This window comes from Nymphaea colorata, chromosome 3, assembly GCF_008831285.2.
Source record: "Nymphaea colorata isolate Beijing-Zhang1983 chromosome 3, ASM883128v2, whole genome shotgun sequence".
NCBI lineage: Eukaryota > Viridiplantae > Streptophyta > Magnoliopsida > Nymphaeales > Nymphaeaceae > Nymphaea > Nymphaea colorata.
Genome location: NC_045140.1, coordinates 2,036,155 through 2,178,793, shown reverse-complemented (window position 1 = coordinate 2,178,793; position 142,639 = coordinate 2,036,155). Strand labels below are relative to the sequence as shown.

Here is a 142,639-nt window from a genome sequence, read left to right as displayed (position 1 = left end):
AAAAAGTAGAATAACTTTTTCGATTTTTTTTCTTTTTTTACTGTTGGGAGGAAGAAGGGAAGGGAGCGAGGGAGGAGGGAAAAGGAGGCCGAGGAAAAAGAAAATGAGGGAGGAAAAAGAAGGGAGGCCGAAGAAGAAGGGAAAGAGGGAGGAGGAAGAACGGAGTAAGGGGGGAAGAAGGGAGGCGGAGGAAAAAAGGAAAGAGGGAGGAGGAAGAAGGAGGAAGAAGGGAAGGAGGGAAGAGGCAGCATGGAGAGGGAGGCGGAGGAAGAAGGGGAAGGAGGAATAAGAGAAGGAGGGAAGAGGGAGGCGGATGAAGAAGGGAATGAGGGATGAAGAAGAAGGAGGAAGAAGGGAAAGAGGGAGGAGGAAGAAGGGAGCGAAGGAGGAAGAAGGGAAAGAGGGAGGAGGAAGAAGAGAGGAAAAAGGGAAAGAGGTAGCTGTTGTTAATCTACTGTCAAAAAATAAGAGTCTTCCTCTTCCTTCCTTCCCTTTTTCCTCCCTCTCGCTCCCTTCTTTCCCTAAACCTGGATCCTCCCTCCTTCACTTCTTCATTCTCCCTCCTTCCCTTCTTCCTCTGCCTCCCTTCTTCCTCCTGGCTTCCTTCTTTCCTTAAACCTGAAAATATATTTTTATTTCATCAAACTAAGAAATAAATTTCTGGAAATTTATTTCTCAGTCATCACGCGCACAGATCAAAATTGAAAACAAAAAAGATTTTTCTCATTCCATTTTTCCAAGAAATATATTTCCAATTCCAGATTTTCAGCCATTGAACACTACCTTAATGACATGCTAAAAGTTTATATATATATATATATATATATATATATATATATATATATATATATATATATATATATATATATATATATATATATATCTTGCTTTTCCCATTAAGTGCAAACAACTCTTCTAAGTCTATATTGCATATAAAAAAATGTTCTAATTTCCATCTACTTTGATTTAGAGTTCACTTTAAAAGCTAAAGTATTTGAATATTTTTAATTGAACTTCATATATTTAACAATGAGGAAACAACAGTTTAAAGTGCTTTTGAATGCTCCACATTTGTCAAAATACAAAAAGTTTGTTATCAACTTTAAAAAACTATAGAATTCATATATTCTGTGGCTTCCTTGAGAATTGGGAGCACAATGAAACGACATTTTGATTTCTAAATATCAAAATTACACCATCATAGATTTTAGTTTAGAGATAAACAAATGTTCTAACTTTGGAGAAAGCTTGAAAAGAATACAGCCCATGACATTTCAATAATTTATTAAGGAATATTGAGTCATGATCCATTTATTTTATGGTGCATATATTACGACATACATAAATGCACACCGTTGACACAATGCCAATTCTAGTAATTTACGTTTTCGATTGTAAAGCTGTTGTCCAGCTTTATTTATAAGCTTAAAATGAACTCATAATGAACTCACTCCCGGACCAAGTGAGAGTCTAAGTCCATCCTTCCTCTACCCTTGTAGTCTAGGGCTAGGGCTGCTCGGTGCCTAACGCACGTTAACTAGTGCATCCCTTCCTTTCCATTGGCGTGAAAGGTGTAGGCACCCGGTTCTAGGGGTGAACAACGAGTCGAGCTGCTCGAGCTCGACTCGTTAAAACTCGGCTTGTGAACAAGTTCGAGCCGAGTCATTTGCTTAACAAGTCGAGCTCGAGTTCATGAGTCAATTCATTTAAATAATCAAGTTGAGTTTGAGCTCAACACGTAACTGCCGAGTCGAGCTCGAGCCTTAATCGAGTTTGTCGAGCCTTAATCAAGTCAATATATTCAAACGAGTTTTCGAGTTTGTCGAGTCTTAATTGAGTTGAACTCGAGTTCAACATGTAATCATGAATATCAATTCTATTCAAACGAGTTTGTCTAGCCTTATTCAAGTCGAGTTCGAGCTGAACACGTAACATGAAATATCAATTCTATTCAAATGAGTTTGTCAACCCTTAATCAAGTTGAGCTTGAGCTTAACTCATAATTGTAGAGTCGAGCTCAAGCTGCTTCCGTCGAGCTATTCTCGAGGTTTCATTAGTCAAGCCAAACTCGAGCTTGACTCAGCTTGTGTTCACCGCTACCCGGCACCCATGTTAATAAACTCAATCAGCCAAATGAAACAAGCGATTTCAAGCTTAAACTGAGGCCAAATCCGGTTGAAACCATGCAAGCTCTATTGTCTTCATGAATCCACATTCATGTGGTAAAAAGAAAAAGGATATTCAAGAAGTAATTGCATTCAGATACTGTATGCCTTTTTTGGCTCTCGAATTCAAATCCAAGAACTATATGGACAAGGAGCTAACCTGTTTACGTGAAATATCCGGACTTATGCTGTTAGATTCATATTTGGATCCAAGAAGTCAAGTCTGAGCCTTATTCAAATTCGACTAGGAGAGGTCTGACTAGTTCTGATCCGAAAAACGGTGGATCCAAGCCGAGTCCAAACCATTTAAATTCCTAGCCATCTAAAAGGGTTATAGTTGTGCTTTGGGTGGGGATGTTAATGGATCATATTCAAATCATATGTACATTTAACTATATATATACTTTTTTTTGTTATTCACGAAGAAGAGTCATATCCAAATCCAAATTCAAAATCTAATTTCATAATCCAAATCCTATATAAATATACTATTTAAATGCACATCCGAATCCAAATACTAATTTTAAATTGAATCTGGCTAACTTTCTTAATACAAGGACATTGGCTATACTAAATCTGAATCTCAATCCGATCAAATATTTATGTATGAACCAAAATCCGATCGAATGTCTTATTAATCTGAATCCTATCTGCGTTCTTAATAATTAAATATTTTTTTTATATTCATTTTTGTTATTTAGAACATTCGATCATATCCTACCCAAATCAATATATCTATATTTACATCTCTACTATCGGGCCTCTGAACTGCACACATGTTGTATTCGGCCTCTGAACTGGACATGTGCTGCATTTGACTGAGGTCCGTCCCACAAATTGGAAATGCTGCAACCAAGGTCTTCCTATAAAAAGTGACAAAACTCGTCGCCCTGTTCCGGAACGACCGTCTAGGGCTTCTTCTGCTCTCCGTCTCTCTCTCTCTCGTCCACGATGGGACGAGGTAAGTCCCTGTTCATATAGTTTTCACTATGTTTTTCTTCCACTTCTTGTTTCCACGTGTATTCGATTTCGACAGACTTTTTCCCGCTCTTTTCATGATTTGGTTACTGCTTATTCTTCTTCAGTTTCATCTAATCTTGTGGGCTATGAAGGTCGATATTTTGGGTTAGTGGGCGGAATGGAAAGCCTCAATGTGGATTGTTCGATATCTGGCCAAAACTTTTTACCTTGTTTTTCTAAAGATAAGTTGTGTTTAGGCCGATCACCTCTATATGAACCAAAACGTATTTGTAGAATATAGCAAAGGCTTTACCAAAAGAACCCCATATGGAAGAAAAACAGATACAGAAAGGTGTTCAGGAATCATGTTTCTTGTCCGGCGGGTTGTCTTTCCAAGAAGTGATTAAGCGAAATTATGGCAGATTTACACATTAAATTCGCTATCTTCTGGCCTACACGGCTACACCTTTGACAGTATGATTGCGGAACCATCAAAATGATGAACCTCTGCTCCAATCGCTTCTTGTATACCAATGGAGCTTCTCTAACCTTCTACATGTTTCTTTAATGCTCGTGCTAACTCAACTCGGCTGCTTCCCATTTCCACGTTATACCCTTCAAGTACATTCTTCAGCATATTCCTCCACTCTGACAATTCTTTGGCATGTAGAATCTGAGTGAATTGGAAACATCATTCTACCAAGTAGACTATTTCTGATACTATATCCAGTTTCCGGTGCCATTGAATTTGCCAACAATATTAACTTTGCGTCCTGCAAAGTCTAGGTTTTTAGAAGAGTCAAGACTTTGCCTGGCATCAATCACTAATACAGGAACCCCTCTAGTCTGGTAATCAGGTTTTGCCTGTTCATGAATACACTTCTATGTATGAAAGGAGGAGCCTTCTTTTCAACCTGATCGTGAAGAATTTTGTTTCTTATCATCTAATGGCCTAAACCGTAACTTGCAAAGCCCAACATGTTACTTTTCCTTCATTTGTACTTAACTTTAGCTTTTTTGTGCATTTAGAATCATGAACAGTTTATTCTACTTCGTTCAATTGTGAGTCTTGGTTGCCAGCAAGAAAATATGCTACATTGAGCGGATTTGCCTATACCTACATGAATAAACATTCATATTTTTATTAAGCTTTCATAAACCAATGTGATGGGAAATAGATTCTCTTGAATCATTATGAACAGAGATTAATGTGGTTATTAGATAATTATATAGTTTGATTTTTTGAGTGTAGGTATCATGATTTTTAGATATAACCTGAAATATTTTTCTATTTTATGACAGTAGTTCTGAAGATGCTGAGTTTCTGACATGTGTTTTGAAGATACTTATGTATGCTTCTGCTTGTCTGCAGAGATGAGCTTCCATTCTACATGCCATTTTTTGGCACTCTATGAAGGTAACTTTAAACATGCTGAGTGTTTCTGAAGTGTGTGGAGATGCTTATATATGTTTCAGTCATGCCTGCAGAGATAAGTTTTTGGCCCAGATGCCATTGTTCAAGAATTTCAGCTCTTTTTAAACAGTTCTCTTGCGCATCTAGAGGTCCAATTCAATTGGCTAGTAGATGTAGCTTTGTACAAAGTAATAAGCCGAGGAATTACTCAGTAGAAAGTCAGCAAAGTGCAGATTCCAGTGTAAATGGAATATGTCGGATTTTGGAGAATAACATCTGGAATGGTGAAATGGAGGATGCCCTTTCTGCAATTGATCACAAATCTCAGCCAGGATATATTGTTGCTGTGCTCAGGAGGCAGAAGGATGCACATCTGGCTCTACGTTATTTTCGGTGGACAGAGCAGAAGATTGGTCAGTCGCATCCACCTGAAGCATATAATTCACTTCTCGTGATTATGGCTAAAAGTAGGAATTACAATGATTTAGAACATATTCTGGAAGAAATGAGCCTTGCTGGATATGGACCGGCTAATAATGTATGTATAGAATTGGTTACAAATATGATAAAATCTAGTCAACTTGCAAATGCTGTCAATTTGATAAATACCATGCGTAGATTAAAGTTCCGCCCTCCCTTTTCGGCATACACTACATTAATTGGTGCTCTTTCTGATGCTCGTGAGCCTGATCTTGCACTGGGTATGTTCCATCAGATGCAAGAGATAGGCTATGAAGTTGGTATCCATTTGTTTACTAACATGGTTCGTATATTTGCAAAGGAAGGCAGACTGGATGCTGCTCTTTCTTTGTTGGATGAAATGAAGAGCAATAATTTTGATGCAGATGTAGTTCTGTATAATGTTTGTATTGATTGCTTTGGTAAGGTTGGAAAAGTTGATATGGCATGGAAATTCTTTCATGAGATGAAAGCCCAAGATCTCATGCCTGATGATGTGACATACTCGAGCATGATTGGTGTCCTCTGCAAGGCACAACGACTTGATGAGGCTGTTGACTTATTTGAGCAAATGGAACTCAATAGGAAAGTACCATGTGCATATGCATACACCACCATGATTATGGGTTATGGTTCTGCTGGCAGGTTTGAGGATGCTTACAGATTACTTGAGAGGCAGAGAGAGAAAGGATGCATACCTAATGTTATTGCATACAATTCTATTCTTACATGCCTAGGGAAAATGGGTAAGGTTGAAGAGGCTTGTAAGCTTTTTGAGGATATGAAGAAGGATGCAGAACCTAATATTTCAACGTATAACATTCTTATGGAGATGTTATGCAGGACAGGAAAAATGATGATGGTAGACAAAGTTAAGGATATGATGGAAGCAGCAGGTTTATTCCCAAATACAAGGACCATAAATATCATGATTGATAGGTTGTGCAAAGCACAAAAGCTTGATGAAGCTTTGGGAATCTTCAATAACATGGAGAAAATGGGGTGTATGCCCAACTCAGTGACATTTTGCTCTCTTATAGATGGTTTGGGAAGAAACAGCCGTGTAGATGAATCATATAGACTGTTTGAGAGGATGCTGGATGCAGATCTGGAACCAAATGTTGTGGTCTATACATCACTCATTAGAAGCTTCTTCAAATGTGGCAGAAAGGATGACGGGCATAAGATTTTTAAGGAAATGGCAAGAAGAGGTTGTGCCGCAGATTTAACACTTTATAATACTTATATGGATTGTGTTTTTAAGTCTGGTGAAACTGAAAAAGGACGCTCTATTTTTGAAGAAATAAAAGCAAAGGGGTTTGTTCCTGATGCAAGGAGCTACTCTATACTCATTCATGGTCTTATAAAAGCTGGCCATGCAAGAGAAACTTATGAGTTGTTTTATGCCATGAAAGAACAGGGATGTGTTTTAGATACCCTAGCTTATAACACTGCAATAGATGGTTTCTGCAAATCTGGGAAGGTAAACAAGGCTTACCAGCTTCTTGAAGAGATGAAGTCTAATGGACACACACCCACAATGGTTACATATGGATCTGTTATTGATGGTCTGGCCAAGATTGATAGGCTTGATGAAGCATACATGCTTTTTGAAGAAGCCAAGGCAAAAGGAGTGCCGTTGAATGTTATTGTTTATAGTAGCCTGGTAGATGGATTCGGAAAGGTTGGAAGGATAGATGAAGCATATCTGATCATGGAAGAAATGATGCAGAAGGATCTGGTTCCAAATGTTTATACATGGAACTGCCTTCTTGATGCATTAGTAAAGGCAGAAGAAATCAATGAAGCACTTGTTTGTTTTCAGTCCATGAAGGACTTGAAATGTAGTCCCAATGTCCACACTTACAGCATTCTAATAAATGGACTCTGTCGGGTCCGGAAATTCAATAAAGCATTTGTCTTTTGGCAAGAGATGCAAAAGGAAGGCCATTCTCCGGGCCTAATTACCTATACAACAATGATTTCTGGTCTTGCAAGGGCAGGAAATGTAGTAGCAGCTAATGAGTTGTTCCAGAGATTCAAGGCAAAAGGTGGAATACCTGATGCTGCCTGTTACAATGCTTTAATAACTGGCTTAAGTAATGCAGACAGAGCAATGGATGCATACCGAGTATTTGAAGAAATGCGACAGAAAGGATGTACTGCAAGCATAAAGAGTTGTGTCATTCTTTTAGATGCTCTGCATAAGGCTGACAACCTGGAACAAGCAGCCATTGTGGGAGCTGTCTTAAAGGAGACGGCAAAATCTCAGCATGCTGCGAAATCCTTATAAATATAATAAAATTGGTTGAGATTGGGGGTACAATACACTGTTCAGCCTAACTGAGTATTCTCTTGGAACATCTGACATGCAATCGGGTGTTTGTCTATTATTCTTTTTGCTTCAGAGTACAACATCTGATATTACATAATCCACAGCTACTAGTAGTCCAACTTTCTGGCAAGTATATTTGTTGTGTTTTTTACATTTATTAAGAAAATCATAGTCGTTTTTATGTGATGGTTCTCTTGTTCTTTGAAATTCATTTGCAACAAAGCCTAATGGATAGCATAGGGCTTGATACTTGATAGATCTGTTTGATGAGATTTTCATTGTTGTTTTGGTTAAGGGTCATGAGAAAATGGATATGTATATGCCTGTCCTTGATCATCATGTACTTTGTGACTAGCCTTCATACAGCGAAGTGGGGCAGGATGTACTTTAAAGCTTGTATGGCCCATTTTTCCTTTCCCACTTCACATAAAGGAGGGGGAAAAATTATAGTATTCTTGTATGGCTTCAAGCTCGATTTCTCTGGCCCTTAACTATTAGAAAGAAATGGAATAATACTCTTCATTTGGTTTTGATGTTGATAGTTTTTTAATTGCCCCTTCTTGCATCTTATCTTGTATGAAGCCTTATTGGACTATTGGTAAATCTTCTTGTCTTTCAGAAGGTTTTACTCTCTCCTTTGTTGCAAGTAATTTCATCTGTTTTGTCTATTAATGATTATTCACCAAATAACTATTTATTCAGATAATATGCATTCAACCTTTGGATTGAGATAGATACGAGCACCAGAAATCAGAAACCAAAAGAGTAACTCCGCATGTTGAATTACAAAAGGGTGATTTTCAGAAGCTGAGGCACATGTTGCTGGGGCACATAAAACAATTTCAAACAGATGGCCCTAAAAAATTTCCTGAGTACAATGATTTTGTGGCAAAAATTCAGAATGTTATGCATTTTTACTACCCTTTTGATAACCTTTTTGTGTGTCTCGTTAAATTGTATAGGACTATCAAGTATCAACAAGTTGCTGGAGATTGGGCTTTTGCAGTTACTATTTTGGATTCATTTTTGTCAGTAAGTGCTTTAAAAGTTACATAATGCAAGTTGGCCTGTGGAGCAAAAACATGATTAAGTCTGCTTCATATAGGTATAATCGACATTGCACATCAAACGTTATAGCAAGCCAGAAAGTAACTTCATGTCTTCATCACCAGGTATGGTGCATCTTTTTACACTGCGCACCATGAACTTGTTGTAATATCGGTAACTCTGAGCTGTAGGACTGAAACTGATCTGCATGGACTATAGGGAGCAAGATGTCCAGCCTTTATGTGACTATAGGGAGCAAGATGGACCTTTATGTGCTGCAGCCTTTCCACCGTGGGAAGATCTGGGAGAGGTGTTCTTAATAGTATAAAACAGAATAGTGTAAGGAGTCTAAAATGCCTTTAAGAGGACTGTGGGATCTCAGATACATGTAAGATCCATACACCAAATCATAAAGACATGAAATTTTGCATTTTAACAGCCTCCCTGGAGCTAATCATTTCTTCAGGTCATGCTTATTTTGCCTTTAGAAAACCAAAATCTCTTTATTGTCAAGCTGTCAACCCTTTAGAGGAAGATCTGCAACTTGATTTTCTGTCTTAATTTTAATGGCACTTCGACTGTTACAAAATAGAGTCGATTTTGGTAAAACTTCATCTAATGCAGCTATGAGTTGTCTAATCCATGTTAAGTTAGCTTGATGGAAGCCATGGCACATTATTATGCTTCTTCATTTGTCCTTACAATAGGTATTTGGTTTCTAATTCTTTAGGAGGCAAAGTTTCCACCAACAAACACACAATAGCCACAATCTGATAGGCTTTTGACTATGCCACTGACCTCTAACATAACAGGATATCATGACTTTGTTTCCTTTTTTGTTGTAAGTGGCATGGACTTTTTAAGTTTCCGCATCAGAGTCATGTTGGGTGTGGTTTGTGTGCCACTTGGGTGCGGCACCATTATTGGTGTGCGTGCATGCGTGTGTGTGTGTGTCTATGTATATATGTCATCGCTGCACCTGCACCCATGTTCTTTTGGAAAATGACAGCTTTTTTTGGTAGATCAAACCATCTCTTGCCTTTAAATACTGTGTTATACAGCAACTTCTATATGAAGTCACGACCCACAACTCATGCATGAAATCATCACTTGATTAACTGCATAAACTATTTTGTGTCTCAAAATTGTTAAAATGCTGAATATTTGAAATACTTATTTATAGAAGTCATCAAAGAAGCTAGCCCTGGTGAAGTAGTGTAGATCATCACAGATAATGCTGCTATCTGCAATTTTGGGTTGTGGACACAGAAGAATTCAATTTTGAAGTGGAATGTAACCTACGTACTGCTAACATGGGTTTAGCTGATCTTATGATTTGTTCTTCTGATGTTTGCTGATGACTCTGAGAGCATGGAAGATAGTCAAAATATCGATGAGACAACAAAAGAATCATCAATATGATTATGATGAAGTATGAACTCCAAAACTTATGACTATTATTTGTTACTTGATAATTTTATTGTTTATAAACAGTATATATATATATATATATATATATACACACACACACACACATACATACTCGCCAAGACTGCACTCAAGTTCTTTTCAAACTTGGCACACCTACACCTGCATCCACTCTTGCACCCGTGTGACGTAGTTTTGTTCATGTTAGAGAATAATACAACATGATGACACAATATCAAATGACACCTGAATGGGTGCTTTTATTTTAATAACTTTAAGAACTTTGACAATATTCTTGATGATAAACGTGACATATTAGAATGTCCAAAGTGTTTTAAATAAATAAGATAATAAAAGATAGATCCGGCTGTGCTTTTGCCAAAAAGATTGTTAACTTTGCTCATTCCAAAAAAAAATTTGCCAGTTCATTTTTTTTCTTGGCATAGCATACCAATGAGGTGTCTAACGTTGGTTACTTTTGGAAACATATTAAGCTGACAAATGTAGAGGAACACAGTTCTGCCCAGGAAAAGGAGAATTTGTATTCCACATACTTTAATACTTTAATTTTAGTTAAAACCATGATAGCTTTACATGTTTCTTGGATTGCAGTTTATCCATATGCTATCTGAAAATATGCTTGGTATTGTGAGAGTACATGGTTTGATTGTTTAACTTGTTCTCTGTTTATGTGAATAATGATAAAAATGATCAGCGGCTGTTTGCCAGTGTCAAATCTGATGTCTTAATACAAAAGTAGTGATGCTAAAAATTAGTTTGATAGGACCAACCGTTTTGTTTCTTGCATATTTGACTGATGATACTTTCTTACAATTTTATAGGAGGATACAGCGACAATCCTGACGGCCTTCATTTGTTGGTCAACTTGGTTGTTTGTACAGTATTCAGTCCTTATGGCTGCTAACATGCAAACTCATGCAATTTTGAATCCAACATGAGTCCCTGTGTAATCAGCAATAGTCTCTAACTTTCCACAGTAAAGTACTGGGGATGGAAATTCAAAAAAAGGAGCATTTTGCTGATAGCAAGTTCGAAGAGGAAACTTTATTTAGGTGTTGTGATTGAATTGCCGATATCTTAATGCTTTCTGTGTTCCACCTATTATTCCATTCCAAAGGAATCCTCAATCGCTGTTGTGACTTCATAAATCCCACTATAAGTTTGCGGGGAATGGTCCTATGGTACTTCAAGGTCGCCTTCATGTTGAAGTATCAAATCCAGAGCCGCACAAGCTCATACAGCCGGGGCATCCTTATTCAATTAGCATTCTGGGACGTTCATCACTGAGATTGGTATTTGGCAACTGATATTGGTGTGTAGCAGTTTATTTAGAAAATGCTGCAATCTGAAATGTAATTGGTTCTGTCTGTGTTGGTGATCTATACGTTACAGAAGATCAATATAGATCTCAAAATAATGCCATTATGTCCACTAATATGGTTGGTTGGATAAATGAACCAGGTTTCTGGGATTTGATTCTATTTGCCTTTATAACTGCCATGTGATGTCGGAACTTCCTGATTACCTTCCATCCATCATCTACAAATCCTTCAGGATTGCCATCTTCCCGGTGTGTTTCTGGTGTAAACAAAACCCAGATGGAGCAGAAGTGAGCTAAAATGAGCCAAGTCAATTTGGTTGCATTCTCGATGCATGCCTTTCCTCTGTTTCTTGCATTTACTATTACAAGTTGGCAATGTTGCACTCCATAAAAATGTGTTTTTCTTGATGCCGGTAAGGTTCCGTGCTGCAATGGAAGCGATGGAGTGAGGCATCCTTTCACCACAGATTCCTGATAAATTTCTTATAAAATCCTCCCCTGATTGTACTTCTAAAATATTCACTTGTTTAAAGTACAGCATCTTCGATTGAACATTTTGAAATTTTTATTGTCCCCAATGTTCATCTTGTTCAGAGAATAATTCCTACTTCCAATGTCCATTTCATCTTTCTCTTGGACCGTTGTAAATGATATTCCCGTTTCGAGTGGATGCTCATCATGGTGGTAGATGGTTGCTCCAATCCCCTATACTCAAACCCTTGAGTTACCCATTTTAAAACATTGGATCAATGGATGGATTCATCATGGCCCACTAAATGCCATCTATGTGTGTCTAGTGAAATAGACTGCTGTAAATTTCTCTGTCAAAAACCCATATTGCCTGTTGAAAAAGAGACACGATACTAGAGTATTTGGTTTATAGGAAATCCACCATGAAGAATCTTATATATTCTGGGGTTTCAAAAACATGCCTCAAGTATTGAGTTTTGGGTGGAAACCAAGTAGGGGAAGAAGGGATCCCTCTCCTAGTTAAAAGCTACATATCGTCCAATGTAGGAGGTACAAAAGGGAAGATCAAAATAACCATAAAACTATAAAAGTTTCCACAAATCTATACCAAATTTATCGGTTTTATATAATTTAGTGATGAGATTTCATTTTACCAAGTTTTGAATCTGAATAACTATTCATATGCTAGAGATTTTTAGACCAAATCTTGAATCAGATAATCAGTATAAGTGGAGGGCTTGAAGTGAGTGGTACTTATTACATTGGCGAGACACAAAAAGGGAAAAATGTGCAACATTGCAGAGTAAGGTCCAATCCAAAACGGACATGGAGTGCTCTCTCTTCTGTAGGCCAGAAAAGACAAATTTGGCATTTACGAGATAAGAAAACCTCCCGTTGTTCCAGCAAGATGTGTGCAAGAGGACAAACTGCTGAATTTTAAAGATTATTTAAAAGAATTGTGCGGCAAGAAGCGAAGTTTCTGAGCTTGTAGAAAATAGCAACTTTACATCTTTGCAAGTTATTGACCTTACATTTGACGGCACATCTAGATTGTGAATACCACTTTTGCGGCATCTTCAAGTTTGGTAGATGTTCAAACTCCAGTAAAGTCCACATTCACTTGGTCTGACGACCATCATCATGAAACACTTCATTTTGGTTTTATGTCCACTCCCTGTAGCAATAAATCATGTTCGAGTGCAGAAGCATTTTTAAAGTGAATACCAGCCATACCAGCATTTACAGCTGCCTTCACATTCACGATCCTGCGAATTGATTAGCATAAAACCAAAAACAAATTCATTATAATAAATTTTGCCACGAAATATGTAAAAGTGTGGGAAGTTAAAAAAGATAATAATTGAACAGAAGGTACAGTGAAATTGAAAAGCACAAATGGAAGCGCTCTAATTTTGTACGCCTGAGTAAACAGGGCGCTGATCATGTCGGGTGCACATCAATGCACCCAGCGCCGTGTCTGTCCCTTTTTGGACTCAGCCAAATTGACCAAAACAAGGTTCGACATACATAGATAAGTTTTAGAATCTTATTGTTTGGTCTGTGGCTAATATATATATATATATATATATATATATATATATATATATATATAGAAAGAGAGAGAGAGAGAGAGAGAGAGAGAGAGAGAGATTGGTAGGTACGTGACCTTTAGGTGTAAGACCCATAAGAAATCATTTTGTCATTTTCAAAATGGATGGTTGAAAGAAAATCAAAAAGAAAAAGTTGTTAACTAAATGACTAAAATACCCCTTTTTTTAATTTGATTTTCTTCAAGCCACCTATCTTGCAATGATCAACGGCCAAGATGATTCATTATGGGTTTAAGTGTCACGTACCTCTCTCTCTCTCTCTCTCTCATATATATATATATACACGGCATTATCCCTATACCCAAGTTTTTTGAAGTACTCCACACCTGTACCCGTATGGCACCCATACCCAAAATCATGTGATACAGGAGACCCCCCCTGACAGCTTCCTGTTCTTGGAAGTTCTGTTTGTACCTATTGCCTACTTGATTGGCATCTGGTTGACAAGTTTATCTTGGTGGACCTCCAAGACTACACTCAAATCCAGCAAAGATTGGCCATCTTGGCTCACAAGACATGCTCTCACCAGCAAAGACACTCTTAGATTTCCAAAGGTTCACTTGACGGATTGCAACAATCCTTCATGCTATGTGCAACTAGGAACCGTTTGTGTGTCCTTGCTGGGTTCTAGCAAATGGAACTTATCCTCTATAGCCCCCATCTTTGCTTCTACCATATCAGGATTCCTTCCCTGTGTATGCCTTCCAATGAGAACACTCAGTAGTGTTGTTATTACTTAATTTCTCCTTCAGCAGAATGTTATATCGAGCAGGAACCTAGGAGTTGCATTGCCCTTTTGGATGGTGATTCATTCTAAAGATTAAATCTTTATCCTGACAGTAACCTGTTAGTTGGTGAGCTACAATCATGTATTCTTATTGGAAGTGACATCTCAACAGGGCTGGTAGGAACCTTTTGCATAGGATAGTCATGATCCAAAAGGCATGTGATTCTCTTTTCCCAGATAATTATGTACCCATCAAGACAGTACTCTTTGTTGAATATCAAAGTTTGAAAAGTCAAAGATAAATGATGTCATAGTTTTTGGTAGAAAGTCACCCATCAATTTTTTATACTTTTTACTGGACAATCAATTCAGAGCATTAAATTGTTTCCCAGTTAGTAAGAAAACTCTTTAGGTCAAAAGGATCAGTTCTGTAAACCTCAAAGACGTTACAGCTATTTAGGCAATCTCATCCGATAAAAAAGGAAGAAGGATGAAAAAACTGAAGAAGGCATATCCACCTGTCATCAATAAAAATACAATCAGATGAATGAACTCCAAGCTGCTTGATTGCTTCCAAATATGCATGTGCATCAGGTTTCCTTTTTCCTGTGTATTGAGAACAGATATTTTGACAGCAAGAAGACCAACAAACCATCTATCAGACTATCATGTAAAGGAAATGATCTTCCTCAATCATACAGGTTGGTGTAAGCACGCCGTTTTATGCTATTACAGGCCATTTCTAAGTTGAAGCAAATGTTAGCTGATCCAAGAATAGTCAAAATTTTATTTCACATGCCCTGTATAAATGATGCTGATATTATAGCTCTTAGATTATTCTCAGCAAGGAAAATGTTCAATGTTCTCAAAATAGCTTTCTTTAAGAATAGATTGCAGAAACCCCGGAAACTTTCAACAATTAAAATAGAAAAAAAAAACGCATAACAGTCAACAAATGCTACAATCAGATTTTGATTGCTAGTTCATTCTATGATGCTAACTGTATTTGGTGATCAACCAACTGTTTTCGGAATTGAAATCAGCCAGTTACCGGATGTTCGTGGATGGTTAAAAATTTTAAAACCGTCGGTGCTAAAGGCCTTTACCTGCAAGAGCATTAATGACGGTTCATGGTGTAGGGACATTTTGAGGTGCTTTAGCAAAGGGATACAGTGGTTTCAACTTTCAACTATGGTTTTAATTTTTTTAGCCATACGGCAATATATGGCAGTAAGCTTATTTCAATCTTCTTATGTGTGTGTGTGTGTGTGTGTGTGTGTATATGTAAGAAAATTGAAACAAGCTGGCTGACATTTGTCAAATAGTTTTTGGATGGTTAAAATTTAAAAATGTGTCTTTTAAAAGACCATAAATCGTCACTAAAGGCACCATAAGCCATCGGCTCATCATAGATAGAAGTTAATACCAATTTTTTGGTGATGAATTTATGCATAAGTTTAGAGGTTGAATTGCTTGTGTATGCCAGTTCTTTTTTGAATTAATGAATTATTTCCAGACAAGCTTTGTGAGTTTTCTGTTAAGTGGTTGTTCTTTGGGACTGTTGTGGCCCTGTATCTGAGGTTCGTTTTGACCTATTGCTAAGTGTGAGCCTCTTTGTACCAACTCATTTCACAAATCATCGGCATAAATAATAATAAACAGAAGCTGACATGTTTATAGGAAAGTCAAACTTTATCATCCTTAGGCACCGAAACATTACACAGGACATAAAAGACACAAGTTCACCTGTGAAGCATGAGCAGAATGTCCAATTTAAGTATGCTGAAAGTTTTAGTTCTTCTTCAATCAACATGTACCTGTAGACTTTATCAATATATCATGTTTAACAATAGTTATATAAAAAATGACTCCATGTGCCTACCATACAGGGTAATTAGTAAAAGCATGCATCTCGTAGCCACTTTCTTTCAAATTTTGAAGTAACATTTGCATGCCACTGAGGTAGGAATAGCCATGTCTCATGCAATCCTTCAAACCTGAAAAAACCAAGTCAGATAGTTGAGGGAAGTACAATAAAATAGCAAACTCTAAGATGAGAATCTTGTGAAGCAAGAAAGAACAATGTCCCAGACAATCTTTACTTTACATTCAACAGTCTGATGAACTTTGAAGATCTCTCTACTTAATGCTATTTAACTGATTCTTTCTTCCTTTGGATGTGATATTTGTCAAAAGAAATGGAAGGGATGGCCTATATCATTTCACAGGTGCAAGTTTATGTGTGCATATTATTCCAAAAGTAACTTATCGGAAACAAACTGCATATCTCCCTGTCACTCCAGGTTTCATTACATTGAACATGGAATGCACTTTTGAGGAGAATGGCCTATAATGTAATATGGTAACAAGGTCATGAAATAACCCGATTTGGTATTCTAATCCAATAGAAATACCAAATCAAGTTAATACCTACCTATATTAAGGTTCCAGGGTAAATCTTTTGACAATCGCATGACTGAAGAGAGTCGAACATGATGCCTTCAGAAACAATAATATCTTTCAAACATATATGTGTTATTTGACAAACTAGTTTTTGTAAATCAATAGGGATGAGAACTTAATTTCATGTAAACATATAATGGAACCATAAATGTGAGCTGAAGGGCGTACCACATTGTACAATCATAGTTCTGTAACATAATCAATCTTAAACACATGGGAAAAGTAGGAAGCATTTTAGTATAGATGCTTGTAGTAAAAAACAGTATAAGAGTGTTTTTACATAAGGATATAAAGAGAAGAGATAAATCTTCTGTGTCATTTTGTATTGCAGATGTTTTTGCAGATAAAATACTAGGCTGTGTAGCCAAATACAAAAGTTAATACAGGGATATAATTATACCTTCCAAATCTAAAGGTCTGCCATCTTTGAAGAATTTTGAGGCAAGCTCACTCTGGAATATTGAAAAAAATATCAAGAAAGTACATGGAATAAATTTCACAAGTTACAGCAGGGTAACAATGCAACAGAAGCAGAAATGTTTCCAAACCTAGCCAAAGCATCTGGTCTTCCAGTTCGCTGTGGAAAACTAGACATTTTTTACTAAATAATTGTTGAATCCAACGAGAGACAACAAGATCGATATAGCGATTCACCCATTGGACAACATAGCGAAACTCAAAGTTGTTATTGTTAGCATCATTGTTGCCATCATCATCATAGTCACTGTGTTCCTTCTTAACATCATTATTCTTACTATTATTATTGTTTGTGCAGTTGTTGTTATTATCATTTTTGGTATAATTATATTACTATTAATAATTGTATGTATTTGAGAATGGAGAGCTCTAGAAATACAACAGACTTCCTTAATGACTTTGTGTTTTCTTTGCTCATGAGAGAAGCCACTTGCATTTTACATGTTTCCTGTCCCCTCAAGATGTACATGTTTGCCTTGTCTACCATGAAGGCATGACCATGATGATGGTTAATGCTTCCATAAAGTCCATATATAATTTGTTCAACTATATTGTCTCTTTTTGTCTGAAACAATTTATTTATGAATTTTTATGGTATGTTTATCAATTTATTAACTATATGTTGACATTTGACAATCATATCCTTTCATTTATATAGCTACCCCATACTCAAGCTCTTTGAAATAGCTTTGCAGATGCAAACAAGTGACATAGATAACCCTCCTTGGATATTCCTCTCCAGTGACCCCCTATCCCAGGAAAAAGGAAGGAAAAAAACTGATACTGAAAACACCTAAGACCAGTGCTGAGGCCCACTCAAAAAATTAAGAAGGCCCCAAGACTGCTTTAATTCTAAGTTCTTAGAAATTAAATAAGCTTACTTTATATTCTATGAAAAAGTTTGTCTAGTAAACCAATATATTTCTTTCATCAGCCCGCCTTTTCACTTAAAGTAAAGAAAAGGACATGTTTTGAATGCCAAAAAAGCAAAACTGCATTTTCCTAAGAAAATAATGTTTTAACTCTCTCTCTCTCTCTCTCTCTCTCTCGCTCTCTCTGTGGGATTGGTAAGATGGCGTTAGACAGGCCCAACCAGAATGATTTTCAAGTGTAGTGAAATAGGAGGAACAACAGCAACTAGATTCAACATGAATCTACGAAAAGTAAATGGATCTCAAGAACAAAATCAAGATTGATACTCCAAAAGATCAACGAACTGGAGGAGAAAAACTGGATCTCATGAAAAAGGAGACTCAGAACTCCACGCTAAAACACGAAATGAGGTTCAGCCTATATTTATACAGAAGAACAGAAAGACCTGGCTGTTGAGCTAGCCCCATTTCGCAGAAACCAAACTGCTGGGACAAGCCAACAAAATAAAGCACATGATTTTGGTCACGATATGAACAAATCTCAAGTTTGATGAGATGTGGAGGACATGCATTGTAAGCAAAATGATCAAGGAATATGGTGCATTGGTTCAGATGCAGCTATCCATGTTGGGTGTAGATAAATTATCCAAGCTTACCATCTATACTGGGAAAAATTATGCGGCCATTGGAGATGGAAGTAAAAAATTGAAAATATTGTACTTTGTCTATAAGCCCCAATCCAGTAAGCTGTTGAAATGATCATTTATATAAATGAATTGGTTACTTATATAGATGCAGAATGAGCAGATGATCCTGATGAATGCCAGTTTCAGGTCATCATATATTTCTGGGAGAAAGTTTCTTATCACAAGGTGGTCGAAAACAATGGGTTGAGAGCAAGTTGAACACTAAAGCTAAATATTGATAGAGTTGGGAGAGTGTATCAACTTTGTTATGTGATAATCATAATTCTATCAGCATATCTTTTAAGCTTTTAACCCCATACATTATGGTTATATAAAGCACAATGAGATAAACCAGAACTTTGTGAGACAGACCATTGAAGACAAGGAAGTTGGCCAGAATCAAGTACATATTTACCACACAACTAACATAGCAAAGATTCTACTTTAAAAACAAGTTGTCCATGGTCTAAGACCGTGTTCAACTAGAGGGAGGCTATTAAGATATATGGATCAAGTCCCATATCAGATTTGGATCAGATCCAATACTTATTGCATTTATGTGTTGTCTTTGTGGGTCATTTTTGTATCGGGTTTTGGTGTGTTATATTATAAGTTGTTTGGGTCTTTCAGATTTTTTATGTAACAATGCGAAAAGATAAAATGAAATAAATCAGGTCAGATCCCCTTTAGCTTGGGTTGTGACCATTGGATGTCCCTTATTCAGAGACAAAGCGAGATGTTTGCGTATCGTACTTGCATCGTATGTATCGTACGGTACGGGCACCTGTATCGTACGATACAGCCCATATTGTATGATATGGGTTTTCTTTTTTTTAAGTTGTTCAAACCCTTTTCAAAAGTTTCATGATTAAAACCCTGCCTCCCTTTCATTTCCAGCATTCGTAAGAGCTGTGGGAGGAGGAGCTTTTATCATTTTGGATAGAAATCACCAAAAAGCGACGATTGAAGGAAGAAACCGCCGCACTGAAGGGAGAAGAAAATGGCGAAGATCATAATGGAAATGAAGAAGATGAATAGATACATTCTATGTTCTAAATCTTTGATGATATGATGTAAAACTGTGAAACTGTGAAACTTTGACGGTAAAAGTCTTTAAGACTTTAAACTTTATCATGCTTATCATATCATTATTTATGTGTGTGGATGACAAATTATGAATGTTTATTTATGTGTTTGGTACTCTAATGAGTTGTTTTATATAGAAAAAAAAATTATTTTTCCTTTTTTTTCAGAAATTTCATCTATTTTTCGGATTTTTTTATTTTTAAATGAATTAAAAAAATACATTTACGATACGCTTACGATATACGTATAAGTCGGCCCAACCGATCGGTGATACTTCAGCTTAACCACTTCCATTTGGGGACTGGTTTTACCACACAATTCATTTTTAGTGTTTTTTTTCACCTATTTTTTTCTTAATCAACCTTATAGATGTCATCTTTACATGCAAAACATTATGAACCTATAAAAAGTAATATCTTTAGAATGTGTACATAAGATTTTCAAACCCAGAGTAGAACATTTTTGGCTTTTAAAACTCATTTTACAGGTCCAAGTACATGAATCCTGTTGATTTATATGTTTGTAAACGTGCACATCATAACTTCATAATTATTTTTTCAAAAGAACCCTAAAAAATGAAAGATGTGTTGAAACCAAGTTTCAAATGGGACTGGTTCAATGTGTGCATGTATATGCCTGCATATATGCATACACGTGTATATATATATATATATATATATATATATATATATATATATATATATATATATATATATATATAGAGAGAGAGAGAGAGAGAGAGAGAGAATCCTAATTAGAGATGGAAGGGCTCCAGAAGAAGAACAGTCAGCAGAAATGAAAGTGGAAGACCACTTTAATGTTGGTGGGAAGGAGAGTCGAATAATAAATGCATCCTCCCCTAGACCCCACATCCAGCCATTAACCCAACTATCATCTACCTTATACCTGTGCCACTCCACTCCTTGATTGGCTTTGGCTAAAGTCTCAAGCTTTCTCTTGTTTCAGATTCTGCATAAATCAGAAGACCTCCACAGCATTGTCGTTAGATTTTCAGTAAGTCACGATACCTCCACATCATTATCAGAACACATCCTTTTCCGGACCTTCAGAATATTTCCTAATAATTTGTGGTTGCACATAAACCTTTAAATTCGTCAAAACTATGATGATATACTAAAAAATAGCTGACATGAATGACTATGGCAGGAATAGATAAAAAGATGAAAATATTACAGATTACTAAAAAACATGTTAGTGAAGATGAAAAGTGGAAGACCTTATAATGTTTAATATGGTATAGGGGGGAAAAGAAGATGAAAAACCAGAACAAAGCGGCAGCAATCAATTTTCATCTTAAAATCTGCTCACTGACAGGTTTGGTTTGGCTCATAAGAACTTTCAATTGCATCATATATAATACCTCATTTATTAGTCCCTCTTCAAACTCACCCCAAGCAGTTGGATGCTTGGCCTCTAACAATTCTTTCATTGGCATTCTGGGCATGGAAAATAATCTGATATGAGCTATTAAAATTATTTCATTCTTCCATGACTGACAAGTGTTTGTTGAATGGAAAACATATAAAGGGAGCACAAGGATACAGAGCAGATGGAAAAAAATCTCCAAGATGAAAGCATAAATGTTAATTCTTATGCATAAGCAGAAAAATTATTTGGCATAATCTTCCTGACAAGCATGACCTGAATGAACACAACCAGAGAACAAAAATTTGACATCAGTAAAACAAACAGTCTGACTGACCTAAGATGCAGCCTAAATTCAACTGTAAATGACCCAATTTTACTACGATTGTCCATGATACAAACACCAATTTTCTTATCAGCTGGCTTGAGCGCTTATAAAATTGTTCTAGAGAAAAACAAACTCAGGCCGATGAGATAGCAAACCAAAACAGAGAAAGAAGAGACATTGTCCATAAAGCAGTAGAATTTGGAAAAAACAAATCCGTCTATAGTTATTGCCAGTGAGAGAAACATAACCATAATAGGAAAAGGCGCCCATAGAATACTCCAGTTCTAGCTATTGGAGAAAGGAAAAACAAGAAACAACGGAAGAGTAAAAATAACATTAGCATCGCGAAGTTGTTAATTACTAGAGGAAAGAAACAAAATTCTTATCCGCCAACAGAAGATACCAGAAAATACTTACAAGGGAAAAAAAAGTAGCTAAAAGTAAAAAAACATTAAGAAAACTCCAATTAAAGCACACAGTCATATTGTGCGTTTAAATTCTTTAAATTCGCGGCCACCCCAAATCATGGATTACCACCACTGCCTCCCGACTCACGTAACCTTCTTGGAACATCACAGGAAAACTCATTCATCTAGCAACAACGATATTAGAAATCCATACGGTTAAATAATCAGAAAAATAACAACACTTTTCGCAAGAAGCATCCAATTCGATCGCTAACCATTTGATTATTCGAGTACAAATCACCCAAATGTAGTCAAAGAAGCATTAAAACTACTAAAAAACAACGAAAACGGTCCTAATTCCCAATGCCCAAATCAAAAGTCCAACACCAGCAAAGTCGAATACTGATAAGCAATCAAAACTAATTTCACCTTGCGACTCTTCAAGACGAAAATCTAAAACCAAACCGACCCCAAAAATACTGGTCTTGGTGATACCAACCAATCAGAATCACCATATCAAAATAAAGCATGAAAAGAAAAAGAACCGCCCTAGTACTGTCCGGATAAGGACTAGCAACAAGCATTCCATATTTTTGTATTCTTAAGCAAAACATATCTATTTACCATTTCGACTTTTCAAGCACTGAATCCTGAAAGGACCAGCGTGAAATCATTCTGAAGGACAAACATACCCGAAGAAAGCAGGCACGTCCTCATAAAAAGGGTCCCTGACGATGGTGTCCATGACATCAAAAAGCAGGATGGGCAGCTTCTTTCGCTCCCCCATTGAGCAAGTGGAGACAGTGGGAGGCCCTGTAGATGAAGCAATATGGCAGCTGGATCTCGTTGTGGGCTGAAGGGGTGACAGAAAAGAGGATCTGAAAACCAGGCCCATAGCAATGGATGCCATAAGAAACCAAACCCCTAGTCCCCAATCGTGGAATATATTACACCCCATCTTTTTCTTACTTCTCAATAGATAAATGAGCTACCAGCCTCGACTGATGAAACGAGGACTAATTAATGATTATAACGAGTAACGTCTCGAACTCTTTTGTCCTGCCAAGCAGTCGACTTGATGATTCACTACGAGTACAGAAACTGAGCACCATCCTGGCCTATAATAGTACAGAAATGAGAAATGCGAAGTCGGGAACTCCTCCTGCTTAAACTGGGGTATAGAAAGGGGAACTTTGTCAACGTAGATCATCAGAAAACCGTGGCTGACAATAATCAAGCGGGTGATTTCATAATTTGGTATGAGTTAAGGCTGCACGGAGTGGTCACTTGGTGGATAACTTAGCTGAGCTAAACTTAACATAGACAACCTACGAGCCAATCAACTTATTGTTTTTATTTCTTTCTACGTTGAGATCATCCTTAAGGTCGTTAACCTGCTGGTTCTTTCTCTTTCTAGGAGGGCCCGTGAGATGGCCCTAGAACTTAAATTCTAGGACTAGAATTCCATAATGTTGAGGAAACTTACTTCGGTTTCCAGCCGATTGGGCATGTGTTCGGCAACCGAGCATATCAAAGGAGCAAACTATTTTCACCTGTTTACGGGAACAGGAAAAGGGTTCAAGAACACGAAAATCTTACCATTTGTAAGCAGTGGAGGAGCCACATGTGGTTGGTGTGGGCAGGTGCCCATGCCAGCTCCTTAAAATCTCATTATTTTACATTGGCAAATTTAATATTCACTGTCATACATATATAGGGTGCTCCTCCAGATATGAGTATTTATCAATGAGTGCTTTTTCTAGTTACACCATTGTTTGTAAGGTTTATAGAATTCTAGTGGTGATCTCCACTAAAAGTCCCTGCAACAAAATACAAAACGGCTTTTCAGGAGGTTAATAATCCATAGTGCAGAAATGAAGCCCGAAGGCCCTCCATTCTCCCCACTTTCAGGATCTTAAACTGCATCAGCGTCATCGATGGTAGCAGTGCACCTTTAACTTAGTTACAGTGTCCCACCACTTAAGACAGGATAGCAGAAATAGAATTAGATATATGTTTTTTCACTGGCTCATAACCATCCATGAAAATCAAATAAAAACATGTCTTTTCACTAGCCCCTAGCCAAAACAGCTATGGTATACCCATTGAGGCAAAATACAAAGCGGCCTTTCTAGGATCATGAATAGATGGAAAATTTCAATCACCCTTATTGCATTTCTCAAACATTCAACAGAATTTTTTTTTTCTTGCTCTATTCACAAATTCTAACACTATCCACTCATTTTCAATTGATCTAACCCCTGGTGCATTGAAGAAAGTGACCCGAAAAGGAAGAAAATGTAGAAGATGAAGAAGAAGATAAACGTGTTATCAACAACGAGAACCATGAAGTTGACGAAAAAGACCGTCTCCAATTGATGTCTAGTCGTTAGATGTGATCTTTCCCCACTCAACAAATTACATGCAAGATAAGACGAACATACTCGCTAATTGTCTGTCCTTGATGTTGAAATGCATTTGACATGCACGATTGTGTTCATGTCCAACGACTAAAAAGATGTAGCAATATGTTCTTCTACTTTATGTCATGACCACCTTCTAATAAATTTCTATCCCTCAACATATCACATAATGTAATACAGTGTATTTGGCAATGCATAGTAAGTCCAAGCAATTCCTGAATGACTATGAATGATGTTTTTAACACATTTAAATCCAGCTTCTCAGTATGGATGAATCATCCACCGACATCAAAATAATCGTCTAATAAGGTACAAGACGCGCACAAACATGATCTCAATTCTCTTTCCTCCTCTGTAGGCATCACTGTGACAGTGCATGAAACACAAATGGTAGAGAAATTGATCACGCATAACAAAACAGCTAATGGATAAACAAGTTTTAGAACTGAGAATAGTTAGCAATGTTGTGCAACAACTGAGAATATTTTTCACCAATTGCATTTTTTTCTCGGAAGTTTATTTTTCAGCAATGTTGTGGCACAGGCCGTTAATCCAAAGGCAGTTAATATTTCTCGGAAAGTAGTCAACTTGACGGGTAGCATGTCACCGCTTAAAAACCAAAGGAATACTCTGAAACTGCAGATCCAGAACATCTAAAAACCATCTTTAGCTTTGAGCATACAGGTACCATCCCAAGCGACCCAGTGCCGCTTGGAGGCAATAGTAAGTGCATTCTCCCAAAAAAAATTGGTCAAGCAAAGATTCAATAGACCGCCACACTTGACAGGCATGTGCACAAGGGACATCAAATGCATGGCTATAGAACAGAACCAAAAGAACCATACAATGTTAAAACCGGCGACCCATACTTCATACCATGGGCCCATATATGCATACCCAAGCCTAATCGAGATGACATGCATTAAATTCATGATTTCTTTCGGTTAATCAAGCTTTTGGCTCAAACATAAAAGGATCGAGTACCACTTGAGTTGTTTGATCCTCTCACGGTTAATCATAGCTGAACTGCAACCTTTATTGTGGTTCTTGGTTCTAGGATTGCGGTTGCAGCTGCAAGAGTCGTGACAAAGGCAACGAGTGGGTCCCTCTAACCGGCTGAACCTCATTTGGCGTAAAGACATGAATGAACCAAAGATGCACAACATCACATGCTGCCAACTGAAATCAAGGGTGTCTCAGACAACATTCTAACCCTGCAACAGGAGAGGAGTCACAAAGGGAAGCAATAACTGCCAAAAGCGAATTGTAAGTCCCTCCATCTAGAGCCATTCCACTAACCATCGAGTCCTTCAAGGCCCCGATAGGGTAGTGTCGCTGGTTGAACTGGCAGGCTAGTGAAACTAAGCACCACTTCTCTACATTGCAAACAGTTGATGCACAACACTTATCTTGCTTTCTACCGATGTCCTGAAGCAGCCCTAGACCTCGGGAACATGAAAAAAAGAAAGGCGCTTTGGCCTCTTCAAAGCAACAAAATATGGGGTATTAAAGTGGAAGTGAAAGCAAGCAACATAGTGTTTTGGAGAACAAGACATTCATGGTGCACATTCAGTGATAGATGGAAACAATGAAAATCTGGACGCGCAGTATTTTTTATTCAGGGGCTCCATTCTCATTCAGCGTCTTTTTGAAACGAACACTGGAACTAACAAACACATAATACAGCAGCCAACCTTTGTACATTTATCTAAATGCTGAACATAGGAATGACGTGTACAGACTTAAGGGACTTGTAAAGGAAGTGTCAAACGTCAGCATGAGCCCAACTGCCACTAAGGATTTGGAATGGTGATCAATTGCACTATACAGCATCCATGAACTTCAAATATCCTAAGCTTGAAAATGAGTAGATACAGCTTGCTCATTTCGTCGGAACTTGCCCGGCTAAAGATAAGCTTTTCCTGAGAAAAAAAAAAAAGGATACCAGGTAAGTACGTAGAACAAAGTTTGACACTGAGACTAAGGAGCAATATTCATCATCTTCACAGGATGTTTAGCAAGACAATAATTGGAGGCGGTTTATCTTTTAGACGTTTTTAATGGTAGACTGGTACTCGTACCAAGATTATTGCCATCACAAGGCGTTAGAGCTAATTATAGGCCTATGCGTAGTTGACAAACCTGACGAGTTGAGTCAGGAATAGTCCCATTTGACTTGGATAGCTATAGACTGGTCCAGAGTCAAATGTTGACACAAATGCAACCATATTCCTACAAGACTAGGTTCCGTATTGGCTGAAGCGGTTGAATCAGCTCAGGATCGTGTGACTGTAGACTGTTTCATTCAGCAACACTATTACTCAATCACTAAGAAATAAACTATAGTTGTTTACTAGAAATAAACTAATCCGACCATTTTAATTATTAATTTGTTATTTTGTATAGTTGTGTTCATCAACTCTAGAAATTTGATTATATTTACTATGTTACTTGGTATTTATTTGTCATTTTATCGATATATTCCATTTCTTCGTTAATTCGTAGTACAAAAATACATGATAAAAAATTTATTGCTTGACCAGGACGAGTTACCGAGTCAATTCCCTGACCCATGACCCAGTAGCCAACTGATACGGGTAAGATTCAAGGGCCTGCCAACTATGAACTGACATTTTCTTATGGATTTAATTTAGCCCCCATCACTACTGTTGGCTTTTCATTAGTAGATTAGAAAACTCCACCTTATGATTAAGATGGATTTACAAATGGAATAAAACAAAAACATGCAGCAATTGAAAAAATAAAAGTGAGAAAGCAATGAAGCTATAGCCAAGTCATCCTGTTAAATCAGGATCAACTACGACAAGACAAAGCAGTGAAGCTATAGTCAAGTCATCCTGTTAAATCAGGATCAACTACGACAAGATAAAGCATAAGATCAAATAATTATCAAGTGACAACTTGGCAGATATTGATATTCATTGATTGCTCGTTAAAGTGCACAATGAACATCACAAGCTTTTGGTCCTCCCACTTCAATCAGGCAAGCTTCATGCCTATGAAGCAACAATTAAGATACATCAAATCACTAAATAATGCAGTATATTTCAGCTCGTCATTTGCACAGGAAATCCACATGTATCAAATGACACTTGCAAGTAGCAGACCACTAAACAACTAGAAGTGCATTTTTCCTACATTAATTCATTGTCGTGTGAGCAAAAAGCATATGCATGCACATGGCTATAGTCCCCACTACTTAACTTCTACATATGCAATCGTAATTCTTAATACGCTAAAATATCCCAAACGAGCATTAAAGCAGAGATTTACCAATGTATGATAATTATTTCCTTCCAAGTATTTATTTGAACAAAGACCTTTTTCAAGAAGAAAGAGAAACAGAAGAAACGGGAAAACTTTAACTTGCCTCGGGCTTCAAATTTTTAGACCAACGCCTTCCCTCCACAACACGAGCACTCCAGAAGCAAATAGGCTCCTTCTGTTTCTGACATGTAAAAACAGAACAAAAATCATTTGACCATTCCACTTCTGGAAGCTGAAAAATTGGAAACCAATTTACTGCATATGTACAAATCGTTGTTCTTTCTAGTGGAATTATCTTAATCAACCCTTCACAATATTGGAAGAAGTTTCCATGGAATCGCAGCACTTAATATCAACATCATGGAGTGAGAAAATTGGTGTCAATATCTAAAACGCTGTCCCTGTTTCCAACCACCCATTTACCACCATCCATTACTTTTCCCTCAAAATACAGATCTCAGTATTGTGCAACTTATGGAGCAAAAATCTTTAATCAATGGAATCAGCTTTGAAGTCCATAAACCAAGCATCCCAACAACGAAAAGAATTCAATTCTGCATGGATCCCTACCCTTCTTACCCCATACGTAGTGAGCAGTTGCTCACCATTTAAGTTAATCTGCCTGCAGAGTAAATGCTCGACAAAATATCACAAATTCCCACTCTTGATTCTGTGGATTGTAAGTTTTGCAGTGCGTAAATCATGTCTACCATCCAACAGACTTCCAAACCACCACGCGTTCAAGATAGATGCCATTAGATACCAATCCCCAACATATCAAACTTCATCATGCCAACTCACCATTCTCAAATGGCAAATTCCACGTCCCAGAAGACGACAAACTGCCTCCAGATGAAGAAACTAATGCCGGAAAGCCACCTCAGGATTCTGGCTTCCATGGACGGAGGACATAATTCCTCGATTGAGGCCAGAGGAAAAGTGCACCAATCGACAGGTAGAAGCTCATCCCCGCGCTTACAGCAAATGCGGTCATCGACATGAATTCTTCCCCGTCGCTCACCACTGGCACCGGAATATCGTTTCCAGAGCAACCTTCTCCACAGAGCCCCGGATTACCCACGAATGCCCCCTGAAAGCTCCAAATCCGCTTCTTCTCAGGCACAGAGCCAGTGAGGCAATTGTAGGACAGGTTCAGGAAGGTCAGGTTCTCAAGGTCTGAGATATCTGCTGGAATCTGGCCGGATAACGAGTTGTGGGAGAGGTCCAGGCTGCGCAACGCGCTCATATTTGCCCAACCCGACGGAATCCCGCCGGAAAACGAATTGTAGGAGAGGTTGAGATATTCCACACCCTTCAGACTCAACAAGCCAGCCGGAATTTCCCCGGACAAATAGTTTCCAGAGAGGTCGATTGTTACTACCGACAAGAGATCATAACTGAATCCTAATTGCCGATTTTCTGGGGCAATCTCAATCGAGACCACGACAACCGGGTGGAATTCCAGGAAAAGACCGGGAGGATCACCGCCGCGGGCGAGGACAGAGTCGGCGTTGAGGACGCTCTCAGGTATGGCGCCGGAAAAATTGTTGCGAGAGAGGTTAAGCACTCGGAGGTTATCGAAGGAGAAGATCCAGCTAGGGAGCTCGCCTTGGAAGTTGTTTCCAGCAAGTGAAAGCATCCGGAGGCCAGTCCACTTGAGGAAGGCATCGGCAAACTCGCCAGTGAAGGCGTTCCTGCTGAGGTCCACGATCTCAAGCGACTTGCAGCCGGCCAGCGGCAGTGGGATCTCTCCGGAGATCCGGTTGTCACTCAAATCAAGAATCCTGAGGCTCGAGAGCGCGTCAAGCTCGGGATGGAGCGATCCGGAGAGGTTATTTGCCTTAAGCTTCAATTCAACCAACTGAAAGCAACCGACAAGGCTCAGAGGGATCGATCCGCTCAGAGAATTGACGGACAAGTCCAGGACTTGCAAGTTCGTCAGGTTGCCGACCGACGCCGGAATGTCACCGGAAAGCGAGTTATGAGAAAGGATGACGGCCTGAAGCAGACGCAGCTCAAATACCCCTGCCGAAATCTCTCCGGAGAACCTGTTGAAGGAGAGATCCAGAAACACTAACCCTGACGAGCTGCCAGAGTCCGACAATTCTACTGGGATTCGGCCAGAGAGATCGTTCGAGTGTAGGTCAAGGACAGCGAGCTCACTCGAGAACCTGAGGAAGGGCGGAAGTGGGGATCGAAAGGAATTGACGGACAGGTTGAGCACATTTAGAGAGCGGAGACGAGAGATGCATGAGGGGATCCCGCCAGAAAGCGAGTTCACAGAAAGGTCGACGAAAGAAAGCGTAGCTGCGGCTGCACTGAAGCAAGGAATCGTGCCCGAAAGTTCGTTCCGGGACAGGTCCACGTGCTGAAGACGAGGGAGGCCGGATAAGGATAGGGGGACGGCGCCGGAGAGAAGGTTGCCTCGGAGATCGAGCGTCTCAAGGGAGCGGAGGTCGCCAAGGCAGGCGGGAATCTCACCGGAAAGACGGTTTCCGGAGAGAGAGATCGACTGGAGCGCGGGGAGAGCGCAAACAGAAGGGTGGAGAGGGCCTTGGAGGGAGCAGGAAGGGAGGTTTAGGCGGATAACGCGGCCAGTTCGGTTGGAACAAAGGAGGCCAGGCCAGAGATCGCAGGTCGAACCCGTCCGCCAGCCGGAAAGGGAACCAGAAGGGTCCGAAACCGCGGACTTGAAGCGCAGGAGAGCCTCCGAGTCGCCGGGGTGGATATCGTTGCCGGCCGAGACGGCGACGACGAGGAGATGGATTAAGAAGACGAAACCGATGGGGTTAAAGAGAATAAAGCCCTCACCGCAGGATTTCGACGCAGAGAAGGAGATGGAGGAAAGAAAGAGACGCAACGGAGAGGAAGGTTCCATTACTCCGAGTCTCCGACTCTCAGGTGTTGCAGAGGAAGCAGGAAGGAGACGAGCAAAACCCTAGAGAGAGAGAGAGAGAGAGAGAGAGAGAGAGGAAGGGGGTGGGGGGGATTATGGTGAAATGTCTAACATGCCCCCATTTCATTTCCGAAACGTAGGTTTTGAACGATATTCCCTCCCATACCTTTTGGAGTATGTTTCTGGTGCGCCAGGGACATGATCGGGTACTGCTTTGAAAAAGGTTTCGCCTGAAGCCGTCCTTAGAGCGGGAAACCCGTCCATTTGGAACCGTGTTTGGTAAACTCGGAAACTCCCTTTCTCTTCTTTTTGTTGTTCTTGTGTGGCTGATCTTCGCCGGCTAAATGAACAAGACTTGTTTCTGCTTGAAACGATAATTCTTGCATTCTTACATTCTCGTTACTTGTTCTTGTAGCTGTTTCTGCTTTAAATTGGGAAAATTGTCCTGGTGTTGTTGCCACCGGTTATGATCATGGCGCTCAATTCAGATGAATACTGTAATGTGCAGACATGAATTGAATTCAGCATGAGAAGGCAACGCTACTAGCTATATAAAAATACTATCAGACGTCTCCTTGGCCACAACGATAAGGATTCCAGGGAAATAGCGCCCAGGCAACTGCTCGTCATCAAAAGAATCAGCCACCACGGTTTGGATTCCAAGGCTCTGGAGCAAGGCAACAGCAGCAGGAGTTGCACGGACATATTATAAAGCTTTTGGGCAAGAAAGGAAACCCAGAATGTTACCTTAGCGTAGGTTTCAGGCGAGAACACATTCGGAATCCAAACGGTTGCGAAAATCGTGGTTAAATAGAAGGCGTGACATTCACCAACAGTACCATTGGCTGTCAAGTAGTCGGATCTTGCATTATCGTTGTCTGAACTGAGATCCACATCCAAATACAGAAACAGGATGAACTCTATCTATATATATAATATATATATAAGAGGCGATGCATACATAACATAAAGCCACTTTAATGGCATTCTTAGAAAGAACTGGTAGGCACCTAATATGTTTACTATGTAGTTACAGAATATGTTTCTCTGATATGTAAATCAAATTTAATAGAGATTTAAAAATGAAAGGTTGGATGTAAATGTGTTTTTCTACGGCAATTCTTGAACTTCTTAGTCAAGACTTTTGAAGAAAAAGGGTTCTTAGGTCTGATGCCGCATCTGAGTTCTATGTTTAAATTCAGAATTCGAATATGATCTCAAATCCGATTTTAAATTCACACCTAAAGCTGACTCCGACTTTTATATTTGCAACCAAATTTGAACTGTCTTGTAATATGTTATGGACCGATTTTTAAATTTTAAGGATATTGGATACAAATATTTTATTAAACGGGATATAAATCTGAATCCAATCTCGTATTTATTTAAAACCGAATCCAAACATTAATCAGATCAAATGTCATTTCTTAAATTTGAAACAAAAGTGATTTGTTAATCACATTAATTTTTTCGTATATTCGAACTCTTTTTAAGCAATTTGGTAAGATATCTGATAGAAATCTGATCTATTGGCATCCTATTCATAGGTGAAGACACCCAAATTTTCATCCTTGAAGACATTGTTGAGCTAAAGGTGCCTTCACAAGGATTGCATTAGGGTGAAACTCTTTCGAGACTGGATGCCGGCGAAAATCCTAGAGACTAGGCTTTGTCAGCTTGTTTATGACATGGAATAAGAGCTCCAATTGACGAAAATAGGAGGTTGCACGAAGCTACCCTCAACCAAGGCATGGTGTTGTGTCCGATCATGTGGCTTCAGTAAAAGTGATCCATTGGCTCTTCACTTCGAGCCATTAATTTGTCGAATATCACATCTCATTGATCTCAATAATCTTTTCAAGTTTATAATAATATTTTGCATGGTTCATAATTCTAAAAATCTATGTGTATAAGCATTTAATAAGACCCTCTTAACTAATTCCAACACAAAACCACTAGATCTCTTGATCGTTACTGCATGAGGATTTTTGTGTATCATCATTTGCTGAAAGTGACTTGCTACTAGTGGAATTGCGTTTCTTGCCTTCGGATGCATGGCTGCATGTGCGCCTTCCCGTGTCCGTGATCAATGTACATCGATGAGTTTCTCAAGTTCTAATATCCCCGTAAATAACCACATTTGGTTTACCTAAACAAGTTTTAACTGGAAATTCACATCAAATGTAGCGCGAGCAGAATAGTAGGTACCAAGTACCAATGTACATTAATGTAGTATCGGTAATAACCTTTATAAAAGTTAACTGTCAAATAGACTCAGATGATGTTTCTGAGGGGGTTGACCCAATAGACAGGGTAGAAACTAATAGCAGCCAAGTCTCTGTTTTGAATTTCTAAGACACCAACTTTCTGTAATATAAAAAAACATGCAAGTTGAAGGACCTTAAAAGACAAAGGGTTGAATGAGGGCCTCCGCCTGAGACCGAGAAACCACCAATGACAATCGGGAACAATTTTCGATCATGGGTTCGAGACAGGCGATTAGAAAAATCTGGCAAAGGTCAGATTCCCATTGCAATAACACAAACATCTTTCTTTACCTCATATCACACGCACGCTCCTTTAGCCATGCCCATGTCAACATACCTGGTGATAGGTGCAGATTCGAACAAAATTGGACATGAGAGACTCATATTTTGTCCTTTTTTGGTATGAATGAATTTTCTTGTTTAGTAATTGAATTTAAATAATAAATGTATGTATTTACCTGTTTCAAATCTCAGTGTCGACATATCGATTTAAAACAGTTAAACACGTATATTTATTGACATAATCTGTTTAAATACTTCGGAGGGAGAAGAAGTAAAACTTGTAATAAAATACTACTACAGAAATGGGTGTCTTGCTGGTGCAAGTGATACATGATGACTTCTCCGCCAATGAATTTCAGCATTTTATTATTGAGAAAAATTCACAGAAGAACACTTCATGTACTGGATTGACTGTAGACAGCAATTGTTAGCCGAATGTTTGCAATGTCTTTCTTTAGCTATTTTTCACCAGCTCCATCTGTCGTATGGCCGCCAGTAATCTCTGAGTCAGAAAAAGCTGCCCCTGGAAATGTGGCAGACAAGCAGCAAGCTTTTTTTTGGAATCTGTTACCTACACATTCTGGTGTTGACAATCAACTTTGCCATAAAAAATCTCCCGAACCCACTGAAGTTCGCCAACATACGAGGGAAAACTGATTTCAGGGCGTCCAATAACCTTGCCAACCATGAAATTGACTTTACACTGCATCATTCAATATCTAATTGGCCCATCCAAACTTCCTGAAGCAAACTGCAAACAACAATATAAGGCCATCACATAAGTTTCTGTGCAGATAGATAAAATTAGATCGTGAAGTACATATACTACACTAAGCAAATTTCACCTGTCTAACAATAGGGTTTGTTGATGTTGTAAATTCATGTGTCATGCCTTGCCAAACAAGCCGTCCTTCATGTAGGAACAACAACCTACACAGAGGGAACACACAATGTGTATGAAGCTGATGACAAGCAGCACAAAACAAAAAGGAAGGACGACAAATAGTAGAATAAGTCCACCGAAGTTGTCATCAACCAAAGCCAATTCTGTCGTTTCAACAAAGTATTTCTTCTGTAACCACTTTGAAAGATAAGGTTCGAACCTGTCAACTGCTCTTCTTATGGTGCTATGCTGGTGTGTGACGACCACATAAGAGGTTATCTTGCCAGGCTTTCCAGTAGCATCGTTGCCTTGCACATGAACAGAGCGTATAAGATCCTCAACTACAGTTGAGGCAATTGGATCTAGTCCAGCAGTGGGTTCATCATACAAAAGAACCTGAAGGTCAAACACAAAAATGCTTACGCTGATGAGTTTAGACATTTAAAAGTTTCTATACATTATTACATGCAAACATGCTTTCGATGTTTCACTATGTCCATAAATTGCTTAGACCATTTTCACAGCCATTAATTGAATATTGGAAAAGAATGTGCAAATCAGTTGTTTGAGTCTTGGGACTGCAGCTTTTTTGATCTCATCAGCATGCTTACCTGCATTTGTAAGATATTTGTTCCACAAACGACAAAGAAAAAGAAAAACTACACAGTTAGAAGGGATATCACATCATCCTGATGTTCTGTGATTCCCGGCTGGCCTTTTCTGCAACAGGACCCCAGCTAGTGCTCACATGACTGTGCACCCTAAGAGGATGAAATAAGCCGAAATAGAAATAGACTTGGTTTGTCGTCAGTTTGGAACAAGAATTCTGCAAGTTGGAATTGACTACCAACAGAGGCAGGGATGGAGAGAAAAAAATTAATTATCAAAATGTAAGAAGGATGCTCTTCATATGCAGCTAAAAAGATCATTTTGACAAAAAAAAAACAGCATGAACATAATGAATTAAATTTAAAAGGTCCTTGAATCCTGTTAGATCATACCAATATGTGTCATAACCTAGCAATTCAAGAATAGTAGTATGGGCTACATGACAGCAGCATATCTAACGTAACTGCCACTGGTCATTTGTTATAAAGGGCCATTCCAACCCTCTGTTCGCCCATATCAACAGGCAGAATCAAAGTAATCTCTGAAGGCTGTTCCCTATATTAAGTTATTGCCATGAAAAATTAAAATGTCAACAAAGTTAGCTGTTGAAATTATGTGCAACATAGCTGCAATAAGATTGGCGAACTCTAGACCAAGTGAATATGAAGTCTTTCTTCTGTGGCTTCTAATCTCCCCTTCTTTCTGAGAAATGGTCGATATCCAAGTCTGAAGATATCTGACACAATCAAGTGCATCTAACTATCAGATATGGTCAAATGCATGCTATTATAGCATCAGATTGATGGCCTGTCACTGTAACATAACCCATGGGATATGAAATTCCATTTGCAGAAAAAAAATACATGCAGTCAACGTAGAATAATTAGAACAAAGACATATAAGCAGAAAGAGGGTGTTTCAGAAGCATGCACTTCTGAATACTGAAATATGCCCCCAAATACAAAATCAGCACCAACTATCCAGGCAAAAAGGTGTATCCAACACCTTTTTGAGGTACTAATTCTGTTCTAGAACCATGAAACTCTGAGTTGAGGTTTCTTGGTTGAATCTACCCTTCCGGATCCAAGGCAAGATGCAAGATTGGTCGAGACATTTCAGAACAACCAGTCAGAAGCGCACACGATGAAACAATAGCTATCTGAGCAAGCTAATGACAAGAGTTAAAGCTCCTTTTTAAGGGTAAGCTTGTGCATGAACATGTATTCAAACAATTAAAGGTGCAGCTAATACATGATGGAAATTAATGAACATTACGCGACAACTCAACGACATATGAGATAAAATGTTAGATGACAAGAAGCATATTTGTAAATTACCTCAGGCTCTATTTTATCTTTGGTGTTGTCAAATATTATGGAGCGAGCTAATGCGACCCTTTTCTTCATACCACCAGATAACTCTGAAGGCAATCGTTCCTCAACATCCTATAATAATTACCAACTACTTAAGAAGTTAGAATTGGAATAGATTTGCACCAAGAAAAAATTGGTTCATCACACGCATGATAAAACTTGGACCTATAGAGATATCATGAGTGATATGCTCATAAAACAAATCATCAGAATATAGAGACAAAGAAAATAAACCATTTTGACATGCATAAGCAGTGTATTCTCTTTCATTACTTTTAACAAAGTAAACAAGAATATTGCCCATATTCTTTCCTGTAGTGTCTATATGACAGATATTACATGAACAGTCTCCATTTTTCTCATCTCTGCAGAAGTCTGTGGATGGGAACATACTTTATAACATAGGCAACATATCTCAAATGGTAAACTCAAAAACCAGATGAATACTTGTACAAAAATTTGCATAAGAATAAAAAGTAAATGATCTTTAAAATACTATAGCTATGAAGAAATAAGCTGATCATAATAAAGTAGCATTTATTTTATGTCATACCTTCAAACCAACAGCTGCTAAGTTTTCTGTTACAAGCTGAGCTATTTGCTCTTCTGACATGCTTGAATTTTCATATCTTGTAGTTCAAAGGAACAGAAGCCACATAAGCCAGTGAACTTATTTCAAGCTTAAGATAAAAGGAATGCATCAAACAAATTGAAAATGTGGCTTACAAGAGAAAGCCAACGTTTTCACGAACATTAAGATAATCAAAAAGGGCTGCACTCTGAAAGACCTGTCAACCAGAAACAGAAACACATATTAAAAACTGCATTTGAAGTTTTGAACATTATATTTAAAGCAAATGTCTTCTTCAGAAGCTCCATATTCCAACATATTTTCTGAGATTCCAAAACTTCATGTTTATTGAATGTCATGGTATAAACTTCTAGTTACAAATGTTCATACAAGGTTACAAACATTATACCAAACCAATGATTGTATGATATTTACTGTTCAATAAAAGTCCATGATTGTTTCAACCAACATACCAATCCAATTCGCAAGCCTGATATCTCTTGATCACTAATCAAACCATGCCTCCTCTTCCCACAGATAAAAACTTCTCCCTGCACAAGAAAAATGAACCAAAATTTGAGCAACTTTTTGTCTCAGTGACAAGTTTATCTTACAATATTCACATTGTGAAAAGATTGAAGGTACAACCATATGATAGACACAGCACTCTCATCATATATAAATAAAACATGTGGAGTAACAGCATTTACCTTATCTGGAGCAAGAAGCCCTGCCATAATTTTAAGTACTGTTGACTTTCCAGTGCCAGATGGTCCAATTATGCCTACAGCTTCTCCATACTTGATCTGTATGTGCAAATAAGTCTCTATTTAGGTCAAAACATACCAACTGTTTGCAGGAATGAACTCCATTGGACATATTGCTTTATAGATACTCACCAGCCTATAAGTTAACAATTCGAGGGCATCTAAAGGAGAGGGGGGGGGGGACCTTGCTAGTGGTGCTTAAAAAAGTATATATATAAAAAAAAAAAAGAGCAAAGGGAAAGAGCAACCATATGAATCTAACTAGAGATTGTTCTTATAGACCATACACTCATACTAGGTGCAATTTGGTCACAGTATCTGACTGCAATGAGGTCACATCATACAAGCAAAAACTAGTAATCAGAAGCCTGGGTGTTCGGGAGTTAAACAGAAGAAAATAAATTATTTGATAAGTTTAAGGCTGAACCAAAAATCTGAAAATAATGAGATATCATAATTACACGGTGATAGCAGTTTGAATGTAAAGCCAAGCACTGCAACTAGGATCCAACAATTGGCGCCTTAACCTGACAAAAGAAGGCTCCCCTGCATAACTAATAATTCATTTTCTACCTGTCTGATTCTAGACCATCCAGGAAGTGTATTTGTATACCTTTTGAAAATTGTGTACAGGGCCGAGGAAGGTTTGGAGTTTGGAAAAAATTGGACTTCAAAATTGTGTCTTTGAACTGTCAACAGTCAACCTTCCTTCATCAATTCAGTAAATGTTCCACATCAGGTCAGTCTTCCCTGGGAAAGCTATTATACCAAAATCCTCAATATAAATTGGTGTTTCTTTCCAAAAGGCTCCTCTTGTAATGCAATAAAGAACAAACTAAGAATTGTTTCTGATATGATCAAGCTCATGGACATGTCCTTGAATTGCTAGAAAGCATTATTAGGCTTTTCAAATAAAATGATGAACCATTTTGCTTTTCTCAATCAATGAACAAAGATAAACTTCTATTCCAATTCTCACTATATAAGATCATTTGCTCTGTCAAATCCTTTCTTGTCCGTAGCAAAATATTGATCTTTATGGATCTTCCAGTGCTTGAGTTTTAGTACAGGCCATCATTAAGGATGAAGGTACGAGCAAAAGTTCTTCCTTCAGGTTTTTAAATCTATACTAAAGGATCTCTGGACTAGAAAAACTAAATATCAAAACAGCCCAGGTACACATAAAAAGACTTCTGCGATTATGCCAATAGTGCCACGCTACCATGAAATTCACCCTTCAGTAAATGCCAAGGACAAAATCATGTGCAGAATTGTTCAAGAATTCAACGAACAGCACCAAAATTGACAATTTAAAGGAGAATAAATGACCTTGAAGCTCACTCCTCTGAGGATTTGTTTATCGCCGAAAGCCTTGTGAACGTCTCTACATTCGATCAGAACGTCAGAGCCATCGTCAGGCTCTCCACTGACAGACGCATACTCCTCTACACGCGACGAATCCTGCAATGACGGCTCGAAAAAAAGGAAAAAAGTAGACATGACACGTATCACCTTTCAGAATTCAGAAACAATTGATGCCAAAATTTCAACCGAACATCCACCTTCATCCCTCCATGGCAAGTTTAATAAATGCCCACAAAGATGGACCAAAAGTCACCAACAAGGAACAAGAAATAATACCCATCTTCTTCATTGCCCATGCACGCACTCTAACAAGACTAAAACTAAAGAAAGGAATCCAATGGATCCAAGAAACTACGAAACAACTACAGACTGGAAGGCAACCAATAACACAAAATGGAAAAGAAGGTCCAATTGAAAGGGAAAAAGAAGGCGGACCAACTCACATTGATCTTAAGAAGGGGAGGCCTTTCCCCCCAACCTTTCGGTGGAGCGGAGCAGGCGCAGACAATCTGCCTCCCACCAACACTGTAATTCAGCGTTCCCCACGTCCTCCTCCTACTCCCCCAGTTCCTATCGGTCTCTGGGCACCATGAGAATAATCGGGTGCAGGAAGGACGAGAAGCAGCAAGGAGGGGCATCGTGGGAGACGCACTCCTCGCCATCATCTGAGCGTTGTGAGGGGTATGGGTAGGAAGACGATCAGGAAATATAAAAGTCAGGCGACCAGATTGAGGACCACAGCGAAATGGGAAACGAAAAAAATCCCACGTTGAAAAGGCGGACAAGAAGAAGAAGCAAATGGTCGGTACTCGGTGACGGCCTGACGGGGAACACCCACGCTCTTTCCTCCCGGCTTTGAGGTGCCTGCCTCTTTCTCTCTCTCCCTCCTCTATTTTCACGTTGTTTAACACCGGCTGGGAAGGGACATTTTTGGGTATTTGGAGGCATTCCTGACACATGTGCCAACCATGTCACAAATAAGGCATCGGCTGGCCAGCTCGATAAGAAGTCAGGCTCAGGTTCGAGCTTGGGTTTGAACCGAGCATGCTCTGCTGGCCAGCTCTAACCGATTGACTGCTCAATACTTAAGCCCGGGAGGGTTAAACTGAATTGATTAGAATAAAGTATTTTTTAATTATAACAAAGATATATATAATTATGTATATATTTAGATAAAAAAATATTAGATTGTAAGTTATCAAGGCAATTCAAGCTAACTTGGGCTAGCCTCCTACTCATAACCTCCTATTGGTGAGTGAGTAGGGCTGAACACGAGTCGAGTTGAGCCCGACTTCGGCGAGCCTCACATTGGCTTGAAACTTGCTTTGGTCAGCTCAATGTGGGTTCAAACTCGAGTCGAGCTTTACAATGGTAGCTCAAGCTTGACTCGATCAATTGTGTTCGAGCTCGAGATTGACTCGACCGACTCGTTTAGCTCGATTAATTGCTTGTTTTAGATGCTTCTGCTATGGAAGGCGACATTGCTTGATGTATGGAATATGGAATAAGACAACAGTAGCAAAAGGTAGCTTGCAAAGGAGAATAAACAATCATGTGTTACAAAAATCTAAAAGAAAGAAAAGAATGATCTTGAGATCAAGCTGAAAGCCTCAAAACCTAGAATGGGTTTTAGTTCCAAAACACTTGCTCGAGCGATGTTTGAGAAAGAACAGACCCTCGCTCGAGTGAGGGTCTGAGAGAGAACAAAGCTTTGCCCAAGCGAGGGTTTGAGGGAAAACAAAGCTTACTCGAACGAGGTCAGAGAGAAAACAAACATTCGCTCGAGCAAGGGTTTGTGGGTTTCAGAAACCCTTGCTCGTTTCGCTCGAGCGAGGTCTGCGCTCAAGCGTAACCCTCACTCGAGTGAAACCCTTGCTCAAGCAGAGATCATTGGGTTTTTGAGACCCTCCCTTGTTTGAGGGAGAGAGGGTTTTCAGAAACCTTGTTTTCTTTGATTTAGAGAAAGAGAGAGAGAGAGAAGAGTACCATTGTTGCAGGCTGGTTGTCATCAGCATTCTACCGATGGCAAAGTAAGAAGTCCTGATTTTTACCATCTCTTGTAACCCTCTCATGATGATGTTTAACTTCAATGATGTAACTCTTAACAAAGAAGAAGACGTTAGACAAAACAAATGGCAAAAATATTTAAGTTGAGAGTTGTGTTTTGTGTTTGTCCGCAAAAATGATTAAGCAGATTATATGTTGAGCCATAACCTAACAACGAAGCTAACAAGGAACCCGTGTTATCTTGTCATACATTATATATATATATATATATATAGCCTGTGTTATCTTGTCATAGATTAACAACTAACAATGGAGAAGTCAAACAATTTCTCTATACCATTGCCAAGTAACCTTTCCACAAAGAGAAGGTAAGGATAAAAATCCTGACCACCGCATGTGAAGATAATATGTCCAATCTTAAATTTTCAAGTACATGGTTTAACAAATATAAAGCACAATACCACTTCAAAAATATATTCACGTCAGAGAAAAAAAAAACTGGCAATGACCAGCACAAATGGAGATAATGTTTCCAACCTTAAATCTCCAAGAAAAATATAAAACACAATACCATTTTTAAAATATATTTAATTGAATGGGATTCAAAAAAAAAGTGTTCATGGAGAACTATTATAAAAGGGTTTTTCATCCTTTCTTTAACCATGTAAAAATATTTAACAAAATATTATCGAGCAACAAGTTGGAGTATGTGGAGATTTATGAGTAGTAACCTGATTATTTGTTGAAGGAGTAAACTATGTGGAGTATTTGCATTGAGGACAATTGTGATCAAAGAGATGGATCAATGAGTTGATTCGGGGACTCGATCGGGTGAAGTTTTGTAGGAATTGAAACTCAGATCGTCACACAACCGACTCAACAAGTCAACGGCGACTCGGTCGGTCGGATCAAAGAAAAAAGAGCGTAGCTCTTGAGAACAGAAGTGAAGTTCATAGTGGTTTAACCAGAAGGTCCCAGGCAGCCAAATTTTCATTGCACTCGGAGAGAAACCCTAGCCACCTCCCCCTTAAACCCGCCCTCTCTCGCTCTCTGCTTCTTCTTCTCCTTGGTGGCAATGTCTATGGCACCCGTGCCGTCGGATTCGAAGCCACCCACCAACGAAGTCCCGGAGACCCAAAGATCTCCAGACGAAAATCAGAATGATGCAGCGGGAGCGAGAGAGGAGGATAATGAAAGAGAACGCAGACAAGAAGGCGGAGGAGAAGAGGAAGGCCACAGGGATGAGGAGGAGGAGGAGGAGGAGCAGATGGAGTGCGGGTTCTGTTTGTTTATGAAAGGAGGTGGCTGCAAGGAAAGCTTCATCTCGTGGGAGAAGTGCATCGAGGAAGCCGAGAAGAGCAAGGAGGACGTGGTTGAAAAATGTGCCGAGGTGACTCGGGTGCTGAGGGAGTGCATGCTTCGCCACTCTGACTACTACGAGCCCCTTCTTAGCGCCGAGAAGGCCATGGAGGATCAGGCGGCTCGCGAATTGGAGCAGGAAGAAGCGGCGGCGGCTTCGGAGGATCCCAATTCGTCGCAGAAGATGGAAGGGGACAAAAAGGTGGATGCTTAGACGCCTGGTCTCCTCCGTATCTTACTCGGCAAAATCACGTTAGATAAACAATTTTTGAGATAACAGCACTAAGAATAATGGGATCGCGATGACAGTCTTAAGTGTTTGTCATGGCGGTTGGTGAGGTTGTAAACCACTCGATCTGTGAAGCAATTCATATGCGCGGAACAGGAAGAGAAACACTTTGGGGTTTGCCTCTTTCTTGTGAAAGAGCTCTGTTTATACCAATTTTTCCGAGAGAGAACTTAATTGCTCAAGTTGTTCCCCTTACTTCAAAATTTTATAAAATAATCAAAATAGATGATCGGTTCCTTTAAGTTTCCCCAGCGAGTTTAACATCACACGTTTTTTCTTCTCCGCTCCAACTCATGCTGAAAAAGGACGATTGCTTGCTGGGCATGAGCTTGATTTGCATGACTTTTTCTTTTGTCTGTGGGCTTCTTATTTGTTTTCCTTTTGGGGTGATTCATCTGAGGTTTCTTTTTTGGTTTCATCTTGATATTAACAATCTGTTGTAGGTTACACTGTCTACTAGAATTTAGAACTGATGTGTGGTAAGATAATCAGGGCAAGTTCAGATATATGAAATGGAAGGGCATGCCAATACCCAGACATGCAATTTGGTTTCCGCAAGCGGTGAGATTAACAGGAAACACGGAGAACCGTAGGTTTTGCTTCTACAGTACTATATCTTTATGTTTTTAGCTTGTATCTTCCTTGTTTTGGGTTCTCGTAACTTGCCATGAGCCTATTTCGTAGAAATTATTTTTCCTCCTTGTGTTTGGTCTTGCTCTACAATTCTCCAATATCATGAGCCATTATGAACCTGTACAGTTTTTTTGTTAGACAGTCTAGATTCTTTTGTTGCAGTTCTTTCTCACTATAGAGTGGATGTCTGTAACGTTCAGAACATTTTCCATAGTTGTGCATTATCTAATTAAATCAGATCAGTGCATTATGCTCGTCATTGATGCTATGAGTTTTTCATTATAAATTTGTGATGGAATGCAATTTGATAAGTAATTGTTTCTGTGGCTCTTATTAAGGAAATCACTTTTTCAAATGTACACTGTGCTATATTTTCTATGTATCAATGTTTGAACAAACATAATGTAACCATAGTACATATTGGGTATGGACATCTTCTTTGATCTCATTCTATTTTACAGATCACTTTTGTTTACATACCTTCGTTCTAGGCTTCTAGCAAACAATGGTATTTTTGTTTCCTTACATTTTTTCATTATTCCTTTTTATAGTATTCTCATCTTCCCAAGGGAAATTTCAGTTCATCTATCTTTGAGTTGCATGACTTGTTTCAAGTCCACATATAACACCTTAGAAGAGCAATCTGACTCATCTGAGAGTAGGTCAAGCTAATTAGCGACCATTTCTACCTTTATTGGCCAGTTTTGCTGTTTTTCTAAATTGGTTGGGCTCTCGTTTGGGCGCTCTTTTCAACAGATGATACCAAACAAGCAAAGTCTCAGGCAATTGACTATTTTGACATGGTTAGCACTTAGCAGTTACAATCAGTATTATTCTCTTGTCACATAGACACTCCAAAAAGAACACTGCACTTGTGTTGACACGGCTGGACACAGGTGCAGGTACGGGCACAGCTTAAATATGGCTGACTCAATTTTTGCATCTTTTAGTATATTTTTTGTATCTTTTGTAGCAAAATATAAACAATGAATATGTGTCTTTATTTGCTTAAAGTCTTATTATTGGTTTGTACATATATATATATATATATATATATATATATATATATATATATATATATATATATATATATATATATATATATGCATATCCCTGCACCCTAGTTTTCAAAACATTATCAGCACTGGTGCCCGCACTTGTGCCCATGTCCATGCGCGTATGCATACTGAGCTGACATGTCAAGTCAGTGTTGTTAAAGACTTAAAGGCTTTATGCTTCACACCTTGAAGCACACCTTGGAACAAAATTAAAATGTCTCAAATGCACAAGGGTGAAGCAAAGTCTGTCTTGAGGCAACATCTGATCACGGTGAAGCACATGCCTCAGCGAGGAGTGTGCCCTCTTGCTTGAAGCTTATGGCTTAGGAACTTCTTTTAGAATGTTAAAGGGGTTATTGATGTTGTCTTCTTTTCAGTTTTCACCTCATGGAGTCGAGGTATCCTTTTTCACTGTCAATTCCCTTCTCTCTCTCCTGATAGTTGCCACCTGGTGGCGGCAATTGTAGGTATTTCTTTCTCTCTCTCTTTATTGAGAGCCATGCCAGAAGCCATCTTTCTTTCTCTGTGTGTGTGTGTGTGTGGAGGAAGGGAGATCCTCACCTTTCTCTGCCTCTCTTTCTGCATTTGTTGCAGTTACATGCCGTTGTGGCTAATATTTCTCAGTGTGTTTAGAACAAAAATGATGCTGTTAGGAGTGTACCCAGCTCAGGTTTTCACTGGAATGTTCTGATTTTCATCTGGTGTTTGGTGAAGATATTGAATGTAATTTGCCTTGGCAAACTTGATTCGTTTAATTTCTTAAGTTCTTGTCATCAGATATTAGTTTTAATTTGTGTAAGTTCTTGTTAGTCATTCTCATGTAGGTCAGGGTTCAGAAAATTACTACTTTTAAATTGTTGACTGATTCAAACTAGGTTGAGTTTAGGGTGGTTCAAATCAGACTAGTATTTGTTTTTTCTAGTTGCCTACTACAATGTAGACAAATCTAGGTTTCCAGTCTAAGTCTTCTTGCTGTGTTATTTTAATTCAGAGTTTGATTAATTTTTAGGTAGTTTAGGGTGTTTTTCTCTTTAGGACAGAACTAAACTTGGAATTGGTTGACAAATTCACGATAACTGCAAATAAAACTTTACAGTTTTCTCATATTTTAAATATTGTTGGCTGTGCATAAATATTATAATATTAGGGTGTTCTGCAAATAAAACTTTTTTTAGTAATTGGATTGAAACAAGGAAGCCTCCAGACCGGCAAACTCCATTCCAGTTTGGTGAGTTGATTCTATATATTTTACAAAACAACAATATAATAATGTCAAAAATCAATGGGATGATAATGATTCCTAATAGCATGATTGAAGAGAAGTTAGCAAAAACCTCTGTTTTTATCTCGTTATTTTTTATGAAAACCCTAATGTTTTTGAGGCGTAAGCGCCTTCTTGTTGGATTTGTGGTTGGTTTGATATTATCTTGATATATGGTTGAATTTTGGTTTTATTTTTCAATGCATGACTATGCATATAACTATCGATTTGTTGACTATGCATATATGGATGATTCAAAGTTCAAATGAAGATGAGCTGTCCACTTCTGATGAAGATAACAATTATGCAACCATAATTGAACTGCTGTGAAGAAACAGATAACTTTGTTATTGATATTTGCATTGAGGAGACAGTTTGCTGTAACTTTGTGTTAGATATGCAGATTTCGTTATTTATATATATTGTTCTTCACTTGAGTACTTGTTAATTTAGCTGTTCTAGTTGATGTTGTTGTCTCAATCTTTATGTTTCTAGTTTTGGTTGATCATTGGCGAATGTTAAAATTGTCCAACCATGTAAGGTTTTATTTATATTAATTCTGCAATTGAACTGTGCTTAGAAGGTACTGTTAGAACGGATTGGCAGGAGATTTTCGCACGTAGAGCTATTGGTAGGACAGGTCATTTTGGGAATAACCGCACATCTGTTTGAGTTGCTTTCAATATGATTTTGTGATTGTAGATATAACTTGTTTTATAACCGCACACCTCTCATCCCCCCCACCTCTCTCTCTCTCTCTCTCTCTCTCTTTCTCTTGGACGCTTGGCGTGGGAGGTGGTGGCAACTGATTCTCCTATGGTCCCTGGTCGAAAAAGGAAGCGCATAAATGACAGGAGGTATGACAGATTTGCAAAATTCCCCTCTAGAAATGCCATGCTCTTTGGAAAGTGATAGGGGATCTCAAAGTCTGGTTCAATTTGAACAATTTACAGCCATGGTTTCCCTCATCCATTGGGTTTGAATAATCTTTGGTGCATCGAAGAGCTTGACGGTTCTCTTTAATGTGTCCTCCTTTTAGAGCAAAAACCAAAGAAAACACGAGTCTTCTTGACCTAAAAACTATTAAAGCCCTTGAATCAATTAGATTTTGTAAGATTTTGAGTAGGGTAAATTTCGGTCTCTACGGTAGATTCAGAAATTACAGGCTACTTTCCCGTTTCGGTTGATGATGCTTGTTAGGATGCAAATTTGGTTGGACGTCAATGGCTTGGATTTTACTTGGTTTAGGGCTCTTGGTAAAATAATTCATTCTCCAAACGTTTCGAATTAATTAACGCATTTACTGAAGGAATTTAAATGTGCGGTTGTTTAAATTGTAAAGCAAGTTTACATCCACAGAAGTCCCATAGTGAGATGGTTTTGAAGTGTACCATCTCTAATATGGGTTGATTAACAAGAATAGACAGAGAATAACTAAGACAGGCTTTGGAATAACACGAGCAAGGTATGTACCAAACGTGTCCGATCTCAACTATCGTAGAACGATCCGGCCATGCAACTCGATTAAGAACGAATTGTATGTGAGAGATACCTACTGTCTCCACCATTTGACAATAAACAGCTGCCTTGGCGGACACCACAATGTGTACCAGAAACGATCAGATGAGACCAGTTGATAGCAAACATATAAGTGCCCTTTTGGGTGAGTGGAAGAGAGCCCCACCGCCCGAGCGAGACGATGAACACACTTCTGTGCTAACGGGGGGTGGTGGTTTGAAGTGAACCCAGAGGCGCTAAAGCTGCTTTAGGAAGGATTTTGGTGAAGTTACAGTTACACCAAAATACCCTAATTAAAATTAAAACAAGAAACTTTCTAAGAAGGTAAAAAAGATTGTGAAAAAATCAAAAAGTCTAAACTACCCATTGTTTCATAAAAATTTAAAAAATTCCCTCCAAACCCTTTGGTGCATATTTGTTAGGCGCACAAAAGTATGCAGAAAACTTGACTCGATCTGGAAATGTCGGCCATGGTTTGCAGTAGAAAAGAGTAGCGCACCAAAGTATGACAGTGACTATGGAGATTCAAAACTCAGGCCCTTTTTTCATGAGCCACCTTGTTGCCCAGTTGCACTATACCCCTTTGGGCAAACATAAGTTGCCTTTTAAAGTTACAGAAACAGGATTTCTCTCTCAACTTGGTAATGACGTTAGTAAATGCTTTTGTTTTTTTATAGACGTATGTTCAAATGCACAGCAAAATATAGAAATTATAACTCTTGAGTAACGATACAGGTAGAGATGTATCATCCTTTTTTCATGGTTTCCTCGGTGTAATTGGCCTTAATGTGACTTATATTGTAGCAATACATTTTTCTTTGTTTATTCGATCGAGATAGTATTTGTTTAGTCTAGGGAAGTACCAGTATGGTAACTGGAAACCTTTGACTGAGGACCACTAATTCAAAAGAAATTTTAGACCCATCAAATATATAGTAAAATATTTGGAAGGCAGAGTATATAAATAAATATTGAAGGGCAATAATATATAAGCAAACAAATAGTCGGGATGAAAAGTATGTAAATAAATATAATATAGCTTTCTAACTTCGGCAGGTGCACCTTGCTTTATGCGTTGCAAAAGCTGATGCCATGAGATTCAAAGGTCTTACAGCCATAGCCCCACCCAGTGCGCCAAACCCTTGGCTCTAGTTAGGTGTGACATGATGAGAACATTTTTCATGGTGCATTTGGCAGGGGCACCTACTTATCTACGATCCAGTTAAAATCTCATCGTTAACCAAAAACACCTTTTTAGAAAATAATGTGCAAGAATCATAGTAAGACTGAAACACTTTCAAAGATATTGTTTAAGTACCATGATAAGAAAAATTGCAGCTTTCTGAACTGTGATCCAGACATATGGGCTATATTGTATACATAACGTAATGCCAAAATAAAATATTAAAACCATCGTATTTTATCTGTTCTAGCGGTTAAAATGATAACAGCCCTGTACAGCATAGCGATCGACTTCTCTCTCTCTCTCTCTATAACAATAAGAACTAAAGAATACACGCTTTACCTCATTTTCTTGCATGGCAAATTTGTCTCACAACCTTCACGGAGAACTTAGATTCAAAACAATTACGAGATCATTATTGTGTAATATCAGCAACTGTAGTACCATCAACAACAGATTTGTTTCACAAGAACCACCACTTAGAATCAACTTACACCAAAATGGTAAGATCATTGCTGCTGCAACAGCAGCTATGATCAACGGCGGTTTCCTACTCATAGATACGATGAATTAGTAAAGCTTGTTGCGAGAATGATCTGCTTTGTGCACTAACTCATTCATGTTGGTGCACAATACATGAAGGTTCAATAGGAGCCGAAATTCTTAGAGATAAGACCCTCCAGAAAGAGGAAGCAAGATTAGATCCATATATGTACAAGAACAAACACAGTTGCCTCAGACATAAAACCATAATTTCACGGTCATGATGATCTCAATCTTATCCAACTCTCCATATTGCTGCCTATGGTAAGAAAGTGATTTCAGTCTTTAAATTTGGTGCTCTTCCTATTATGATTTTGCTTCTTGCTTGCTTGAGCAAGTGCAATTGCCACGTTCTTGTGTGAGAGTCTGCAACCAACAAGTAATACTGAGAATGAATCCAGGAAATGCTCTGAACATACAAAATCACTTGAACAAAATTGCATCAACTAAAGATAAGCCTCAGTGGCATATTTTTTATCAAACATTTTTTGACTCTGGCTCTTTTTAGGAACAGATAACATGAAAGATATTGAAATCTGACAAAACTCCATGTTAAATTAAAATCTCTTCTTTGAACTTCATGACAAAATTCAGTTATCCATTTCTCAATCATATGTCATAAATTTTCGGATAGCCAATATCATTAGCTCCAGTTCAGAGTTTCAATACGTGTCCCAGTAACATAACCATAAACATGCTGGCAATACTCAAGTTCGACATTGCAGAAACAAATTAAACCAACATAATGCAACACAACCTTTTTCACTATCATACATCAATAGGATATGAAACATCCATTCCACATATATGGGAAAAGGTTTGCCAGGTTCCTTAAAAAAAATATGGTACTACCATATTGCTTTCAAGGGTAAAAATCTTTATCCAATTTTGAATTAAAAAACTTCTCTTACACAGAATATTAACGATATCACCACGAGGGAGAGAAATAATAAACAAAACTGTCCCTTGTGTTGGTAACACATAGGAACTAGTATAGGGGCAAAAGGAGGAAAGAAAGGAAATGGTTCAAATGGAATCTTTTTCTGTCACCCGGTGTATTAAACACTACATCCAGGAAATCTTATTGCTCCTTAGTGATCTTTGAAGTCACAAATTTTCGCGGTGCTGTTTATTACTTCCACAAGCAATATGTTATTTAATAGTTCTTGTTGCAGCATGGTCATGAATTATAGTTGTTCCTCTAAAGTTTGTATTCTGAGTAGTTCTTGTTGCAGCATGTTTATGGGTTGTGATCATACTATATGTTTCCTATCAGATTCACCAATTTAGAGATGCCAACCAGTCAGATTCAGCAGCAACTAGGAATGTACCAAGAAGCCTGAGATAGAAAGATCTGATCCATTGGGTTCAGGTTTTGATTTGGAAAGAGATAAAATTAGCTGAAAACAAATTCAGGTTAGATTATTTTAAAATCTGTCACATGCATGTGATCAGATAGAGTCGAGATAAGGACATAAGACTTGCATACAAAATTTGGTGAACCCAAACCTGACCACCGATTACATGTGAAGCTCATATCTGCATCGAACTACATAAGTACAGTTTCTGTCAGGCATCTGACTTCAACAGTTCAACCTGAACCATGTGTAGCCATGGTTTCACTTATCCACTGATTTTCTATTTTTCACTTTGTGTCTTTTCCCCTTTACCATCAATTGTTTGTTCAAAATTTTAACTAATACAGTATCTAAGTTCATTTAGGCATGTGGTAGAACAGTTCTCATCCTAAAATGTTCTTGTGACACATTACACAATTCTGAGCCATCAGAAAACAAGGTATCCAGGTCAGTATCCTTAAAGAAAGCACCCTAAGGTACAATTACAAAGATGTGCCAATAGTTGTTCCAGAAAGAAAAGACCCTAGCTGTTCCAGAAAGAAAAGACCCTTATTTTGTAGTTACCACTAGTATAAAATGATGGAATGATTTTAGCTTACACCTTGATTTCAGTGCCTACACTTATATAACGACATTTCTAGGAATGTTCTACAAAATGCACACATTTGAACTTTTGAAGTTTGTTATATCTTCTGAGCCTCCACTAAGTTATGCACAAGATTTTACAAGGCAACCTCAAACTCTATGTGACATGAGCATGGACACCATAGCAAACTGTACACTTGAACAGGTAGATGGGGACTCTTCAGGCACCACGATAAAAAGATATTTTTCATCTCATTAAATGCAAAATTATGGGGACTGACCGACTCAGCTGCAATATTCCTTTTTCAACTTTGAAATACTCCGAATTGGAGTTTGTACGTGCCTCTAGTCTTTTGGATGTACCTTTAGGCCAATATCTCATTTTTTATCCTTACAGTTCTTCTAATGAACATGCTACAGACAATCCAAGCATTTTGTAGAACTGGCACATAAGGAACATGGGCTGCACATAAAATATACAAATACATGCCCAGACAAATAAAACAGCTGTACATGCACGTGTTTAAACATTAACATTGTACTAAAATGCATTTTCATGGACATCTAAATTATTGTATGATAAATGAACAAGATCATACAGTCAAGAACAAGATGATAAAAGGATTTGAAAAACCAACAATTAAGGCCATAATAAAGAACTATGGGAAACAAAAAGAATAATGTTCATTATGCTTCACATAACTTTAAGCAAGCCCTTTAGGTGTCACCGAATAACCACACATTTTGTGCTATTTTGACACAGAAGATGTGTACCAAGTGACTGAAACGATACATCATAGAAAAGCTATACCAGACAAAGTTTAGTGCACATACTTGAACATCATTTTGAAGAGATTTGATATATTGAACAGCCAAGTCCAACATGTCTGCAGTGTTTGTTTGCTGCAAGTACAAAAAATAGGATAAAAAATATAGTAAAAGAAGATCATGAATATTAGAACCCTAAATCAATGAGAAAATGAAGATGTGTGGCATTTGAGGTGAAAGCCAAAAACTACATCAGAACAGTAGTTAACCCCTATTAATGAATAAAGAAAATGGTGATTATGAAAGATAATTCAACAATCATGGATCATGTTAGAGAGAGAGAGATTTGGGTCACTTCATTTCATGTATGCTCTGCAGGCTTAACTTTTCATCTAATTGTGATCTAATGTGAATAGTGAAAAAGGTGAATTTACACCCATGCCTTCTCTTCCCTTGATCTCCAAGTTCGTTCAGTTATATCCATGGCAGAGAGTAGTTCAGAATAGTTAGATGATAAATATCATCTGGTGTGTCAATCCCTTAACGCTAACTTTAGTGAACACAACTTGGGTTAACTGGAATCACAAATATCTCTACACTACCTCTAAATTTTTTTCATTCAAGGAGACTTTTCCTATTTTCAATACAATGAAACTTAGAATTTTTGCAAGACTGCCTTCAAAATGAGCCCAGTTCTTTATGAAAAAAATGAATTTGCTACATTTAGAAAAAACTTGTCCTGCGGTGCTCAGTTCCTACCGTGAATCGTAACTGCATACCACCACTATCCATTTCCTTTATCTGTCAAGCATTATGAAATTCCCAATTTCCCATAATTTATAGGTCATGAATTGCTGAATGCATCACATCAGGTCATTTCAGTTCATGTTGTAGAAGGCACAAAAGGAAAAGAAGACAACAAAAATCCAGTTGCATATATTAAGTCCAAATTATCATGTCAAGACTCAAGAGGTCACTCTAGATTCCCACTGTAGCTGAAACACCCAAATTACATGCTTCATTGAACCTATCAACTGGTTTTCAGTAGCATAGAGGACAATTAAACCACCATGCTCTACATCCAGCAAACAAAAGACTACTCATATTAATGCTAATAGTTGGCTTTCACTTTGCATATGATGCTGTATCACAGGATATGCTACTTGTTGAGCAAGTGAACAACACTTTTTTTGAGAACAAACATGTCCATGGAGATTTTACTTTTCTAGCTAAATCATTGCCTCTCTCTGGAAACATAAATGCAATTGTCATGTTAAAGCATGTATTATTAAGGACTTTGTGACAACTAAGCAAAAAATATCACCTAGCTTTGGCAATAGTTCAAGAAAATGTGGGAAGTTCTCTTGCCATTAAAAACAACCATGAATATATTGACTTTTTATTCTTATAAATTTATAATTTTAAAATCTTAAGATTTTTTCCTTCATTAAATGTTTGCCGTTAATGATTTTAATTCATAGAAATGGGAACATATTTTCAGTCCTCAGAAGTATGTTAGGTGCTGACACTCTCCTGTTCCAAAATATTGCGACTCCTGTTGTTGTATCAGCAAATATATAGTTGTCATTGTGTCCGATAAACAGAAAATTGGGTGGAAGCAGTGAAGTGGGGAGAGCATTAGATGTGAAGGCAGCTGCACTTTCAATTCGGAGTTAGCTGGCTTCTTCGGAGCATGCATATAAAGGGGTCAAATGGAACAAGACTAGAAAATAACATGTAGAAACGGAATGGAAGTCTACTTAGTAGATTAAGTTAATACAGGTGAATGGTAAATGCATAAGCTGTTGAAGTTACCTTGTCCATATTGGGCACAAGCTCCTGCAACTTTCTCAGCTTTTCACTAATTCTTGTTCTTCTTTCCTAAATAGAAAGGCCAGTCAGTGATGCACGATGCCACATGCACATCCATGTAGGCAGATAGACATGCATCTATCAAGAATCCAAGATATGCAGACCAATTCATACTAATAAGGTGTACATGGAACATATATCTCTCAGTGCTAAGCAATATAACCAACCCTCTCAGCAATGCTTCGTGGATGAGTTGCACAGCCACGCTTGGCGCGAATCTTGCAAGGAACTGCATCTTGTTGAATTTGTAGATACTTCTCCATAGAAACCATATCTATTGGTGTCTTAGCTAGCCCAAACTGAGAAAGGTTTCAAATAACCGTGTGTAAGCAAAACCCTGTTAAGTGAAATAGACAAAACTATAAAGAAAGTTAAAAAACTATGCACAGTATGGCATGCTAAGAAGGTACTAGAACACATGGTGCTTTCACATAACATGCTTTACATCATAAGAAATGCATCTAGCTGATTGGTAGTTCTCAAAAATTAACGAGTTGAAGGTAAATGAATGTCTCGCTAGCTTTGCTTTCACAAGCTTAGATTGTGCAGAATAAATTTGGTGAGTCTTTATTCCTTTGTCAACTTTAGAATCTCAATGGCACTTCCAAACCTCTATCTATTGTTCAGAGTAAATTTGGTAAGTCGTTCATTCCTTTGTCAACTTTAGAATCTCAGTGATAGCCCTTCTATCTGTATGTGTTAACCATATTTCCGGAGGAGCCTTTATTTTTGGATACGATTAAAAGGAAATAAATCGTCCTAATTCCTAGGGGTAGACAAAGAACATGCACCAACAAGCAGAAAACTTGTGCTGACAAATAGGCCCAACAAAAAAGGACAACATTCATCTCAAACGCAAACAATTGCCTGCGGAGAAGATAACTTTGTAAGCTTGACAGTAAGGTGATTCTGGCCGCCATTAGGAAGTTATCATTTCCAACTGAAAGATTGTTCATGAGGCAAGGTAGGATTGAAGATTCAGTGCCTCAGATACTGAGAGATCATCAGCAGTTGTTTTAGTAATAATTGGGATCGAGAGGCACAGATAAGCAGTCCTCTAACCACTTAAAGAGAGTTTTTACCTGTGTATCCGAGAAACCATGAATAATTTCTCCATTCAAATCTCTACCACGCTTCCTGGGTGCAGAACCGAAGACGATAGGATGCGAGTCATCCCAGCTGCCCAGAGGAAAACCACTAGACATGTAAGACTTGGTGGCATTTCCAGATCCTAAGCTGCCATCGTCGGAGCTGCTGTTGCCCGTGATGGTTTCACCAACTTCTGCCATGTTGATGTCTGATAACTGAGACATGAGGCCTTTTGGAGAATCTTGCCTGGAGAAGCTCAGCTGAGACTTCAACCTCCTTTGTGTCACTCCATGCTGTCCATTAGAACAGTTGTCCAAGCTAAAACCTCCAATTCCACCACCCAAAGAGTACCCTGTGAATTGGAACACACAAACATGAGAGAGAGAGAGAGAGAGAGAGAGAGAGAGAGAGAAAGGGAACACCATGACTTGAAAAAAAAGTTGACGGGACAAGGGACACAATGGTAGTAAGAGTAGTTCCCGGGAAATTGGTGCGGTACACCACAGATGTGCTTATATGATAATGATATGGCCAAGGATCTTCTTAGCCTTTCAAATTGACAAGAGGTACCATTAAGTAGTTTATGAAAAAAAACTTATTTAAAGTATTAGAATGCTGCCAAATTAGCATGTCAACTTGTCGTGTCGTCTAGACAGCCAGCGAACTGAACAAGGTGACCTTTTAGTATGTACTATAAACTCTAAACAAGATGGCCCTTCAAAGTATTTCCTTCTCCTGAATCTGCTATTTGTTGAAAACAAACTTTTTCAGGCAGCTTGAAGTGCCCATACTTTTCGTTACAACAGCATAAAAAAATCATAGAAGACAAAGGAGAAGTACAAGAGACAATCTTTTATCCGATTTTCTCTTTCGTTTTTTTTCCTGTCTCCCTCGTGCTCTAAATCCTTTTTTTCCTTGTATTGAGGTAATACGCGATTAGCTTTTGTGTGAACAAAATGGTCCTCCAGCAGGTTTGATGGGGAATCTCGAGGAGATTTTTTCATCTGATTGCCGTTTCTTAAGTCGCGGAGACAGGACATAATTTTCTTAGTTTTGCATCTCTTCTTCCTTTTATTAAGTTTACAAAGATATTTCCACCAAAGAAACAAAACAAAAGGAAGGAAACCATGAAACTAGAGAGTGCATATTATATATATAATATATATATTTACCCTCATCTAAGTTAATAGTTTCAGCCGAAGACTTGGTTTTCACTCCTCTTAATATTGTTTGGAGGTCAAAAAGCAAGGTGTACAAAAAAAAAAGCACATGCATGCATCCCCGAAGAGCATCTATGACTAAAAAGAAATAAAAAGAAGGGAATTACCGGGGAGAGATAAACAAGGGGGACCGATAAGAAATAAAGAGGGAGATTACAGAAGCAAATAAAGGAGGGGGACCAAAGAGCTCTGCCTTTTCTCTATTCATGATAAGGAATTCTTCGAGGACCAGACCAGAAAATCGACCACTCACTAATTTAACGGGAAAAAAAAAAGGAAGAAAAAAAAAATACTTATGGATTACAACAAGCACAACATAGATGATTTTTTTTTTGTTTTTTAAAGAGGCCGACCACCAAAAGCATAGGGGACTTCACCTGGACACCTTCAATCTTCCTTTATTTTAAAGAAACATATGTATAAAATACTTACGGGCAAATTTTACCAACACAATCACAAAATCTAAAGCATATCACATGCCATTTTCCTAACTCCAACATTATTTTATCAATCTTATAAGGTCATTTATCGACTGCTTTGTCATCACAAGGCAACACGGACATAAATCAGGTGCATGCACCAGCCACGCACACACGCATAAAACGGCCGTCCGCAGAAGGCGATGGTGACGGAGAAAAAGATAAAAAGGGAAGGGAGCAATCGAAAACGGGTCCCACGCGCTGGAAGCGATGGCACGTGTGGGCCACACGAGGCCTTCCCCTTTCTACGATGTTACCGGAAACGCCCACAGGAAAGCACAGAAAAGACATTGGAGCCCACGGGGTGGCTTTGGTCATTTCCAAAGTCACCGATGCCCATAACTGTCATTCTGGAGTCCAAGGCCATGGTTGTCCTTGACCAGGGACAGACTCGTAATATAATACAAAAGGCCGGCAGGTAGAGCAAAAAAAGATCGGCAGAAGAACCAATTCCGCTAGCGAACGAAAACTCGCATCGCTCTTTGTAGTAAAATAAGTGAAAAAAGTAGCAAAAAAAAAAATGTGTCCTCGGAGGTAATCTTGTCAGCGCATTTCCGGTTTCCTCAAAATCCAGATATAAAACGTTAAACTCTTTGAAGCTCCTCCCTTGATTGCAACAGATGAAATAATAAAATAAGTAACAGTTCTTCAAGATGCTAACGAGTAAACAAACTTAATAATATATGTATGTTCTTGCCAAATGTTCACCAATCTTTCATTATTTTTGCATCAGAGTTGCTAATCTTGTAGCTAACATGACAAGGGAGGAATTTGGATGGGAACTCCAAAAGGGAGAGCCTGGTTATGAAACATGAACCATTAAAGTATAGAATTGAATGAGAGAAGCAGAGCAATAAATATGAACAGTGTTTGCGGCCCACTAAAAAAAATGGAGTTGGTAACAAGAGAGCTTCGAAAAAGGAGGAGATTGGCGTGCCGAGAGAGCACTAGCGTGTTCATGAGTACAAAAAGGGAAAAAACAAAATCTATGACGATACTGAAAGTAGGAGATGTCGCCAGGATCAAGAAATCAGGAAATTTTACAGGAAAACATGAAAGTAAGATCTGATTTCAGTACCGAAATAGCATAGAAAACAGAAACGAGAACGGCTTAGCCGAAATTGGATCGAAGAAATGATTGGGAGGACATGACATTAAAGGAGGCCATACCATTTTCCAGGTGGAGATTGGCCAGGAAGCCGGCGGGGGAGCTGCTGCGCCTCGTGAGAGAGCTCTTGAAATTACTGGACGTTGCGAAGCCGCCCACTCCCATATGGCCGAGGGGAGAAAACCCACCACCACTGCTACCAGCGCCGGCAGCGGCGCCCCCACCACCACCACCCCCACCTTGGAACACAATCTCCGACTCGCAGAACCCGCTGCCGCTACCAAACCCCTGGCTCTTTTTCAGATCCTCCTCCACGGGCGGGGGCGGCGGGGGCGGCCGCGCCTCCGGTCGGCCCGGCTCGATCTCCTCGAGATCCGGAGGCGCCGTCGCGGGAGGGGAGACCGTCACCCGGCAGCTCGACTCCGACGTCAGGCAGGATGAGTCGCCGGAGAAGAACCTCCCCATCAAATTCTCCGGCGCTGGGTGCTGAAATTCTTCCCCTCCACTGACCAAGCTCTCCAGAAACGAACTCGGTGCCGACCTGTACCGCATCAGGCCGCTCGCCATCTGCGATTGGCTGGAATACATGGCTCCTCCCCTCTAGCGCGCGCGCGAGAGAGAGAGATAAACAGCAAGAGAGAGAGAGAGAAACCGGGGGCTCTAGAGAGAGAAAGTGGCAGTCAGATAAGGGGAGACAGACGGGTGCTTTTTCTTTGGAGAGGGGAAGGGACGAGGCTCCTCCTCATTAGAGCTTCGTGGAAAGAAAACCAATCCCCAACAGGGAGAAAGATGAAGATGACGGGCTTCAGAGTGAGGGAGAGAGGAGGAGGAGGAGTTGGGTTCGTCGATTGGGTGGGAAGGAAGGAAAATGAGGGGCCAAAATTGCTCCTGGGAGTAATATGCACAGCCCCAATAGATTCGAGAGAGAGAAGAGTTGGTTGTTTTTGTGGCTTACTTTTTAACAGAGAGAAAGAGGGAGACTCACAGTCATGGCCTTGGTTAGAAAAAAGGGGATGACAAGCAAAAGACGATTCATGGCGGTCACCACAGACACAGTGGATCTCTCCCTCTCTCTCTCCTCAATCTGGAAGAGAATTTCTTCTATTTTATCCCCAATATTGTGGTACCCAAGTTTACCCTTGTGTCTCTCCCAGATATTCCCAACGGCCAAGCCACTTGCAGTGCCGCCGGTTCGAACCGTCTCGGCCCTACCGAGTCGTTCTTGAACCGATATTCTTTTTAAAGTAAAGGAGAACCCACTGTTTCGAAGCTATTCTTCTTCGACCTCCAAACAAATATAATATAGTTTCGTTTCAGACTCCTGTTTTTCAAAAATAACGCGACAACATATAGTTTTTACCGACAATATTTCGACCAACTGCACTATGCCCCAGTCGAGAGTCGTGATTGTTAAATAAGTGACTTTCAATTAGAAAAGTTTTCCTCGAATTGACTTTCTTCCATGCGGGATCGCTTTGATGTGGCTCACCTTTTCCACAACATTTAATTTTTGGATGACCGATCGTTTGTCACAAGTGCAACTTAAAGTCATTGATAGTGATGTAAACGATCGTTGGCACACCCGATCCGAGTCGGTTTCCCTGGGGTTCCGAGTCTCGTAACTTTGACCAAAATAGCCCGTTTTTCTCAACTATTCCAAAAGGTGCATTCTGTTGGTTTCCCCCTTTCAGATCGTTTACTTGTCCCTAAGTGAGCACAGATTTGGATCCTTGGATCCATTTCTCCTTGGATCATAACCCGAATTGATCTTGACTACTGGATTAGAAGATTTCATGTTTATGAACAAAAAATGTGGGTTTTAAATGTTGATTCCAACTAAGGGTGCATGTCTTTGGGTCCACAAATAGAACTTAAATACGAAACACCTTATTATCATATTCAAATCCAAATCTATCTTTGCTTCAAATATTTGATGTTGCGTGTGTGAAAGGAAATCTGAATTTGGGTCGGCCCCACTGATGTCAGGATCTTGGATCCAAATTCAACACCTAGGGTCCACTGAAATATGGATTTGGACCCATCTGAACCCGACGCAATGGCCCCTAATGAAGTATGATTATGCTGCTTACATCACACCACATGTGCTGCATTTAATTAACACATAATTCTGTTTTCTTCTCCGTCTATACAAATCTTGGGCACCGCAGCATTATTTACCGAGTCGTAAACCGATTAATTATTTGTTAATCACTCGCTTAGCTTTAACAATTGTTTTAAGTACGAAGCAACGTGGTCGCTGTCAGATCCGGTTCCGGATCGAATTAATTCGGATCCATATGGCTTTGACCGCAGTGGTTGAGTCAAGGATCATTTCTGGCATCCTTGGAGATTGAAATGGTGTCTCCATCATGTTTTTTTTAAAAAATATTTAAGTAGGTGACTGGAAAATTGTTAACTTCAAACTCCTAAGTCTTATCGCACGTCATTTTGTGACTATAATAAATATGTGCATCATAAACTATGATATAGTTTCCTGGCATTTCATGCAAAAATATAAATTTTTTTAAAAAAATAATAAAATTTTTGTCTTAATGCATGTAAGAGCGATTGATTACGTACATAATTAGAAATTAACAACAGGTTTGGCAGAGTGGCACTTACGTTATTTGCGTCTCGTTCGGGTCTGAGTCCGGTAATCTACTCTATAGATAAAAACGTAATTTGGGTGTCATGAAGAGGGCAATACCGTACTTAGTTGTCGGTTTGCAGTTCAGTGTACAATGGCATCGAATGGACGTGTGAGAGCACAAAAATCATAGGAACCAATTGAAATTTTCCACGTGGCGTATCTGCATTAGCATGAGAAGTGAAGAAATTTAATGACGAAAGTAACCTTTCTTGTTACAATGACCAAAATACCCAACACCCAGTCAACCCTTCTGCGAGCATGACACTGCTAAACACGTATGGTCAGATAAAAACGAATCTAATTTTAGAATGGAGTTGTTTTCCGAGACATCCGACAAAATTGAAACGATACAAAAAGCGGATTATGAACCACTAATGACCCTGTATTTGAAGATGTTGATCTTTTGTTAGGGCTCCTAAACCCAGTTTGGATAAGCTCACACGACAATTTTCTCAATTCTAAGAGCATGTTTGTTTATCGCGGAGTTGAGATCGATCTCAGTTCCAGGGGATTGAGGTCTGACCATTGAGATCCATTGCGCCGCTTGTTGCTAAAAACTTCTATTTGTTTAAACAGCGGATTTCATGCAGTGCTGATTCGAGATCCGCTCGGATTTAAAGTCTAATCAAATTAACAGGAAATCGTACGTGTGCTTATCAACAAAAGCAAGTTGATAAAGATAACCACATCGGAAATTTAGTAATGTTTCTTGGAATTTCATGCTTTGTGGTAGCGTAACTTTTTAAAACATCCCCTTTTCCCCTTCAATGTACTGCCATTATTTATTAATTAAGCCATAAACTAAGCACATAACGTCACTAAATCCAAGAACTAAGCAACAAAGCTTAGCAGACCAGGTCGCTCAAACCAAAGCCCTAACTCGTCCAAATCTAATCCAAATGAGGACTTTTTAGTCAATATGCAAGGCCAGCTCACAAACGCCCTCCTCACCGTTCCCACATTGGTCCCATTCAAAATCCCTAATATGAGGGACACCCTCACATAATTTCTACAAGTTATCTATTTGCCCTCCTCGTTAGGGATGAACAAGCTCGAGCTTGACACTTGAACGAGTTCGAGCTCGAGTTCATGAGCCGATTCATTCAAATAATCGAGTTGGATTCAAGCTCAATATGTAACTGCCAAGTCGAGCTCGAGCCTTAATTAAGCCGATATATTCAAACGAGTTTACAAGCTTGTCGAGTCTTACTCAAGTTGAGCTTGAGCTCAACACATACTGATGAATATCAACTCTATTCAAACGAGTTTGTCGAGTATTAATCGAGTTGAGCTTGAGCTCAACACATAACGATAAATATTAATTCTATTCAAATAAGTTTGTTGAACCTTAATCAAGTTGAGCTCAAGCTCAATAAGTAACGATGAATATCAATTCTATTCAAACGAGTTTAACGAGCCTTGGTCGAGTCGAGCTCGAGTGGCTTCCATCGAGCTATTCTCGAGCTCGAGGTTTCATTAGTCAAGCCGACTCCAAGCTGACTGAACTCGGGCTCGATTCGGCTCGTGTTCACCTCTACTCCTGGTTTCTACTATGAAGACAATTGGAAACACGCTCCAAGCAATAGAAAAGCTACACCAGCCATTGAAATCTTCAATTGTGATTAAGCTGGACTTAGGTTTAGCTAAGTTCAGTTGCATGTGATGCCCACATCAAACCTGAGTTATTGTCTCGCAAACACTCATTTTTTTAAGAGAAGGATCAATTATTGTCTCTCAGCCAAAATATTTTGGGTCTGCTACTAGCCCCAAGGGGTACAACATAGTTGATTGGTTTGGTTGGCTGGTAGGAACATGATCGGCAATTTAACTTTCATGCTATTCCTTTGAACCATCGGTAAGTTGAACGGAATAACTGTAAGTTCACCTAGTTTTGAATCTTGTCTCTGGGAAGTGGGGCTCCTCGGGAAGCGCACAAGACGATCGATCTCTTGGATCCAACGGTCCGAAATTATTGCCACCCCAGACTGGGTGCGTTCGATTCTCATGTAATGAAGACTCAGTCTTTGGCGCGACGAAGATATGCGAGGGGAAAAGATATCGTGCTTGCTGACGGGAGGATCTGCTAACGACGTTAGATAACGTGGCACCAACCGCTAACGCTCGCACGCACTTACTTAAGACGGGCGTCATCGTGAGGTTGACGGCGTATTAAAGTACCCGGCCAGAAACGAGATTACCGAAGTGCCCCCAGGTGAATATTCGTTTGCAACATTAGAATTGCATATACCTTTCAGCGGTCCGCAAAGGTATTCCAAGGTTCGTAAATTTTGGAAAGTACGAGCACTACTTTCGTACGGGTGAAGGCAATGTTGTTAGAATCGGTTTATGAATTCAATGAGAAAGCCACATGGTTCAAAGGATCAAGTGAATCGTATCAAAATCCGAATCGTTTGCGAATCGGATTGACTGAAGATGTTTTAAATTTAGTTTCTATAACATATTATAAAATTAAAAAATAAAGGCACCAACAAAGTGGAAAACGTAAGAAGTGCCTGATTTTCATTAGGTTTTGAATCGGCAGTTGAATTGAATCCAACAGCCTATTCGACTCAAAACTGTCGATTCGGACCGATTCAAACCGATTTTAATAACAATGGGCAGAGGTACGAAGTGCAAGTGCGGATAGTTCCAGGATCCAAAATGCTGACAATTGTTTGACCTTTGCATCCTAGAGATGTCAATGAATCAGATTTCGATCTAATATGCGGACAAACCCCTTTCAAAAAAGTTCAATATGAAAAAAGTTTAACATTTGATTACAAAATCGGATCATATTTAGATTTAAGAAATGACACTCGATAGAATTTGGATTTGACTTTCAACAATTATGTGATCATACTAATATTTGACATAATAATCAGTACAATTGACCAATGAAACATGACTAGTGAAAACTTCAAAAAACTTTCTCTCAAACAGGAAAGGTAAGCCACCAACCTTGGAAAAGGCCACAATTGGGTTTGAACATATGGATGAAGTCCCTCTCCAATTGGCCTAACCCCTAACTTTTTGGGCCATTAGTTTCCAAACATTTCCAAAAGCCTAGATACACAACATGTTTTTTAATAAAAAAAATCATATAACTATATCTTGCATGTTCCCTTGTCTTAAAAAAGCAAAAACATATTTTATAGTTTACTGCCTATATATGGGTTCTGTTTAATTGAGTTGCCTTTATTAAGTATATAATATGTAATAAATATAACATACATATTTAAAAGGTAATATATGCCATGCATCATACAAATATTACTTCCTGATTGTAAAACATGAAAGTTAATACCTTCCAACCATCTCCTTACATATTATATATGTATATGTAAAATTGTTGTTCCCATTATTGTGACCTAAATAATGCGAGGAGTTAAAAGGCAATGATAGAGGTCCGACCTTCTTTAACAACTTTCAGCACAGGTGGGGGAAATAAAAAAAAATACGAGGCGCATATTTGAATTTATGGCGAAAAGGTAGTACATTAAATCATCTCAAACTTCCAAATAAACAACAGCTTCATGCATGTCACAAGGAAGAATTGGATACGTAACTGATTGCAGACCCGAGATTTGATCCGTCCGTTATATCCGATCAAATATGCCTAAATCCCAGGTGGGAATCTGATCTAAACCTTGATATGGGCCTATCGAATAAAGCGCATCAAATATGCGAAAGTATATATGCATGTGTTTGCATTGACTTTCAAGTCGCATTCTCTTTCTAGAATCTATCAATCTTATGGTAGAGATGATGATTTTGAACATGAAAAAAATGAGAAAAAAGAGAGCGAGATAAAGAATAGTTGAAGAATGTATGAAAAGAACACAAAAAATTCCAGTAGTAATAACTAGATGAACCAATTCCCACTAAAAATTCCAGTAGTAGTAATTAGATGAATCAATTCCTCATATATGTATATATATATAATTCCAATAGTAGTAACTAGATGAATCAATTCCTCATATATATATATATATATATATATATATATATATATATATATATATATATTAACATAGCTGCTCGATGAATATATTGTTGGGGCCTACCCGGTCTCGTCATGTATGAATGCCTGATTCGTATCCATACAAGCATTAAGCTCATACTCATTAGGTTAATAGGGATAAGACAGGTTCACGGTAAGGGTGGAGTCAAAAATTTTTTATTATGAGGCACTGTTATAGGAATTCCTATTTACGAAGGAACATAACATATATAAATAAGTAAATAATTATAAGAAATTTATGTAAATATAAATAAAAATTTTGTTGGTAGCGTAGGCAACTATCCATGCCAGCCGATATGTATCTACGCTACCGGTTCAGGGTGACCCGATCCATTGACCCAAATTAAGGGCAGGGATGGGAAGGAAACCAATGCACCATGAAGGGGCATTTTCGTGATAAAAGTCAAGGCTCAAAATCGTCCATTCGGATGAACATCGAGGGTAGATTTCTGCTGATCGGGATGGTTGGCCTGCTCTCTCATTTATTGGTTTATTAATTAATATATATATGTATATTATTTCTGATTAATTACGTAATGACAATAGTTAATAATTCGTTTCCCGTTGATAATGAAACCTGTATTAAATAATGATTATGTTGGCTAAAGTAAGTGTGCTGCTCACGTGGAGCCCTGGGCCTCCAAGTGAGGACCACCACCATTGGATCTCCTGGTCAAAGTCAAACTCGTCCAGCCCACCACATCAGATGCGCTCGGTTAGGTCTAACTCTGGCTTGACTTGGCGACCTCAGAGTCGACATCACTGGAAGCATCAAGAGCATAGATACGGATCAACTGTAACTGCCACCATATTCAACTACTTGGATTATGAAATTAGAATTTGTTTGGGTATATAAAAGATAAAAGCAAATTTCAATTGAATCTAGAAATAGGATATTCGTTGGATTCATAAAGCATGGTTTTAATATATGTCTACTTGGACCTATATATATATATATATATTAAGGATGCCTATATACATATTGTCCATAAGAACCAAGCAGGGTTGCATTGTTTAGAACAAGTTCCAAGTAAAGCACTTGATTTGGTAGCCTTCGATATGACACACTTATGTATTCTCTCTCTTTCTCTCTCATGGCATTGAAAGTGAGCACGAAAAACACTTGTTTAGGTGGGATATATATATACTTTTAAGAGGTTGGTGTGGGCAATTGCCCACAATAATCACCATATAGTTACCCCACCGCTCTCTACTCAAGTCCCAAAGCAACCTTCGACCTTGAAGGCAGGAGAAAAGGGGAGAGACTTCAACCTCTTTGCATTATCTCTCATTTTCTCTTCATCTCTAAGGATCAAGTAACCTATTTTCGTAATCTTACAAGGAAAAAAAAAAGTATCTTTTGACTTCGGCATATTTAATTTCGCGAGTACAACAAAGACTCCATATTTTTAACTCCACATATGAACTTTCGGATGACACCATGAATAAGCGGTAGTCTTAGAAATTTGTGGCTAAAGACACAATCTTAAACTTGAGGCACACCAATATTTAACAAACTAAATTATATAGAGAAACAGACATGCGAATAGAATAAAGTACGTTTTCAAAATGTTTTTGCGAACACAGGGCAACTGCCCACACAAGCCCACACGTAGTTCGGCCGCGGCCACAAATATTCGATGTGTTTACCTTGCCAGCATTTCAGATCTGGCTCTGCTCAAACTTTCTAGTTAATTAATCTGTCTCCCAACTTATCAGAATATATGTGTCCCACTAAGGATACATATACATATATTCTGTATGTACATGTCCTCGGCATGCGGAAAGATCACAAACACTTTATTATGAAGATCCATTCCACGGTTCCGGCCGAAACGCGTCATCCGATCATGAGATTCTCCATGCTAATGCCATGCACATGATGTGTTCTTATATTGTCCACTTGCACCACTTTGTCTGACCTGCATGGAAAGGGAATTGACTATTAAGATCACGAAGCTTTATCCAATGCACATTTTTTTTTGTATTTTATAGCATCGCATCGCATCACATTATATGAACCAAATCTGTTAAAGCAAAGCTCTGGTTTAGGCATCGCCACTGCATTGGAAAGCGCGAATTAAGTCCGTCGATGCTTAGATGAACGTGTAATGAGTTAGTGGGAAGTTCCCTCTGGGCGACGAGATTGACTTGGTTAGCTTAGATTGAGGTGCAGATTCCACATGCTGGAGTACTGCACGACGAGAGTAATGGCAAAGCAAAGTTCTTGCAATCGAGCATGGCAAAGTGGGCTCGAAGTCCAATCCATGTGAGGAATATGCTTGCTCATGTTTCAGAGTTTTAGTGTCTTTTTCGTCCACTCCGGCTTTGTTTCGGGTGAGCGAGAAAGATCGACCATCTTGATGAAGGCCGAAGTCCCACCCAACTTCTTGTCCTCATAGGGTCTAGGTCCTTGATTTCGGAGCCTCACTATTCAGTGTCGATTTTTATATATAAATTATGAAATAAGGAAGAGAGGAAAAACACCAAACATACTCATGGCTATTATTTGATCCAGTATATGCCCATTGGCATGCATATGTGCTCCCTGTGTGACGTTGTTTTTACACAAGTAACTTGGCGAAACGTTTGAGACCCTTAAAGGCTATTTGGCATCAGTAACAAATTATTATTTTTTAGTGAAATTGCTCAAAAAATTGAAGCAAATTCATGAAATTCTGTAGTATAGTGTCTATGAATTTGCCTAAATTTGAGAAAGAATCATTGGACAATAACAATCTATTATTTGTGCCAAGGGTCGTTTGGTATCAAGGACGCCCTGTGAGTGTCACATTAATCAGCCCTAAGTCTGGTAAAATTGCTAAAAAAAAATGAGGCAAATTCATGAAATCCTGTAACATATTTGCCTACATTGAAGAAGAATCACTGGACAATAACAGGGGTCATTTCATAACAAAGACACCCTATGAGTGTCCCATGAATCAGCCCTGAACCCTAAAGATTGAGCAGATACATGGGACACTCGCAGAGTGTCCTTGATGCTAGATGACCAAGGTCTTTTGGTATCAACGATACTACAAGAATGTCCCGTGAATCAAACTTAAGAATGAGGCAGATTCATGAAACACTAAAACTAGTATTCCATAATTCTGCATTCAATTACAATCCCATTTCTAATACTTTTACAGCATCAGTGAATCAACCAATCTCTTGAAGTAGTTTTATTATAAGAATGGTACCATCTCATAGCTGCATTCATGTGCTTTTTGATCAAATCTGTCCACGTAGTTGGTTCAATAGCAGTCAATCTTGTTCTTTTGATCAAGATATGTTCTCTAAACCTCGAATTTGTATGCACTTTTAGTTTTATCCGGTGTGTGAGTTACCATAGCTAGAGTTCTACATAAAGAAAAAGATGGTGTATTCATTTTGATTAAAAAATATGTTCGATCGAAAGTGAGGTCCTAGGAAACCTATCAAACAGTTGCTTTATTCTCCTCGATCCCTTCCTCTTTCACACGCACCCACAGAACCACACATACACATACATATCGGGTTTATACATGGCATTGAGTGTTTCACATGTGTTTCCAAATCCTTGATCGACGGACTTGTTTGTGCTGCACAACGTCCATGAAGTCCGTCATGGGCTGTCCATGCAAGTTCCACACCAACAACCACAACCTTCCTTATTTAAGGATAAAGAAACACACACACACATATATATGTATAGTCTTTCTCTTTCTTCGTCTCTCATACATGCACACAAACACATATACACATACATACATAGAGACACATATATACACATATATTGATCTGGTCACACGAATATCATATATATATATATAGTCTTTCTCTTTCTTCGTCTCTCATACATGCACACAAACACATATACATATACATACACACAGATACATATATACACATATATTGATCTGGTCACACGAATGTCATATATATATATAGTCTTCCTCTTTCTTCATCTCTCATACATGCATACACAGACACATATATACACATATATTGATCTGGTCATGCGAATGTCAAAATCGGTATGATTTTTTTTTATGTCATAGACTCCATGGATGGCAGAGTTAAAGACGAAGGCTCGTCTTTCATGGCATATAACATTTCCATAGTTCGATTCTTTATATAAAATTGTGTGAAACCTTAGGGGACAATGAAAGAGTCAGCTAAATGGTTAAATTGTCTTGATATATATATATATATATATATATATATATATATATATATATATATATATATATATATATATATATATATATATATATATATATATATCTTCTCAAAACTTTTGACACATATGTAGTGATTGGAAAATACCACACCACTTAAGATAAGGGATAAAAACTAGACCTCTCAAATTTGTGTTAAAAAGTGTAGTCAACAAAATGTGAACCTTCTAATGTATTTAAACACTAAGTTAATGTATATCATGTTTTAGTTTAAGTCATTTTTTTTGTAAGTAAAATTGTTCTTTTTACTCTTAAATTTTGATGTCATAAGAGCCATTCATATTTTTCTTATTTAAAAAACATTATTTGCAAAAGAAAATGACTGACTTAACCAAAAACGCTTTTATAAGATCATATTTATATGGTTAGATTGCAAATAAAATATTTTATGTATTGAGTTGGGAGGAAGAAAAATTTTCACAGGCATCTATTTATGTATTTAAAAATTTTGACGGGGGCCAAATAATTTTTTTTAAAAAGTTTCGCTGGTAATTTTTTGGTTTAAATATCATAAAGGCCATGGCCCCAGCTGCCCTCCTGATTTCCACCCTCTCATTATTTGCCCATTTACTAAAAAAATAGAAAAAGGTAAACATCTATATAAATAGACAATAAGGTATTAAATCGATAGTCACATACACACGGAACAGTCAACAAGCCACATCCTATTAATTTTTTTTTTTATGGGATTCAAGACCTAAGGAACAGATTTTCCATGCCAAAATTGGTTATGTTCTGTACACTAAAAGTTTTTGTGCATAGAGGTGTGCAATGACCAAAATACTCTGTTTAACAAAAAAAAAAAGAAACTTAAAAAAAAAAGAGAAAATAGGTTGTGAAAAAGTTAAAAAGTTTAAAATGTACATTACTTTAAAAAAAAATTTCAAAAATGCCTCAAGCCCCCTTCTTGTGCATACTTGTGCATGCACAATTTTATGCACGCAACTCGATCTTCTCCATGCATGTCATGCCTACCATGGTGCATACTTGCGCATGCACAACCTTATGCACGCAACTCGATCTTCTCCATGCATGCCTACCAGGTAGACCGATGCTAGAAGACTCTAATGGGCATATATAAAAGGATTCAATGGGTGGTTCAACTTTTGAGATTGAATTATCCAAACACTTATCCAAGCAAATCAGTGGCGGAGCCAGATATTTGCGACTGAAGGGGCACTAATATAAGAAAATGTTAGTTTTAAGAGACACTAATATGTAATAAACCAAATTATATGAATGAACCAATATATAAATAAAATGAATTATGTGGGTCCCCATGAACAACTTCCTATATGAGCCCACACTAAGCTAAGCCACACCAAAATGTTGCAATTGGTTTCCCTTGAAATGGGGTACATTAGAAAAAACACATTACAATTTGGCTCCAAATAGCAAATGAGTATCCCTTAAAATTTGAGTAAATTCATAAAACATTCTGTTTACAGGACCAAACTAAACCCAAATATAAAAAATACATTACATAATAAAATATTTAAAATTTTTCAATGTATTTTTTTTTTTAAATAATTGTGGTGGAGCCATGGCCTAGGTGGCTCACCCCCTTCCTTCACCCTTGCCAATAATATATCTCAATTTTGAGGCAGATTCATGAAATTGTTACTGTTGCCAAACAACACCTTAAAGATTCCGATCACCTCGATTCCCATCCATCTATAACTCGAACATGCCACAGCGCCCAACAGCGCAGCACCAAAGTGAAAACTTTTCCCTTTTATGGGAAAAATAGGAGAAAGGGGTGAGAACAATTTTCAACAAAGAAAATGAGACTCGTACGGACGACGACAGCTTTGTGGAAGTTATTTTTCCTTTTTGGGAGCTAAGACGGCCTGAAAGGAAGGAAGCAACATAAATGAAATTTAAAAAATCGACAGCCACATAAATGAATTTGGAGAAAAGAAGAAATGAGCAGAGAAAATGACTTTACGCGCTCATTTATAGCAGTTCATAATTTTGTAAGTAAATTGGACAAAGACACCCCAACTAATCGGCGGTCTCATTGATTCAACCGCCCAGATATAATTATATTTTTTTCCCTTTGAAATTAACCTTTTGGAATAAAGAAACTCGTCGTGTAGAGCATTGTGAAGTAAATGGTCTGAGGCAGTCTTTTAAATTCAACTTTGCTTTTCCGACTACAAATATTAAACAACATGGTCAAAAAAGTAACTTTCTCATCTGTTTTTTTTTGTTGAAAAACAAGAAACACTAACACAAAAACTTTCTTGTCAAATATACCAATGCCGTCCGATGGTTACTTTCTCATTTTATATTCCAATAAACCACCCAAAAGGTGCATTTGTGACTGTTTGCCACAGTTTTTAGCAATAAAATACACTTTTTTGTAACAGTTTTTAACAACACAAAATGAAAAATAACCATCCGGTTATAGAGATAGCTGATTGATTTTAATTTATATATATGCATAACTGATAGATCCTAAATTGCTAGGTTAGGCACAAAAATTGATTTTTTTGATAAAATATATGTTAAACAAAATAAAAACATTATTATATGTTTATAAAACTTGTTTTAGTTTAATTTGTTTTCACGACAAAATGGTGATTTCTCAATGATGAAATTTTTGAGGTTATGTTCCAAAAAATGATTAGCTTAATATATGTTTCTCATCAATATATTATTAAAATCATATCTATAATGTTCGGTCTAAAAAAAACCGTTAATAGTTGCATTCAAAGAGTCTAGGACGTACTAATTACTCTATAATGTGGGTTCTGCCGTGTCAGCTAGGATTGTCAACTAATTATATGTTATTTATTTATTGTGCATAGCTGAATATTGGAGTTTGTTGTTTTTTAAATGGTGAAATATCATAAACTTTACTAAATATACACGAAAACTCATATTACATGTTACATGTTGCTCAGTTTTACTTGATGAAAAAAAAAACCAAATGTGAATACCCAATGTGCTTAATTACCTTTTTTCATCTATTTACAAAGAAAAAAATGCACTATACAAATTTATGTCTTAATCCAACAAAATTCCCAAGTCAACTTCGAGTTTACGAATTATCATCAAATCAATAAAATAGTAGATGTGTAAAAACAAGTTCAAAACTCAGTTTTCAGCGGAATCAAATCCAAATCACGAGTTTACCAACGATCATCGAATCAAATCAAACAGTGGGTCTGTAAAAACAAGTTCAAAACCACTGAGGTGAGATCCATTGGAGAGGGAGACAGAAGGGAACGTGGCCAAATGTGGTCCTCTGGCTTCTGCGTCGCAGGCTGCGACGCAACACACGCTTCTTCGAAGTTGCAGCAAGAAGCAGTGCATCGCATGAAACGAAGCTCTTGGAGGAAGCGACTGTGCAATAAATTAACTTTTCCACGCAACTGTGCATGTGATATGCCTTGTCATGCTCTACCATCCTTTCTGCTTCAACAAAAAAGTTAGAAGCAGATAATTGTTTTTAATTGTTAAAAAAGTGATTATCTTTTCGTAAATTACTGCAAGGTTGCCCATCATGGCAGCATCTCTCATGCAAGGCATGTGCTTTCCACTGGTCGTTTTCCATTAAAGAATAGGTGAATGCTCTGATTACTTTGCTTAGAAAGTTAGGTAAGTGCTCCTGATCATTTCCAGTGGACGAAACCTGCATCCGAGGAAGACTAGAAAGTGTGTGGCCTCCATATGGAGTTACCAGGAAAACGAAGAAGGAAATTTAACGTGGGGAAGCAAAAGCTAAGAAGCCAATCTTTTCAAAAAGCTTGAGATAACATGCAGAGGTGATGGAACGGCGGCCGAGGTGTGTGTGGGCAATTGCCCATACAGCGTTTTTTTTTTTATTGTTAATTCTTCATAGTTGTTTTTTTCATTTTATATAACTAGCGCTCCTTAGTCAGAATTTTCTGGCTCCGTTCCTATGGTAGAAGTGAATCTTGAAGAAAGGTGACCATGTGTCCTCCATGTTTTTTTCGGGTGTTTTAGATTTTTCTATTTTTCCTTTAAATTTTTTAGTTATTTTAGAATAAAATATGGTTTTTTTCTTTTCATAAATTCGAAAAACATGTCATGGTATTCTTTGTATCCCTCTTTCTAATTTAAAATTTGCAACTAAACCTAGGAACACGTGCATGTTAGTGTAGTCCCCATGTATATGTATCATTATGACACATAATCTAATTGTTGGAAGAGAATTCTATATACCCATCACTCAAATGCCAAAGGAAAGGATAGTCTCTCTCTCTCTCTCTCTCTCTCTCTCTCTCTCTCTATAGATTGTGAGTCTACAAGCAGATATCCTTCTGTAAATAGGAGATGGCAAGATCCTAGTTCACAAAATGATTCTCAAGCATCAATTTTGTATATGTAAAACAGAAAGAAAGGAAAACAATTAATGTGAAAGCTTGTATATGTAAAACAGAAAGAAATGAAAAGGAATCGTCAAATATCATGTTTATTAAGCTATATAAAGGAAAAAAATGAAAGAATTTAGACTTGTTTACGAGAACCTTTGATGACATTGACAACAGAAAATACACCTGTACACTCAAATGCACATTTCTGCACTTTGCACAATTGCACTTACCAGATGCTATCTGTTTGTGACAGCATGAACAAGGGAAAGAAAGAGCATTGCTACTGGAAAGAACCTTTGAATCTGCGGAGAAAGTTTGAGAAGGAAGCACATCAAGATGGACCAATGGAGGGTGAATCAAGCAAGGCTTGTTCCTACCCAATGCTATAGAGTTCATCAGATTTTCAAGCAAAGCAAAGGCCCAGCGACAACCAGGATTCAACAGAAGCAAAAAGAGTTGAGCATTGCTGCAAAAACTGGAAGCAGTCCTGATCTTTGATACAAAGTCCAAGAATAGTAGGCAAGCAAAGTGACGAGGAGAATCACTTCAGGACTAAAACACATTTTCAGAGCATTGCTGCAAAAACTGGAGACATTGGACCTTATTTTCCCCCTTTGTTTACTTATTTCGAGTTTCTGTGCATTCCAAATTGATGATCTGGGGAAGGCAGGACATTCTTTTGGTAAAGCTCTAGACAAACAAGAGAAAGAGGGCTAGCTTCCAACCCAACAGTACCTTTAATCATATTCGACTCCAACTCTTGTTCACTCTCCAGTACTCTCACAAGAAATGCTCCTTATGAAAGAATTTTGAAGGTACCTAATACCTTGCCCCTCCCCATTGATATATTCTTCAACTCATTCATACTGAAGCAGAATTCCATGTTCTTCATCGTCGAATCTCCAGCCAGACATTATTCCACTGCAGCATATCCGGGTGTGACTATTTGCTTTTGATAATGAAATGGTTTTGAATCCTGAGTTAGATTTGGTGCCAAAGCTTCTGCATCTGAATCCGAGACCTAGCCTGTCAGAATCGGACTTCATTAAAGATCTGTCATTAATATTGGGACTAGTCATGATCTGTCATTAATATGATCTGCAGACAATATAACGCTCCTGTGAGATTATATATAGAAAACACTTGTTACCATGGAAGATCCAATTAACTTCCCTCTGGCCCGCAATGAATTACTTATCATCCCAACCTTAGGCAAAGACGAAACCAAACCCCCATGACAAACTGATTTGTTCTCCAAATTAGCTCTCTCAAACATACGATCTTTTAGTGTTTGGATGTCCCCATGTTCTTATTAATTGGTAAAGTTGGTTGTTTATTTTGGCACCATCTACCAGCTAGAAATTAAATGCTTATGATAATAGTACATGTCGTTCTTGTAGTATTTTTTATTTCATTGCCTTATATTATAGGGTCTACAAGTGGTAGGTCTATGAGGTAATTACCTACAAATTCAGTTTGTTTTGCATTCTCCATGGTATTGGTTTTATTTTTTACATTTTTTTTTATTTGAACTCTTACTTTGTAGTTGCTGTACAAGTAGATATCCTCGTGTCATTGCATGAAAATATTTGGACTGCAAGATCAAGCCAGACCATGAAACTGGACCAGCCAATTTACATTCAACTGATCGGAATTCATTTTTCAAAAGTTTTTTTTTTATCTTCCATTTGAAGTCATTTTTACAACCCTCTTAGTTTGTTTAATAGGCACAACTACTACGGCTATTCAAGAATAGATACTTAGAATTGAAAATGACAAACCAACTCGACAAAATAAAACAAATTACATATATTCTTCTTCAAATAATTGTTATCACATATGCCTTGTTCATAAAACATGTTTATTTATTTATTTTTCTGTTATCAGAATCAAAATAACATTTTTTTCATGAAACTACGTCACACACACACACACACATAGGAAGGGAGGGGGGAGGGGGGAGAGAGAGAGAAAGAGAGAAAGAGAAAGAGAGAGGACTTCAAACCTGTTGCCTGCAAGATGTGGTCGGATGGCTAAACATTAAAAATATGTTGCTAAGAAAAAGCTGAGATGAAAGCATTAGCGATTAAGACTGGGCACCGGGCTAGGGGTTCATCAGGCTGTCGGGCCCCCAGCTTAGGTCTGGTGGGTCTTCGACTGTGAAAGTGAGCTTGGGCAGGCCTGGTCTGCCAAAATGGGGCCCAGGCGCTAGACTGCAAATTTTGCTGGCCCAGCCCGAAGCCCACCTCTATTAGTGATAGTTTATAATGCTTGTAGTTTTAACACTTGTTTATGATGGTTTCAGCAACAAATTTTTATTTTTCACAACATCTAACATGTGACACACACATATATATATATATATATAATGAATCTTCTAACTAATTGGAGAATAGTTGTTTATATGAAACCAATTGACATTGATGAGGAGTTGGTTAATAACTCCAGATAAACTCGTTCGGTATATATGTTTATTCTCTATTGGTATTAATGGGCTGATCACAAGTCAAACTACGGCTGGAGCACTTATGAATCTTAACTTATACTGCAATATGTTAATATGAACCTCATAATATTTTTTTGAATATTTATTTAATAATTATCAATTAAAAAAAGCCATTTTATTGATCTTTGTTAATGCTATTGCAGATATTATTCTGCAAACGGTGAATGTATGACACTCGCTCCAGTGTTCCAACAGAATCCGGCGGCCGGCAAGGTCGCATCTTTTGCCGGTTTGAATCCTTCTTAGGTGATGGCAGTGCATAGAACTCGAAATGAATTGTATGCAGATGAGGCACTGCTTCTGACGTGTGGCGGCCCCGGGTTTAATTAACAAGATTCTACAGGATTAACCTGAAACGCATCGGCAGGATTCGTGCAACTAAAGTCGAAACAGAAAAGCTTTGTTAGTTCGAGGAGGAGGAGAAAAAAGAGGAAGGCACAGGGGAAAAGCAAAACAAATCCGTGGTGGTGAAGCAGGGGAAGAACAGAATAGAGGACAGAAGGTTGTTTATCCTTTTCCTATCCAAGGAAAGACACATGAAACCATCTGAGCCGAGGCTTCTCTCAGCATCCACATTTCCAAGAAACTATCTTGATATAATCTTCTTCAATGAGACACCAACGGGTTATAGCGCAGTAGGCGACAAGACGGTTCACTTTCAAAGAGACCTGTGGTCAAATTCTACACGATCCAGTGCACTCTTTTTCTAAACAACAATCCTGCTCACTAAATCCTGAAAATGGTGGACGGAGGAGGTTGGGGTGGAGAAAGAAGAGAAGGGTAGTGGAACAAAAGAAAACAAAGAAATAATAGGGCTGACATCATACGTCAATCAGACATATACATATTACTACCTCTCATTTGGACAAGTTTAAGAATTATGGTATTTATTGGAATTGTAAATTAAATTACTCAAGAGTTACCTCAACATGCATGCCCATAATTAATTGTCCAAATAATTATGAATTCGATCAGAGCAAATAGTATTTAACAATTTCTATTTTTGCCTGAGTTGAAAATGCTTAGTTATTTTAATTACGTTTTATAGTTTTTTAATTACAAACAATTCAAATTTTCTTCTTTTATTGAATTTAATATCCAAAATAGCAAAAATTACTCAAATTGTAACCATTCTGACTATTAAAATTCATTGAAACTGATTTTGTGTGGAACAAATTTTAACAACAAATTAAAAAGCAAAAGTCATATATATATATATATATATATAGAGAGAGAGAGAGAGAGAGAGAGAATTCATAAAATGAAATGGAGGAAACAGCTAGCGACCTGGTTTCTATGGTTCCTAAGACTGACTGATTTTTTTATTTATATATAAAACATAAATATTTGTATTTTTTAAATTAAAATTGAAGCAAGTCAAGTCAAGGTCGTCGAAATGAAGCTCAGGCCGCCCCAACGCTTTATTATGTTTGAGACACGTAACCCGTTGTACAGGCAATATGACGTGATTCTTTTTTCTTTCTCGTCCTTTTCAAGTCCCATTTTCATGTCTTCGTTTCAAACACGTCTACGAACCTTCAACTATCTTGCGATGATCTGCACAAAAAAACGATGCGTCTACTTCAAGCGCTGTTAATTTCTTCCACGAGACAAAATATTCGTAATAGTGATAGACAAGATGATGATGCTTAACTGTCCCTCCTCACCCTCATACCCATAACTCATCCTCTCTCCTTTAATCCTAGCTATCTCAATCAATCAGTCGCTCTCTGGACCCAAAACTTCCTTATCAACTGTTGAATTTGTATTTTGTCCGAGCTTCAGTCATCAAACTTTAGCCCACCATAGACGCTGCATTACATGAACATCTGGGGGTCGCAGGCTTTTGGCATATTTTAAACTAAACTGTGTTTGACATTGTCAACACTGTATCGTATCAGTATTTTATGAATATGTCTCAAAGATTGCTTAATGTTCTTATTGAGAAACATCCCTTCAAATTGTACTCAATTGACACGTGATGCAACATCATGAAAAGAACTAACATGATAAGAAGTTGTGATCCCAGTCTTAGGATGAAAACAATAGATTCAAAGAGGGTGTAACATAGCTGGAACCACAATTATCAGTTTGATTCTTGCCAGCACTTCTCTAATCAATAAATAATAATAGATGCTACTCACTGTAAGTTCACCTAGGTTCTGAAGAAACTCTGTTGTGAAGCAACCCTAAACCCCAAAGATAGGGTGATGAGTAAGAGCTTCGGCCTATTCGAAGTATCCCCCCAATTCCAACCTCCGACCGGCCCGATCTACCCTACCCAGCTAGACAAGGAGGAATCTGCTGTTGGGCCGGACATAACAGCCTCATTCTAGACCAGGGGTGGAGCAAGAAATTTTTCATGAAGTTTCTAAATTTGGACTAGGGCCGAAATATCATTTTTTCAAAATATTTACATAAAACAAATGAAGTTTTCTAAAATTTATATGTAAAAGGTGGGGCCATGGCACATGTGGGCCCTACCTTGGCTCTGCTCCGATGAAGGCACGGATACTAAAGCCACTAATTTGTATAGGATGGGAGCTACCAATACTCTAGCATGGCCGGAGCCTAACTACTCATATGTTTGGCTTGTCAAAAGTGCATGGCTAACAATCACTTTAATCGAATGAAATTTTTTCCATGTGCAAATTAGGTTTTTGGCAATTTGCCAAGAATCTGATTAGTGACAACACTTGGTTTTCTATTGATCAAGTTCTGGCCCTTGTCATCCAAACGTAACACTAATCTTTTTAATGTATTAATTGTTTCCATTAAAGGAAATTAGCGAGCCAACAATTAGTGAAGGTAAGGCATTTCTCTTTTATACATGATAACCAATTCCTTCAAGAGGAATATACTTAATAACGAATTCTTTAAAGAGGAATTTACAATTTCAGGAGGAATATTTCCCAAATTTAGAACTTACTTAACTCCATCACATATCTTTCCAAGGGTATAGTGTAGCTAGTTGAACTGATAGACTGTTTGCCATTTTGATTCGTATGAACATTATTCCTATGAACTGCAAATGAAGGGTGCAAGATGCTTAGTTGACGGATATTCCATTCTCCTTACAAGTCTTGAAGCAACCCTGAACCTCAGAAATAAGAGGAATTTCAATAAGGAAGCATTTTAATTATTTGAAGAGGAAGGAGCCTCTTAGATGTGCATCATCATTTGCTTTGCATTGATCATGACAAACCATCAATTTGAAAGTCAGTACAATAATTTTTCATGTCCTTTGCTGGAGAAGCTCTTTCTAAAGTACTATAGGTTTCTGTCCACACATAGGTGATCCAATAAAACTTCCTTCTTTTCTTTTGGAGTTTTCCCACCAGCTTAAAATTCCTTCTCCCTCTCTTTTTCTATTAAATTTTAAGGGGCACTTGTATAAAAATAAGTAAAAATTATAAGGGTACCAATGTATAAAGAAGGTAAATTTTATAGAATGGTGTTGGCAATGACTCACATCACCCCTCACCTGCCTCTGCTCTGCTACTGCTATTAAACTCCACACTTCCTTCAAGTTAAAGGTCTTCAATTTTAATCATACTGGTTTAAGTAGTGGAAGCATTTTTCTGTGCTTCTTAGATGCTAAACCGCCGGCGGGTACCTGCTACCTGACCTGACTCGAGCCCAAGCTCAAAGAAAAGGTTGGACCTAAGCTGGACTCAGTTTTTAAGCATTTTGGGTGGGGCCAACCCGAGCCCGGCTCCTTATTGGGCCAGGTCGGGCCAAGGCCTAGGCTTAGTTGCATGCCCTATTATACGCACAACTTACATACTGATATTTTGGTAATTTTTTAAAAACAAATGTCCTTGCTATTCTTTTTATTTTATTATTTTCATTTTTGTCCTAATGATATTTTCATCATTAGCTATATTGGGGCACAAAATTTCTCATATCAATATGACAAATATAATCAGGTTCTCTTAGAAAATCCATGTTCGTACAGACACAAGAATCTACCCAGTTAGGTTTTATACTTTTATATGACATTCTTGGCCGAAGTGTTTGATTGACTGAAACGATGTGATTTAAAATCATTGAGAGTCTTTGACATCAAATATGAGGTTTTATTTGTAGAATAAGGATTTCAAATATATATATATTCATGTAGTGATAAAATTCAATGTTTATTGATCACGTGTTTCCCAAACAAAAGAAACCTTAGATCAACCTTGGATTTGAGAACGAGGCTATCAAGTCCTTTTTATTATTTTAGTTATTTGGTCTATTTTCAATAAATCTAAACATTAAATTGTCTCTCTCTCTCTCTCTCACACACACACACCCACACACACATATTTCTTAATAACGTTAATCAAACGTCCGCATCATCATTCATCATGTCTATCTATGACAAGAAAAAAGGGGTTTAACAAGCTCGCTTCGTAGAGTTATATTCTCCGTATCATGTCATGGAATCTAATTAGAAATAAAATGTTTGGCAAATTAAGTGTATTTTAAAATTAAAAGGGCTTATTTACTAATTTTTATCCGGAAAAGAAAGAGTATCCTAAAATAACTTGAAACCGAAGCCCGTGTGGGCCCAATATCACTTAGACGAGGAGCAGCCAAATGCGATAATATGAACCTTATTAGTATATTGTAAGTTCAAATCTAGTAAAATATTTATACTCCACACCATGATATTAAAATTGGTAAGCTTCTGTCTTAAGGCATAATATATCCCCTCGACCTCTTCACGGGTTTTTTTTTTTTTTTTGGGTTAATTCCTTTCGTGGGCACTTGGATGACCTTCTAAAACTCTTTCCCATCGCAGCCCGACAGCACGCACGCAACGACGATATGATAATGATTGGTAACTTCATTCTTTAGTTCATCTCCCTGCTTCCGTCCTTTCACTGCTCCTGTATTTCGTTTCACAGTACAGATCCTAGGCTTCGACTCACGGTTTCTTCTCCTGTAGAACCAGCAGAAAATGACAAGCTAAATCGCCTTTTCGCTTTAAACTTTACTGCACTCATGGTTAGCGAATCTGCAGACTACAAGGCAATGAATTAATAGTAATTAACAGCTCTTTATTTTTCTTCTAATTATATCTTATGATCTCGTTATGTTGCCGTTTTTACGGCGGTTACTTGAAATTGAAGCCAGAGCAATTGCATGCTTTCGACAGGTGCCAATCTTTTCGGCCAATGGAGGCCTTGTCAAGATCGCCATGTGTTCCTGGATACTTCAGCCTTTTTCTGGCTGAAAACAGAAATCGAAGCAGGGAGAGGGAGAGAGACAGAGAGACAGAGAGAAGATGAGACTGTTCTGGAGCTCGTCTTCCTCTTCTCTGGTGTTGTTGGTACCTTTGATAGTTGTAGTTCTGGTGGTTTCCGTAGTTGATCCGAGCCACTCTTGGTTAGCATCAAAGCTTCCATGGATAGACTCACCACTCCTTTCTTCTTCCTCTTCTTCTTTGTTAAAATCTTCTGTCAGATATTCATCACCGCCACCCCAGGCCTTGCATGCCAGAGAGGGCATCACACCAGAAGTACAGCCTGTATTTTCTTCTTTCTCAGTGGCTCTTTCGCCGTCGCCTCTGGCTTTGCATGAGACACAGGAGAGTCCCCTACCGAGCCCTGCTCTTCCGGTGTTCCAGAATTCTACTTCCTTGTCATCTTCATCTCTGCCTCCAACCAGCGCCGCCGCACCACTTGCTTCTCGACAGGTAAGACTGCAAATTCCTCGTTGTGACGGAAAAGTTTTGATGGTGGTATTGACTATCGACTATCTTCCTTATTGTTGGACAAGGGAGTATGGGGGATGTGACTGTGGTACTTAATTATAATGGCTCCTTTTGTTTTCTGGTTTATGTTTTCTAGGCTATTGAAGGTGTTGTTCAAAGCACTCTGTTTGCCTCTCTTTCCATGATACATGTGATCAACAGAGCCTTGGCTGAATCGAAGATGTGCTGGTTGTTCTAGTTTCTACTGCCCTTTTTAGCTGCTAAATCTATTGGACTTGGAAAGCATGTCTTGGATACATCCAGTCTTCTCCCTCACTGCATGTATCCTTCATAATCGTTCTCTTACAGGGGGCCTGAATCCCTATGCCTTTCTTTCTGGGAAATTTTATCATAGAACTTGAGCAAACAGACCACCCTTCTGTCGATTATTGTCAAGTATTCTTGTGATTGCTGTATCATGTGATATACTGAATTTATCTTATAGAGTTGTTGAATTGAACCTTGACTGATGAGAATAGATGATTCTTTGGAGATGCAAAGCTTTCACCATCAAGTCTAACTTGAGTTTCTTATATATTCTTGGTTGTTCCTTTTGGATAGGAGGAGAGTGAACGATGCGCTAGAAGTGCTAGTTTTGTTTGGTTGTCTGATACAATTCTTGCAAATCGTTTGGTTCTTACTATAGTTCTTCCCCTTTAATTTGTTCTCCTTCAGGCTGCACAAAGGGAGGATGTAAACCTTGACAAAGTGGAGAGCAGGAGGAAGAGGAGATTCAGTAAATTGGGTCAAATTGAAGCAGCTCTTGCACGAGCTAGAACAGCCATCCGAGATGCTTCTCTTTATGGAAATCAGACTTCCATAATAGACGCAGATTACACCCCTTGGGGACCAATTTACAGGAATCCATCCAAGTTTCACAGGCAAGTTTCTTTTACTTTGAAGATACTAATCCGTGTTAAACAATTTCCTTCTATCTGTGAAAGAACTCTCTTTGCATTAAACTCTGCATTTGAGTGTTCTCATTGCTCTGAGGGGACAAGTTTGTGTTTCAGTTTCAGTACTAGGCCTGGTTCGCTTTACATTCCTCGATTTCGTCCCCTTTTCTGCCAGTGTTCATGTTCTCTTCTGCCTACTGAATCAACCCAATTGTTTGTGCAGAAGCTATATTGAAATGGAGAAAGTATTTAAGATCTATGTATACAAAGAAGGGGAGCCTCCATTGGTGCATGATGGCCCATGCAGGAGCATATACTCTACGGAAGGTCGATTCATTCATGAGATGGACAAAGGAAATAGATTCATTACAAAGGATCCAGAAGAAGCTCATGCCTTCTTTCTCCCCTTCAGTATAGTAAAGATGGTCCGCTTCATTTACAACCGCCACAGGCGCGACGCCGGGCCAATCAAGCGCTTTGTGGCCGATTACATCGATGTAGTTTCGAAGAAATATGGGTATTGGGAGAGAAATCTCGGTGCAGATCATTTCATGGTTTCCTGCCATGACTGGGTGAGAGCAGCAATGCTTTTCTTCGTTCTCTTTTCCTCTGTTTCTATTTCTTCCTCTCTGCCCTTCCCCTGTTTTATTCAGGGCAAGAATTCATCCACAGTTTGATAATTTGGATTGGTCCTATTTTACCATTCTCGATTGAACGCAGGGGCCGATGGCGTCTACTGCGAACTCCTATCTTTACCACAACTCAATTCGAGTCCTTTGCAATGCTAACACCTCTGAAGGGTTCAATCCATCCAAAGATGCTGCTCTGCCAGAAATCAATATGAGAACTGATAAACTGAGCAGGATGATTGGAGGTCCGTCGCCTTCTCGCCGGCCGATCCTTGCTTTCTTTGCCGGAGGAGTGCACGGTCCGATCAGGCCGGTCCTGTTGGACCAATGGAAGGACAAGGATAACGATGTCAGGGTCTACGAGTACCTGCCCAAGAACCTGAATTACTATGATCTGATGAGGAAGAGCAAGTATTGCCTCTGCCCATCAGGGTATGAAGTTGCAAGCCCGAGAATTGTGGAAGCCATCTACCTGGAGTGTGTACCGGTCACCATCTCAGAGGGCTACGTGCCTCCCTTCAGCGACGTGCTGAACTGGAACTCGTTTTCCGTCAACGTGCCGCTGTCGGAGATCGGAAACTTGAAGAAGATCCTGATGGGGATCTCAACGAGGAGGTACCTGACGATGCACAGGAGAGTGAAGCTGGTGCGGAGGCACTTCATGGTGAACAGCCCTCCAAAGAGATATGATCTCTTCCACATGATCCTTCACTCTGTGTGGCTCAGAAGACTCAACCAACGGCCGGGTCTTGGCTTGCAAGAGTTAGACAGATGATGATTAGAACTGTAAAATCACTACTCTTACGATATATTCTTGTATTCTTTCTGTTTGTTTACTTTGTCTCCTATTTTTGAACGAGAGCTTGGTCTCTTTAGAGGAGCTTCCGTCGGCCGACTGCAGTCTTTCAGGTTAGAGATGACGAATTGGTAGCAGTCCCTGTAACTCCATCCTACCAAAAAGAGAAAGGAAGAAGAAGAGAAAAGGAAAACTGAAAAGGGATATGACATGATTCTTCCGTGAAACTACTGATATCAGGTTTCTATGCTATCTGATAGCTGCCGAGACCTTTTACGGTGTAAACTCAAAAAACCTGTGGATCTCTCTCTAGTCGGGTAAGAGATAGAGATAGCAGAATGAAAATAAAGAAAGCTTATGAATTCTACCAAACATTGTCAAAAGATTTAACATTTACATTGTGATAGAAGACCGAATGAGAAAACATAAGTACATTAACATATTGTACTTGCTCAGTCTTCTTATGACAACAGCGATATTAGTTCCTGAAAGTTTATGATCACCAAACTATCTGGTTTAACTTAAAGAATCAACAATCCTAACTAATGACAAAAATATACAGTCAACTTACATATTTTGTAGCAATATATAGTCAAGGATACATAATCAACAACATATTCTCAATAATAATCCTGTCACAATATTTGACCGAGCAAATATTTCTCGTGACAATGTATTCCTTGTGGCAGTATACAATCGACAAAGTACTTCCACGACATTATATGTATTTAATGATGCATAGAGATGCATTGACCTCAGTTTTGTTCAATCTTAATTCAGTACTATACAAGATAAAAGAATACAAAGTCCAAAATTGACCATTTTCTCTGACGAAACTCATTACACGTTACCAAATAATAGTTAGAAGATAAACATTATAAAAAACATGGAAAAACAGTATTGGTAACATGAAGAAACGACATATTATTGTAAGAAGAAATCAAATGAACATAAGCAATACCCAAATTAAAAATTTTAGTGATAATAGAAAATAGACTACCAGTGGTTAAAATACAAGTGGGAAAAAAACAAGGAAATACCAGCCGTTTGTCCTGAATCGTTTTGAATAAATAAGCATTGTTAAGTGCAGTCCAACATCCAACGATAAAATTAAAGCGTAAACTGAGGAAGACGACAAATCATATTCAGATGACGCTAGCTTAGGTCACACATGTGACAGTGATTTATTGGAGTTCATTGTTCATCATGAAAACTCTATTTAGTTCCTACATTTTACCACATCCTACAATTTAATTCCTGAAAAAATTGCAAACGAAAGGTTTAAATTATGTAACAGGATCAAGTAAAAGTGGAGAAGAAGTGAATCAAACATGATATTACATTGAAAAGAAACACAAAAACCTTAAAAGTACGAATAAAAAAGAGGCACAATTGGAAATTCAGAACCGTTAGATCGCTTTTTAGGATTAGGAATAGATTGCTGCTCCCATATTTTCTTTTAACTTTATTTTATGAACAAAGAAGGTTAAACATTTGAAAATTTACAAATAAATACCTAAGTTCATAGAATATAACTTGCTACCACTCACTTTATGAATGGAAAATGTTAAAACATATTTGAAAAGATCATTTACCTTTCATTAGAGTTTTCCACAATTTTCTTATGGCTTTTTTTGTTTAGTGTTAAGGGCAACTTACGTGTGGCTCAAGTAGCAAGGCTCTCTCATCTATAGTGAACCGTGCATTGCAAACGAATGGTGGCAATTTTAGGTTTACTTAAAAAGACTCTTTAATAAATTATATGATATACTGGTTGAGTGAGTAGTAAGAGTATTTTATCCTCCCTCCAACAAAGGTCCTAATTCTACTCTCAAACTTGTCTATATTTCTCAAACTTGTCTATATTTCATGGTACCAAGTCTGCTTTGGGGATAATATTCTATTATGTTTTAATTTGCATATTAATGTTTTCATTTGCGGTATAAAAAGTTGATTTCATTTGCGGTATAAAAAGTTGATGACCTAAAAATTCAAAATGAAAAATGACTGCTTATCAGGTCAAATCCGATCTATTATGCCAACCCCTCAAAGCAGGGGTGGAGGGAGGGGGGGCCGCCTGGGTGAGCCCAGGAATTTTTTTTTTATATTGACTCCCACCGTAGTCCTGTTCGTTTAAACGTAAGAAAACGGAAAATCTTTCCTGAGAAAGGATTAGTCCATCGAAAAAGGGCCACATGAATGACTTTTTCACGGCAAAATTTTGAAATACTCTCAAGTTACGAAAGGGTATTTTGAAGCTATTGCGGAAGGACTGTCCGTAAAGACGCTTGAATGGGATTAATTCCATGCTCATGGTTGGAACGATCAAATTAGAACTGGCATGCTGGTTCTCGAACGTAGTGCATTGATAACATAGTCCTAGAAAAGTTAATGGAAAAGTTGCAGACTGTACATCGAAAAAGAGGAAACTAGTAAGACTGTACATCGAAAAAGAGGAAACTAGTAAGGAAGTTGATGGTGAATGAGAACAGGTTTGATTGGTGGAAAAATATTCTTTCATGAACACTCCAAAATGAGGTTGAGATGCCATGCTTATTGATTACTTAATACAAAACATATTTTAATTCAAGTTATTTTATGCAAAATATGGTTTTCCCACTGTCCAAATTTTAGCGTTTTAGGAGCCGTTAGTTTTTGGTTGATTAAGACACTACGATTAAAACATACAAAGGGATCGAATTGATATACTTTGCCTATTAAATCACTTTCAGATAATGTCATTAAGTATGGATTGCAAAAACAACACATCAATAATTTATTGAGGAGGTCCCGTTTTTCTTATCTTGATGTAACCGGTCTTGGAATTAAAGTCAGCTAGCTGCCAGATATTAAAGAAAAAAGACTTATTTTCTTTCAAAGAGTGGATTTGAAATTAAGGAACAACAAATATGAAAAAAAAAAAATTGTTTGTAGGATTTGTGAAAAATGCCGACTGATCCATATGCAAGGACGAATTATAGTAACTTGTTCTAAACCGAAACATAAACAGCGACAAGGATAATATTTACCAAAAAAAGAACTTCACCTTCTAAGTGACATAATGTACAAATAAATAACGGATTTGCTTTCACATGAAATGGATATATGTCTTGTATCTCTTACTCATATTTATGAGATGACAATAAAATAGGACAAAACCTATACCAAGAATTGTTTCACGTAGAAATAGATGTATTAGTTCACATAAAGTGGTTGTAGAAGACAAATAGGAGTGATTCATGTTCTAGTGAGTTTCAACGATACTATCATTACAGTTACAGACCCATAAGGTCTGGCCATTTCTTGGTCTTCTGCGGGTACCTGTAGATTCAAGGGCACAAGAAGGGTACCTTATTTGCTGCTCAAACCACAGGAATCCTAATCATGAAGTAGTAGACCAGGGTATGCAACGGGCAGAAGTCATGATAAAGGGACCCGGTCGCAAGAGAAATGCAACATTACAAGTGATTCGTACAAGTGGTAATTAAATTTTGTGTGTGATGTAACCCCATGCCACATAATGGATGTAGACTGCCAAAAAAGACGTATTTAGAAAAAAACTGAAAAATCATTCATGAAATTTTAATGAATTTGAAAAAAATTGTATTTAGAAGTGATCAACATGGAAGTCTCGACGCATCTATCTGTGTCAGGAGCCATAGACACGTAATTGCTCAAGATATCATCTCACCACCATTCGTAGAAATAATTGATATTACACAACATATAGCTGTCTTATATTCTGGTTGGAAATAAATACTCTAGAATTTGAGATTCATTGGAGGGAGAAAAAACAATAGAAAAACGAAACAATAACAAAAAAATACTATTACTACTTTATTCGATTATAACAAGATTATTTATAAACAATAGTATAGAAATAAATAGTAGTATATATTATATTATAGTAATATAGTGTATAATATACACATAATTAGAAATTAGGAGAATCTATTAATTTACATATATGTAGAGAATTTGCAAGAATCCATAGCATAAATAATTGATTTTTTTCTTAATATCACCACTAAGATCCAACAATCAACCAGTTGATGGATGGGAGGGGAGATAGATGTAGGAAGGAAGTGCGAGGGAAACAAAGGATCAGTTGCTCATTGCCAGTTGTTTCATAAATTTAATCTGATTGATAAGGCATAAGACAATTCAGGTATCTAATGGTTCGTACGAATAGGAAAGAATAATTGAGGTAAGCTAGCATGCCTAGGTCAGTTTGGTAGTGTAGAAAGGAAGGGTCTATATTGTATCTTCGAAATCAACAATTTTGAAAAGGGTAGTGGACGAGGAATCATCTATAGATGATCGAACCATCATATACCCAGATAATGATATCGGGTGTTCAAAAATGGTTGAAGTAGTTAAACAGTAGGATCACTATGATTATAGCCCTTGGTAGATTTACCAAAGAAGAAAATGATGTATTTGATATTATGGATGACTGGCTACAGAGAGACCGTTTCGGCTTGTGGTTTGGTTTGGTCTATTGCTCTTCCCTTGCGCCTATTTCACTATAGGAGAGTACTTCACATGTAGAACCTTTGTAATTTCATGGTATACCCATGGATTGGCTACTTCCTATTTGGAAGGCTGCAATTTCCTAACAGTTACAATTTCTACCCTTGCTAATAGTTTAGCACATTTTTTATTGCTGCAATGGAGCCTGGAAGCCTATGGAGATTTCACTTGTTGATGCCATTCAGGCAGTTTGTGGACTTTTGTCACTACTCCATGGCACTTTCGGACGAATAGACTTCATGTTATGTCAATTCAAACTTGCACCATCTGTTCAATTGAGACATTATAACACAATCACATTCTCCGATGTACTCTTGATTTATCCACTAGGTCAGTCAGGGTGGTTCTTTGTGCCTAGTTTTGGTGTAGCAGCTATATTTCAGTTCATCCTTTCCTTCCAAGGGTTTCATAATTGGACATTGAACCAATTTCATATGATGGGAGTTGCCGGAGTATTGGGTGATGCTTTTCTATGCGCTATTCATGGTGCTAATGTAGAAAATACTTCATTCGAAGATGGTGATTGCTGTTTTTTCCAATAAAAGTTGGTTACATTTCTTTATGTTATTTATACCAATCGCGGATGATTGCTCTTGGGGTAGTCGGTCTGGCTTTGAACCTACATGCCTATGACTTCGTTTCCCATAAAATATGGGCAGTAGAAGATCCTAAATTTGAGACTTTCTACACCAAAAATTTTATTTTAAATGAAGGTATTCATTCTTGGATGATGACTCAAGATCACCCTCATGAAAACCTTAAGGAGGTTATACCCCGTGGAAATGCTCTTTAATGGAACGTTAAGTTTAGCTGCTTGTGGCCAAGAAACCACCAGTTTCCTTTGGTGGGCGGGGAATGCCTGACTTATAAATATGGTAAATTATTCAGAGCTTATGTGACCCAATCATATTCTGGTGTGGAGAAATGAACATATTTAAAGTGGCTCATTTTGTACCAGAGAAGCCTATATATGAACAAGGATTGATTTTACCTCCCCATCTACCTACTCTAGGCTGGTGGGTAGGCCCTGGTGGAGAAATTGAAGACCTCTTTCCATACTTTTTATTTGAAGTACTTCACTTAATTTCCTCTGCACTCCTAGGCTTTGGCAGTATTTATGATGTGCTTCTTCAATCAAAGGCTCTTAAGGAATCCTTTCCATTCCTCGGTTGTTATGGAAAGATGGAAACAAAATCACCACAATTTTGGGTATTCACTTAACCTTGTTAGGTCTAATCGTTTTTCTCCTAGTGTTCAAGGCTCTTTATTTTGGGGGCATATATGATACCGGGGCTCTTGGTGATGGACATGTAAGAAGAATTATCAACTTGACCCTTAGCCCAAGTATTATATTTGGTTATTTACCAAAGTTTTCCTTTGGGGAAGAAGGCTGGATTGTTAGTGTAGGCGATTTAAAAGATGTAATTAGAGGACATGAAAGTTGAACGATGCATTGCTGGCATCGATGTAGCTCAAGACCCCAAAGGCATGGCGGGGCTTTTGGACTTCATTTCTAATGATAGAGATGAACCTCTCGCTCACCTGAAGAGAACATTAACAACAATTTATGATGTTTTTAATGATAATTCATGATGCCTTTCATGTAAATATTTAGCCATGTGGTAACATCTGGTTTTAACATTTAGCCAGAGGGTGCAGCCGGGTGTGCATGTGTATATTTTTCAAGGGCTTGAATTTTCCCATGTACCTTATGTTTGACTAGGCAACTTCTCAACTTGTTCCTGTCAAGCCCCTCCTACAGGGTTGGCTTTCACACAGGTCTCATTTATGGCCATAACATGGAAGGTGGTTTCAAGAGGGCCGCCCGCCTTTAGTTTTGGCCATATTATGGAAGGTAAGATTAATTTTTTAAATTTTACGAAATAGATTGTAGGCATTTCAAATCTTACAAGGCCACCCACCGATATGTAAATATACTCCGTATCTAAGAGATGAAATTGGGACTAAGAGATGAAATTGGGAAGGTTGGATTAGGTTTCGGCTGCTGGGCAGTGAGTCTGCCATGCTTACCTGTAAATAATACAACTGCTACTCTAACTGAGAAAGTAGGAAAAAAAAGGGAAAGAGTACAGCCATTCACTTTTATCCATGGGCTAAGATTTTAGCTGTCAGCTGGCTGAAACCGTGAGATACAATCATACAACACTTTTCAGAAAAACTAAGCTCCCAACAAAACTTCCAGAGCCCCAAGCCCAGTTTGTATATTGCAGCGGAAATGGTCGACTCCAGTCCGAACACCATTGTACCTTCGGAAGCTTTCAGATCAAAAGCGCGTCCAGTTCTTGAAGCCGATGTGAGGCCGCTGGTTAAGCCTTCTCAGCCACACAGAGTGCAGAATCATGTGGAAGATGTCATATCTCTTCGGTGGGTTGTTCACAAGAAAGTGCCTTTGCACCAGCTTCACCCTCCTCTGCATTGTCAGGTACCTTCTCGTCGAGATCCCCATCAAGATCTTCTTCAAGTTTCTGATCTCCGACACCGGCACGGTGACGGAAAAAGATTTCCAGTTGAGCACATCACTGAATGGAAGAACGTAGCCCTCTTTGAGGATGACTGGGACGCATCCCAAGTAGATAGCTTCCACGATTCTTGGGCTTGCGACTTCATAACCAGATGGACAGAGGCAATACCTGCTCTTCTTCATGAGGTCATAGTAATCGAGTTTCTTGGGCAGGTACTCGTAGACTTGGACGTCTGCATCTTTTCCCTTCCAATGTTCCAACAAGGCTGGCCGGATGGGGCCGTGCATTCCTCCGGCGAAGAAAGCGAGGATTGGCCGGCGAGAGGGCGAGGGACCCCCAACAACCTTCTGAGTGAGGTCATGGGTTCTCATATTGATTTCCGGCAGCGAAGCGTCTTTCGCCGGATTGAATCCTTCGGAGGTGTTGGCATTACAGAGAACTCGAATCGAGTTGTTGTACAGATAAGCGCTTGCTTTCGACGACATAGGCCCCTGCATTTAATTGAGAAATCAACATTTGACGAACCAAAATCACCAAGCATAGATTGAATTCTCTTCTGTAGAATAATGCAGGGGAAGAGAAGGGGGATTATTATTAGTAAAGCACGAGAAGAGGCACGGAGAAGAAACAGAACAGAAATCGAGCAGGGCAAGGAATGCAGCAAGGTCCTCTTACCCAATCATGGCAGGAAACCATGAAATGATCTGCGCCACGATTTCTCTCCCAATACCCATATTTCTTGGAGATCACGTCGATGTAATCGGCCACGAAGCGCTTGATTGGCTTGGCGTCACGCCTCTGGCGGATGAAAATGAAATGGACCATTTTCACTATACTGAAGGGAAGAAAGAAAGCATGAGCTTCTTCTGGATCATTTGTAACGAATCTGTTTCCTTTGTCCATCTCGTGAATGAATCGACCTTCCGTAGAGTATATGCTCCTGCTTGGTCCATCATGAACCAACGGAGGCTCCCCTTCCTTGTATACATAGATCTTAAACGTTTTCTCCATTTCAATGTAGCTTCTGAACAAATAGACGGCTTTAATTCAATATTTAGATAGCAGGAAAGTTGTTAAAATGGATAAAACTTAACATGCATGGAATGATGGGGGATGTAAAATTTTAAGCAAGCAACAATCTCATATGTTTGCTTCTACGCCAATGAGAATGCATACTTCGCAGTGCAAAAGTTGGTAGAAAAACCTGCCTGTGAAACTTGAACGGGTTCCTGTAAATTGGTCCCCAGGGGGTGTAATCTGCATCCATTATGGGCGTGTGATTTCCATACATGGCGGCCTTCCGGATGGCCGTTCTAGCTCTAGCAAGAGATGCTTCAACTTTGCTTAATTTATCGAATCTCCTCTTCCTGTTGTTGTCTTCTCTGTTCACGTTTGCATTCTCCTCTGGTTCAGTCTGAAAGAGAACAAAAGGACACGGGAAAACTGAAACAAATAAGATCAACACCAACTACAATTATGGTCTACGAGAACTACAGAAAAATAGCACAATCTTCGACAGATTCCTTGCACTTTCCATATATACAAGATAGTGAAGGCAACAGAAGCAGGATTTAGTGGTGAAAGCTTCGCATCTGTTACCATGAAGCATATATTCTCAGTGCTTAAGGTGCGACTCAATACGTCGAGCAAGAGCACAAACTGAAATGGAGAATTGAATCCCCCCCAAAAGAAAAAAAAATTTTAAAAGATCGGCGTTGGCCACGCCGGACAATAGTGATAGATGAGGCCAAAAGTACCTTTTCGAATTCTCAATTATTTTGATATCATGAGGTAAGAATTACTGCAATATGGTGCAGATGACACTTTTCATAGCCTATACGAAAGCACCCATAGTCCTGCATAATATGGAAATCAAACAATACAATATAGTTGCCAATCTCACCAGTTGTGAAGCTAAGGGGCCCATGTTGCTCGAGGGTGGCGGGGAGAAAGAAGGAGAAAAGGTGTCAAGGGATACAGAAGAAATTGGGCTCTGCAGAGGACTCCAGGCTGCATCATGCAAAGCCAAATATGGTGATGGTGGAAGCGCAATTGGAGAAGGAGAAAAAGGGGGTTGTGCTTCTGGTGCGATCTCTTCCCCCGCATGGAAAGCCAAAGGTGGCGACCATGAATAACTTAGACCAGAAGAGTTTGAGAACGATGAAGGAAAAGAGGAGGGTGGTGGACGTCTTGTTGAAAGCTTTGATGCCAGCCAAGAGTCGCCTGGTTCGACGATGAAGACAACCACAAGTACTACCAAGAAAGGACCCAAGAAGGCCAAAGAATAGGAAGAAGTCCAAGATTCTCTCATTTTCCTCCTCCTCCTTCCCTCTCTCTCTTTCTCTCTGAAGTTTAAGCTACAGAAAAAGTTAACTAGAGAAAGCAGACCAATTCGGAACACATCTCGAGCCAATTGAGAAGGCGGAGATCCGGCAAGATGGCTATTTGAACGCCTATGGACCATGCGGTCACTCGGCTGAAGCCAATTATAATAGTCAACATTTTTTCATAATAATCCCTTACTACCTATTTTTCAAACTTTTTTTTACTATTCTAACTTTTAAGTTCATCTTCCTTCCACAAAGGATTGAACTATTTCATCCTTCTACTCAATCATCCTCTAAAATATAACCAAACTAAGATTAATCAACGTGATCCTTCTTTTCCCTTTTCTTTTGATTTGGGAGGGGAAAAGCCCGACTTAAACCCTCTTGCGAGTACGAGATCTGAATTAAAATGTTAGGTTTGTCACTGCATGTATCAGTCTTCATAAACAAAAATCCAATGAATGGTATAATTTTTTTTATGCTCAAATATGTTTATCAGCCAGAAAGATTGATACTCTTACTTTTTTAAAAATTCTATCTATGTCGCAAGAAGTCATGTTTTTAGGATGATTTATAGGCTTTCTCAACATGGAGATGCATCCTGCGGCTAGTTTTATGGAAAAAAGATAGCAGGTAAATAATTTTGTATAGTATAGTTTCTAAAATCATTCCTGTTTTCTTATTTATATCCTGAATTATCTTTAAGTTAAAGGTAAAGATTGTTTCTCTTGGTAAAATTTCAAAGCTTCTCTTAATAATTTCAACAGGCTAAACATGAATTTGTCAAAACGATGAAAAAAAGTAGTAGTTCAATTTCGAAATTAAAATTTCCATGACCATCCTCATTTTATTAGCTATATTCCAGATCCGTCCTTTCATTTTGAAGCTTGCCAGATCCATCTCCAGTTTTTTTCTTACTTGGACAAATGCATTCTAAAATTAGAAACCGTTAAGTAATTGGATAACAAACCCTGTTAAATTCAATCAGAGAGGGAGTCCGACCATTTACTTAAGAATGACTTTGAGATAAATAAAAACATAAGAAATTGACATCGGAAATGGAAAGTAAAGAGTTATAAAACTAGCTAGGTATGGTTGGTATCTAACATTAATAATCAACTCAAAAGATATATGTTCTACTTTTCATATAGGATTTTATAAGGACTGAGGAAAACAGTGCAGGTTTTTTCAGCCAATATGCTATTCATTTATTAAAAATGCCAATTTATTTATACGTATGAATATTTTTGCAAAAACTCTTAAAAACTTAGTTGTGTTCTTCAACAATATCGAACGTTCAGGTGCTTTAATTACTAACAAACCTTTAGGAGTACTTCCGAGAATTTCCCTAAAACTTATTCAAAAGTCAACAGATTTTAATGAGTACTACCATCTATGACGGGCCATCTATATGGCCGAGCTCAATCGATCGCTTTTACGGAGAGAAAGAGAGCCGGCAGTTAAATTCATTAATTTGCACATGGTATCACAACAAGTAATGAATGGGAAGAATGGATAAGAGAAGTAGATAAATTATTTACTATTTATGCATATGGTGTCATACCGCTTAATGCGAAATCAGCCTTAATATTAAGTTTTAAAAACTGATGACTGGGTGAATGCGATCATCCATTTAATTAAAAGAAAAAGAACGACATTCACAATAGAATGATCATTTCGAGATGTGTAGGTTAATTATTCAAAGTGCCTAGACAGCTTCACAAAAATAATATGACAATTTAAATTGGTTGATGTCCTACAAAATTAATTGTCGATAGTGTTTTGGCAACTAATAATGCAACCTTTAACTCAGAGGAGCATAGTGTAGTTGATACGGTGTAGTGAGAGCCTAGTTACTAATTCGATTGTCATGAACACCATTTGTAACATGACATTCTAATTGATGAGTGTACTATGAGTTTACTCGAGTCTAGAAACAACTTTAAACCCTGAAAACAAAGAAATGATCGACGACTTGGACCTTTCTTCAAGTGGCTTCTGTCCATCTGAACTACTAATGTAACCTCTAGCCAGTTTAGCTAATAAAGTCTAATACGTACGATTACCTTGAGAAAAGTTTACAGGAGTAGCGATGCAAATCAACTTTCTCCTTAATTAATTAAATTTCTATGACAGCTGGGTCAAACACCATCGATAAAAGAAGCTGTAAAGTACTAAGCCTTTTTTCGTACCCAGGTTCCTGCTTCTCTAATATTCAACAATCAACATTTGATTACTTTTAAATGTTTACGCGACTTATATTGGAAGATTTACTTTCAACTGTAGCTAGATGAAGCAGGACATGGGATAAAGATTTCTAAGTTAACTTCATCAATAACGCAAGTTGGATGTTTTAGTGGATGAGAGCGGGCGCGCACACACATATATATATCATCATAAGTTGAATGTTTTAGTGGATGAGAGCACACATTCGTGTGCACACTCACTCACTCTCTCTCTCATATATATATATATATATATATATATATATATATATATATATATATTAGCCGGCACTTGGTGCATCTACCAAGAGAATGGCGCTTTCTTATAGGTGCATAGTTTCTTCGGGATAATCTCATGTTCATGGCTTCTTCAATCCCGAGAAAGGCCATCCTTCATGTTCATGGCTTCTTCAATCCCGAGAAAGGCCATCCTTCATGTTCATGGCTTCTTCAATCCCGAGAAAGGCCTTCCTTCTTGTAAACTTGAATTTGTGGATCCTACTTTTTTTTTTCTTTTTTTTTAACACAGGAGTTGCGTTTAAGTTCGTGCATGTCCGGCCTTACCTAAATTTCCGGACACGCCGCTAACTTCCCAAGCAATCGGCGAGCTCTTGGAAGCCCAAAGTCATGCATGGATTAGAGATGCATCTCTTCCATGCGGGATTAATTTCTATCTGTGTACTTTTCAACAGAAAAATAAAAGTTAAATTCAAGTAAAGACAACAAGTCATGACTAAGGAGAGAGAGACATAATATATTGTTGAGGATAATAGAATAATCATACGCCTCCAAAGCCCGGTTGGTATATATAGCGAGCTAGTTGAGCAAGCGGCTGGCACGCTTCACATTAGCATCTGTTTCATGATTTCGCTAACCTTTTTCTGTGAGCCAGAGTAACACAGTGGCGAAGTTAAAAAATTTTGATTAAAAGATCTTTTAAGTTTAAATTTCAAACTTTAATAAAGAATATAAAAAATAAAAAATTAATAAAGTTGTTATATGAAGACCATGTAAATTTAGTGGCATGGGCAATTGCTCACACCAGCTACAACATGGCTGCCCAGTGCGTAGACATTAGCATCGAAGTTGTGACCATCTTGAGTCATCAAGCCAAAGAAGAAAACAAATTATTCGTGCATATATCAAAACATCAAACATTTTTAGATTGCATGTACTTTACTCTTGACACTTCTATGAGATTTTTTGGTAACAGAAACATTACGTGAATGTTTCATGAATTTATCCTACGAATTCGGGTGAGCGAGAGGATCATTCCACCGCTCGAAGCGAGGCCCGAAGGCCCCCCATTCTTCCTTCCTCTAGAGTCTTGAGCTGCGTCGATAAAAATTGAGAAACATTCATATAACACTAGTTACTCCTAATCTTATTCATGAAACACTAGTCCGAGGTTCTAGTGTTCTGAACTAGTATTACACGAATGTGCCTTAATTTTTTGAGGAACACTCATGTAGTGTTCTTATTGTCAAACAACTCCTATACAAAACATCAATCCTTGTCCATGTGACTCACCATGTTGTCAAAAGGGCCAGAGGAGGAGGCCATGGCTCTCCTTCCTGTTGAAGTTTTCGAAATTTAAATTTTACCTATTAATCTTTTCAAACATTGTAGTTCCGCCCCTATAAAACTTTAAAATAAAAGGGGGTTGGCCTCTGTTAAAATTGTTGAAAATATTAACTATTAACATGAAGAAAAGCATGTTCAGAATCTTGTGTCCTTAGCTAAGAAGCTTACTTTTGTGCGGAAATGAGAAAGTGGATCTGATATTTTTCCACTTCGATTTTTGGCCACGTACAACTTCCGTGTTTCGAGAAAAGGCACCTCCGCGTATTTTTCTGCTACATCTTCTATATTTATGAGCTTTAATCGTGAATTATGGCATAAGGAGTGCATGATCAGCGTGCGTGTCTAGGTGGCTTTTACACACCCATCTGTTCACCCACATTATAATAATATTTTTTACAAGTTACTGACCTGACTTTCAGCCCCATGTCGCCGTGAAACCTTCATCAACCGAGCTGTTTGTATTCATATACTACAAAAAAGCTCCTCATGCATCCTAAGTTGGCTCTTTATATGTACCCTGATGTACACAAACACAATTCTCCAGATTGGTTTTTTCTTACAAGTTGGGAATTTTTGATAGAGTTTATGTACCGCTTTCATATATCAAATCGTTTTGTCCTTGTTAGAGATACTAGAGAACTGTAGGGTCCATGCAGTCATCTTCAGTATGCTTGTTGATTTCCCTTTAAAGAGCAAACAGTAATGGAAGGAGAACTATACGAATTTTTGTATTAAGATTAAATGAGTCACACTAGAGATATATATGGAGATTTTGGGTAGAATACATACGTAGATGATTGCACAAGAGATACAAAGTACAGCAAGGGAAAGATAAAATACATCCCTCAATTTTTGAGTTAACACTAGTCTTGCCAACTTTTGAGATTTACTTCTTGATTTGTCTCCTCTAAGGTGGGAATGACTTTCCTTAAGAGGGTATTTGATGAGGCCGGCATTGTGGAATTTTAAAATTAAAATTATCATTTTTAATGAAATGAGACTTGTGTTATCAAGCAAAGAATTTTGATTTCAGAATGATGGACTTATCCTTGAATCAAAATACTAAAATTGTGATTCTACCTTAGGGGATGGAGTTATGATTCCATAATTTTAGAATTTTTTAGTCTCTCTTTAAAACATATGGTTTTAATTCATCAATTCTAGAAGTTTAATTCGTGTTTGATCAAACACATCATTTTCAATTCTGGAATCAAAATTCCTGATTATCAAACACAAAGTAAAAGCAGAACTGGAATTGTCATTCCAATTCTAGTTTGAGGTGCAATTTTTTTTGTAGATTTTTTTTTATTATTGAATCAAAATTCAAGGTCGTCAAAACAGATCTGATGTTGAATCATGGTAATTTTCCAAGTATATGCATTGTTTAAGCATCTTGAATTTCCACCATCTTCCTGCTTTTCAGAACATGCTTCATAATGCAAACTGATTAATTAACTCCATGTTAGACATCTCTTTCATTTGTTCGATGAGTACATGAACAATTTAGATTTAACAATGGTGTTCACTTATTTATGAGACAATATGGACTATGTTTCTACATAAACTATACTGTAGAACATGAATGTCAGACTTCAAAAGCCGTTCCTATGTAATGGATAATTGACGAAACTCAAAGATACCAATGCAAAACTTTCTTCCTCTTCTTCTTCTTCTTCTTCTTCTTCTTCTTCTTCTTCTTCTTCTTTGATTCATTACTCAAGACATTGTGCCCAGGACGAGAGACTTTGCTTCTCACCAGCAATGTAAAACCTTGAGCTGTAATGCCCCACCCCTTGGCTTATTCCTGCTTCACACAAGCATGTGCAAAGCAAAAATACCAAGACACCACCGCCACATAGAGCTTTGCAAGATTTATGGCAACACTGGTAAATTGTCATTTTAAATTTTAAGGATTCATAAAGAATTAATTTGAATATATTGAACTATAACTAAATTACATGAAAAAACTATTTATTCCAATGTTTAGTTTTCAGGTCTTCATTGCTACTCGAACCAGCAATAATGCCATTTCTTCTAATTCGGAGACCAACCGTTATTGTAAGTGTTGATATTTTTTTATTGACATCTTGTGTGTGCGTGTGTGTGTGTATATATATATATATATATATATTTGCTAGCTGACCTCAAGGAGTATCTGATGCACCTGGACACGATGATGTGCTATGTCAGGAGATGGGGGAAGATCAAGATAGTCGGGAACAGACAATGGGGCCAGGTGTAAGCCCTTTGCAGTTTTCTGATGCCAGTCCAGGCAATAGAGAACTTCGCAAAGAAAATGCTCAAGTGAAGGAAAAAGTAAACACATTAGAAGCAGGATGTGACATGCTGAATGAGAAACATGCATGATAAGCTCGAAGATCAACTTGGACACACTCACTTCAGTTGTGTGCATACTTTTTCTTGCCGCTTGTAACTGTTGCAAGTAATTTCATGCATTTAGCATGTACGAATTCTCTTTTCATTGAAGGCTTCCCGACGCCTTCTCAGTTCCCCTCATGATACATGCCAATAGTTGATGTCCATATTTGTTTGGCCCACTAATGTGCCTTTGTACTACTTTATTTTATATGACATGACATGTTGAAAGCACATTTTTGTGGGGCTTGTGAATCTTATACCCTCAAATTCCGATATCATGGTCAAATGGTGCCTTTTTGTTTTCAAATTTTTCATCAAATGATGACGCAGTCCTTTTTATTTCAGTTGTAATATCAAAGGGATAAAAGTTTGATTAATGTTTTAGCATCTTCTATGCAGGGTGGAGCCAGATTTTTTTTTTTAATGCAAGTGGCACTATATTGTTAACAAATTTTTGATTGACCATAGGACAGTGACGGGACTTTGGACTATCTTATATAACTGGGCCCAATTTCACATAAGTTTTTAACACTGGATTGAGGTTTCAAAGAGTGGGTATGCCCCACAAAGGCACCACCTGCCTTCGCCCCTGCTTCTATGTCCTTTTATCTTCCTCTTACATGCCATTTAATTTTGTGATTATTTGTAAATTATTTCTTCAATATGCCGGTCTGTTTGATTCCATCTGCCTCTGTCTCTTGTTTGGTAACAGTAAATATGGCATAACAGGAACTAGTTTGAAGCGTTCGAATCATTGATGCTGCCTTAGGTAATTTTTTTTTCTGACGTTATCTGGACGTGGACAGGAACTGTTACCTATGGATAAAGAGTTTTCACTGACGAAAGAAAACGTCAGTTAATTATGTTCTTTGGACGTCGATAAAGGCATTTATCGACAAATAGCATTTATTTACAGCATGTAAACATCAGTAAAGTTTATTCTTCATCAATTAACGATCGAATTTTTCCCTTTTTTTCTGACATGTATGCAATCGTCAATAAAGAATGATCTGAACATGATCTGCAAATGATCTGAAAAGTTTTCAACAGAATTTTGCTGTAAAATTTTTACAGTATAGCAAATCATTTGACATGATTTTTGTTACTAATTTGCCAACTAGTTTCTGAAAGTTGCAGAAATATGACAGAATATTGTCGAACGTTTATGAACTTATGGGCCAATATCTTTTGAAATATATGATTTTTCAATTCTATAATTTTTCTGATGTGTTAGGTATCTAACAGCATAATTTTTCTTTCAAGTTGAATACTGTCCGCAATATGTTCTACTTAGTCATCTTCTTTACATGCTCGACATGTTCATGGTAGGCCAGCCTTCACTTATTTCATTATCGCTGTGATAGCAGAATGGTGCTCACCACAGGCGCCGGCATGACCCTCTTGCAACGCTTTAGTGGCTCCCATCTTTTCGACACATTGCAGCAGTCGTCCTACGTGTTAAAGAAAATGGTAGAGCAACAAATCCGTTGGAGAAGATAACGACAATCAGAAAACGGATAAAGAGTTGGTAATTGGATTATGATCGGATGAAAAAGGCAGCAAGATCTGAAGAAAAGAAATACCACAATCTTGGGATTAATCAAGGATTTCATCTAATCTAAGCAAGAAAAATGTTGCCTATGATAAAACGTGATTTTTTCTCTATAAAAGGAACTCATTTCTGTCATTGTACATCATCTTCTTCCTTGTCAATAAGAATAGAGCCTGAGTGCCTTATAGCCGTGGACGTAGGCCTTAACAAGCCCAACCACGTTAAATCTGTCTTTCTCACTCTCTTTTGCATTTTCATTACTAAGATCGACGCATAAGTCGACTGTCATCGAGCTCGAGTTGCTTGGCGTCGAATTCTTGCAGCTTCTCGTCGATTCTTTGGGGTGTCGATAGTTTTCATGAATTTGTTTAGAATGCCACTTTCTACATAATATAAAGGTAGTTTGGACCTTTCACTTGAATTTCTATATTTTTGTCATCTGAAACAGCATGTGAAGCATCTGTCCAGCAAGTCTTTGGTCTGATTTGGAGTTAAGAATAATTATTTTATATAATTCATTAGTCTATTGTCTGATATGATAGTTTATAAAGTACTCATTCTGCATACATAGGGTTGGCATGGTGTGGTGAGTTACTTTGGTTAGGTTGATTTTTCTTCCAGTTTGCATTAGTTTATATCTGTTTTCAAAAGATACTGGAACTTAGTTCTTATGTTATTAATTTCAAGGTTTGTGACCTTACACCCATGTTGTGCATTTGATGATCAAAACGAGTGAACAACACCTACAGTGGAATTTCATCGAGCAAGAGTAGTTTAGGATTATTAGTTTAGCTTGGATTCGAGTTGCTTGAGTGTGCTTTTGTGTGAACAACTGTTTAAATATTGAATACACGAGGGAGTTGGTGCAAAGGATGGGTAGGAACTGATAGGTGGCCGATTTTTATTTCTAATTCACAAGACATCAACTCATAGTTGGCAAACCTGGTGATCAGACTCGAGAATCGCCTGAGTTGGATCAAGATCGTTCAGTTATTGGGTCATGGGTTAGGATCCAAGCGATCCACAACAACACTTGGCTGGCTCGGCCGAGTCAAGCACGATATTAGTTTTGGCGATATAAAACTAAATTAATGACACAAACTGATTTTGATCTATTTTTTTTCTTGAATCAGTATGAAAAGACTAAAAAAAAGCTGAATTGGTTTGCTCTCTCTCTCTCTCTCTATTAGTTGTTTGAACTTGTTTATGTACAACTAATAAAGATAAATTTGAATGAGAATTCCTCTATCTTAACCCTGTTCTTCTGTTGATCGACCCATACTTGCCGTTTAAGTAGAGTTTAGCAAAGTTTTATTCTTGGTGTGTCATGTCTACTATTTTCATCAAAAATTATAATTTAAAAGTTCTCTCTCCAAAGCTCGCATCAACTTTTCAAGCTGTTGCTGGGATTAACTATTCTTAAGTGTTGTCTAACTGCTTGATGTATATCAATTTTGCATATGTTTTACTAAAAGGGTTTGAGGCCCTATCCTCCTGCGGGTATGATTTGGAATTCCATTGTCAAGTTTAACTTTATAGTTAGTTGCATGGAGGTTCAGATTTGCTGCATTCTTAAGTTAATTTTTATCTTTCTTTTTTTTATTGTATATTTGTTGGCGATTGCGCTAAAGGAGGAAACAAATAAACAGCAAGTCCTAGAGAACGTAGATCTCGTGCTCAAATTCATGTAGAAGTACTGCAAACTTCTTAGAGTCTGCAAGTTCAACAAGAAGAAAATCCCTCACTCAAACTTCATCCAATTAGAACTGAAAAGGTGGTATTCTGCTGATTTCAAGAGAGGATGGATGAATAGATCATGCTGGAAATTTATATTCCAGATTGGAAAGTGTAATCTTGGCAACCAAATGATTCTCCTAGGTCTGAATCTTTCTCCGAATTTATCCAAGTTTGATATTTGGAAATCGTGCACTAAACCGATAAATTTCAGTGGAATGAAAATAAGATCCCCAAAAAAGATTGGCACAACAAATGGGGAAGGGGCTGGTAAGCGGTCTATTTCTGTTTCGAATCCCTAAAGAGGACCATTGGCACGCAAGTTGGAACATGGTGGGAACGGAACCCCAAAACATCAAAAACAGGTGTTGTGTCTTAAGAGGATATGGTTTGGGTGGAAGCTTTGGCCTTTCATCACCTTAAGAGGTAAAAGGTAGCCTCCTACTCACTTTAAATCTAAGGGACATACAAAAAGTAATGGCTGAACTAACAAACCAAGGTTATGTCGCTACTCCGCATAGAACCATTTTTTATTTTAAAATAGACTTGCATGCTCTGACCAACGTATTGTTTAAGAAATAGCTTCCCATGTCATGTTAGAAAGGTGAGTATGCACGTCTAAGGTGAAGACAAAACCCTAGAATTTGTCTTCGATGGTGAGCTTTCTCCAAAAATAATGTATATATCATAGGCACATGCAATTTTCTTAGCGTATTTTAAGACAAAAACTAACCCAAAAAAAAAATGAAGCACAACTTAAAGTTGGTATGACTAAGGAGATCACATGTGCATGAAAGAGGAAGTTACACATCGCCCATAAACTTATATGAGTCCAATAAACAAAACGAGATCTTGAGCTAGATAACAATTAAAGAAGCGCATATCTTTCAATCGTTGGAATGAATATATATAAAAAAAAAAAAAAAACCCAACAAAGGTGTTCTTAGAGAAATTAGGATTGGTGAGACATGATCTCTCTACAAAAAGAATGAAATGGTAAAGTAAATGGTGATGTGGATACAAATAGGGAGCTCTGCTATCTCCTAATTATCTCTAAAGGGCATAGCGCAACTGGTTAGACAGGAGGCCGGTGAAAGTCAAGATTGCCAATTTCATTTCAGTGGACACTATTCTTTTGAACTGCAAACAATGCAAATGGTAGATGCACAACACACTAATTGATCAAATGCCTTGTTCTTCATCTGGACCCCAAAGTAGTCTTAGACCCTAAGGATAGAAGGAAAGAGGGAGAGGCTGCAGCCACTTCGAGGTATCTCCCTCCTCACTCTATGATTGCCATGCACGCTCGAGGTGAGCCCTGAACCCCCTCCCTCCTCACTCTATGCTCGAGGTGAGCCTTACCCGGCTGATGGGATGTGGGCTGGGATCAGCGAGCCTTCCTCGAAGTAGGCTTGATTAGTAGTTGCACTATGCGGTGGTTTCTACTTGTGCCCGCATCAATCGGCCTCATGGATGAAAAAGCTATTGTTCGACTTCCTATGACTATCTTCGTTTCTACATTATGCTGTTATAATGAATTTAATGATATGGAAAATAATTTCCTTATATTTGATCTATTGAATGCAATGCTACGATCTTCTAACTTTGGACATGGCAACAAGAGGATACCAGTTTACGTATACGATCAGTAAAATGTTTAATTTCAAAGTATTCTTCTCAACAAAATTATTTTCAAAACGCTATAAAGCGACGGAGTTAAGCGAAAAATCTTTTGATCTGAATTTTGGGCATCTAGTTATGGATCTTTTGGGACCCTAAATGATCCTGAATTTTTTTTTAAATATTTCTCACGATGTTCAGGATCATATTTCCACAACTTGAGATAACAACACCTTCACATTTTTCTCTCTAAGCAATCATACTTAAGTTCCAAGCGCATAATTCTTTTGAGATATTCCCATAAGATACAATTCACAGCTTTTCATAAGATCAATATTGTCGATGCATAAGTGAGATTGTATGTTAGAACATTTTTTTTAAATTTTTTTTGTAAATGTACTTCAAAAGTTTAAAAAATATAATTTTTCTTTTCCTCCTAGGTAGGGGTAACCCTGAACAACTTTTGTACATTGGTTTTCTCTTCTCAATTGTTCCCCTAAAAGGTAGTATTCATGAATACCTATACTAAGATTGTCTCTATAACCAAGATGAGGAGCAAAGATGAAGATAGAATTTGCCTTCTCAAGAAAAAGTATGATTAGAAACATCTTTTTACCAATTGAAGGCAAGAGTCAAACCACAAGTTGTCTCAAAATTTGCAAAGATGTTCAAATACAAGGGACAATCTTGAAAATTTTCAAAACTTTTAGTCATGCGAGGCACACCCATAACGCTCATGTAATCTTTCAAATTCTCTATCCATGAAAGTCATGGCATCTGTAATTTCTAGTATTTGCAAGTTATATATATATATATATATCCATGAAAGTCATGGCATATATATATATATATATATATGTATGTGTGTGTGTGTGTGTTGTGTGACCAATTTAACAAAAATTGCTCTGCAGGCAAAACAAATCCTTGAATGTGATATTCTTGATAGATCAAGCTAGTTATGGACTATACCCATGTGAATACTAATGAGGGAATGTTGGAAGTGACTCACAGGGTGAACCACATGAGCTATGTGTGGCCATGTGATCAAAAGGTACAATGTGGCTGTGGCTCCAATCAGTTATATAGAGTTGAATTGTCCAACAACTTGTCAGCACTAACCCTCATATTTGATTCAAGAATCTCTAGTGTCTCAGACCCTCAATAACTTTATCATCTGAAATACGTGATTTTCAATAATGATACCATCAAACTTAGTCTACGATAAAGAGTAACCATGATGTGAACACAGTACTTTAATTCCATGAACGTAAGTTAAGCACCCTAAATTAGATGTTTCAAATTATTTTTTAAGAAATCCTCTTATTAAATTAATTCCATATTTTTAAAGTCTTTAACCACCTATATCTGACCTCCAATTTAAATAGCAAAGCATACGACAAAAAATAAATTGAATACACATGCGTGTTCTTTTTAGTGAAAAGGGCAAATGTCCATATGACAAGATCTAAACCCAAGATTGCAGATGACATTGCTGAACTGATCATTCTTCAATGGGACGTTATGTATAAATCTGACATCGACAGAGAAGTCTTTAGGCCGTCAACGTAAAATACAATTAGGAAAAGAAACATCAGCGGACTTCTCATGACAAAAAAAGATTGCGTCATTGTTAATTTTTTTCTGTTACATTTCCATCTTAATTTTTTTCTGCTACATTTCCATCTACTAAGAAAGCACGCACTCGCAAAGCGTAGGGCTGATTCAGACTCACTCTGATAGACTATTTTCCCGAATACATGACTCCAAAGATGAGCCAAACCTAATGAAATTCCATGCTCTCAAGCAGTGGAGAGGAGCACATTGAGAGAAAGGTCCTAATTCCTCTGTCCCTTGATATGAAAATCACAATTTTTTTTCCATGCTTTAGTTCAGCGATTGTACATGCAACAGAGCAAATTCAAGAATTCCAACATCACCGGCGGTATCTATAGCGCTTGAAGTTAAAGTAAACATGTAGGATGCCACGTTCAAAAGTGCACTTGTAGCCCTTTTTGTGCGAGTACTCCCACTCCTTGTTCACAATCCGGAAAGCCTGAAACATGAGGTGTTAGGTCAAGGGAGAGCTTTGGAAGGAGTATTGAGATGGGAAAAAGGAGAAGAAAAGAATGAGGCATACGATGTCTTCGTAAGGAGGCCCTGCATGAAATCTTATAAGACATGTCTCTCCATTGCTGTCATCCTTTTCGATCTTATACTCAGGAGCCTTTGTTTTGTCAACAAGGTCGGGGTAGAATATGTTGAATTTATAACCCTGCACAATCTTTGGAGGAGGATTATCATGATCATAGTGCGTCTGATTGTATTTGTTCCACTCGTATCCAGTATGCACTCGGTTGAAATATTTTGGCTTTCTTGGTCGGTATTTGTCATGCCACCAATACACCTGAAAAACAGGTGCAGAAGAAAGTAGAAGCATGTTTAGAAAAAGCGAATTCATTTTCATAAATTCCAAATAAAAACATAAAAAATATCATTTAAAATGCCATGAACTAGTTTCTTTTTCGCTTCAACTATATCCATACATTCTGCAGTAAGTTGAAGAGCTAACAGGAGTAACAGTTATGCCGGCTGGACGTGCTAAAGACAGTGGAATCCATGTTGACGCCACATGGCACAGAGTATAGACACGGGATACATCAATGACAATGTGTGTGTGAGAGACAGAGAGAGAGATGGCACGGGAGGAAGGCAAACATGCAGAATATAAGCACAAATGGGTGAAATAAGCTTTCATCAAAACAGACTTTTTCCCTGGGGATTAGTTCCCCCCAGACTACCTCACATAGGACTTTCTTATGTCACGGTCAAGATCAAAAGTAGTTGCTGTTTTTCATTTTCAACCTTTTTTCTGCTACTACACTGGGAAACCAAGTTGTGACGAGAGACTGATGAGTAAAACCCATAGCCTGTTCCACCGCCCTCAGAGTCTAGGCATGCTTCAGTTCACACAGAGAGATGACCCCATAAAGTCCAAACCACGACCGCCATCTAACCGTTGGGGCCATTTCCCCACTTGTTCTTCACCCAAAACACATGCAAAAGAGATCCGACTGCAAACCTAATCCTACAGTCTACTTTCCCATTCTTTTGAGATACTGAATCCCTATTGTTACAGAAAGAAAAAAAGCATAATTCCAGCTGGAAGCTAACCAAAACTCTTCCTTCCCCACGTGAATAACTAAAAATACATTTCAAAGAAGGACGAGACGACAGTAAGACAAGACTAACCTGTGAATCAAGGTTAACTTCTGCACCAGAACCAAAGACAGCATCACCCTCTTCCATGGCTCCCATTGCTTTCAGAGCAATCGCCCTTGCTTGATTTGTGAAATCCATGCTTTCATCAGCCAAAGCAGGCCGTGCAGCAGCCACTGCTTCTTGAAGTCGCTTCCTATGTTCTTGCAGTACAGCCACACGCTTTTTTTCCTGTTACAGAATCATCATTTTCATGTCACATGCAAAGGGTCAGAATGCAGGATAGAAAGAGAATGTGGGTTGAAAAAAGGCAGTATACCATACATTTTCCAAGCAACATGTCAACAGGATAAAAGAAGATGTTTAAAAGAAATATTATTACCAGTTCAGCCCTATCATGTTCAGGATTAATTCCTTCATCATCTTCTTCACCATGCAATAACTCGGGTGAATATGAACCGATGTCTTCTTCCAATTCATTAGTCGGCTCATCAGCCCTCAGCTCAGGAGAATAAGCAAGAGGTTCTGCATAAGAGAAAAACTGGTTTGACATGCAACAAAGAAAACATGCAAGCCAGCAAGGGGACAAAAGCTTCTTGTCAGAGAAATACCCTCTAAATCCTGTTCCATCTCCTCTGCATTCTTGATATCCACTTCCTCTTCCAAGTGCTGTTCTGGAGAATTTGTTTCGAGTCGTTCTAAATGTTTTCTTAACAAATTAGCATGAATTTCCTTCAAGCACGCCTGGAATTCACTTCCAAACATAAAAATCAAGACCAGAACATAAAAGGTAAACTTAGATTATTTCTACAAGTTCAACAAGCAGTCGGATATCTAAACAATGTCATGCAGTGAAATAACCACCAGAAATAATCATAGAAGAAAACCCAAAGCTACAATAACTTCAGAAACTCTTGAAAACTTTATTGCATGAAATTTGTGCAAACAATAACCAGTCAAGCCCAAAGAATAATGTTTACCTTGGCCTTGAACATCTCTAACCGTTTCAGAACAGCCTCCCAATACTCAACAACTTTTGCAGTCCCCTCATGCATCCCTAATTCAATGTCACAACGTAGCTTCTCCAATTCATTATAAGTTTTACCCTCCAATAAAGTCCTAACTTCAGCCTCAATACTTGAATGCAAGCCTCTTTCTTCAGCATGCAGCTCAGCTGGTGGTTCCTCGCCACGAACCCTTGCCCGATCAAGTGCATCCCTTTTACGAGCCTCACCCAACTCCCAATCACAAATCACCATTAATGCCTGTTAGAAAGGATAAAATTAACAGAAGTTCTCGCTCTATTTAATCTGAAAGCAAAGGTGATCCATATGCGGCTGCAGCAAATATCTAGTGGAAAAGAGAAGAATGATAGCTACAAAGCAGTTCTGCTCTTATCATGTCATCTCATGTGTTACAATATCTAGTGTAAAAGGGAAAACCAAACGGTACATTCTTGGAACTACTTTCAGCAGTGTAACAACCCGGTCTGTTACCTTATGTTTTTGTGTGAAACATAGTGTCTCTGACGCCGTGCCTTTATTGAAGGTTACAGTATCAAAACCTGTTTGGGTTTTAAGTTACATACAGCCCCTTAGGGATGAATATTTAGTATCTTCATTGGTGGCATATTCTCACACATTTAGGAACATATTTCCCCCCTATGAATTAAAACCTTAAAATGCTCTTATGGTTATGAAATCATTTAAAGAGTAATATAGTTATGAGGTTATTTAAAGTGTAACCAAATGTTACAAACCTGCCTGAATTGAAAACCTCGCCAATTCAATTGCCAATTTTGATAACACTAGAGTAAATATAGATTCAATTTTGTTTTTTTACCAAGTGTTTGTTCCAAATTATTGGCAATGGGAGTAATTTCAGAGGTTCAGGTTAGATTTGAATTATTTTGGCAAAAAAATGCAAGATACACATGACCCCCTTTTTATTATTGTGCAGCCAATGTTTTGTGCCTTCCACCATCATTCGAATATAAAAACTCTAAGTTCTCCTTTTAGTTAAGCAATTTCCATATAATGTCTTCTTTAAAGATTTTTTCCAAATTTCCATGAACTTTAAAGCTTCATTTTTAACAAAAATCACAAGCTTACTGATATGTTACGTCAATACATGTAATCTTTCGAAACACCAACTGACACAGGTTATGATACACATTTTTCTCCTTTAAGTTATTCACTGTTAAAATCTAATTGTAGGCAGTAGTCAACCCTAGACATTTATTGACCAGAACATTGCTAGCAAAATATGTGCCAATTTAAGGCTAATATATTAGCTTCAGTCCAAAAAATTCTCTACACCAGAAAAACATGGTTAATTGTAGTAAGCAGTCAAAAAATGATAAAAAGACAGCACTCCTCAAGCTCTGGCAATGGCAGTAAGGGATAGAAATTAGAACAACACAATCATGTGGAATATAAGGGATATGAAACTAAAATTTAACTTCAAAGTTAAAAACATGGGAAAATTAAAAACCTATGGTGTAACACCCCCTTCAACAACACAATCATGTAGAATATAAGGAATATGAATTAACATTTATGTTCAAAATAAAAAACATGGGAAAGAACTACTGTGTAACACCCCCCTCCCCCCACCCAAGAGAAAATACAGTCAACTCAGACATACGCACACATTCTCATCCACCCACCACACATCCAACGATTGAGTTAGGTGAGAGAAGACTGTACCATTACAACACAGGCTTCTCTTGTATTTTTTTTTTTGAAAAAAAAAAGTGAAAATAACATTAAAGACACACACATTACTAAGAAAGTTTTACAAAAAGAATCGAGCTTGCAACAGCATTATGCCTGAACTTGTGTTTGATTATTCACTTAAATTAAATCAGTACTGCATTCATTCTTGGTCCTGAATGTACCAGTGCCACTGTCTGTTTTATAGTGAACAACCTTTACACAAAAGTAATGAGAATTTTACTGACTAGCAAAAAATGTTAATTTGAAATGAATCAAACACCGACCACCTAAACTAAATGAGGTGAAATGCATCTAATATATCATAATCACCCTTGAAAGGAACACATTGTTAGTTTATATCTAAGTACATTTATACATATGTATGTGTATATCTTTCAACATACATCACTGCATTTAAGTGGATGTATTGATACATATATGCTTATGTATATATTATGTACATAGGACTGCAATATGTTTTGTTTTTGTAATATTTCTCTTTTTCTGTTTTTACTTTTTTTTTGTTTTTCTTGTGTGTTTCTAGCTGTTGGGAGTTCCAACGGCTAGTCTTCAAGCCATTCGAACCCAGCCCAACAGCTAGATTCTCTCTCTCTCTCTCTCGCTCTCTTGTCTCTTTCTCTCTGTAAATATTGTATCATTCTAAGTTAAGGTTATGGCTTTTGAAGCCAGTCTTGTATGAATAATATGTAGTTTCCATTCTGATTTGTTGTCCTCAGTATACTTGCGTGAGAAGATTGTCTTTGTGACTGTGGTATAGTTTACAGATATGACACCGAGAGTCAGTACAAATCAAAATATTTAGCTAAAAAAGTAAGACATTGCCTGCTTTTGCCTCTTAGTTGGTCACCAACCTAAAGAGTGACACTTCCCTAATATACCTTCAGAAACCACTTCCATTGTATATTTCTTGAACGAGAATTTCTCACTTATGTTTGGGACTTGCAAGTAAATATAAGAGTTGCTGTTTTTATGCAGGATATAAATTTAAACTTTCAAGAAAGAAAGGAAAAAAAAGAGACCTTCCAAAACTCAAGATGAGTTGGTGTTGCTGTATCCAAGTCCAGGTACATTTTGATGTCATCGTGGAGCTCTTCCATTTCTTTTACTGTTAAACCCTGTTGAGTCAAATATCGTTTAGGCAACAGTATCCTTGTAACCAAGCTACGGTACTAAAAATGAAAAACAGCAGACCAAAGACAGAAACAGAAAATATGTAAAGCCGCAGCTATTGTAAGTCTTTTCTGCCAATTTCTGAAACCGGTTACTCTTCAAAGGAAATATGACATAATTTTCCCTGGAACATGAATGTACTTTGAGCATTCTGCATAAGCCAATTTGATATACCATGAGAGAGGTAAATGTGTCTCTATTATCTGCCTAACAATTCTTTGACCAAAAACCAGACCATGCTACTCTATCATCATAGAACCAGCCAGTTTGGCTTAAAGAGATAGCTTGGATAAAGGAGATCAACTACTAGATTACGACAATAGACAACCAATCACTAAACAATCCCCTTCATAATTCCTTTAAGATTCCTCACAAGCTTAGCTATAGGACTAAATTTCTCAAAGTATGACATTACAATCAAGCCCCTTTGTGGCACACACATCTGCATGTATAGGACCATAGGTCCAAGTGTTGAATCGGCTCTAATACTACCATAACAATCAAGACTAGTCCCACATCGGGCTCGGGCTCTTGGTTTGGCGGATCCCAACTTGCCCCTTAGTAGTTTCGGGTTCAGCTCCAAAAGGCTAAGAACCAAAAGAATCAATCACTAAACAACTCCTTTATAAGTCCCTCAAGATTCCTCCCTATCTTAGATACAGGACTAAAGTTTTCAAAGGGCATTACATGTTACTGTTGTACTTGTACCTTCTATCTACACAAAACAACAAGGATGGGACAAAAACTATGGACCATAATAACAACATCTTTGGTGTCACACATGAACTTATGTTCACAACATGCACACGGTTGCATGTCATGTTAGCTAGCTGACAACAATATCATCTACCTTCCACAAAAAAGAAGGGGTATTCAGCAGTGAATATATGTTTTTTAACTTAAAGGGATAACAGTGAAAAACTATCAGTGTTCACACTTGTGTAGGAGTCCAAAGACTCCAAACAACTTTTGAGTAATGTCAATTTATAGAGCAGCCTACATATTTCCCTGTTTTCAATAACAAAACCACAAAGATGTTTGGCTTCTAGAAAGCCAGTGAGTAAAAAAAGTAGCTGCTCGGAGTCTTGGACATTGATGATGGAACTAAATGGCTATGTTTCCTGTTTCCCCAATTTCAGGTGCTAAAATCAGTTCCTTTATGGGTTCCAGGATTTGACCCTTTGTTTATGTTGGTAATGTTAAACATTTTTTTGTCAGTTTGCAAAGGCAAAGCAACTCAATCTAACCTAATGAATGCAGATGAAGAGGAGATGGCAAAGAAAAAGTTACTTTTGCATGGTCATTGGAAATTTTGGCAACTGAGATTTAGAAGAAGGTATTTGCCATTCCTAGAAATGAATTTGGTGGTGAACTAGTTTACATGGTAAATCATCATCCAAAGTATCAGCACGATTAGGCATATTCAAACCTATGGAATGAACCCTTTTCTGGAAGAAACTTTTGCAAGAAATACCAGCCACCTCAATAGCTGAAATTTGGCATGAAAAAAGGAAAGATCCTTAGGTCAAGATCACAAAGGGTGCTCCCATATTACAAGATTGTGTCATTTTGAAAACGCACCTAGAGATATGTCAAATTCCTGCCAGAAGCAAGGGGAAAAGTAAAAAAATTAATTTTTGAAGGCTATGTAGTTCCTTCCATCCTCCAGGTCCCGATCACCTAAGTGACAATGGTACATGGCGGAGCCCACGTACCCGTACTGGGACTGGGTACGTTTGGATCAGTTTGAGTCAGAACCGATCCAAACCACAAAAACAAAACGTTGTCTTGGTCTGTTTATGTTTTTTTTATGAGACTATATGTAGGAACTAGGAACTATGAAAGGAACATTGTCTTAATGATGTGATGATATCAATTTTGTTTTTTAGAATTAAAAATATATAATTATTGTCGTACCGGCGTACCAAGATTGGTGAAAACGCCGTACCCATACACATTTCCCCGTACCCGTACCTATGTGACATGGTTGATCACATTAGGTAAGAGAGACTTAAAAATCCATTAAAAAACCATATTGACATGAGACTCATTGTTAATGAGTTAGAATTTCTCAATTTGAAATCTAATCTCATTCAAATGTCTAACACTGCATCTAAAACTGGATTGACTAAGGAAGTAAGAGCTTCTAAAAATAACACACATAAACCAATGGAACCAAAAGGAGTTGTCACATTTCCTTCTTAAAAGCAAAGGCCCTTCCAGTCAGTATGATCTTGCATCTACTATACAAAGATCAAATAAAAATAAAGATAATCACAAGCCAGGAAAAGTACTAGGCCAAGCACACAAGAAATGTGATAGTTCCCTTGGTCATGTTTCATGCATAACCAAGTTCAGAGCTAGTAAAGTCCAGAATAGAATGATGGAGAGTAACAAGAATCTCTTGATACGCCACTAAACTGATGCATATTTCATATCAGAACCTCTGAGTTCTATCTAGAAGAATCACTTGTTCAACAAACAAGATCCAATTCCTTTGTACTAATTACTAAAAGTCTAAAACACACTGGATAGTAATAAAGCTAAGCTTATTGTTTTGAGTTAGCCATGATTCAAATGTAGCATAGGATTGGTTGCATAAAACAATTTTCTATAGGAAGAAATCTGACCATTGTAGACTTATTTAGAGAACCTTTTTTTTTTTTTACCTTGAAGACCATGTACGGTTCATTAATCTCGATATCTGAATCACTTGACTCGTTCAGGTATTTTGAGAGAATGTCAATAGGTCGTGTCCGGCCTTCACGCAGTCTAATCTCTGACCTGGTTTTACTTTGATCAAAATGGAACTGCCAAAATGTAATGTAAATCTCATTATTAACACAAGAAATAAGAATATACGGATTTGAATGAAGAGGTTGACTCAATTCAAATAACAAAAAGTTAAAAATTAAAAAAGGCTAAAAACCACCTCGAATATGTACCTCTTCCTCTTTCTTCTCCCAATCCTGGAACTCTGCCCTAGCACGTTCTCTATTTAACATAGCCTGCAAAAGAAATTTTAGTTCTTGAGTTCTCAAATTAGATTTAGTACCAAAGACCTATGTAGCTAAAAGCAGTAGGCAGCACACTCCAAAGAAAAGCCTAGGTGAGGCCCACTCTGAGCTGTTTGACAGAAAGTATCGGGAAAATGAGAAAGAAAGGAAAAGAAAAATAGAAAAAGGGGGAAAATGGGGGTCTTAAAATTGCTCCACCTCCAACAGTATATTAGAGTCTTAGACAATAGAACAAACAAAAGTAATTAAAATTTTATCATTAGAATAATAAAAAAATATATTTTTGTTTTGAGGCACGTAGATGCCTCAGCCTAGGTGTTTAGGCTGCCACCTAGGAGGGCACCTAGGTGTGGTTTTAAACATAATAACTATATATATATATATATATATATATATATATATATATATACAGAAAAATGAAAAAACTTACCATTTCTTCCTCATGTCTTGCTTTCTCAATTGCTCTTTCCTCCCTCCTTTTCTTAACCTTCTCTATTTCTGCCTACAACATATTGCATTCAAGTCTGTTACAAATAGAATACCAAATAATAACTGCTGGAACACATAACAGCAAATTGGCATTCAAAAAGTCACTAAACATGATAATTATCATGACAGCTACAGCGATAATACTAGTATTATGATATTATCATTAATAAAATTATAAAATTGTTAATATTATGAGCTTATAAAGAACAGGCACAAGATCAAAGACAATTCTTCATTGATTGTTCAAAAGTTTGTTGACACCAAATGTCAAGATGGCATATACCATTCCACAACCAAATTTACTACTTTTTTCTTCCATGAAAACTTACAAATGCATAAAAAAAAATCTCCAACTAATTCATCTCAATAAAAAAAATAAAGATAGCCTCTCCCCAGGCTCTGTGCATGCCAGAAAATTTCATCCAGTAAAATAATTCTTCTTGTTTTTGTATGACAGTTGGTTAAAAAAAAATTTAGGCAATGTTGGGCTGAGAGCCAAAAATGAAATGGATGCAGACTATCTCATTAGGCATGCCAAAGAAGGTTGTGAGTGTCTGTGTGCGCATGCACGAGTCCAGAAGTGGTGACAGTCACTACAAGGCCACTGTTTTTTAGATGTATTGAAATTTCAAAGGATCCTTGACAGGTGGGGGGAAAAGAGAGAGAGAGCGAGAGAGCACTATCATGCAATCCGGAAGTGGTGATGGTCATGACAAGAACACTATTTGCTTTTCAGATGCTTGACATGAATTACTCACTAGCCCTATGGAGCCTGCTAGTGTTCAGCTCATCAATGTGGTACATGTCTTTGTGTTTGTACGTGTATACCTGAGTCAGGCTGCTTATTAATATCTCATTTGATCAACAAGCCTAAACAACTTGTTGAAGGAGTACATGCTTGAACTTGAGCCCGCTGGTATTCAACTCATCAGTGTGGTACACGTGTTTGTGTTTGTGTTTGTACGTGTATACCAGAGTCCGGATGCTCATTAATATTTGGTTTGGTCAACAAGCATAAACAACTTGAGCTCAAAGGAGTACATGTTTGTACTTGGATTACTAATCCTACTGAACCAGCTTCTCTTTTGTTGCTCAGCTCAAGAGCTTATTCAACCAACTCAAATGAGTTTGATATTAGGTAAACCAATTTGAACCACAAGCTACCCAGTCTAATTCCCAGCCATCTAGTGGGTGATCTAAGAAACAAAAAAATAAAAAAGGTAAACAAATTCACACAAAAAATGCATTTGTACAAAAGTTCATGCATAGAAAAAACACGATTACATATTTTGACAGGCCTAAACATTTGGGATGTTATCTCAAAAGATATACCGACCCTGTTTCTCTTATTTATCAGCTAATTCTTACATTTTTGTTCAAGTTGCTTAGCACCTTCCTAAATGCCATGCACTTACTTGAAACTTTTATCATGGCAACAAGGACCCAATGGATGATGACAATTGGACAATGATTCCCATAGACTAACCAGTAACCACATCCTCCAATTTTTTTTTTCCTACTTCAAGCAACATTTGGTCACCATGATTGCTTCGCTTGATCTTTTTTACCATTTTCTTCCTCAAATTCAAATGAGGTGCATATCTATTTCATAATCATTCAACCATCCATTATTCTCAAATTCAGTAAAGAAACAACTTGTATTGTTTTGCAAGCATCATCATATGTACAAGATGATCGAGAAAGCAGCTACGCTCTTTTTTATTAGACAAATAAGATATTTCCATGCACTTCTGAAAATACCTAAGAGAATGTACCTTGTCATGCCAAACCAAATATCTCTTTCTAAAAGAAACTAGTATAGTACATTTTCAGAGCTCGCTATGTGCTTTAGAATATAGCACTCACTTAGCAGTATGCACAATTCCTTCATTCTTTTCCCATTTGTGAAATGTACAAACCAAAGCTCATCCAGACATAACCTTGACATCCATTGAATTATATTTCAATTTTTTTCTCACGCAAGATAAAACTCAATAACGGTAGCAAAAGGCATAAAAAGAAAAGAGCAATAATTATTATGGTGACAACGATAAAAGATAGATTTTATGAAACGAGGTATTACCATTCTTTCTCTCTGCTTCTTCTTTTCCGCTTTGGCAGACAATGTATCCAAGGGCATACCCTGGGCAACATCCCGTTCAATCTTCTTTCGCCACACAAACCTACCAAGAAACACAATGACTGAAGTCCCCAAAAACATACAAATCAACTGTAACAACCGAAAATCTCAAGCTCTCTATCTATCAAAAACTTTACAACACAAAATTTAGAATACAAACCCAAATAAGGTACATTTTTTAACAATTAAACATCATAAGAGAAATATTTCAAAATCCAACAGGTGGAGAAACTGCACATGGTTCCTCAGAATTTATATTGTTTATCCTTTTTCGTGAATATAGGAAGTAAAAAAGAAACTGCACAACCACAAGAATTTAGCATTCACATGTCTTTAACCACACCTGGCTTCATTATTAAAACAAATGAGAACGCAAAAGAATTACTTACTTCTCATTCAAATTGGTATCTCCAAACGGATTTGAATCATTTGAATAACCAGAGACGGTCTGTGCCTTTAATTTCTTAGCCACCCTCATCGCCTAAACCCCCATATTCACGAAGATGAGTCAAAATGAGAGAAAATGAAATAGGAACACACAAATTCGTTTCCCATTCCCAAAAACGGGAAAACCTACTTCCATGGAGAAAGAAAAAAAATAGTAAAGGAAGAAAATTACCTACCTTTTTTTGCGCCTTCTTGGCCAGATACTCTGCAATCTCCTCCTCTGTGACGGCTCTCGATCTTCGCTTCCCCCGCCGTCGATCATCCTCACTGCTAGAACCCTCTTCAGAGGATGATTTTCGCTCTCGCTGCCTCTGTCGGTTGCTGCTACTTCTCCTCTCACGTGGGGATGAATCATCGCCACTTTCTGTCCTGGAATCAGACTCTGCTTCTGACTCGGAGTCATCGGACCTGCGACTCCTCCTCCTCCGCCTCTTGCTGCTGCTTCTGCTTTGGCTGCGGCTCCCCATCGATGGAACACAGTGGCACCGGGTATTCCAAATTAAACAGCACTGCATCCACATTTTATCCTTGCTGGTTTAGAATTATTCAACAACACTGCCAAAAAATTGTATAATTCCAAACTCAGTGTCCACGTTTCAGCTTTTTCAAAACTAGGGTTTTTTTTTTTTCTTACAGTTCATCGTTAAGGCTGGTTAAGGCCCTGCTTGATTACGGAAAAATATGCATCACGAATCAAGGAAATATCTTTCATGACGTTACAAATTTTGATGACAGGCAACGATTTCGTCCGAAACACAACTGGGTCCTCCAATTTCTCCATCACAAGATCGACGTCTTCATTATTTCCACCGCAACCATTCATAGAACAAAGAAGGATCTATCAAAGAGACAACAGGGAAAAGCTAAACAACTCAAAAGGATTGAAAGACGCAGCAAAAACTAAAAAGCCAAAGGGAGAGAACAAGGGGGGTCTGCGAGAGGAAGAGTAGGCGAACAAACAAGGACGAAGAAAGGCCGCCAGTTAAGCAAGCAAGCGCTCACACACGCACGCACAGAGAAAGGGAGAGAGAGAGAGAGAGAGAACCTGCTCCGACGTCGGAAGCCGGTACCGCAGCGAGGAAGAAGGGCGAAGTTATGCGTGAGTGAGCAAGCGCCGGAAAGAGAGAAAGGGAGCGGTGTTCGAATATCCTTCAAATTATACAGCAACAACGTGAAGTTTGTTTATAAATTTCTCATTGCTCTCTTAGAGATTACGTTCATCTTGAATGTATTGCATTTTGAGGGGTACTTATTTCACTACCACTTCTACCTCTGGTTGAGAACAAAAAAATTCTCAGACTTAAACCTCATTGTGAGAGAAATGAGGGCGTGTAGGCTAATTTTTGAGGTGTTTGGTAATGTAAACACTAGACAGATTTATCAAACATTTGACCCAGTTTTTGTGGCAGATCATAAAATAAAACATCGTGTTAGTGTTTTTTTATTATCAAACAATCCCCTGGAAGTTATTTGGTAACAGTGATTACATATTTCATGAATCATAAAAATGAGACAAATTCATCAAACACCATAAAGAAAATTCGTAGGGTTGACACTGTCCTCGTCCAAGTCCTTTGTCCATCGTTGCATCCTGCAATGGCGCCAGACGTGCCCACACCACCGACACCATCACCGATGCTTGTGTTATTTGAGTTCGGAACACACTCCAATAACAGGCCATGATCAGGGCTTCTGAGTTTCTCTCTCTTGCTTCTCTCTCTTTTTCTTCTTCCTTCTTCTAGTATAATGATTTTGTTCATCCGAAATTTCTACCGCTTTAGTGTATCGTGTTGTGGGAGTATGTGACTTGCAACAATTTTTTTGGTGTCTCAAACTTCAACACTATTAAGCATTCTCTCTCTCTCTCTCTCTCTCTCTCAATATATATAGATATATATATATATATATATATATATATATATATATATATATATATATATATATAATTCAAATTAGGTGCATATCTATTTCATAATCATTCAACCATCCATTATTCTCAAATTCAGTAAAGAAACAACTTGTATTGTTTTGCAAGTATCATCATATGTACAAGATGATCATTTTTGCCTGGCTAAAAATTTTCATGTTAATTAAAGATATGATCATTTTTGGGTGACTTGAATCCCCATCGGTTGGACAAGTAAAAGTCGCTATTTGTTTGGTTGTCGATCCGAGTGTTTGCTTAATATGTATCAACTTTGTACATGCAAAAGAGGGTGACCAATGGACAAGTTGAAGATTTTTTTTTTCCCGAGGGTGGGAGGAGGGCACGGAAAAAAGGCCATAGACTTTAGGGAGATGAGGAGTTGAGTTCATTTTTCTTCTAGGCAGGAATGAAATACTCACTTACTGCTCGCCCAAATTGTCCAATTAATCAATCATAAGTATTATATTTGCTTGAACATATTTATGTACAACTAATAAAGATAAATTTGAATGAGAATTCCTCTATTTTAACCCTGTTCTTCAATTGATCGATCCGTACTTGCCGTTTAAATAGAGTTTAGCAAAGTTTTATTCTTGGTGTGTCATCTCTACTATTTTAAGACTCTTTTAATAAAATTTATAATTTTAAAAGTGCTTCCTCCAAAAACTGCATCATTATTCTTGGTGTGAGCTATAATTTTGAATAATAATGGATGAACGTACCTTTTGTATATGCCAACTTTTTAATACATACATACATACAGGGACATTCTTGAACAAGAGAAATTTTAATATCCAAACAAATACAAAAGCCACTAGTAAAAATACTGGGAGGACTAATGGGTTATGTAAAATACAGAAAAAACCTTTGAAAGAGTGAAACAAATACCATTCAAACTAATATCCTTTACATGTTTTTGTTCATTCGAATATGAAAATTCTTAACAAATACTTCATCTTTTACCAATGAAGAAAAAGCCGAGACCAAATGGAATCTAAAATCTGCACTTCTTAAATCTACTGTTTGATAAACCTCAGATTTACTCTGCAAATCCAACCTCAGATCTGAGTCAATGGCAGAGCTGCCCTTTTTATACTGATCTCATCTGACATTTCATGTGAAATTTACTGAGCCCGATCATTTAAGGGACAGGATCACGCCAAAATTTAAATTGAGCAAACGAACACAAATAAATAATACATGTACGCCAGTAATCGACATAGTGGCTTTAATAAAATAAAATGAGACATTAGAAGGAAAGAAACAAAAATTGTTTTTTCTGTGCATATGTGTAGATCGTCCGACACAGCTTAAATCGGTGGATTCCTAACTCAACCTGACCTTCTTGCCGGGTCCACGCCGCTGGTGCCCTGCCCTCTTCAACCCCTGTTTGGCTTCAGCAAAACCAGACCAAGATCACGAACTCCATGGAGCTTTACATGAGATAGCATCCGAAATACACGAACTTCATGAACCTGGTCACTGTTGACATCAAGAAGCCAAACGCATGGCAAGGTCGTGAGCTATCCCTTCAAAATCACGATTCAAAGCCCAAAAATAAATGAATCTTTCTGGTTTCATCTTTATTTTGGAGGAGGCGAAGTATCAATCTTGTCAAGCGACTCCACCACGGTCTTCATCTTGGGTCGTGCTTCCGGATCTGGATTTGTGCAAGCGAGTCCGATATGGAAAACGGACATGATCTCTTTCTTGGCGTGGACCTCCGGTAGCAGAACCGGGTCCAGGATCTCGGTCAAGGGCACCTCCTCGTTGAACGCCTTCCTAACCCAATCCACCAGATCCATATCCAGAGTAGCGAGTAGAGATACCGGGGACCGCCCCGTTACCAGCTCCAGCAACACGACTCCGAAGGAGAACGCGTCCCATTTTTGGGTCGGTTTGGACCCGTGGATCTGAGCGTCCGGTGCCCGGTAGCAGTTAGAAAAGGACTTGGAGTTCTTGACCGGGTCCATTGCCCGGGCCGGCCTCGTTATGGGAAGGGCAGAACCGATGAGACCGGTAGCAGATCCAGAACTTGCTTCGGATCCAGCAAGGGCGATCAGGCGACTGAGTCCGAAGTCTGAGATGCAAGGATTGAAATTGGAGTCCAGGAGAATGTTTGATGGCTTGATGTCACCATGGATATACTTTCTCGGGCTGCATTCATGGATATGAGCCAGACCGCTAGCGGTTCCCTTCGCAATCTTGAGCCTCACGGACCACGGCAAGTTCGCCGACGAGTGGCCGGATCTTCCACCTGCAGATGACCCTTCTCAGTTCACAGTTCAGGTGCCAATCAACAAAAAAGATGAATTTCCAGGTCAGAAGTAGAAACCCTTATCAGATTATTGGATCTTGATTGGGTGGAAGAAGGATCCAGATTCTTCCCTGGGTGTGTTTGTTTCACTATGAATCTGAGACCTGTGGTGATTTGAAATATGCTGATTTAAGGTCGTACTCATCTAACATTAAGTCTGCAGTATTTTACATGTAAGGTGAACTTTGAAATCCTCTAAACTAAGAATCTTCCAAAACATACCGTAGTCTCGGATCTAGACCCAACCTATATATGGCTAAGAGTACATTGTTGATTTAAACTATTCATTTTAGGCCATGTTTCTGCCCAAACTGATTGGGTAGATGGCTAATGAGATTGGATATTGATCTCACATGGAGATCAAATCTGACTCGGGTCCAGATCCACAAATGAACGGGGGATTACTGGGCCCTAAGAATGAAATCCAGTTATTGTCCGTTGGATTGTAGATCCCGTATCTGGAAACGGGTCTTTGTAGGATCCGATCCAGAAAGGGCGGCGTAAGACGCTAACGGTTAAACTAAGGGACTGTTACTTAGCAGTTTACCGTGGAGAGCGGCGGCCAGGTTCCCGTTGGATATGAAGTCGGAGACGATGAGCTTCTCTTCCGGCGCCCAGTAGTAAGCCCGCACGCGCACGATGTTCCGGTGCCGGACTCGGCTGATGGCCTTCACCTCCGAAGCGAATTCCCGACGGCGTTGCGTCGCTCCCTCGCCGCCGAGCCGTCGGACTACCACCGGCATGCCGTTGCTCAGCACCACCTTGTAGACGATGCCCATCCCTCCCTTGCCCAGAACGTAGGCGGAGGCCCTAAGCAGCTCGTCCAGTTCGAATTCGAATCCTTCGTCTACCGCCACCAATTCCCCTTCCCCGCCACCGCCACCGCCACCGCCACCATTTTCGTCGTTGCCAACGCCGCCGCCGCAAGCGTCTCCCTTCTCGGCGGCCTCACCGGAGAGAATGCAGCACCATCCCTTCTTCCCCAGCCTATCCTTCCCCTTGCAGCTGCACCTCCTCCTTCCTTCTTTCTTCCTCCAGTATAGGACCGCCACCAGCACGCCGATTGCCGCCACGGCGACCGCATCGCCTACTGATATGCCGATGACCGCAGCTGAGTTCAGACCCTTCCCCTTCCCCCTGTTCTCCGGAACCCGACCACCGGTCGGCGACGCGATTGCAGGATTTTTGCAGGCTCGACGGAGGGGGAAACCGCACAGCGTGGGGTTGCCGAGGAATGAAGTTGGACCCTGGTTGGATAGGGATCCATCAAGCGGGATAGGCCCGGTGAGTTGGTTGCTGCGCAAGTCGAGACTGACGCTAATGGGGAGGCGGCCCAGGGATGGCGGAATGTGGCCGGAGAAGGCGTTGAAGGAGAGGTTGAGAGTCCCGGTGAGGGCGGACAGGTTGCCAATGCCTGGAGGCAGGGAGCCGTTGAGGGAGTTAGAAGAGAGGTCGAACTGGACGAGCGACTTCAGGGAGCCGATTCCGGTGGGGAGCGGACCGGAGAGACGATTTCCAGCGAGGAGAAGGCGCTGTAGCTGGCTGCACGACGGGAGATCCGGTGGTAAGGGGCCAGAGAGGGAATTAAAAGAGAGATCAAGGTTCTGGAGGCGGGGAAGCCGGAGGCATATTCCGGCGGGAATAGAGCCGGAGAGGAGGTTCCCTGCGAGGAAGAGACTGTGGAGAGCAGTGGCGTTTAGGAGGGCAGGGGGAATTGGACCCGTAAGGCGGTTGCCATGGAGGTTGAGGCGACGGAGGTAGAGGAGCGCACCGAGCTCGGAGGGTAGGTAGCCGGAGAGGTTGCGCAAGGGGACGGATACAGCGACGACGCGTGGTGTATTAGACGAGAAGACTGCGCATGAGACTCCGGACCAGCGGCATGGGTCGGCGTCGGAGTCATTCCAGTCGGGTAAGGGGTCGGGAACAGAGGGGGAGGTGAAGGCCGCCTTGAGGGACAACAGGGAGAGGCCATCGGGCGTCAGGCTGAGGGTGGTGGTGGCGGTGGCGCAGAGAAGGAAGAGAAGGAGGAAATGCAGACGGAGAAAGGGAGGCATCTGGGGTTGTATACCTCTTCCTTCTTCTTCTTCTTCTTCTTCTTGGTGGGTCGTCTCCTTTCTTCTTGATAGATACTCCCTCTCTCTGCTGTTGGTCAATTAGACATTAAAAGTTTCAGAGGTGGAAAGGAAATGAGGCAGAGGCCCAGAGTGAAGTTCTGGTGGCTGCCATATATATGAGTGGGGGAGAGAGGTCCCCCTCCGGGATGATGATGGCGGTGGAAATGGTGGCGGTGGTGGTGTTTCCGGTGGCGGTAGGAGGGCTGGGGTCCCAGACTTGCAGACCAAGGGAGTAAGAGGGAAGCATCGGCATCTTCAATGATTACGCGGGGAGAGATATAGACGGAGATTTTTCTTCTTTTAATTGCTCCTCCTCTTAATTATTTACCTTCTCAGTATCGACTCCTTTTAACCTTTTCCAATTTTTTACGGAATGCTGGGGACTGTAAGAAGATGGTGTTAATTGATGAGATGATGGCGATGGTGATGAGGACGGAGGGAGAGAGGGAATGACTGCATTTTCATTTCTGCAGCAAAGGGCGAAAAAGGGAAAGGACGCTGTGTCGCTGTTTAGTTATTATCTCCCCATCTTGTTATTTTGTGCAACGTCTCCAATCGCACTCTTATTTTGAAAGCTCGTCTGACAAAAAGATGTAGGCTGGATTTGCATGTTTAAAATTATAATAATCTTTTTAGTAATAATATATATATATATATATATATATATATATATATATAGAGAGAGAGAGAGAGAGAGAGAGAGAGAGAGAGTTGATACGCTTGACCTTATGGGCGGTGTTCAAAATTCTGGATTTGGATGGAAGTGCAATGTATTAGTCTATAAAAAATTTTGTACGTACACAGACATAACAGCGGGACATGGAGATTAGATGCATATAGTTAATGGTTTCTCAAGTTATTTTTTGAAACCTTAACAGGGTGTTTGATTACTTTAGATTTAAGATCCATGGAGCTGACATGGGTCTGTTGTTGGCAGAAAGCCATGGTTCATCAAACAAAGGACCTAAGGTCCATACTTTCAAATCCTTATTTTGCTTTCTTTATATTGAGAAAAAATCAGATTCAAGGTTAGAGGAAAGGAAAAGGTCTGACTTTAAGTCCATGGTTCTTAAATCTTAAGAATTTTAAATTGCGAGCAATCAAGCGCCTTCAAAACTACAAAGGCATTTTGTTGGGATAAGAAGGGCAACTGCCCACACAAACCATAGTGGCTCTCCTTGTGGAGTGAATGCTAGGTAACATACACACACAAAGCACCAAAGCAGCCCCGAACCATGACAAGAAAAGTAACATACTTGAATGAGGGGATTAAACACTCACTAAGATGCACTTGTTTCCTTGAATTCCTCTTTAATGTTGTTGCTAGATCGCACTTCACATGGATCCATGTCTATTTTCTCCAATCTAAGATCACAAAAAATCTTTGGGAAAGCAATTTGGAATTTGGAAAGAAAAAGAACAGAAAACTTGTTGTGTTTGGACAAATCGGATCATTAATCATGTCGCCTTAAAGAACATCGGCCCAGTGCATTAAGTTCGCTATCATTGAATGCCTACACCAAAAGGTGAAAGATTTTGGTGGAATAATTGGACCCATTATTTTTGCCTGCTTTTGTGAGACAAAAAAAGAGTTCGAATTATATCTCCTTTTTTATCAAACAAAACTTAGATCGCTTTCTGAATATTAACCAAACAAAGTGAACAATCACGACTGAGCTGACTGGCAAATCAATTCGTATATAATCAACTTGGGAAAAAGATCAAACAGAAGAAAGGCAATAAATCTGCAGAGACCAAAGAGTTTAATGCGTTTATTCTTTAAGAGGAAACCCCCGGTGAGATCTGACCACCGTGGCAGACATTGCAAGTTGAAATTGAGCAGTGGGTGAAGAAGGAATGTCTGGGGATCATCATGGAAGATGAGAAAAAAGTTTGGTGAGGAAATGAAAGACAGTGGGGTCATGGTTTTTGGCCTCCGGTGGCTTAACGGTCCGATTTAATGCGGTAGATGTGGAGGTACCTGCAGAGACGATGGCCCATTTGGAGGTCACAGCGCAGAAGATGAGTGAGAGCGAGCAGTGCTGCCAGTCATGGCGTGTCTCTTCTTCTTGTTGCTGATGCTGCCGCTCGGTCGCCTCATCATTCATCCTCATCCTGCTCAAAGTACACGCGTGGTGATCCATGGCGCTTAGCCTGAAAAACATAAATGTGTTGTGGCAATGGATTTGCTTAGAAAGAGAAAGAGAGTCTCCAAGGGAGTTGGTGCAGTGGCTTGGATCCATCATGCATTGATAGGCCGCAGGCAAGCCAAGGAGGAGTCTGCATCGGCCCTGGCCCGATTTCAATTTTTTTTTTAAGTTTATATGTAAATTTTAGAAAATTTTGTTTTATATAAAAATTTTGAAAAATGATATTTTGGTCGGTGTCAAAATTTAGAAAATTTAATTCGGTCCACTTCATGAAAAAATTCTAACTCCGCCCTAGCGGCCCGTCTCTAGTTTAAGTGTCAATCGCATCGACCCTCCTGTGCGGTAAAAGAGTGTCACTAGTGCATAAGTTGAAGTCTATTGAAGGAGGTACCCCAACACTAGAGACTAGAGAGTAGGAGGAAGTGGAGGTTTCGGCTCTTTTGTAGAGAGCAGTGAGATGAAATACTTGTCTTGCTTACCCAGGGAGAGAGGAAGATCATGGATTTTGGCATCCACAGGTTGTGTCCAACTAGTGTGCTTTTTATGTGAAACTTTCTCACCAACCTAAGTAGACAAATTGATTTGGAGTGACATAAACTTTGAGTTTGGAGAAGTAATCAAAATTTGGATCACGGGATGAGTAAATCAGATTTTATATGGATTTTGAAGCTCATCATGGTCTGTCTCTGCTCATAAGACATAATTTAGGGCCGAACTATATTTTTTTAAATTTTTATAGTGGTCAAATATACTTTTTAAAATTTTTTACAAGGGTCAAAGTGAAATTTTTAAGAAATTATAACGACACTCGTGTACCAAACTTTGATGAGAATCGTTTGGCCAGTTGATCCTAAGGAGATTAGATTGCGAAGATTAAGTTGTTAATATAAAATCCAAGCTGTTTTTCAAGAATCTAAAATACCCTTCAAAGAGAGAGAGAGAGAGAGAAACAAGGAAATAAATTTCCCTAAATAAAACCCCTTTGTCATCTCAGGGCTCAGACTCTTGATAATATTTTTATAACTCTTAAATTTTTGATAAGATTTAAACCAATCTAAAACTGTGCCTTAGATCATTACAAAATTAAATCTATGCATCTGGTTGAATTATTGGTTTTTTTTTTTCGTTTTTCAGGCCTATAAATTTAGAGTTTTATTAGGATTTCAAAGCATCTGCAGGCAGCCCATAAGTAGTGAAAGCGCTAACTCATGTGCTATATATATATATATATATATATATATACCAAGACATGACCTGGCGTTCAACGTTGAAGGTTGGATCTATTCGTTTATCAGTCCAATTCCAATTATCGTACCAGCATGCTCGATTGTTGTCATGACTTTGCTCTTCTTCCACAAAATCTATCTTGTGCTCTTTCTTTTCTCTTTCTCTCCCTTTTTTGAATGTCAGATTAGGAGTGCCATTGTGGAGGCTAAGTGAACCAGTTCTTGTTCTCTCTCTCTTTCTTTCTCAAGCTCGTAATACCATGTGTTTGCTGAATTTCTCTTGATTTCATAGGCTGCATTTAATATCTTCCAGTTTCTGATTGAAGGTCACTTGGGATTTGTGCTGCTGTGGTGTCCACTCTTTTTTTTTCCGCAAAGACCATGGATCCATGGTTTAGTGGATTTCAGATCAGCGGTTGAATCCAAAAACCTTTGATCTATGATCTGACTGGAAGGTGACCCAGGTAAATCCATGGATCTGAGGTCCATGCGGTTGCAATTCACCTTGGATCTTACATCCAATGTGATCAAATACAACCACAAGACATATTTGATCCCATCCAATGTTGGATTCTAGAATGATATGAAATCCAAACTTTGTAGAACACACCATCTAAGTAAATAATGAATTTGGGCACCATGGAATTCAGCTCCATATTGTTAAATAGCGACAGCAGGAGGAGTATTTTATCTTACTGGGCGGCTGAGAGCGGAAGAAAGCCTTGAATAACAATCAATATGGTAGAGCTTAAATGGCCAACATGACGCAACAATGTAGAAACAAGGAAAACCAAATTACATTGTATGGAAGCGCAAGAATAATGTTATCTAAGTAAGAGATTCTGCGCCATATATGATGATCATTATGAGACTACATTATCAATAGCAACTGGTCCCTCGATCATGTGAATCAGAAATCTACTTTTAGATCGGCAGCTAATCCTGGTTCAAATCTAGTTTCATGGAGCTTTAAAAAATATCAACTGGTCCCTCGATCTTATAATATATACATATATATAAAATAGCTAGTCGTGATTTTTTTAATCATGCATGCACATGATGTCGGCCAAATCAGGTCCCAGGGATTTGGCAGGCCAACATCCTTTGCATTCATGACACAACTAATTTTCCAGGTACCTCGAGCTACTCTTTCTATCCTTACTCACATTAAATTTGCAACATTAAGCGTTGGCAAGAAATATATATAAAGAGTTGACTCAAACCGTGGTTGTCAGGAACTCTAAACTTACTCGACATATATAAGTGTGTGTGTGTGTGAAGGACTACCTGCCCTATAAAGGATGTCGGCCAATCAGGTCCCATAAATATTGTGGCCAAAATGGCCGTTTGAGTAAGAACAAACTATATATATATATTAATTAATGTACATAAGAGGGGCGAGAGGGAGTTGGCACAACAGAAGAGTGAAGGTTAGTAGGTGGCTAGTGTATATTTAAACATCGTCTTTTACAACCCAATAAAATATCTTTTGATTCTAACAAAAGATCCACCACCACCATCCTCATTGTCTGCTGTCGATATCATAAGAACGATATGGTTGCAGCACTTCAAAGCCACCATTTATGAGCAGCAATTGACAAACCAACAACCACACCCACAGCAGCACCAAGAAAACAGTCACCATCTTAATTGGAAGTAACTCGGGGCACTGCATCCAAAAGAAGGAAGAAGCTTTCAACTGGTGTTGCCATGGATTTGAAGTAAAGGAATTGCGATGGTGGTGGTGGTGGTCCTAAAGCTGAAGGCCTGCAAAACTTGGTCAATTGATCCATTAACATATTTATATACACAGTGGGTTTCCTTTGTGGGGTCAGCAGAGAAATTATGAGCATTCCATCTTCTCACCCACCTTTTCTTCTTCCCACATGCACGCGAATGCGCATAAACTTGTTTGGAACGAGGCCTTCTCTCTTTATCACTCGCGACACCAGGAGAAGAAAAAACGAGGACGAGGAAGAAGAAGAAGCAGAAGATAGAAGGATTTTTTTTTTTTTACGTGGTTTGTTGACAAATATCAAGAGTACAAGAAAATAACTGCCTCCCTCTTAAACATGGGTATTAGGGCAAATTAACCAAATTACGTGAAAGCTCTTATCACATTTTCATGGAAGTTAGGTTGCATTGAAAAGGTGTGTGTTTTGGGAGATCAAACTGAGGATCTTATCAGCATGGATTTTAAATTCATGGTTCTGCCCATGAATTTTAAATCTGCAATGAAACAAACACAACCTTAAGGACAACTTATCAAGTATAGATCAGGTTTCACACCCCAACAACACTAACATAGAAAAGTAAAACTGTATTCTCCTACAAGTTATTTCTTGGGGCATTCTGTAGTTTTTAATTATGATCTCAAAGAATTTCAGATCCATCAATGAAACAAACACAACCTTAAGAACAACTTATTAAGTATAGATAAGGTTTCACACCCCAACAACACTAGCAGAGAAAAGTAAAACTGTATTCTCCTACAAGTTATTTCTTGGGGCATTCTGTAGCTTTTATTTATGATCTCAAAGAATTTCAGATCCATCAATGAAACAAACACAACCTTAAGAACAACTTATTAAGTATAGATCAGGTTTCACACCCCAACAACACTCTGTATTCTCCTACAAGTTATTTCTTGGGGTGTTCTGTATTCTTTAATTATGATCTCAACAAATTTCAGATTCGCAATGAAACAAACACAACCTTGAGGAAATCTTATTAAGTATAGATCAGTTCACACCCCCAACAACACCAACATAGAAAATTAAAACTGTATTCTCCTACAAGTCTTGGGGCATTCTGTATTTTTTTTTTTTAATCATGATCTCCTGTTCTTACTGTTTGATACTCGTTGCTTCAGACTAGAGCAAAAGGTTGAACTGCAGGCTTCTTCAATGGCGGCAATTCGCTCTTCTGTTGCGTTCTGTAATGTAATTTTCACAGTGGAGAAATATGGTCTTCTAGAAAACTTTGAAAAAGGCACTTTCGGCCCTTGGCTGGTCCAGTAGTCCAAACAACTCGGTGGTATTATTAATTTACTGTCATGCATTGGCGTAGTCAGAAAGTTTTTTTGGAGGAACACTAATTCACATATTTTTATACTTGAAGAAACACTTACATATATAACTAAGTAAATATTAGAATACCTTAATGTAAAAATAAAGGAAAATTAGAGGGCTGGTGTGGGCAACTGCCCACACCAATCTTTATGTGGCTCTGCCACTACTGTCGTGTGGGCAAGGAGAACAGAAGAAAAGCCTTGGTCTGGGTTATATCAAGGGATGGCCAACCTAAAAAACCAACTCAGACAATGTCAGATACATAGAGTATATATAGCGGGATGGTCCGAAGCGCATTAATATCATATGTTGACATGAACTCCATTCACGTAGCCCCACCGAATTGAACGCTAATTAGAATCGGGATGAAATCACCTAATCTCATAGAGCTCATTTCAGGAAGACTTCGAGTCAATGTAGATAGATGCATGTATGCCCTTTCATGTTTTAAACTGAGTTTTTTCTGGGTATAATTTTTGGCAAGCTTGAAAAAATGAAAAAAAAATCTTAAAAGTTATAAAAAAATAAAATAAATGAGAAATTAATGAGACAACAACAGCGGATATGCCACAAATAAAAATTAGAAAATGAAACCAAACAGTTTGGCATTCAAAAAAAATGACAAATGCCCAAAATGAAAAAACCCAAAAATAGCGGTTTCTCAAAAAAAAAAAGTGTTTTTTGTTGCTTTATTGGACTAACTTGTTTTTCCCGGTTTAAACTTGTTGGGAAAAAAAATACGTTTTTGCGACTATAATATATGGATCCATGGTGTCACTAAAAGTGGTTGTTGCTTGGTTAGCGGGCAACCACAAGAAATAACTTTGGGCACGATTCAAAAGCAAAAAATATTAATGATTCGCTAACTACTCACAGGAGTCTGCTTAACATCACACGTTGGATTGCTTGATATAGTTTGCACGCAACTATAGAATAGAGAAAAAGCGATCCCTGGGAGTAAAGCAACAGAAGAAAGTGTAGACTTCAATTATTATCTTGTTATCCGGCAGGAACTTGATGAGTGGAGCACAGTCAACATTGCCTTAGCTACGGTGAGTAAAAGGAACTGGAAGTGTCCATTCATGAAACTCACTGGCCTTTTTACCGTTTCCCAGCTTATTTATTCATCTACACAGGTAACTGCTTTTACCCTTTTTAAAACCACAAGAAAAGAAGCTTCACACTGTGAAAACAGTACAACTCTTTTGTATTTGTCCGTCTGACGCCGCCTGCCTCCACTGACCTGGTTTTTATTTGGTTCATGAGGTTTTATTCATATTGAACATGGTGAGAGATTTGAATGACATATAAAAGAGACTGTTAAATGGTTGGTTGTCATAGTTTCTAACTTTTTGGGATTGAAACTAAAATTGTCAGGAGGTGGATTGGGATCTGTCGAACCAACGACCTAAGATAGGTTTAGAAGTGGGTCGAGTTTTTTCAATGGCATCTGAGCACGGTTCAACACTCAGACCTAGAGTCTCACATGCAAGGACTTGTGTACCTTAAGAGGGCGTAAATTGTAACACCCCATTTTGAGATGTTTAGTTCCTTATTGAAGATATTGGGAGATATTGTCAATGGCTTGTAAGGGAGTTGTAAATTGTCATACTGCTTTTCGGGTTGGAACTAAAACTGCAAGGGGGAGGGTTGGGATTTGTCGGACCAAGAGCCTGAGCTCGGGTCATTTCACTATTCTAGGATCTAAGATATTCTTTGGTTCTTCATCAGAATTGCCTAGAAATTTTTTGCTGTTTATTTTAGATCATTTCTTTATTACTCAATAATTTTCTCTCTACGGTAGACTTGTTTGTCCTTGTTAATTTATTAATGTTGCCTAATTGCTAGATCTTTAACTGAATTGGTCGAGATCTTCTTCACACTCGTATCTCCATTGTTCTTACAGTTAACTAAACACTTTAGCATTCCCCTGTAAGCGAATCATAATCAATTGAAGCTTCTCTTAAAATTATGCAACCTTAAGGGGTTATTTGAGAGTAGTAACTTCTTGTTACTGTCCTAAGAAATGGAGAGATTCATGGTCACAATGTTTCATAAATTTGACTCATTTTTTTTTTTCGATTCATGAAACAGTAACAACCAATTACTATTATCAAAGAGCCCCTAAGGCAATTCATTTTGTGTTTGGCATGATTCATTATGCTCAGTTTGGCTGGTGCATAAATTGATCACAAGCCTTATTCACGCATCTTAGTTTATGTCAAGATTGATGAATGTGAAATATTATAATGCTCCTATCCACTTGGCTAATGAGATTTTCATCCTCGTATATATGCAGGCTGCATGTCTAGACAAGATTGCATTGGGAATTCGAAGGGATCGGTCATTTTGTTTCCCTTTCATGAATATATCTTCTTTCGGATAAAATGAGACCTTGTTGAGTTCGGGACTTTAATTTCCAACAAGTAATACAGTTAGCCCAAACTTTGGTGGAAATTTTTTTACAGAATTCTGTATGAGATCTCTCAAACATTGTTATTAAAAATCTAAATTAAATTGGACATGATCTTGGCTAGCTCGGCATCCAAAACAGGCACAAGGTGCTAATAATGTAAACGAGGTCCAAGAATATACTATTTTTGTAGAGGACTTCCAATATTGATTCTGCTATTGTTACCCAGTCCTGCTGGAATTTGGCTTCACAATAGAAACAACTTGGCTTTGAAAACATGATGAAATATAATAGTTATAAGCATAATAGGTCCTTTGAATTCAAATTTCATCCACACATCTTGTGATCACAATGTGAATTCTAGTAGGATTTTTTTAGATGAAGCATGAGTCGAATGACAGTGGGCACTGGAAGACAGTTCAACAATGGGGTTGGTTCATTCGGTGCGGGCTCATCTTACTGAGATGAAGGTTCAAGGGCTTGGTTTTCCATGTGAATTTGGATGGACAATGGAGGCTCAAGTGGTTCTTTGGAGAAGGCACATAGGGAAGGTAAGAAGGTGCATAAAAGTTTGATGTACATGGTAATGGCGCATAGTTCTTGCAGAATCTATAGAGTTAATGTTTCTGCTGTCCTTAAAGCAGCTCAAAACTATTTTACTTCAAGGCGTGTTGAATTGAAATTTGTAGGGAATTTGAACTAAAATAGATGGAGAAAAGAGCAATTGATTTGAAAAATCAAAATAAAGGTATAGAGAACTAAATTAAAGCGTGAATATCCAAAATAAGTATCTGAATATATATATATATATATATATATATATATATATTCCTCCCGCCATCCAAAGTTTCATCCAATCACCACCTCTTCATGCATTGCATCGGGCGGACATGATTAAAGATACCGCCTGATGCATGTGTGAGGATGGACGATTTCTTCATCCAAATCCGAAGGGAGAAATCCGCGAAGCATATACATATGTGTGTGTGAGAGAGAGAGAATTGTGGGCCTTTTTGACAAAATTATGTTACATGAATATGCAGTGACTTTGGTAGAGAATTCATGTCCCGATAACTACCGTGATGCCTCAAGGGGCATAGCGTAGCTGATCGAGCTAGGGGCCTGTATTAAAGCAGGTCTCTAGTTCGATTCCCGTGGGCGCTATGTTCCTGTGTCTTAAGGCGGTAGGACGCGGCATCCAAGTTGAAGGGTGCACCGCTGCTATTGCTGACACCGACGCAGCTCAGGACCCCGGAGGCAGGGGGAATGGGGGGGCCTTCGGGCCTTGCTTGGGCGGTGGGGGTTCGGGCCTTGCTTGGGCGGTGGGGGTTAACACCTCTCGCTCACCCCCCCAACTACCGTGATGAATATGGTTGCCGTTCTGAATCCAAAATACGTTCCAGCCACTTACTTTAGAACGTTCCGCTTACTTTAGAACGTTCGACATGAGTGCATTGATACATATCATGCATCACTAGTTGTTGCGGAAAGTTGTGGAAAGACCAAGATGGTAGTTATCAATAAATTGACTAAACAAGTAAATAAAAATAAAAAACTTTGCTAATCAACTCAAAGCTAAATTTTGATTTGCTATAAGGTAAGTAACGTTTTGGGTTTCGTTGAATATATCTTCTTTAGTGCAAGCAGGCCGCTCTTGGGTCCAATTGGAGAAAGATTGATAAGCTACTGTAGGTAATATGTTGGGTCAATAAAATGAATATTTCATCTTAGGTCTGCTTTTGGTGCCTGTAGTAAACCGCAGCTATTGTCTACTTTTATCAATAACCCCTTTTGCAGCAGTTAACACCCGGAACAGCCCCTATAATAAAAGATACCGATTATGGAGGAATTTACATGTTAAAACTGCTGCAGATCCAGAGACACGTGACAATGCCCACATGAAAGCCAGTAGAAATTAAAAGAGGTCTCTTTATGCGTGAAATTATGTTTGGTTTGAACTAAAAAGAGATGCCAAGAGAAAAACGAGCTTAAATGGGTTTTTGTATGTAGTTTTATAAATGCTGGTTATTCTTTGATTTATGTGAATATGGTATATTAATTTGATGAAGAAGATCGTGAACTTACTTGCATTGTTTAGTCATGCAACCCTCGCATACTTATGTGTCTATCCTTCTTAAGTGGTAAAGACGACACCTGCAAATGGAGGCTGTTGGACCGGAATCTTTAGGCGGCCTTCTTTTGCTGAAGTATTGAAGAGGCAAACAAAGTTCCTCCATTTATGGCAAGAGAAGTCTGGACTAACGAGAATGAATGTAGGAACGTTTATGGAGGTCGAGGCAAATAAACTCAGGGTAACTACAGAAACAGAAGCCACCAATTTCTTCGTGACTCTCCTTAGGGACCTTTCTTCACGAAGAGGAGATAGCTACCAAACTTTTCCGCAGGGCACCTTGAAGCAGTCCCCACTTGTTTTGTAAGTGAATGCGAAGAACAGGACTCCGTGCAAACTTCAATCATGGAATTAAACGAAAACAATTAACTTGTGTACCATAAAACCAGTCCTTTATTTGTTATATCATGATTTTTCACTTGTCCTTCATCTCTTTCTGAACCTGTCAAAGAACCAAGAGAAAGCTAATGTAAGATCATGACGCAATCATTAACAATGGAAAAGTTGAATGTTAAGCAAGGCTGGGAAATCAGTGATTCAGTTTGCCAACACATAAAAAATAAATAAATAAAAGAAAAAGCAGAGTGGGAACCAGAAACTCCTATCACCCCTACAAATGAACTAGCAATAGCAAAAAACAGCAGAAAATCGTAAAAGACTGGTACTAGGTAGAGAATTTGGTGCACTTGGTAATAGAATGAATAATCAGCCTGGGCCTGGGCTTAAAATTTATGGCCCTTGAAGTCCAAGCACTTTTCATCAAAGATCTTTATTGGCTTGCAGGCAAGGGCAACTCATTAAGAGCATGACAGCCTTTACGGGGACGTCCAACTGAAGAACAGATCACCATGTTCACAGAACAAAGGATTCTGTTGCAATTATGTCAGCTTGGTAAAAATTTGGAAAAATCATTTGTGTTTCTTTTACCCAAGTTGTAACGCGTGTCAAATGCCCCTAAGTGAAGGTATGGAAGGGAATGCAACTCATGGTTGCTATTCCCTTGACTTGAACACCTCTTAAGTCTTAACAAGGGCATGACAGACCATCTCGTATTATTGTATAACTGGTATGACCTAAGCTCCTGGCGGACTGCTAGGACGAAATTTTACTCCTCTGGCATTCAAGGCTTAAGATATATAGGAGTCATGACTTGGAAGAAAACATCAGAATACTGAACCATGAGCAAGAAAGTGGACCATTGTCATTTCTCACATTCCAGTGCACCACTTCCTCTCAGAAACTTAGTAAATTAGCAACAAAAAGCTTATTCTTTAGCTCATTTTCAAATTGCTAAAGAACCATAATTAACTTACCACTTGGATTGTGCTCCATTAGGTGAGACCTGCAATGCATCGTAATGTCCATAACCATGATAAAGAACTCGAATTGGATTTTGTCTCCCATACTCTTGACCATATTCTGATATAACTATGAGGCTCTCTGAACTTTTCTCACGCATATAAACTGTAATTGGCACTCTGGTGAACTCCACGAAAACAACAACAAACATATCATTAGCATAGAAGGAACTAATGAAGACTTTAAAAGTAAATTACAATCACTCACTTGAGTACATGAGTAGCCATGAGGAGTTCTGGTTCTCCTCCCCAAGTGTGAGGTTTTCGAATGTGCTTGATGTATGAATCGAAATCACACTCTAGAAACCTGATGAGGAAGAAAAGAACAAAAAAATGATCACTTCAGTTGAATGATAATCAAGAGTATGATAACTAACAAAAGACATAATTCCAGATGAACTTAACAACCTACTTCAGTTGCACAACATTAATTTACAGGAAATCAGCCAACGCAGGACATATAGTAGTTGCAGGTTTGCGAAGTTAAACTTTGCCATGGTTGCATATAGGCCACATCTACCCAACAATTCTAAGCAGCATATGGTGCCTCGTACTTCATTTCATGAATAATATCAGGAATTACTCATGCTAGGGAGTTACGTTTTTGTATACCCATCATTACTGAGACTATAGGACTACAGGTCCACAAACCTACATGTATCTGTGGATGATGAAGGACTCAACAAAATGAATCAAACAAACTTTCCTGTTCACAGACCACGTCCAGTATGTGCACTTTCTTGTACATCCTCTTTTGGAAAGAATATAACTCAAAGAGTGACACTGCAAGGCAACTTAATATCTGTTGGTTTGAGTCCTATTACAGTGTACCAACCACTCAGAACTGCACGCCCAATTTTAGGGTCTCTCGAGTAAATTTTGCCTTGGTAGCATATAGGCCACATCTCCAGAACAACTCTAACCAACATGCAGTGCCTCATACTTCACTTCATGAATAATATCAGAACTATTCACGCTATATGCATTAGTCTGAGATAAAACTAGAGGACGACAACTCCACAAGCGTAGGTAGTGGATGATGAAGGGCTCAACAAAATATTGAACTAAACAAACTTCCCATTCACAGGCCTTCTCCTCTATGTGCACTTACCTATACATATTCTTTTGGAAAGAAATAGCTAAAAGAGTCAGGATGCAAGGTAAGTTAGAATATCTGTTGGTTTGAGTCCTAATACAGTGCAACAACCTCCCAAAATCACATGCCTAATTATGCTTATATTAAAGGCTTTGGGGTAAGCTTCTCCTTGGTTGCAAATAGGCCTCATCTACCTATAATTCTAACCAGCATGTAGAACATTGTATTTCTTTTTATGAATATCAAAGATGTAAAACTACTCACGCTATGTAGAAATGATTTTGTATATCCATCATTTCTGAGATAAACCTAGAGGACCACAACCCTAGGCATATCTGTGGATGATGAAGGGCACATCATAATTCCCCGCGGCATCAACCCTCTATGCTGCAAAAGGAAGGCCACTGACGTGCAAGTTGAAACACAGCAAAGGCGGCACCCCAAGGCACTGAAAATAAACCCTGTACCCTAGGGGGATGAGGGATTGATTGGGTGGAGGGTTTGGCCTGAAACCCTATTCACCCGGAAGGGCACAGCATAATATTGAACCAAAAACGAAGTTCCCTATTAACAGTCCTCTATGTGCACTTACTTTTACATACTTTTGGAAAGAATATTGCTCAAAGAGTTGCACCACAAGGTAGCTCAGAATATCTGTTGGTTTCAGAGTCCAATTACAGTGCAACAACCTTTCAGAATACATGCCTAATTATGCTTGTACTAGGCTTTCTGTAGGAAGGTCTGGAGAGCCATAGTCACATTTTGCTTCCATTTATGGAACAACTGAAACTGAGGCAGGATACTGACAAAAAATTACAAAGTTACACAAGTTCAGATAACTTAGATGCCATAAAGCTTCCACTTTTCCAAAACAAGCATAGTTTCAAAAACCTTTTTCCAATTGAATACCTCTATGGCTCTATGATTTCCCATTTTCAAAATATACTTTCCCACTTAAGAAAACTGTGTTTGATGTCATCACGTGTACAATCAAATAATAAGCAGCTTACCATTAAGGTGCACTTAGACCCTAATTAGGTTACTAGCCTTTACGGCTTTACCATGTTCAACTACTTGGGAAACCTAATAAGGTGCATAGATGCACAGTCATAGTTATAAATATAATTGTTGAGTTTTTATCAGTGAGGTTGTTCTACAGTATTAACCAAAAATACATTGTTCTCATGAAAATCTGATGAACTCAAAAAAATAGAAAAAGAAAGAAAACTTATGAAAGTATGAGTTATTTACTGATTTTCTTAGAAAAACGTAGGTATTAGTCAAAATAGTAATCAAAATGTCAAACAAAACTGAAAAGTCTAAAATATACTAAAATGTTTACTGAAAACAGCAAAGTTGTGATATTGACAATATTTTCAAAATATCACACAGATTCCATTGTGGATTATTTTCTGGCCACAGCCACACCATAACGATGTTTTGAAAATAGCACTGATATTTGTGACTGTCTGCACAATGAAGCTTAAATATGCAGCTAAATCACATGAATATTCGATCCTGGGTGATGTGCCAGTGTCGATATAGCAACTTAGGGACACAGATACTTATAGGTACTAGGTACTTCATGTTTCAGAGCTGGACCAGATCCAGATCCAAACCATTCTTTTTTAAGGCTTTCATTTTTCTATCTTTAAGCACAATGGATTATGGATGAACTTATAAAACTATTTTCTTGATATATATATATATATATATATATATATATATTTTGTTTATGCATACCTTGCTGTACCCCCATACCCACATTTTTCTTTTATCATTGCCATGTCCAAATCCATGGATTTTAAAGTAAAATCTCAGCTACCTTACATTTTCAGACACGCATATCAAGATTTCTCATGTAAAAGGACCACCCTTTTGGCCTTCAAAAGACATTAAGCATGAACATAAGAATATAACACCATTACCAGCATGAACATAAGAATATAACACCATTACCTACAAATAGTGAAGCACGATGAACAAATGAAATTATGAAACCATCATTTACAGCGGAAGTTCAGTTTGCAAACACACACACAGAAAAGTAAGTGTGCACGTGTGTGTGTGTGTGTGTATGTGTGTGTGTGAGAGAGAGAGAGAGAGAGCACCATTCTGTGTCTGCACGCCTCTTAACAAATTCATCTGCAACCTATCATAATTCAAGAGAAAAAGAGTTACAGAATCACAAGAGCTACTAACTAGAATAGGAAAAGATTAAAATATGTGAAAACAAAGCCTGAAATAACCAAAATAAATATGAGATCTGGCATGTGCTCCTAGTCCACTGGCCCAGCTTTATGCAGCTGAAAAATAAAAAAACTAAATGCATTGATAGTTGGCAAGCTGGTTTTACATGCAGCCTTTCCTTTTAAAAAAGGACAAAATCCCCCAGCATCCTCTGGTTTTCCAGTGCAAAATGCCCTTATTTTCTACCTTAGTTTTGCCTAGGTCCTAGACTGTAAAAGCAGCGTACAAAGCTCTATTAGCACATACATAATGAATTAAAGTGCATACAATGGCTATTATCATGATATTGATATCATTGAAATGGCATCTTAGGCATTGTTAAGATAAGTCACGTGGATACTGGTACAGGTATGGGAATGGCGATATGGGCATGGACACAACCATTTTAAAAATTGTGAACTTGGGGATACGGCAAGGTATATATGCATATATGTGTGCAAAATTCCTTAAAAAATATGCAGACTTCTACAATCAATATGGAAAACATAACAAAAAATATGAAAAATTCCAAAATTCCAAAAAAAATACAAAATTCCACCAAAAAAAACCTGCAAAAAACAAGACTGCTTTGTGCATCGTGTCAGTGTGTCAACATGGGCACTGCAGCCTTCCAGCCATGTCTCTGTTACTTAGCGGCTAACTATTTGAATCAGTAACAGTTATCTACATATTTACCACGATACAAAATTCTTGAACTAACAAGGTTGAGTTAGATGCCTTCCAATGCATTCCAAATTGTAGTTAACCATCTCATCCAACAGGATCTCTGGGACAAGTATGTAAGATATTCTGATTCTAGAACTTCATTAATTTATAGAAGATCGTCAAAAAGTAAGATGAGGTTTAGCACAAGAGTCAAGGAAACTAATGGACGAAAAGAGGTCCTAAAAATAGACAAGCAAAATAACGTTCTACGTGTATGGTTGTGAATTTTCCTATGAAAATTTTCAAACACTTGGTCATGCATTTCAAGTAATTTTTGACAAAAGATGCAGTCACTAAGACAACACAAAAGCAGCATTAAGCTGCAGAACCCCAAAACAGGATGATAAACATCAGCAGTTACAAGCACACAATATATCATGATGATCTTTAGTAGCACACTTTTGCACGGAGTTCATCTGCCAATGCCTTTTCGTGGCTTTCGCTCGGGGAAGGCTTTCCTAATCTCAAGCATGCACCATGAACAACAGATCTAAACAAGCATCTACCATCCCCAGGAATACCTGTAAAAAAAGAGGACCATGCAAGTCAAAGCGTGAACCTTAATTGATGCTTCCAGAAGGCAAGTGGTACAATCAATGAAAAGCACCATGACTTTGCTGGATGTATTAGCACAGTAAGCAAACAAACCTAGAAGTTCAGACAAAATTAAGGACACAATTTCTGAGGGGTTACTGAGCTGTAAAATGCAGTATGTTCAATGCATTACTTTATCGCCAAAAGTTATAATATTTCCATTTTTTAGTTCTTTCTTGCTACATTTTTGAAAAATTAACCATATAGTGAGATTTAGGATTTCAGAGAAACCCTTCAAACCAGAAATGCAGAAAGGTGCAGCTACAAATGGTAATAATGCTCATTGTCCAGAATATTTACAATAAGATATAAACATATTAATCATAGACTCACTACGAGATCAACAATCACAAAAACAAGAGGTGATATTTTCAATGAAAAATGGCAAAATATTTAGATATTAGTACTGACTAGATTAGCAAAAAGATGGCCAAAATCTACAGCATAATCACTACAACATCTCAACTCTACAGGGAACTGGGAAGCTTTAGGGAAAAGCATGATTGTTCTTGTCAAAAATGATGATTATTACGATGAAAATTAAGATGGTACGCTGGGAAACATCAGAAGAACCTAAAGATTGATTTCAATGGGCTTATTAAGAACTATTCAACAGGCAAGGGGACATCACGTGGTTCAATTAGAGACCAAAATATATATGCTTCTTATGTGACCTTCGAATTGGTTGAAGATAGAACTCTCGAAGAAAGACCTTATAGTTTCCTATCCCTGAGGACCAGGATTAAGTTCAGAGCAAAATATTCTCCACAGTTTTCCATCAGAAGAAGCTAAAAGGGAAGGACAAAGAGAGCATAACATGACGAACAAAATTTTTCACATCTTTCTGGCATATGCATCGGCTGAAGGTTGGACCACCATTTCTAGGCAAGCTACACGACACCAATTTTTATCATAACAGGATGATGAATTCAGTCTCCTCAGTTTGTCAATAACACCACATCTCTATAAAATGCAAGGAGGACAATATTTAATCAAAAAGAAAAGAAAAAACAGAACCAGCAAACAACTAACCCGGCTCTTCAGCCATTCACGCCCCAGATTCAAGTACAGAAAAAGCAAAATAGAAGGGGAGAAAAAATGTCAACAGCTGCATGAAGGCCAACAACCTGAAGGTGGCTGGTCGCTCAATTTCTAGAGTTCCAAGAAAAGAACAACCAACTCCATGAGCAAGGAATGACCAAGGCAAGTAATTTGCTTCAAACTAAAGCAACACCTAAACAAGGACTAGGAGAAAGGAAAAGGGTTGTCCAGCAACATACAAACGGTTGCAAGTCGAGGAAGATTGTCATCAAGCGAACCGTCCGTCAGAGACATGAACACAAAGGAGAGGGAGAGACGCGAATAAAAATCGATGCCAATTAAATGGCATTCCCAATTTTCGAACCACTAAATATAAAAAATAGTTGCTTTGTTACCAATATGGAGAGAAAAAAAAAAGGAAAAAAGAAATCAACATCTGTCAATGTCCACGGGCAGAAAAGCACAAGTGTCCATTTGGAATCTGCTAAGATGAAAAGGCATGCCTAGGAAAAAAGGGGGGCATCATATTCCTTATGGTGCTCTTCCGTGGGGAATCTAAAAGAGTCGTGTGCCCTTCAAAAGAAGATGATGGATCAAATTCCCACTTTTAGAAGAGGAGGAGACTGCGGCAAGAACCAAGACGATGCGCATTAATTCCCCAGATTTTAGAGAATCATTTGCCAGCCTCTTTGGAATGAAAGAAGAATATGTTGGAGGAACCACGACCCTCTCGTCTTACCCGCGGCAGAATCATTTGAAAATAAGGAACCGAGCGACACCCGCCTTGCGAAGGAGCAAGTTCGAAAGGAGACTGTTGGCTGAAGCACGACCACTCGGGAAAACGCTTCTTCTCGACGTACAAACTTTTTAGATGTTCGGTCGCGTCATTCTTTTGGATTTTCCGCCGGATCTTACTGAAAATCCTTCACGCATAGACAATCTTTCGGAGAAAAGCTAAGCCTCCCCTCAAGGAAGCAACCTCTGATTGGGCATGTTTTTAAGGCAAACTAGCAGAGTTTCAAGGGTGGCTACGTGACGAAGGCCTTATGAATCGAAAGGAGGGCATGCATGAATCCAGCTACGGAGATGCTACGCAACTTGTATAGTCGTCTAACCTGGTAGAGAAGTTGGACAAAAGAAAAATAGCTCCGCCTCGTATCAGCCAGTATGCATGTGGCTTTCCCATTCATTCTATAGCGAGCTACCCATGAATTCAACTAAAAGTGACGGAACTCATTTCACTTCGTTACTTGTAGTGTTGACACTTCACTAAGGTAGAGTTTCATTGGCAAGAATGTTTATTTGTGGACAAGTTATCAACATACGATTTTGACTGGCACGAATAAGTAATCGCATTCATTTTTTTTCAGTGTGCTTAAATGGGCAGAGACCAAAAAGGAAAAAAAATCTAACTCGATATAATCCAAAAATATAGACGTCAAACATATATAATGAGTATAATATAATCCCTTACCATCATATGTAACAAAGAAATGATTTCAAACTGCTCAAACTGCTCACTGTGCACTCTAATGAATGTTGCCCTATGAATCCTATTTGCATCTTAAGTGCTTTTTTTTACTGATTAAAAATATGTCAAACTATCAAGGGTTGTTTGGTAGCAGGAACACTAGTGTTCCATGAATTCTAATAGATTTTATAAAAGATTTTATGGAGGAATAGTCTTGTATCCATTAACAACCGTAATTTCAATCTCAAAAAGAATAAAAACCAAAACAATCAATCATTTAACTTCCTTTATTATAAACTTTGAACATTTCCTTAATTTTCAATACAAAACTAAACTATTGAGGTGCTATAAACTGCATCCTTAGGGTTTATGTATTAGCATATGTAGAACTCAAGTCTGTCAGCTTTGATGCTATTGTGACAATATGGTTAATACCCAACTAGAACTATCCTAAAGAGTGGTCGAGGGTAAAACTATCCTTCAACCATGGTTGAAGTGCTCTTTGGAGGTAAATCATTCCTTATTCATCTCCTGCAAGGACAAACTCGTCTTCTAAGGAATAATTAGCATTAGGAACAAGGTGAAAGTCTTTCGTGT

The 142,639-nt window shown here is 38.4% G+C and overlaps 11 protein-coding genes and 1 pseudogene across 35 annotated transcripts; 4 read left to right on the top strand and 8 right to left on the bottom strand.

Moving 5' to 3' along the window:
- The first annotated feature begins 2,950 nt into the window (after positions 1-2,950).
- LOC116250253 (pentatricopeptide repeat-containing protein At3g06920) lies at positions 2,951-11,310 on the top strand. 15 transcript variants are annotated; one of them, XM_050076864.1, is made up of 8 exons: positions 2,951-3,126; positions 4,428-4,542; positions 4,602-8,126; positions 8,296-8,365; positions 8,439-8,505; positions 8,600-8,768; positions 9,564-9,812; positions 10,651-11,310. In XM_050076864.1, exons 2-3 carry the CDS (start codon positions 4,455-4,457, stop codon positions 7,289-7,291), a joined length of 2,778 nt encoding a protein of 925 aa, XP_049932821.1. In that variant the 5' UTR covers positions 2,951-3,126; positions 4,428-4,454; the 3' UTR covers positions 7,292-8,126; positions 8,296-8,365; positions 8,439-8,505; positions 8,600-8,768; positions 9,564-9,812; positions 10,651-11,310. The 15 variants fall into 15 exon arrangements, 13 of the variants coding, with proteins under 13 accessions (XP_049932821.1, XP_049932820.1, XP_049932823.1 ...); XM_050076863.1 differs by having other exon boundaries at positions 4,602-8,205; XR_004171386.2 differs by having other exon boundaries at positions 4,498-4,542; positions 8,036-8,365.
- Positions 11,311-12,551: 1,241 nt separating this feature from the next.
- Positions 12,552-22,880, bottom strand: LOC116250126 (flavin mononucleotide hydrolase 1, chloroplatic). 2 transcript variants are annotated; one of them, XM_031623552.2, is made up of 7 exons: positions 22,356-22,875; positions 20,924-20,999; positions 16,822-16,873; positions 15,841-15,955; positions 15,705-15,775; positions 14,477-14,564; positions 12,552-12,886 (listed from the first exon to the last, which is right to left on the bottom strand). In XM_031623552.2, exons 1-7 carry the CDS (start codon positions 22,619-22,621, stop codon positions 12,772-12,774), a joined length of 783 nt encoding a protein of 260 aa, XP_031479412.1. In that variant the 5' UTR covers positions 22,622-22,875; the 3' UTR covers positions 12,552-12,771. The 2 variants fall into 2 exon arrangements, with proteins under 2 accessions (XP_031479412.1, XP_031479413.1); XM_031623553.2 differs by lacking the exons at positions 12,552-12,886; positions 14,477-14,564 and adding an exon at positions 12,893-14,476 and having other exon boundaries at positions 22,356-22,880.
- A 4,592-nt stretch (positions 22,881-27,472) lies between these two features.
- LOC116250704 (leucine-rich repeat receptor-like protein FASCIATED EAR2) lies at positions 27,473-30,417 on the bottom strand. 5 transcript variants are annotated; one of them, XM_031624546.2, is made up of 2 exons: positions 28,176-30,417; positions 27,473-27,555 (listed from the first exon to the last, which is right to left on the bottom strand). In XM_031624546.2, the coding sequence occupies exon 1, from the start codon at positions 30,250-30,252 to the stop codon at positions 28,255-28,257; it is 1,998 nt and encodes a 665-aa protein (XP_031480406.1). In that variant the 5' UTR covers positions 30,253-30,417; the 3' UTR covers positions 27,473-27,555; positions 28,176-28,254. The 5 variants fall into 5 exon arrangements, with proteins under 5 accessions (XP_031480406.1, XP_031480403.1, XP_031480404.1 ...); XM_031624543.2 differs by having other exon boundaries at positions 27,474-27,555; positions 27,945-30,417; XM_031624544.2 differs by having other exon boundaries at positions 27,474-27,555; positions 27,954-30,417.
- A 2,674-nt stretch (positions 30,418-33,091) lies between these two features.
- On the bottom strand, positions 33,092-39,279 carry LOC116251666 (protein TRIGALACTOSYLDIACYLGLYCEROL 3, chloroplastic). Its single transcript, XM_031626053.2, has 10 exons — positions 38,831-39,279; positions 38,352-38,483; positions 36,966-37,061; positions 36,729-36,806; positions 36,411-36,472; positions 36,238-36,313; positions 35,649-35,756; positions 33,923-34,098; positions 33,665-33,749; positions 33,092-33,570 (listed from the first exon to the last, which is right to left on the bottom strand). The coding sequence occupies exons 1-10, from the start codon at positions 39,050-39,052 to the stop codon at positions 33,532-33,534; spliced, it is 1,074 nt and encodes a 357-aa protein (XP_031481913.1). The 5' UTR covers positions 39,053-39,279; the 3' UTR covers positions 33,092-33,531.
- Positions 39,280-41,343: 2,064 nt separating this feature from the next.
- LOC116249705 (uncharacterized) lies at positions 41,344-42,289 on the top strand. The gene has a single exon (XM_031622919.2). The coding sequence runs from the start codon at positions 41,470-41,472 to the stop codon at positions 41,965-41,967; it is 498 nt and encodes a 165-aa protein (XP_031478779.2). The 5' UTR covers positions 41,344-41,469; the 3' UTR covers positions 41,968-42,289.
- A 5,800-nt stretch (positions 42,290-48,089) lies between these two features.
- LOC116250667 (transcription factor bHLH128-like) lies at positions 48,090-57,804 on the bottom strand. Its single transcript, XM_031624479.2, has 6 exons — positions 56,780-57,804; positions 53,904-54,262; positions 52,989-53,120; positions 52,765-52,830; positions 51,016-51,084; positions 48,090-48,604 (listed from the first exon to the last, which is right to left on the bottom strand). The coding sequence occupies exons 1-6, from the start codon at positions 57,303-57,305 to the stop codon at positions 48,545-48,547; spliced, it is 1,212 nt and encodes a 403-aa protein (XP_031480339.1). The 5' UTR covers positions 57,306-57,804; the 3' UTR covers positions 48,090-48,544.
- A 21,784-nt stretch (positions 57,805-79,588) lies between these two features.
- Positions 79,589-82,966, top strand: LOC116251041 (probable glycosyltransferase At5g03795). Its single transcript, XM_031625100.2, has 4 exons — positions 79,589-80,146; positions 80,879-81,084; positions 81,323-81,671; positions 81,820-82,966. Exons 1-4 carry the CDS (start codon positions 79,736-79,738, stop codon positions 82,501-82,503), a joined length of 1,650 nt encoding a protein of 549 aa, XP_031480960.1. The 5' UTR covers positions 79,589-79,735; the 3' UTR covers positions 82,504-82,966.
- Positions 82,967-86,906: 3,940 nt separating this feature from the next.
- Positions 86,907-87,850, top strand: LOC126409941 (photosystem II D2 protein-like; annotated as a pseudogene).
- Positions 87,851-89,226: 1,376 nt separating this feature from the next.
- LOC116250950 (probable glycosyltransferase At5g03795) lies at positions 89,227-91,842 on the bottom strand. The gene is made up of 4 exons (XM_031624961.2): positions 91,444-91,842; positions 90,749-90,954; positions 90,216-90,564; positions 89,227-90,031 (listed from the first exon to the last, which is right to left on the bottom strand). The coding sequence occupies exons 1-4, from the start codon at positions 91,465-91,467 to the stop codon at positions 89,342-89,344; spliced, it is 1,269 nt and encodes a 422-aa protein (XP_031480821.1). The 5' UTR covers positions 91,468-91,842; the 3' UTR covers positions 89,227-89,341.
- Positions 91,843-104,571: 12,729 nt separating this feature from the next.
- Positions 104,572-117,364, bottom strand: LOC116251150 (cactin). 3 transcript variants are annotated; one of them, XM_031625243.2, is made up of 15 exons: positions 117,224-117,325; positions 116,813-117,016; positions 116,355-116,733; positions 116,121-116,212; positions 115,675-115,774; positions 113,533-113,604; positions 113,031-113,093; positions 112,755-112,895; positions 109,935-110,030; positions 107,158-107,442; positions 106,789-106,921; positions 106,560-106,702; positions 106,211-106,408; positions 105,099-105,365; positions 104,572-105,014 (listed from the first exon to the last, which is right to left on the bottom strand). In XM_031625243.2, exons 3-15 carry the CDS (start codon positions 116,697-116,699, stop codon positions 104,895-104,897), a joined length of 2,055 nt encoding a protein of 684 aa, XP_031481103.1. In that variant the 5' UTR covers positions 116,700-116,733; positions 116,813-117,016; positions 117,224-117,325; the 3' UTR covers positions 104,572-104,894. The 3 variants fall into 3 exon arrangements, with proteins under 3 accessions (XP_031481103.1, XP_031481104.1, XP_031481105.1); XM_031625244.2 differs by having other exon boundaries at positions 116,355-116,687; XM_031625245.2 differs by lacking the exon at positions 116,813-117,016 and having other exon boundaries at positions 116,355-116,687; positions 117,224-117,364.
- Positions 117,365-119,299: 1,935 nt separating this feature from the next.
- Positions 119,300-123,040, bottom strand: LOC116251403 (receptor protein kinase-like protein ZAR1). Its single transcript, XM_031625655.2, has 2 exons — positions 120,970-123,040; positions 119,300-120,362 (listed from the first exon to the last, which is right to left on the bottom strand). Exons 1-2 carry the CDS (start codon positions 122,474-122,476, stop codon positions 119,689-119,691), a joined length of 2,181 nt encoding a protein of 726 aa, XP_031481515.1. The 5' UTR covers positions 122,477-123,040; the 3' UTR covers positions 119,300-119,688.
- A 10,526-nt stretch (positions 123,041-133,566) lies between these two features.
- Positions 133,567-141,051, bottom strand: LOC116249777 (OVARIAN TUMOR DOMAIN-containing deubiquitinating enzyme 4-like). 4 transcript variants are annotated; one of them, XM_050076502.1, is made up of 7 exons: positions 140,811-141,039; positions 140,563-140,682; positions 139,336-139,457; positions 138,093-138,133; positions 135,094-135,192; positions 134,841-135,005; positions 133,567-133,969 (listed from the first exon to the last, which is right to left on the bottom strand). In XM_050076502.1, the coding sequence occupies exons 2-7, from the start codon at positions 140,576-140,578 to the stop codon at positions 133,954-133,956; spliced, it is 459 nt and encodes a 152-aa protein (XP_049932459.1). In that variant the 5' UTR covers positions 140,579-140,682; positions 140,811-141,039; the 3' UTR covers positions 133,567-133,953. The 4 variants fall into 4 exon arrangements, with proteins under 4 accessions (XP_049932459.1, XP_031478897.1, XP_031478898.1 ...); XM_031623037.2 differs by lacking the exon at positions 140,563-140,682 and having other exon boundaries at positions 140,811-141,040; XM_031623038.2 differs by lacking the exon at positions 140,811-141,039 and having other exon boundaries at positions 140,563-140,785.
- Between the last annotated feature and the right edge of the window lie 1,588 nt (positions 141,052-142,639).

Bases quoted from the DNA above. Each gene is read 5' to 3' on its own strand.
- LOC116251150 (XM_031625243.2), bottom strand. From the start codon at position 116,699: ATGTGGATGCAGTGCTGTTTAATTTGGAATACCCGGTGCCACTGTGTT. The intron at 116,213-116,354 runs GTAGGTAATTTT...ATGGGGGTTTAG, and splicing joins CCAAGAAGGCGCAAAAAAAG to GCGATGAGGGTGGCTAAGAA. The intron at 105,015-105,098 runs GTATGCCTCATT...CTCATGTTTCAG, and splicing joins GGCCTCCTTACGAAGACATC to GCTTTCCGGATTGTGAACAA.
- LOC116250667 (XM_031624479.2), bottom strand. From the start codon at position 57,305: ATGTATTCCAGCCAATCGCAGATGGCGAGCGGCCTGATGCGGTACAGG. The intron at 53,121-53,903 runs GTAAAAACTCTC...AACCTTTCTCAG, and splicing joins ATGGTTTCTCGGATACACAG to TTTGGGCTAGCTAAGACACC. The intron at 48,605-51,015 runs GTATGTGCACTA...TGTTGGTTGCAG, and splicing joins CTCTTCAAAATGATGTTCAA to ACTCTCACACAAGAACGTGG.
- LOC116250950 (XM_031624961.2), bottom strand. From the start codon at position 91,467: ATGGGCCCCTTAGCTTCACAACTG. The intron at 90,955-91,443 runs GTGAGATTGGCA...GTTCTCTTTCAG, and splicing joins GCCCCTTAGCTTCACAACTG to ACTGAACCAGAGGAGAATGC. The intron at 90,032-90,215 runs GTAAGAGGACCT...AATTAAATGCAG, and splicing joins TGGTTTCCTGCCATGATTGG to GGGCCTATGTCGTCGAAAGC.
- LOC116250126 (XM_031623552.2), bottom strand. From the start codon at position 22,621: ATGGGGTGTAATATATTCCACGATTGGGGACTAGGGGTTTGGTTTCTT. The intron at 21,000-22,355 runs GTATGTTTGTCC...TTCCATGCCCAG, and splicing joins GACGTGCCTGCTTTCTTCGG to AATGCCAATGAAAGAATTGT. The intron at 15,776-15,840 runs GTAGGCACATGG...TAAAGTCTACAG, and splicing joins TTTACTAATTACCCTGTATG to GTACATGTTGATTGAAGAAG.
- LOC116251041 (XM_031625100.2), top strand. From the start codon at position 79,736: ATGAGACTGTTCTGGAGCTCGTCTTCCTCTTCTCTGGTGTTGTTGGTA. The intron at 80,147-80,878 runs GTAAGACTGCAA...GTTCTCCTTCAG, and splicing joins CACCACTTGCTTCTCGACAG to GCTGCACAAAGGGAGGATGT. The intron at 81,085-81,322 runs GCAAGTTTCTTT...TTGTTTGTGCAG, and splicing joins AATCCATCCAAGTTTCACAG to AAGCTATATTGAAATGGAGA.
- LOC116251403 (XM_031625655.2), bottom strand. From the start codon at position 122,476: ATGCCTCCCTTTCTCCGTCTGCATTTCCTCCTTCTCTTCCTTCTCTGC. The intron at 120,363-120,969 runs GTAAACTGCTAA...GGTCATCTGCAG, and splicing joins CCTGGCCGCCGCTCTCCACG to GTGGAAGATCCGGCCACTCG.
- LOC116250253 (XM_050076857.1), top strand. From the start codon at position 4,455: ATGTGTTTTGAAGATACTTATGTATGCTTCTGCTTGTCTGCAGAGATG. The intron at 4,543-4,601 runs GTAACTTTAAAC...TATATGTTTCAG, and splicing joins TTTTTTGGCACTCTATGAAG to TCATGCCTGCAGAGATAAGT.
- LOC116249705 (XM_031622919.2), top strand. From the start codon at position 41,470: ATGTCTATGGCACCCGTGCCGTCGGATTCGAAGCCACCCACCAACGAA.
- LOC116250704 (XM_031624546.2), bottom strand. From the start codon at position 30,252: ATGGAACCTTCCTCTCCGTTGCGTCTCTTTCTTTCCTCCATCTCCTTC.
- LOC116251666 (XM_031626053.2), bottom strand. From the start codon at position 39,052: ATGATGGCGAGGAGTGCGTCTCCCACGATGCCCCTCCTTGCTGCTTCT. The intron at 35,757-36,237 runs GTATGACATAAA...TAATTATTATAG, and splicing joins TAGCAGCTGTTGGTTTGAAG to GATGTTGAGGAACGATTGCC. The intron at 33,750-33,922 runs GTTCGAACCTTA...CCCTCTGTGTAG, and splicing joins ATAAGAAGAGCAGTTGACAG to GTTGTTGTTCCTACATGAAG.
- LOC116249777 (XM_031623037.2), bottom strand. From the start codon at position 140,865: ATGTCTCTGACGGACGGTTCGCTTGATGACAATCTTCCTCGACTTGCA. The intron at 139,458-140,810 runs GTATGTTGCTGG...CTTTTTTTACAG, and splicing joins TCCTCGACTTGCAACCGTTT to GTATTCCTGGGGATGGTAGA. The intron at 138,134-139,335 runs GTGTGCTACTAA...GAATTATGATAG, and splicing joins CAGATGAACTCCGTGCAAAA to GTTGCAGATGAATTTGTTAA.